Here is a 144,179-nt window from a genome sequence, read left to right as displayed (position 1 = left end):
ATTTCTAAGATCAGACATTATTATGTTCATTTTACTGAAACCACGTTCACAATGTTCATTGCTAATTGCTATGGTGTTATGAGCGGTGAAGCACCTTTTTACAGTTTCAGTAACAATCCTCTTCCCTGTTGCCTTATATTGCATAAAGTCACGAAGAACATAATGTGAATTTAATCCAAACCTAAAAGCAAGTTCCTTGATTTCTTTCTCACCTTGTCGAATGTCACCGGAGTCACTGAAAACATATTCTATTTGACTTATTCTTGTGATTCGTATCATTTTCATTAATGGTTCGCATTTTGAGGTTATCCACTATACACTGTATGAACTGACATCTGTTGACGAATCGAAAATTAATGTGCTTGTTAAGTTTCACGCCTTTGAAAACCCCGGTTTCAACACTTTTGAATACTTCAGCTTCACTGTCGCCTGGCGTACATTTTAAACTCTATATTCTATTTATATATAGCTTTATCATATCATAAGCCCTTTTTATGGTGCAGTCACCCATTTGCAATAATTCTGACAGACTCTTTAATTCCTGAAGGATATCAAAGAGAAGTCCTAAAAGTTTAATAAAATTTTAGGAACTTAGTTTATCTGCTAGTCCTTGGAACTGACTTCGCTCTTTACTGTTGCAGCAGCTGTTTTTAGATTCTGTAGAGCAATATACATATACTGCAGTATATGAACTCCATACAGATTCTACACAACGAAAAGAAGACGCCACCCATCTTACATCTATAATGCGACCTATCTTTTTAAGTTGACTTGCAACATCATGTGTACACTTTTCAAGTTCGTTCGAATTTTGTGGAGAGACTACAGCTTGTACAAAGCGCTAACCAAAATATTAAAATGATTCAATCACTACCAATAGTCTCCAGTGCATCAAGTTCCAATCTATGACTAAGGCAATGCCACAAGACGATTTTGGGAAATTGTTGTTGTAATCTAGATCCGACTCCAGATTTTTTCCCGCACATAACACTAGCACCATCACTTGTGAAACCAACCAGGTAGTCCCCGAGATAATAATCATCAAAACCGTTCCTTCAGAGACAATTTATAAGAACGTTGTATATTGTATCTGCTTTTTGATCCGGAAGTCCCAATAGTTCCAAAAAGAACGTATAAATATAATCACTACAGTTATTGTCTTTACTTTCAATTCCTTCGCTATTCCGAAATACGCGCACGTATATAAATATTTAACGCGTTTTTGTTATTTAATGTGGTTGATTCATCAACAATAATGCCTATCATGAACTTAACACATTTAATTTTCTCAATAAGTCTACTTTTCATTTTAGCACTAATGTGGCTTACAATGTCCGCGCATACAACATTACTGTGTAAATTTCGCCCCATATCAAGGCCGTTGGCAGCTTGAAGATCTAGCTCCGCCGTGGCTAAGCGGTTAGCGTACACGCCTTTGGCGTGGGAGACCCGGGTTCAATTCCCGGCGGGAGCTCATGTGGTTCGGATTCCACGTTAATTAGTAGGTCCACGTCTCATATAGCCCCGCTGCTGAACGGGACGTTAAACTCAAAATCAACTCAACTCAGCTTGAAGATTTATTAAATGAGAATGATCCAGAAACGGCCTGTCTTGTTTTGCAGTATAGTATGCTGATTTTGATCATTGATGATTTTTGCGAAGTTCCTTTCATTCAGATATTCATTATTTGCATCCTTTTTTAAAATTGTCTTCTAAAAACTACGAGCGACAACGCCTGGCTCTAGGGCGGCGCAATAAAACCCATCTTGCTTCCTTGGTACCACACTTCTTGTTTTTCAGAAGCGGGTGTCATGACCGTTAGCCCACATCCCCAAGCAAAACCTCTCTGTTCAAGCAAAGCAATATGAATGAATGTTGTCCCTCGATGTTGGCCAAAACATGGGGCAGTGGGGGATTAGAAGTCTTTTTTTTCTCACCACTTGTCAAGAAAATGCCATTTTGTAAACAGATGAACGACAGAGTGAACGAGAGGGATGGGAGGTCTTTTGTTGAACGAAGGACAAAAATGAAACGAAATCTTTGATAGTACAAACATATTTGTTGACTCAATGCTAACGTCGTCCTTATTTCTGTTTTTTTTTTTTTTCTACAATTTAAATAATTACAATTTACAGGTAAAATAAGTTATTTTTACCCAAGGATCTTATAAAATAGAGGATTTGCCCTTAAAACAAAATCTTGAAGCCATACGTCACAGTTTCGCCACCCCTACTCTGCCTACTCCGCCCAATAGGATCGCAATGTTTTGAGCCAACAATTATGGCGGAAACGAAAGTAGCCAATCAGACGATGGTAGAAACGAGAGTAGCCAATCAGACGTGCCGATGCTCGGTTGCTTTTTGGCTTCACCGATTTAATAGGATGAAAATACATATGGGCAGATCCTCTATTTATAACATCCTTGTTTTTACCGGTATGCCATACCGGCCAATTTTCTAACTTTCGGATGCATAACCGGCTCATACCGCCTCACTTTTAAGCACTGGACACAAGGCACATTGACCTCAAATAGACCCTTCCCGTTCATGCTACATTGACTATGAATTTAGTAGCTTGCCTTGTCTCGCCCAGGTTCCAACGATCTAGGCTAAGAAACAAATTCACTTGTGATACAGTACCTAATAAAATTAGGAAGTTGCTATTATTTTCTAGGGAGCGAACGAATTCTTAGGGTATATATGTGTGTCCTATACTTAATGCGTTATACTTAATCTACGATTTAGGTATATGTATAAAAAAAAAGTTTAACAACTATAAAGTTGAGGATATTAATTCATACACAAATATTTCGAAGACAGGCATGCTTTTCAACTACTTTTTCTGCTTATTTCACTATTAATTATTACGAGAAGAAAGGTTTGAAGAAATTTGGTAGATAGGAAGGAAAAGATTTCCACTCCTTGCACATAGACATATAAAGACCCCTATCCACAAAACAAGTGCTGTGTCATTACTCATATAATCCATATACTCTGCTGTCAAACAGCTTTAAATACCATCTGCAAAAAAATCGATCTCACTATTTGATGATTTGTAGATCAATGCTATGATGCAACATTTATCTATAACGTTGCCAAATTTTTAGTTAAGCAGAGTCTGTAGAAAGCTACGGGTGGCATAACAATATAAAGCATTTTGTTTTTATGTTAACCTGTAAAATACTTTTGTGTGGTGAATGAACACCATTTTTGGAACATCGTATATACATTCTCCATTTGTGTTTGCACAATATTGATGCCTTCAAGTAACAGGCTGCAATGTAGACCTATAAAAAATTGAAATGTGTACGTAGTTAAGCCTATCATGTGATACGTATGACATTTTGACCTGTATTTTATGTTTGTTTTAGTTCTTTACATGTATAAGAATACACGAATATACATTTGATAACATATAATATGTGTGAAGTTAACAATATGTAAATTATATTCACAAATTCCTTGAACGCAACAATAATCAACACTAAATAGAGCAATAAATAGCTGTTTGAATTGGAACGGTTTGGCTGTGATCAATAAGCGAATTGAAGGAGTGAAACTACAGGGCTGACGTGTATTCTAAGATATGAAAAATTTTCAAAATGGTGTATATAACAGCTAGTGGACAGTTGAGGGATTCCCAACCATGGGGCGTCGGTACTATCAGCAATTGGTTTTGGGCTATTTTAAACTTCATTTTCCATTTCTTCCAAACGCTTATAAACCCTGGCTCCAATAGAAGAGGTGATGGGTATACTAGAAACTACAGACCACCCGGCCAAGGACCCCCTCGCCCACCTCAAAGAAGACAAGGAGGCTTTGGACCTGGTCCTTGCAACGGACCGCCAATGGTGCCAGGCGGATGAGGTTAAAGAAGACTCCTTCACCTAAGGAGCTTTGCAATTCTTGCCAAGTCATGTCTCTAAATCTTTCGCACTTGAAGATCTCAAACTTTCACTTATCATGTACATAACGATCTTTTTATTTCGTTCATTTATTTAACTTTTGTTGTGCTATAGTTTACAATAACATGACTTGGCATTGATCATCCAGTAGTTTCTCCAATGATATTTATTTGTGATTACAAATATTCTTAGTTTTAAAAAATATATATATTGCAGTTTGATAAAAACATTCCGAGATGCGTTGTAATTGTGAGATTTTTGGAATGAAACAAGTGATATACTGAGAATTTCGTATTGTTAGTGAAGAATACTTTACACGTGTAAGTCACAATATAAATAACTGTTGATGACGTTACACTGATAAACCTACGCCATAGGTGCAGTGTAGACTGATGAAAGGACGAATCTGGATGAAAAAAATAGTTTGTTTATATGTTGATTTGAATAATGTTCTGCGTTAGTTCTGATGACACCTATGTGTGTATTATTTATTTTCATTAATTAAAGGAAAAAAGTTGTATTTTTATTCCCGTAAATTTCATTACTGGGATTAAGTTCCAAAGTTGGTCGTCCGTTTCTAGAAAACTTTTGAAAATTTACCGAAAAGAAATGGATAATTTATGAGAATGTAATGAGCATTTGTTTTGTAAACATGGCTGGTGACATCAGGAAAATCTATTAAAAGTAAGTAAAAGTCATGGCTTAATAAATCTAAAAATAAATTGTAGAAAATGTAGTAAGTAAATAACTGTAAAGAAACATGGAGAAAGTTATACTTTTCAATGTAACTGTAACATAACTAACATGGCGGCAAGATTCTAGAACACAGGTCTCCCTTCCCATTTAGCTGTAATAAAGACAGAAAGCAACGTGCCCTGCGGGGCTCTAACCAGCCTTCACCCGCTAACGCTCGCTCGGCAATGCTGTGTGAATTAAATATTAAACTTTGGTACACAAAGGAACAAATTATTAAGCTTTTAGCCAAAAACTAAGCGGACGACCAACTTCGGAATAAATGCCCATTCCTGTAAGAGAATAGGTGGAAAACGTTAGAGTAGTGCAATGTTTGGTGTACAGTATAATACAGTATCACAGCCGCTCCAATTTTTCTGCTGCTACGAAATGAATATTTCCTTAATATTTAATAATTGAGTATTTTCTTACTGAAGTTTAAAAATAAAGATTCTTGGTTCAAATCCTACCACGAATTATTTTTTAAAAAAAATTGTAATTATATTTTTCCTGAAAATATGTTTCTTGAAAATATAAAACCTACTTTGATCATTTTTATTTGCCACTCTGAGAAGTCAGCATTTTTTAAAGAAACAACATCGGGTACACAGGAAAAAATATTTTTATTCAATGATCTGTTGAATATTTGCTAAATATTGAATGGATAATCGTCGTGTGTTTGTGTGAAGGGTATTAAATCTCAAAACTCCATTTTCCTGTCACTTTCAAGTATTACTGGAAAGATAAAAATTTATCTATACGTGTGTCTAGAGGAGATTAATTCAAATTCAAACTTGAACCGAACTTATGAACTTGAGAAGAGCTTCCTCGTGGATAAGAGGATAGCGTACGTGTCTATGGCGTGGGATAATACTTTGGTTCGATTCCTGGCAGGAGCTCAGGTAGTTCGGATGTAGATTCATGTCTAATATAGTCTCACTACTGGAAAGAAGGTTAAACCCAAAGTGAAATCAGTCAAAATGAACTTGTGAATTTTGAAGTATCTCAAGATAATCAATAAGCTTAATTTTACAATTCAATTATCCCAAAAAGATATATTTTGACTTTACACCATTTGGACAAGCACCCGAGAATTCTTTCAAGCGTTCAGTATTAATAGTGGAAAGTACAAGGTAACCAAAATAGTTCTTGGCGTTCTAGATCAGTGATAAAGAAAGAGTAAGTACCTTTAGGTTTCGAAGTAATATTTTCATCAGCATCCAACACCTTTTGCAGGGGTGTCCACAAGGGGGGGGCTATGACGCAAACTGCGTCATTGAAATATTTGGGGGGGTAAAAATCTATATAAATATGTTTGAGGGGGTGTAAAAATTAATCGAAAAGATTTTTTTCATGGAAGAACGCCTATGGATACACAATTGGGGGGGTGCGTTATGGACATAAGGGGGGGCACCACTGCCTTTTGCCAACGTACATGCAGCTGCACAATACTCTGGTGATAAAACTCGACAGTCTTGGATACAAAGAAGTTCGTGAGTGCGTTCCGCAGGTCTCCCTCATTTGCAAAGGATCTTCAACAGGAATGAATGTCGAAGGAATGAAACAGGTGCAAGGTCCAGTGAATATGATAATGGCACAATGTCTCCCGACCAAATTGCTGAAGGGTCTTTCAGGTTCCCTTTGCTACAAGTGGCTTGGTTGTCGTGCAGGAACAACACCCTTGCAATTCACCAATGTCGGCTTATTCTGCAGAATACATGTTGCACCCCTTCAACTGTTTGAGGTCAGTCAGCAGTGCTGGTTTGACGAGGTGGAATGAGCTCGTAATGCACATGCCGACAATTTCACCATATAGAGAACATAACTTTCGTGGGTGTAGAGGTGGTCTTAGGGTGTGAGGAACAGGGTCACATGGCAACAATCAATGTCTCGTACGCTTGGTAGTGTCATAGACGATGTACTTTTCGTCACCAGTGAGGAAGCGATCAAAGATGAGTGTGTTCAGGCGCCCAGTGAGCAAGGACTAACAGGCTATCACTCATTGTTCCTTGTTGGCTGCCGATAATGTGCGGGGTATCCACTTGATTAACTTGTATGACTTCCATATCCCATGCAAGTGCATTCTGACTGTTTCAGCGGAGATATGGAACTTTCTGCAAGTTCATCACGCGTTAGACCCCTGCCCTCGATATATGGTTTCAGGGCCTCGTCATCCTACACATGTGGTAGTGCACTGTAATGTCCCTCAGAAAGGCTCACATCTTCCGAACAGAATTTTTGCAACCAATGCCTGGCGTTGCGTTCGTTCACGACATTCTCCGCAAATGCCTGGCACATGCGGAGACTTAATGCAGCAGCTAATAAACTCACTTCAAAGTCATACAACACACACACGTGAACAAGCTACTGTGATACCTCCATTTCTCTTCGACACTGCATGAGCTTGAGTGCTTCACGTGTGCAATTAGCCTGTATTATTGAAGGTCGTTAGTCAGACTAACTCCCGATCGCATGGCAGGCACGTGCATCATTTCGTTTACTGTCTGTGAGTGCATGATTTACCTAGATATTGAATATGTACAGTTGTTTGTTAATACAGCTCTTAGTTTAGGTTGTTGCTCATGCAAAGAGTCAAGTACAATGTTACGTAATATACTCAAAAATATAGGAACTACAGTCCAAAAGTTTGATCTTAAGAAAAGGAGCTTGGAATATGGGATATCGTGAATAAACAACTGTATACTTCCCAAATTCACAAATTATACTAGTTGAAACAATTGAAAATTAGAAAGCCGAATACAAGTCTTAGAAAGTACGTAGTACATAGGTAAGGTTTTACACTAAACTACGGAAAGAAAGGAACGTAAAAACATTCATAGGGTTAGAACTGTAAGTTTCAGAAGATCTGTCCTTTAAGTAGTCATTATATTCAAACTATAGGATCAAGTTGTTTATTAGCAAAAGTCACAACTACAGACTAGCTGTCTAACAACCCACACATTCATTCTGAGCACAGTTTAGCACATCATGCTCATCAAATACTTTTATTATGTTGACCTAAAGAAGATTTGGAATATCAAAACATATACTCTGCATTATCTTGCCCAGTTATTTTGTCACTCTGCATATATTTCCCAAAGCGGATGAGCTACACTTGCGGAGTTTTCAGAATTAGAACTATCACAAGCTGGCCGGGGGTCGCTCCCTACTATTTCTTGTTTTTTTCTATGAGCTTGTTTCATTCTTTCTGCTGATTCTCTACATCTAACATTTAATTGTTCTACAACACCATAGTTTATTTTTGTAAGAAGAGATGATGATGACAGAAAAGTAAGCCTCCCTTTTTCGATTGCCTTTTGTCTTTATAGCATATAGATATTAGTTATATAACTCAAGAACTTTAATGAAACTATGGTAAGGTTCTCTATAGATGAATAATCTGTTTCTGGTGGGAATACTCCCAATGTTAATGGGAGACAAATATTAGATATGCCTGACGTTGAACGAATAAAGACCGAAAGCTCAATTAAACTTGACTCAATTTAAACTACAGGGTTTGTCCGGGAAGTAATAGGACTGATTTTATTCCGCCATGACTGTACTTCAGAGCGTGCGCGCACCGACTGGATCCGGTAGAGGGCGTTCCTAGCTAACGAACGAGCGGCTGGTCAGTTGTCTCCGGACACACGGAGAGTCAAGACAGGCTTTTTCGCGCGACGTGTTTCTGTGAGTGGTGCAAGCCGAAAAGGCAGCGTTCGTTAGAGCAGAGGTATGCGATTAAATTCTGTGTTAAACTCGGTAAATCTGCGACAGAGGCGTTTGATATGATCAAGCAGGCTTACCCAGATGATGCTTTAGCAAGAAGTGGTGTGTTTCGGTGGCACAAGGCCTTTTCGGAGGACCGGGAAGAGGTCGCCGATGAAGACCGTGCTGGAGGACCTTCGACTTCGACAAACACCGACAATGTGACTCATGTGCGCGAAGTTTTAAACTCAGACCGTTGACTAAGTATTCGTTTAATTGCCCAGATGTTAAATTTACCAAAAACTGTGGTTCATGAAATTGTGACGGAGCATTTGAACATGCGTAAGGTGTGCGCGAAGATTGTCCCAAAAGTGCTCACTGACGACCAGAAATTGCGGCGAGTGGAATTGTGCCAAGAAAATTTGAACATGTGTGAAAGTGACCCTCAATTTTTGAATAACGTAATCACAGGTGACGAATCATGGATCTTTGAGTATGATCCCGAGAAAAAGAGGCAATCTTCCGAGTGGCACACGCCGGCGTCTCCTCGCCCAAAAAAGGGAAGAATGAGCAAATCCAAAGTGAAAACGATGCTCATTGTCTTTTTTGACATCAAAGGCATCGTCCACCATGAATTTGTTCCTCCTGGACAAACCGTCAACGCCAAGTTTTACGTGGAAGTGCTGAAGAGATTCAAACGAAGGGTCAATCGGGTCCGACCAGACATCGGAGCCGACTGGAAGCTGCACCACGACAACGCCCCGGCTCACACCGCCTTTCTTGTGAACAGCTACCTGACCAAGGCCGGCATCCCAACACTTCCGCAGCTGCCCTACAGCCTAGATGTGGCCCCGAGACTTCTTTTTGTTTCCTCGCCTGAAACGCCCGATGAAAGGCAAGCATTTTGAGACGACAGAGGGGATCCAAGCAGCTTGCACCGCGGCTCTCAAGGCTATTCCGGAGAATGACTTCCGTGACGCCTTCAATGCTCGGAAATCGCGCTGGTAGCGCTGCATCGACGCAGAAGGAGCCTATTTTGAAAGTTTTTAAACAATTGTACCGATTGGCGCAATATTCAAAAAAAAATCGACTCAGTCCTATTACTTTCCGGACAAAGCCTGTATGTCAGACTTCAGTGCAGATGCACTGTGTGCGTTGCAATAAGAAAGTTCTTCCAATATATGGAGATTTAGAATAATCCATTAACCTCATTTGATGTTTGTCTGTGTTTTGGTGTATGCTCTTCCGAAGAGTTCTGCAATATCAAAGTTTGATTTCCAAGGCTCTAATAAACGTTCTATCTAGAGATTGCATTTTATGGGATGAATGTTGATGAATTCTAAAAATGTCTTATCTTATTTTGTTATGCTTTGTACCTCCAAGTTCTTGAGAGCCCATAATGGCCATCGAAAATAAGTTAAACGGAACGGTCAACAAATGACTTCGTGTGTTTCGAAACAAGTTCCTGAAGAGAATGATTTGAACCCATCCATATAGATTGCAAGCTCCTATTGTTATTGCAGGGACACCACGCATGAGCCGTTTAAACCACTCCTATCTTGGACGAATGAACATTGAAGAAACATAGATACTTATTACTATCACACGTCTGACTACGGTTACCAATAGTCCTTGTTCTACTGACGTAATTACATCTCCCTGGATGTTTACTTTACCCATAAGAAATCTGAGAAATCTTGGATGTAAAAACTGTCAGATCCGTTTACGTTAAAAATCCGATAAGGAAAAAAGTTATAAGCATATCTATCCTTTGATAGTAAAAATAATCAGAGACAAATTTCTTCACAAGAATTAACTGGTTTGTTATGTGAGGTCGCTGTTGGTTTCCTGAAACAAAGCCTTTGCCTGTATCTTTTCAAATAATTTCAGCTATGTAAATCCTACAAATTTTTGAAACTTAGAAAAATAAACCTTGAATCTATTTCGTTTAACTAACTGATTCGCGATCCGTTGTGTTAGTCCAAAATATTTAATCAGGGACTACTTCATCAGATGTTGCTCCACCTATGCTGTCAGGATGAGATTTATCCCTGCTTCTGTCGTACTACCTCTTGGAGAGCTTTATTGCACAACGAACGAAAGAGTATAGTTCGAGTTATATCATAAAATTTATCTGTCTTAGATATCCCATTCGTCTATTTCGCACATCTTGAATTGTATTTATCATTGCTTTCTGATACCAAGTCTTGCGCTCTCGATTTATCTGAGATGGAAAAACATACGGTATGAAACTCTAAATTTATATTATAAGTCTCGCCATTTTTGTATTTATAGCCGCAAAACTCGAGCCAAACCCCGTAATGCAATTACGAACCCACTTCAGATTACATCCTAAAAGCCTGAGCTTTGCGCTTATTTCACTCCTATTATGAAGCCATTAAACCATCAGTAAACAAATCAGCAAAAAAGATTTCACCTTTGATAACTACCAAGTATCCAAATGCATAAATTCACGCCACTAGGTTTAACATATAACGAAGTTAATCTTAATCAATGCATAACAATACATTCCGAATTAACTAACTAACTCTGTGCCTTATGGACCCGAAGGTTCAATGCCGCGTTCACAAAAGCTCTCCACTGACTCCTATCCTTAGCCAACTGAATCCAGTTTCTACTTTGTATTCCTATTTCTGCGAGAACCAGGTGAAGAAATAAGCGTGACAAAATTTCCTATATGACAATATTTCTGTGATAGAATTACTGGAAACTTTTATCTCTTGTCTCAAATATGTTATCTAAAATATGTAACTCTTTATTTAATAATAATAATCTATTTTGATTATGCTGCATAGTTTTGCTTCAGTTGAAGATTAAAGAAAACAATTTTAAAAACTTTTTCGAGTTCATTCATTGTACTTGTATTATGTTCTAAAAGACACTGGTGATGAAATTATCGTGACATTATTTCCGGTGACGAAATTACCTATATGGTAATATTTTGGTGACAAAATTACCGGTGAGAAAATAACTGTGACAAATTTTCCGGTGACAAAATTACCGCCGCCCGGTGTTAGCATGCGGGGTCAGGTTAAATTCAGTTCTACTCTGGTTTTCGTTTATTGCCAGTTTATCACTGTTTATTTTCATGTTTTCTTTAAATGTAGTCTTTAGTGATTTACTATATTTAAAAAAAATATATTTTAAACAGTTAATGATTTTTTTCTTTGTTCTTGTTGTCGGGTATGTGACATGAGGGTAAATTCCACCCGAACTTGAGGGTTTCCACATATATATACAAATCAATTGAGTAGTAGTAAGGGCGAACTTAAGATCGGATAATTTTCTTTAAATTCGAGTGATAAGTTTCTAAACTTAATACTTTTATCAGATTTCTAAGGGAAGGTTTTCGAATTTCTAAGGGAAGGTCCACCTCTTACATTCGAGAATTGTCAAAAAAAAAAAAAAAAAAAAATTATAAATGTCGTTTAGGACCCAAACATATATTGTGTAAATTTCGGTGGTCCTACTTATGCTCTTCTATGGGTAAAAAATTGCCAAATATTAGTATTGCCACTTGTACGCGAAGAGTGGTAATTCATTGATTTATCTTCTTTGACGAACCTTAACACGTTATATGATTATGTGATTGAGCATATGATAAGAGTATAATTGTCGTAGGACATAAGTACATTGAAGCTCTCTTCTCAAAATTTGGGAGGGGTACTAGGACCAATCCCCTAAATTTGAGGATTGTCAAGAAAATTGGTAAACGTTTTCAAGGACTCAAACATATAATTGTAAATTCGGGTTGCCATTTACTTCCATGCATTTTGAGCCGTTTCTTCTCCGAGCTGTTGCAAATGAAAATGAAATGAAATCTTAATATCTCTGTTTGAAGTGGAGACATCTCGACGACTTTTCTATCTCCGTTGCCGTAGTGTGCACGCTCCCGTAACTCAACGTATTTAGCCAGGGCGACAAAACAGATGAGAGAAAAAAATGTTTCCAGTATGCAATAGGCCTTAGTCAAGGAGGTAAGACACCCCCCTAGGAACTCTTGGGGTTGGGGGAAGAAAAGATGTAATATGTAAAAATTAATCGAAAACGACCGGTATTAGTGTAAAATAGTAGTGTTTTCGGAGTCGCTGAGATGGATAGTAACATTCCAAAATGCCGTTTAAGTCCAATTTCAACTTCCATCAGTATGGGGGAGGGAGAAGAGGTAGTCTATATATAAAGTGTCCAAACTGATCGAGCCAAATCCATAGGTTTTACGGACGGGAAATTGATTGACCTCTGAAATTACGTTGGAACACAAAGGGAAAAGAAATATTTCAATATAACGTCCCAGGCTTATGCGCTTTTTAGGCTAAGGGAGACGAGGATTAAGACAAATGAATGGTGATGGAAGAATTGGTGGAACGAGAAAGTGCAAGGAAACGGGAGCACCTCGAGAAAACCCACAGTTACCATGTTGTCCACTACAAACTTACTTGACCGGGAATCGAACCAAGATCACACGCACAAGAGGTAAGCGCTCTACCACCGTGCCTCCCTCACTTTTGGAACACCGCTATTACCCACCTCGTTTGGTTTTTATTTTGTCACTTTAATTAAATGGTGTATTCTAGGAGGTTAGACTGTTTCAAAACTAATGCCAAAAGTAGTGTATCCTGAGGAGTAAGAGGATTCAAATGTTCTCTGTAAATTTATTCTCTCCATGCGAATAGCTGATACTTTAGTTTGTAATAATAATAATAATAATAATAATAATAATAATAATAATAATAATAATTATTATTATTATTATTATTATTATTATTATTATTATTATTATTATTATTGTCAGAGGTAAAAATGGATCTGAAAAGGTAGGGAACACATGACGTTACGGCGTCCCCCGTGCCTCTCTTTGCCCATTTTAACTTTTAGGAAGTGGACGGGTGCCATAGATATTTTTGAAAGTGGAGGAACGACGTATCTCGCGTTCCCCCTAACTTTTACCCACTGATTATAAAATGAAATGAAATCTTTAAGTTTTACGTCCCGCGGTTATGCTAAAAGAGACGGTGATTATGAGAAATGAATGAAATGGTGGAATGAAAGAAGTGGGAGGAAACGGGAGAACCCCGAGAAAACCCACGCATACGATGTTCGTCCACCACAAAGTTCACTTGACGGAAGCAGGGTTTGAACCCGGGACCCCATGCACCAGAGGTGAACGCTCTACCACTGAGCCACTGATTATAATTAATCATTGTTAATGTACTGGTTTTATTGCATTATGCTGGCGTGAACGACATGGTGTTGCTTTATTTGTCAAGCCATGCTTTTAGCTTGAAAACAAGCTTACAGTTTGGCGTAGTAGCACGAAAACAAAATGTGGGTTAATTAGCAGGTTCTTAAGCTAAATATACAGTTTTCGTTTTTCTTTAATTATAATTAAATAATTATAATTAAAGAAAATATAACTAATAATAATTAATTATAATTAATATAATTATAATTAATAATAATTATAGTTCCGTTACTTTTAAGGGTAGGGAGAGAAACATATGATTATGGTCAAACTGAACTTGTGTTTCACTTTCACTTATCGAAATACAGAAGCTAGCTAAGAGTTGTTTGTGGAATGGAAGGTGTTGTTGGTAATTTCTTTAATGTACTCGTATACAGTTTTTCTACCAGGCAGAACTGGCACTAGACAGTTCACCGCACCGTGCAATAGCAAACCCCCTTCCTAGAAAGAACACCCTTTTCAAATTCACTATTTTAAGTACGTTACCCTATCATAATTTTAGTGGCATTAATAAAAATCTTGGATTTACAGAATAATAATAACTGGTAATAACAGTTGCAGCGTCGATGAGAAAGAATCAAGTTACAGCATATTTGTCAAGAATTATTTTGCATTACAAATTTATTTTAAATGATACATGTAGCAATTTCGTATACATTGTGCGTTTTTGGCGCCCCGTGCAAATGCACCTTCTGCACATATGGTAGAACCGGCCCTGCTTCCAGGCATACTTTCAGAGAGGGTTAATATATCTCCTAAAGTTCGCAAACTACCCTCTCACAGTTAAGAAAAATTAATTGCTATCGCCAATAAAATGGTGCCCCAAAGCAGCCCCTCACATTTTGATTTTGCTCCCGGATAGAATTTTCTCGAGGAAAACCTCCTCGTCATGGGCGCCCGAAGGGGAAGGCAGGGTCCCCCCTGACTCACGAAAAACAAATTTCTTAAGATTTTCTTAATACAAATAAAAAAAATACCAAATGTAATATAGCAACCAGGGAGATGATCCCCTCGAAAATTTTCTTCGGGCGCCCATGCTGCTCGTATATTATTGGTAAATACATCTATTAAATGGATGTTGGATGCAAGTGTTGTAGCCACGACGCTGTGTGTGAATTTTCTTGATGAAAAACAGTAGCAGTAGCTACTCATGTTCAGAATATTAGGCCTATCTCAAGAAATAAGAATTTCAGCTTTCAATCATTTTAAAGAAATAAAGAAATGCCTACAGTTCGATATTTTGATGTTTGTAGCAAAGACGAAAGCTTCTGGTATATTAGTCAACTGAAGATATAAGAAGTAAGAAACAATTTCAAAAGTGACTAGTTTTGTAAAATCTAATACCAGGTAGTTTGAAAAGTAGTGAGCCCTTTGCGCACGAGATGGCGTAGTGTTCCAAAGCATACTAAACCACAGGCGGTGGCTCAGCGATAGAGCGTTCACCTCTGATGCTTGGGGTCCCTGGTTCGATCCCAGCTCGCGCCGTATGGACTTTGTGGTGGAGAAACACCGCGCTCGTGAATTTTCACGGGGTTCTCCCGTTTCCTCCCTCTTTCTTCCTTCCACCATTTCATTCATTTCTCATCTTCACTGTCTTCTTTAGCCTAATTGGCATAACCGTTGGACGTAAAATGTAAAGATTTCATTTTTCCAAATTGAATTAGTACTTAAATTTTAATGCAAGTACTAAATTGCAGGTTCCTTTTTCAGAAGTAGTTCGTGAGGGAAGTCAAAACTGTAAGAATTTAAGTTTTTCGCTTGAAACTGAAACAAGAAAATTTTCTTAATGCTCTTAATTCTTTATATATAACAATTAATACATTAAGTTAATGTTGATTTCCTCAATTTCAAGTAAGCTCCCTCGCGGCTAAGCGGTTAGCGTGGGAAACCTGGATTTGATTCCTGGCGGGAGCTCATGTGGTTCGGATCCTATGTTAAACTCTAGGTCCACGTCTCATATAGCCTCGCTGCTGATAGGACGCTAAACTCAAAATTAAGTCAAATCAAATCCTCAGTTTCAAGTGATAATACTTTTAATTTTTACCTGTGTGACTTTCCTCATGAGCCGTCTCTTCCATATTTCTCGAAGTTTAATATTATAAATATACGAAAATGAAGCTAATCAAATTTTCGCCACTACTTAGTTGTTTGTTTCCGTTTCAATTACACTATTAATAAATATGTATGTTAATGGATATGTAATTGAATATTTTTTTTTACAGGACCAATTGAGAAATTCAAATGAAAGAAATAGGTTGCCAACGGTAGTTGTTTCTCACTCCTTGAGTATCTCGAATTTTGTCCCGAGTAAAGTATTTAAAATGAAGTTCAATAGTTCCACATGTAAGACTTACACTGCCTATGCATATAATTATGCAATGATACGTTCTACATTTTTCCTATAATATTTGTGTCTCATATCAGCATAAATGTCTTCAAACTGAAAAATCAGTAGACGCCCCAAAACCGGGAGGAGAGGAATGAAGTCTGTTTCATAGCCATTGTTGTTGAGAGTTCCTTTTCGTAGAACTCTGCAGCCGCAATTAATGTATAGTATCTTAAAAAAAAAACATGCATCGTCGAATCTTTTCTTACTATTTAGTGCGTGTATTTTAAGCGTTTACTTAGTGAGATTCACAATGATAATGGAAGCAAAGCAGGATAATGTACGATATTCTCATGTTCAAGATCAAAATTTCCATAAAACAATCCAAACACAAAAGTATTTCTTTTATAATTCAGTGTCAGATGGAGGAGTTTTTTCTCGTCATTTCTTGGAGTCAGTCTCATGAGTGTTGTTGAATTGATATATTTTGTATTCATCAAACCATGGTTCCTGTGCTGGAAAAGAGTATTTTGCAAATTAATTCACACCAAAATACTTCGTATTGTGTACTTTGTTTTTTTCTTGTACTGTATTGCTGTGATACATAGATAAATTGCTGAAATTGTATCTAACCAAAAGTTTGGGGCGATTATATTTATCTACACTTCACACCTTAGTAGTCGTATAACATTTATTGTATCATGATATATATAGGCTATATTTAAGATATAATAAAATGCATCTTTAGTTGCAATTCAGTATGTATCTAATCACATCTAATTGTTTTAAAGCAATGCATTTGAATATGAGAAACATTATCAAGAATTAGTTAATGGCTTGTTTCATGAGTAAACATATCAGCAAGAAAAAATTGGCAAAAGGTATTAATGAAATGCAGCTATGTAGATAAAGAGATTTCAGCGACGAAGACTAGTGCTGTCATTTCGACGCAAATAATGCTGGAATCTATCTATATTGAAGTTTGTTTTTTTTTTTTTTTTTTTTTTTTTTTTTTTTTTTACTTATATTTTCACGTGTTGACTTCATGTCAATGACATTTTTAGCATAATCAATTATCCATGAAGCATTATTATATAAATTTACATATTCTAATGTCAAGCCTTGCAATATTCTAATACACAACTATTTATTATAGTGCAATGAAAGCAGGTTAAGATTCACAGTGTTTGTGTTGGACTGTTCACCTTCCTGCTAGCTCCTCGATTCCACGTCAATATTACGTCTTGTTCTTAGAGACAACAAGTCAGTCTCTGCTATTTCTACCTTCTGCTGGTTGAAGCATCGTGATTTCAGGAAGTGCGCCATGAACCAAACAAATTATGTTATTTTACTTATTTAAAAATTGTGTCAAATAAGATTACCATTTTATACTATATATAAAGGTATTCTCAGTCTTGGGAAGTAATGTAACGCAAGTAACGCGTTACTTTTTACGTAACGTTTCCTAGTAACGCGTTACATTTTTTCAAAGTAACTAACAGTAACGCGTTACAAATTTTTAAGTAACGTACCTAGTTTGCGTTACATTTTTCGCGTTACATTTCGGATGAGTAACTACAATATATGTATATTTTTTTCGGAAACAAATGTTTCTTTCCTGTAAGTGAATTTCTCAGAATTAAACAATCGAGCATGAACTACGTATGTCAGTGACCGACAGTCACCAACACACACAGAAACAGATAAGTTCGTAGTGCCACTTGCTGTTTTTGGAAGATGAGGACTGCCTTAGGGAAATCACGTGTACCGATTACAAGCACCTGGAAGGTTTTGTCGTAGATTTTGACAGCTCCAAATCAATACATTCAGTGAGTGAACTAGGAATTGCAATGATATCGGTAGTCTATTTTACTTTGATTGGTGTTGTTTTTATAAAGGTGGAGAACGAAAATATTTTACCGTTCGAACATCTGAAAGAATATTTTTTTCTTATGAGCTGAGGATGATGGTGGACAGAATTTAAAACTAAAGTATCTGAAGTGCCCCGGCGGAAAATATTTATCACCAACTAAGGTGCCATAATTAACGATATACAAGGGATAATTAACGTAAGGGGTTAATATGAATAAACTGTGCTCTGATGAACAGGCCTACTTTATTACTAGAAAATAGTTTGCTGATGGTATGCAATATTGGAGTTCTTTCAGATCAGTTTGCTTATCCTAAAGTCCCGTTGATTATAATCGATTTTAGAGTTATTGGCAAGTTTTGATTCATCCCAGTTCATGTGCTCTCATTTTATTAGTTGTAGTGTAATGTTTGTCTATATTCTGTATTTTTAATTTTACATAACAACATTGTTATTATTATATAATTAGTTTAGCAGAATGATAATAAACAACAGTAGCGGCTCGTGGTCTGTACAAGCACCGGTTGCAATGTTGCAATATAAAGGTATGTAGGTACGCGCAAGTGTTCCCCTCCCCCAGCATTCTTGAGTCTTATCCAAAAAATATTCAGGAAATATGAAGAGGAAAGTCTTTTAAGCTCTATTTGTATGTTATTGATTAAATTATTTCTCTAATATTGATTTAATATATAAGCCATTTCCTTTTTTTCAAACAACCACTATCAATGTACGTTTATACACTATTTATATACAAAACCTCTACACTCATGTTATTGAACACGAGATAAATCGAATATATAGTATGTGCTGTAAACCATGGATGATGGCGTTAATCCGAAAAGAAGAAAAAAAGCAAGAAAATTGCATGCACGCAGTTAAACAAAAGTATTTAATTATATAAACTATGCATTATTTTAGAATGGAAGGTCTTTCTTCCATCTTTTGGGCTTCACATTTTTCTATGACTTTATTGAAATCTGAAATGCTGCTCGCCAAGTTTCTCTGAATAGAAAGTGCTACCGCAAATATTTTCCGCTTTATTTTCTTTAGGGTCCAGAAACACCTCTCTCCTCCGACAATATGCATTTTGTTAGCATTTCTTTGTATAAATATACGGTACAAAAAAGTCAATTTTCAGAAACCACGTATTTTTGTCTGTAAAGAAGCATGAAATCTAAGATGTTTTCCTTCGAAAATGAAAAAAATAATAATAATAAAGTAGTTTAACATTCCATCAAATTAGGCTAAAGAAGACAGATGAGTATTGGAAATGAATGATTTGATATTAATTTATACTCTCCGCCGGAAATCGAACACAGAATCATGTGCACGAAAGACACAGAGCTAGGAATTAGACCAGTAGTAAGACATTTTCTTCTTCGAGACTCGATCGACCCCCCAGAATAGGATTTTTTTTAAAAATAAATCTTATCCCAAGAATTTTCACCTTTGTATTATAAATGTTAAATAAAATCTATTGACTTCGAACGACCGCCCCCCAAACTTTCAGCCTGGATCCGTCCCTGCTACCACCAGACTTATATTTGTTCTTTGCGAGTTTATGTTTTGTGAATAACTTCTTTCTTCCGAGCGTCTGTATCTCGCTCACCCTATCAATTGAGTCAAGCGCTGCTAAGCGGAGGAATTCGTAACTATTACAGAAGCTGACCAGTTGCGGTAAGAAAGGCAACCGCATGAGACCAATACGGGAAGATAGGAGCGATGCAAGAATAAATCCACTTCCCCATGTTAAGAGATAGGAGCTCGCTGCCATATGCTCAATGTTACTGCTTCCAGTGGCAACGTTCGCTGCCACCGGAAATGTAAATCTCTCTCTTTCTTTCCGTTTTTTAATTGACTTTTTTCAGAAATGCATCAATACTGTTTTGCGCTCAAGAGCAGAGGTTTATTTTTTACTGATACACTACTTTAATACTTAAAAATAGTTTTAGTATTAAAAAATATCCGGTTGCACAACCATGCAACATATAGTACCAGCCGCCGCTGATAAACAACCATTTTTTCTAACGCATAGGGATGAGCACGGGTCAAGCTAAAACTCCACTCGACTCGAATTCAAGTCGAGTTTCGAGTCAAGTCAAAGGTAATATTCTCGAGTCGAGTTCCGAGCCGATTCAGTTTTTCGCGTCGAAAAATGAAATGAAATCTATGAGTTTTACGTCCCACGGTTATGCCGGTTAGGCTAAAGGAGACGGTGATAATGAGAGATGAGTGAAATGGTGGAAGGAAGAATGTGGGAGGAAACGGGAGAACCCCGAGAAAACCCACGAGCACGGTGTTTGTCCACCACAAAGTTCACTTGGCGGGGGCTGGGATCGAACCCGGGACCCCAAGCACCAGAGGTGAACGCTCTACCACTGAGCCACCGCGCCCCCTTTTCGCGTCGAGTTTCAAGTCCAGTCGAGTTTGATAAATGACTCGTTTGTTTTAACTCGTCTTGAAATCATGGCCTGATTAGACTGGAAAGCGAAGGCCATGAGAAATGTAAGCTAAACAGTAATATGGAATACTTTTAGTGTTGCTCACGAGAGGGACACTGCTCGCATCTCGTCTCGATAGCGAGACCACAAGAGATTTTTTATAACAAGTTCAGCTCGGCTCGGCTCAACTGAGAAGATGGCTCGAGCTGGCTCCATTGGGGTGAAATATCGGCTCGAGCTGGCTTGGTAGGGATGAGCCATTTGCTCGGTTCGGCTCAACTGAGCCGAGTTGGTTGGGTGAGCTGTTGACTCGGCTCACTTCGGGTCGATAGTGAATGAGCTGTGAGCCGAGCTGCTCGAGTCGTTGACAATTCTAAGCCCGAACCGAGCAATTTTGAAGATATTTGGCCAGTGCCCTATAACTTTTAACAGTGTTCAGCTCGAGCCCGAATACTCAACCTAGACCCTCAAGCCAAATTCAGAAGCTCGTTAAGAATGTCCTTGACTCCTAGACTCCACGACTACCGACGTTGGCATCAACTAGTTTTTTAGTATTCAAATACAAACCGCCTATCTTTCATGTTTATATACAGTGTTGTAATAATAATTAATAATAATAATAATAATAATAATCAGTGTAGTAGTAGTTTCATTGATAATAATTATATTGTCTATGTAATATACTTTAAGAGTGTACTCGAGACTATACATCGGATTTGGCTCGACTCGACCCCAATTCGAGTCGAATTGGAGGAAATTTTTCGAGCCGAGTTCTCGGGTCAAGCTCAAAGATGTCTGTTTCTACTCGAATCGAGTTTCAAAGAAAACTCGCTCGTGCTCATCCCTATGAGTAACACAGTATGGCATTTTTATCAATGTTACATTATATTAAAATGTCCATATATCAAGTAAAAATTTGTCCTCGCATTTACATAAAGCGACTCAGAACGTATTATTATTATTATTATTATTATTGCAGTAGTAATAGTAGTACGGAAAATTGAAGTTATAATTTTTTCACATATTTAAAGTTTCGGACCTAAAAGTAACGCGTTACTTTCGAAGTAAAGTAACAGTTACTTTTGGGGGGCAAGTAACGCGTTACATTTTAAGAGAAGGTAAAGTAACTTGTAACGCGTTACATTTTTACAAGTAACTTACCCAACACTGGGTATTCTTCACAGAAATTGTGTAGAGAAAATATTGGAACAAACAAAAATAACATTTAAGTGGATTTTCAACTTCAAAAGGTCGAAGAATAGCTATTATCGTCATTGCCTATATGCAGTAAAAGTAGGAAAAACAGTTACTAAAACAATAGAAATAGACAGGTTATCTTAGTCTATTTCACTTTTCGTAGTTCAGCGGAGTCCATGACTGAAATACTATTTAAGATCTCACTTCAATGTAATCCATTACATTGTCTTTCAGTATTCATAACTAGCTCAATAAAACCACTATATTACTAGTCCTCTATTAAAAAAATCATTTCTCCTTTCATAGGAAAGGTCATTCATTCTTTAATAATGTTAACCTATTATTTGCAAGAGTATGTTCATCTATTCATTTTCAAGAGAACGTGACAATAGTAATCCGAAGGAGCAAAGACAGGACTATATGCTGGATGTGGCACACATTCGATGCTATCAAGTTTCAGAATCTTTTGTTATGTTTTTCGAGCACGTGTGATTTTGCGTCATCCTGTTGCAGCAGGGAGCGCTTTCGGATCACTAATGAAGGATATTTCTCGCGTAGTGCACCGTACATCCGAACATAGGATAAATGTAAGCATTGATAGTACGTCCACCGGGAACGAGTTCGAAGTGAAGTACTCCCTCGCACTTCCACCGCACACGGCCATTTGAGGATCGATTCTGGAAGTTGGTCCTTGCTCAACCATTCACATATTCTGATTTCGGAAAAACACCCATTTTTCATTCCATGTGACAAACCGTTTCAGGAAACGCATATCACGCGGATTTTACAGCAGTTGTTGGCACACATCTACTCTCATCTGAGCCTGAGCTGGAGTCAACTCTTGTGGCAGCTCCTTATGGTTTTCCAAGAGTTCAAGGTGACACATTACAGTGAACTGGACATGCCGAGTTAGTTTGACAATTGTACTGTGCTGGTCGATTGCTTATCCTCAATGACATGTATAACCTCGGAATCTGTTGCCCTAGGGGTGGCCGGACCTTGGCTGGTATTTTACAGCTTGCACGGAATTTCTGGAACCAATGACTTCCTGTGATATGGTTCACTGCGCCTTCCCTTTTCGCTTGGCAAATGCTTTGGATTGCTGCCGCAGCATTATGTCAGTTCCAAAACCTAGTAATAGTTCACGTATCAGACGTAGACACTCAGTCATGAAAAACTGACAAGGCTGGCGGCCTTCGTGTTAAAGTAGTGCGATTGCCATGTGCTCTCTTGTGCCAGTTTGAGCTTGTACTTACGGTCGATCACGACGTATACTCACGCTTGCTGTTTGGGTTGTAAAAATATTGCAAGACTTATAACTCACCTTTGTATGTCAGTACCTGTTCGAGCTTGTTTAATAAAGTGATTTGCTCTATTTCGGTCCAGTAATACTACGGAGAAAATTGAAGCACTTTTAACAGAGTTTAATATTTTTATTAGTAACAAAACAAGGAATATTTCCTACAAAATGTTACGAACTTAATCCATCCTCTATGACACACATGACCTAAAAAATAATGACCAAGGTACACTCTTACAACAGTAGCATCATGAACCATTATGCTGGATTGTGTTTTAGAATCCAACATATTTCGGTGACTGTGTCATGGCTTCTTTTTCAACACCAGACCACCGACCGATCTACATTTTGCTCTTAAAATAGGACCTCACCAATGTAATTGTTCGGGTGAACAGAAGCGGTCTTTGTAAAAATTAACATCCCGTGACGAAAAAATTGGCCTACTCAAAAATTAGTTCTTGAGACGGGGGTGGCAAAGGACTCCGCTCAAAGCTTATGGAAATCCGGTTACCGTTAAATTGGCTGGTATTGCAGTATGTTGTGCATTTTGGTCTCCTGATGAAAAGTCTCAATGGGCAGGAAGCCCGAAAACTATACGTTTTTGACATATCCGCTTATTATTATCGTCATTTAAAGGCATACGCTCCCTCGTAAACTGAAAACAATAATTAGATCGACAGTTTATCTATGAAGTAGTTAACCTCTATCACATCAGTTTCAAGGTCATTTGAAGGTCAAATCGAAAGGGAACGTTGCAAAAATCTGAACAAAATCCACATAAATGTTTTCTCAGTCGCTAAATCCAATGATGTCATTCTTTTGACTCGACAAGATCATTTCAGGGTCATTGCAGGCTCACTTCAAGGTCAAACTCGAAATACCGACGGAAACCTCTGAAAATCTTCATAGATAGGGTTAATTTAGGGTAGCTGAAAAATAACTTTCAAACAACCGTAATCACTCGTACTGTAAGGTTTTCAGATAACTGATTTTAAGGAGTATATTTACGCGTGTGTGTATATATGCATGTCTACGTTGTCTACTTTATCCCCTTCGTCGGAAGCACCAAGTAGTGGGATAATTCCTTACTTAATTGTTCGTGCCCTAATGAATGAATGAATAAATAAATAAATATGGTGGTGGTTTGTTGATTCTGGATAAGACTGTACAATTGGCACAGCAAATTCGAGATCGTATCGATGATGATAATGTCGTGAAAAATGAAATGAAATCTTTAGTTTTACGTCCTACGGTTATGCCGGTTAGCTTAAAGAAGACTGATGATGAGCGATGAATGAAATGGTGGAATGAAGAAAGTGGGAGAGCCCCGAGGAAACTCACGCACACGGTGTTTGTCCACCACAAAGTGATGTTAATGTAGTGCAGGCTAGGGTAGAAGCAGAAAATTTGGCAAGGCGAAATCCTACGTGACAAGACATCACCCAAGCCGATATCCCAGAATTCCCTCAATTTAATTTTGCGTTTCTTAATCGAATTATTTTGGGTGCTTACCAGATTGAACTAGAATCTTCGTATACCCGTATACAAGATTATTTAGAACGTTAAATTACTGATATATTTTTTTTAATTTGATAGAAATAGGTTTGAGACAGGATTCTTACGTTTTAGAATCCTTTCAAGATTTAGATACCCTATTCGATATCAGATTTGGATACACTTTGCAGTGAATGATGAATTGCCCACCATGAAAGTAGATGGTCTGATAATTGGGTATTATTGTACTTGCAAGTCCGGTGCTAGGACATTAGGTGGTTGTGCACATGTAGCCATTGTCATATGGTTTTTAGGATGGGCTCGACATCAACAAATCAAATACTCTACTAGCATACATACAATATGCTGCTAACCGTTATGTGAACAACAATGGAAACGAAGGTGAAATATTGGAGGTTGAAGTTCAAGAATGACGAGATGTGAGATGCAGAATAAATCTTTATTGAAGAAGACACTAAATGACTGACTGGAAAACTAAATGGACAATATTAATGGTAAATTCGATTAACACCGACCTCGAACTTGGAATCAGCTACCCTAAAAAACTGATTTTTCCGATGGTTTTTTAAGTTTGACCTTGAAATGACCCTGCAATGATCTTGTCGGGTCAAAAGAATGACATCATCGGATCCAACGACTCGAAAAACACTTATGTACATTTTGTTCAATTTTGCAACGTTCCTTTTCGATTTGACCTTGAATCTGACGTGATGGAGGTTAACTCACCTCGGATTCGGAATCAGCGTACCCAGAAACCCTAGTATACACTAGTGAGACTCGTTCATACATCAGGATAAACTGTCGATCTAATTATTATTTTCAGTTTACGAGGGAGCGTATGCCTTTAAGTGACAATAATAAGCGGATATCTCAAAAAGGTGGGGTTTTCGGGCTTAGTGCCCGTAAGACTTTTCATCAGGAGACCAAAATGCACAACATAGTGCAATACCAGAATTTAATGGAAACCTGATTTCCATAAGCTCTGAGCGGGGTCCTTTTTCTCACACATATCCAGTGTTCATTGACAGAATTACCTGCTTACTTTCATAGTAAATACTTACGTAACTTAAATAGTATGACACCTGCAGCTGCTGTTGAAGAAAACAGCCAATCCTACTCTAGGAGACGCCCCTTTTTCCATGAGCATGCAATGAATAAGTTTTTTCGGGCTTCTCACATACTATGATACTACTGCTGCTCTTCTAATCAGTAGCACTCTTGGCCGACCATTTCTAATCTACACGCTTCCTATCTCTTGGAACTTTTTCACGGATTTCTTCGTGTGTTGAGCGACAATTCGTCTAAGTTGCAAATAGTTGCGACTACTACAATTCCTGCTCACCTTATCTGCCAACAGGTTAAGCCACACTAGTTATACGCCAAATGTGTACGAATGTTCCCATCAGCCCACATACTTCCAGATATATAATACATACAGTTAATCACAATCAGCAGTTTCCCCTACGGAATAGACTGCCATCACCAGTTCACATTACTCGTACTCTAGTATTGTAGATTATGCAGTAATGCACCTTGAAACAGTAACTTGGTCAACTCCTTCCCACATATATAACATTAATTGAGTTGATTTTTAGTTTAGCGTCCCTTTCAGCAGCGAGGCTATATGAGACGTGGACCTACTGATTAACGTGGAATCCGAACCACATGAGCTCCCGCCGGGAATCGAACCCGGGTCTCCCACGCCAAAGGCGCGTACGCTAACCGCTTAGCCACGGAGGAGCTCATATATAACATTAAGAATGACGTACTTAAACTATTAGGGCACTTATACAACAGATTTAAAGAGTTATTTCGTTCATCCCGTGCTTAAATACTTTTCCTTCTGGGAAGTTAGCAGGAAATATTTAAGTGTTAATGGGATTCATACTGCCAAGTGTAGAAACAAAAGGATAAAGATAACATAAGTTTTTATTTTGTTCCTGTTTGCTGCTCAACCCTCATTAGCAAGGTAACATACGATAAATGTGGCTATTTCTAAATCCATAATAGGGTTTGATGCTTCCCTACCTGGTATTTCCTAGAACTGACGATCTTATCTGCGTCTATCGTCATATGTGGAAGAGAATTTGTCGTAACGTTTTGTAGCTAACTAGCATATTGAAATTAAAATATTCGAGAAGTATATAGTACGCGAGTAAGATTATTTATTAATTACAGTTTACGCTATTTTTATATTGCAGAAATTTTAATACTTATTATTTTTATGAAATAAATGAGTATGTAGATAACAGTTACGGTATTAGAACTGCCTATATTACGATGTATTATAGATCGTGCTTTAAAATGCATTTATTTCCTCTAAATTGGCCACTTTCCAATAAAATTGTTGGTGGCAAACTATTTCACTGCACAATTTCGATATTCCGCAAATGAGAAAACTAATACATAAGAATAGTATTCAGGCCTCCCAGCAGGAAATTGCAACAATATAGGACAGTTAGGTTTATAAAATAGGACAATTTGGTTTATACAATAGAATATTATGCTCTGAAGCACAGAAAAATATACAAATGTATCGTAAGAAAAGGCCACCCTTCATCCCAATGGATAACAAAAAACACGATAAAGATTGATACGTAATAAGAAATAGTTAACTCTTATATTTATTGGATTACCATGGCATAACACTTTTTACATGTATTCATACATAATTTTGAATACGTATATTCAATTAATGCACGCAAAAATATTAAATATTTCTCTACCCTCCTACTATTCTTCTAGTTCTTTTTTTTACAGATGAACTTTATTTTGACATTATTTCTCATTACTTCATATCTTTCTAATAAAAAGAAAATTGATAACTTATGTCTCTGTAATAAAATATTTGAATCTAATTAAACATTGAATTATTTGATCAACGTATTTTATTGTGAAATAATGTAACAGCATTTCATTTATCATAGCTCTACAAATTATATATACACTTCTAACAACTGTTATACAACATAAATTTTAGGACATTTACAGTTCATAAATAATTTCCAGAATTTTAACCATTTTTCTGCTTTCCGTGACTTTTCCAGGGCGTTTCCACGACACACTTCCACGTTTCCCAGGACGCGTGGGAATCCTGCATATTATTATGTACAGCAATATTGGAACGCGCTGGGATATGTTGGTGATTACCAACACACCTCAATGCCTAGCCAATACTGATGTACACACTGCTGAGTGCATTCATTGGGGAAGAATGGGCACATAGAAACAAAGAAAGAAAAAAGTGGACACGGGAGGATAGGAAAAAGCAAATAAACAATAGTGAAGATTAGTAACTAGTTTCTCAGGAAAAAAAATGCTAAGACATTTAGCATATTGCTAATATGCAGCTATTTAAATTATCACTGGAACTGCCCTTGGCTTGAATTTTTAGTAATTCAATCACTGAAAAATATAGGAAATAAAGATTCAAATATAGGACAAATACACAAATTTCCAAAATATAGGAAAAAAGTAGGAAAATAGGACAGCTGGGAGCCCTGAGTACTATATAAAACTGCAAATGTATAATTACTTTTGTGTAAATACAAAGGGGAGTCCGAAAATAAGTTTCCCCTATCGTTTTGCCCAGAAGGCAAACAACAACGGGGAAACAAGACAGCCGTCATACAGTCCTGATCTCGTAACGAGTGACTGTTCCGGCTTTGAAGACTCGGCGGCAGGCGCTTTGGAAGCAATGCTGAAGTCACAGAAGCTGTTCGATGCTTCTTCCGTATGCAGAGCCCTGAATATTTCCTGGAAGGGTTTTTGAAGCTTATAGACACGCATGACAAATGTCTCAACGTACGTGGTACTTAGGTGGAAAAATAAAGATATGTCTGATCTTCAATGTAACATGCTAATTTTGGTCTTGAATCCCCATCTCTGTCCACAATCACCTTGGTAAACATACTTTCGGACTTCCCCTTGTATGTCCGTAATTAGTGATTTTTTAATTTAATACAAGGGAAAATGTAATGAAAATAAAAGTGATTTTAGAAAGTAAGTTTTATTTTTATACAGTCTTTATACAGGCTGTCACCACAATGCTCACATCAAATTATATGTTCAACCCATACCCAACTTTCAACCACACTACCCACCCACACATTCGCGCACTCAGTGCAAACATTTAAGTCAAGGACAAACATACATTAAAGATACCTTCAAGTATTTTAACGATAATTAATAAAATATTCGGGTCCACGTTACACTTTTTTGTTGTTTAAGCTGCTGTTGCTGCTGCTGTTAATGCGTAATGCCCGGCGTGACATTTATGGAATGTCAAGATTTCACTAAAAAACAATTATTACCAGTTACAAGCACCGTTTATTGAACAGGAATTATCTGCTGAACTATGTTCACCCACCCAAACACAGAAATCACTCAATCCACTATTAACCAGAAGGTTTTCAAGACAGAAAAATGCGCAATGTGATTATCTTTGGTGATGGAATTCAATTATTTTACAACAGCTGTATCCTAGGGAAGAAGGGATCTTTAAAGCTCGTCCTTGCGAGGAGCATCATCGTCTTCGTCTTCTTCTTCAGCCTGTGGAAAATAATTTTAATTAGTTTGTGTTAAGTAAAGAAAATTTAACTACACAATTACTTGCTTCCAGAATATGATTTAATGTACATTTCATCAGGATATGCTTAACATTATACTAGGTTGTCCGGATATAAACGTCCGAGAAGTACAATGTCCACATTTAACTCTTCACAACAGTACTGGACTAATAAAACTGTAGGTAATGTCTGTTGAAACTCAGGTGAACAGACAGGTTGCGCAAAAGTAGTAACCGTATGTCAGCATTTATACAGACATATTCGCATTTTAAGTGTAAAAATTTCAGTCTTCATTCATTTTCCGACCATACCGTCACATTGCTTTGTGAGCATGGCTAAATCTAACCCCACAAGCATTCTATTACTGTGTTCATATTCACGTAAGGAGGATAGTTCGTACATTCTAAATAGTTGTGAAAATGTGCCCACATTTTGGAATTTTAGGATCTGATAATCCTAGCTGAAGAAAATGATGTATGTACCATGATCCAGAGTGATCTATGGGTAACTTGGCAGCATGAATTTTATCTAGACACAAAACAAAATTTATCGAAAGGTCTTCCAAGACAAGGGATCAAATTCGTAACAGACTGGTTTAAAAACTGTCGTATCGAGGACAAAGAAAACCTGAAATGAATTGACAACTGGGTTTCGTAGGGAGCATTATAAACAGCAGTGGATGGACATCAGTTATATTTTGTTCATTTGTTACCAAAATCAACTCCTATTCGATCGTATTGAAACGTGTGACAAGATATCACAAGCTAAGCTGAGCTGCTGCTGTTCTAAAATGTCGAAAACCAAGGCTGACGCTACATAAGGTTCTGACGGTTGTTGAACACTGGTGTTCCCAATTATTTGTTGTTGTTCTTGATTAAACGATAGCTCCTTCCTAGCTAAGTGATTAGCGTATACGCTTTTGGCGCGAGACTCGAGTTCGATTTCCGGTGGGAACTCGTGGTTCAGATCCTACATTAAGCTATAGGTCCACGTCTCATATAGCCTCGCTGCTGAACGGGACGCTAAGCTCAAAATCAAATATTGATTAAATGATTACTGTAGTTATGAAATAAAAGTAAAACTGACGAAAGGAAACAATTTGCGGTTTAAAAAAAAAGAAAAAGCTAAATAGAAAGAGTCTGCTTCTGGATCGTTTTTTGGTACATGTTTAGCATTAGCGGTAGGGAGAGCAGAGTACCTTCCCTATCCCTTTGAAATTAAATAATACGTATTCAAGAGCTTAGTTACTTTCTGAAATACAAGATATCGAAAAAAACGGGGATGGTGCCATTGGCTCATGGGAGCCACCACGTTTCTCACAATACGACTAGGAGCCTTGAGCACATTGAAAATGGATGTATCGCCGCTGAAAGATTTATTCTGGTAAGAACTGGTAATGTCTCCTCCAATGTGAAATTCAGTAAGAGTGCAGAAATAACGGTCATTTATTTTCGAAGATTTCAAGAAGAACCTTTGAAATTATTACTAACATTTGCAAGTGAATATCCGTGTAATCAACAACTTAGTTGTTCTTTATGTAGTACCCCTACCTAATCCTAACCTACTCCTTCACTTCAGCTAGTTAGTTTTTGGTTTTCCATTCACTGCTCTATTATCTGACTAGCCTTGCAAGCAATACTCTCTCCTCCAGCTTTCATATGCGCCTACGTCACTTTTATATTTATTTTACATTTTTATTTAAATATTATTTCTTAATACAGTACTTTACCTTAAAATCCAGTGTATTTACTGCTAAACTAATTCTGAAAATTCGAGTTCGTAGAACTACAGAACGGATTAGACCAGTTTACTATTTTCAAAAGGAAAACTTTTCTTCGAATTCGAACTGGGTTATGAAACAGTTTCCATAAAAAGAAATACATCCCTTTTTTTTCAGTTATGAAAAATTTCACAGAGGGATCTGATTGTCAGTCACTGCGTTTCGAAAAAAAATTTCTTAAGCTTGATGATTAAGACAAATACTTTGAACTAAATTATCTTAAGGAAACAACAGGTGACATTTCACACTGATTAATAAAATGTTTTACTCCTTTTCGCTAGCAGAAAATGTTCGGATTTGAGCAATCTACAGTGATTTGTGAAACATAAATTATTTTGAACATCAGGACGTGTGTTTCATATAGATGTGATGTGCAAACAAGCTAAATCACAGAACATGCAGAATAGATAAACAAAATTTAAACTTAAAAAGATAAGTAATAACGCAGCCCCTACCAGTCTTACATTTAACGCCATTAAAATTAAAATCTTTAAAGAACTACATTTAACTCCTGAAGAATTATCAGAAATGCAAAGGGAAAAACTGCCAATTTTGGGGTACATTTAATTTACCAAATGCAGACTTACATAGGAAAAAAAAAAAAAAAAAAAACTATACGTTACTTTTATTTCTTCATTAAACTATCAACTTAGTCTTCCAACAGTAGATTCCACAAATCAAGATTTTACAAAATACTTGTAAAGTCATACGTTAAACCCGGAGCCTACTAACTTTACTGCAAGATTAAGGTATGTAACTCAACCTGACATTAGCATTGTTAGATCTTCCTAGCTTCAACTTTATCTGTGAAAGTTACACTATATAATGACGGCTTTTGAATTGCATTATTTCAAACTTACAAGCAAGAAAGACTAATATTTTGAACAAATACACACATCATTCCCAGTTGAAGTAGCTTTTCCTATGAATTTGTAGCATAATTTGTAAACCATGACACAGTGGAATTCTGATATTGATTTCTCTAAATTTGCAATAACAAATTAAATTTTTTCTGATCCGCGACACTATCATTTCCTGTAAGTTTAAAGAAGAAATTAATCTGTTCCCGCTATTTCCAACACAACACTCTCCTTTCTATTTCTTAAATACAGTATAAGGTTACTTTCTTATTGTAAATACTTATTAGAAGTAAAACTTCCTGTACTTGGAGAACAATAGATCATTAACATCAAACAGTGATTATTATTATTATTATTTATTATTAACTTGCCTGCAAAGGTTACTTTATATAAAGTAAACTTTAGTGGTTTACCAAAATTACCACTATTAAATTACTACGTTTACTCCATAATTTCGTATTACCAATTCAGAAACTTAGGGACCACCTAAATATGCTTCGGAATTCTGCTCAGTTCTTCTTAGGGGACAATTAGCTTTCACTAATTCTCAAGGCTAAATATGTTCATCATAGCAGATGAAGCATGAACATACATCAAAAAACAAACTCGGAATATCATCACAAAGAAACATCACACTTCACGTCTAACTTCACTGCATAAGAAAATCTGATATTGAAAGAATCAAAAGAATTTATCATAACGTAGCTTTATATTGGATTCACAAAAAACACAGCAACTCACAAATGGAAGGCATTCATTTATATATATATATATATATATATATATATATATATATATATATATATATATATATATATATATATATATATATATATATATATATATATATATATATATATATATAATGCTGGCATAGTGGAAGAAACGTAACACATGATTCCATTTTGAAACTACTTGACAATGTATGTGTAACCTTAAAAAATACTTCATCCTTCTTCCCTTTAAACTCCGTATTATTGCAATTTACAGAGGAACTTCTTTCTTCGGAAACTACAAATACGCTATGGAGTCTCAATTGAATAACTTTCAAAGAAAAGAAAAGAAAAAAAAAAACTTTAAATTAAGTTACTTTTCCAATGAGAGTTCACATTCAAGTTCTTTTCCGCAGGGAATAACGATTCCTTTTATTACACATCCAACTAAAACGAATCTGGCCGCCGAGCATAACCCGTCGAAAGCTTCAACACACTAGGGAGTTGTCCATAAATTACAAAATCTAATCCTCTGACTTCCGTAATTATCAATCTCTCATGGGAGTAAAGAATCCCAAATTTTAAGATTTTGGCTTTGAAAACCAAGACTTCTTATATTATATATACATATATAAATTACTATATATACATTATGTAATATATATACTGCATAAACCATGTTGAATTACCACCACCACCACTATCTACTACTTTAGTTTATGTTCTATTGATCTACACTTAGAATATGGTGAACTAAGGAAGCAACTACACCTAGAAAGTGAAAAGAAGCTATTACCTCTTCCGAACTATCAGATTCGCCTTCTACGAAGTCTGAAAGGCCATCCAAAGTACGGGGTCCATTATAGTCGATAACCTAAATACCAACAGCAAATTATAGAAGAATTTAGCAAGCATGCGAAATAAAAGAAAATAAAAATTTAAAAGTAACTAAAGAAATTCCAGGTAAAGACAGTAAACAAATACTGAGTAGCCAAGCACGTGTTTCATCAATAATATTTACTGCTGCATAAAAATTTCGAGAAAAGAGTTGAAAGCATACAGAGTACATGGGTTCTCCCCGAACACACAAGATTCGGTACAACAGCTCCAACGCTCAATAATTTAGAAAAGGTCTTTTCGTTTCTAGTTCCCTTACTTGAGATACTCAAAATAGTCCGTTAATAAGGATTCAGATATTTAACCAGTTTTGGTTAGTTGATCATTTAGCGGAATCAAGTTACAATATCACATGAAGAAACAGATATCCAATGGTATGCTGCTTAACCTTTGCCACTAGATTTCACATAACACCTACAATATTGGTTAATCAGCTCCTTTTCCATCTTGTGGAAACACTTTCAACATTCCTTCCTCTTTATTCAACCGCTGGACGCTCATACGAATTGTATTAATTCGGCCATTTCATAACATTTTCTTGAATTCCCCAGTTACACTTACATTCAGTACTTCATTTAACAAGTTTTGCAACATAGTCAATGATTTTTTATTTCATTATCTTGGTCAGTGGCGGCGATAATAACCCCACGGTGCTGAAGGGGGCTCGGGGCTCAAAAGTTGATTCTCACAGAGCTTGTTCTTTAGTTCTGTGGAAAACAGCTGGTTTCATCATCACTAGTCTTAAGTCACAATTCAATATTATGGTTAAAGTTGTGTACATTTCAAATTCGAATATTAATACCATATAGTTTGAAAGAGAATCTTTTATCCTACCAGTGAAAGGTATAGTTGAAAAAATTACATCTGACTTTTGTCAAAATAAGAATGCTCTTGATATTTATGAACTCAACTACCGCTAGCACAGAGCACGGATAGGAAAAAGGTTCATTAGTAACAGCCTGTTGGTCAGAGCAACTCTTATTACTGACTTCTGCCCCTCCCACACATACACAGAAAAGGAGCTGAGTCCTAGCGAGGAATCAAACCCGAAAGCACGTTTAGCAACGACAAAGATACAATCCATTCAGCAACCTATTTATTACATTATATTTCTGATGTGAAATACATTTAGTTTATGATTTCATTCAAGATACGTACTTATTTTCAGTGGATATTATGCACTGAGATCGATCTCTTACAAACCAATAATTCAATGAATTTAATTCGCAATAAACCTTCCAAATGAGGACAAACTCGCAATGAATAATCCCGATGAAGACAAACTAAAAATAGTTCATATTACCTTACAAATTCCAGTTTCACATGTTAACTACTTTGAAATGTAAGGCCAAAATGAAGACTACCTTGATCCATAAAGCATTAGCCTATAGTTCAAATTAAATGTCGAAATAACAGGCTATAGTTCTTAATAATGCCAATAAACATGATTTTGTTCACCTCAAATCTCACATTGTACAATTAAAGTAAAATTTGGTACCCTCTCTTCGTACGTGAACAATTAACAGAGCCACCATAGTTCAGGAACAATAACCGAAGTACGAATTTCTGTTGAACAAATTTCGTGACTTCTGTGTTCAACTTCGCAATCTTGGCTATTACTTGGTTTGTTTACTGCCTTTACTTCCATATACAGCAAACTACGCATGCTGAGGAACAAAATACTGATTGCACATGGTGTACCTCACTTGGTGCGGCCATGCCGTACACCCCTCCTGTTTCTAAAAACTTTGTCAAACCTTCAAGAGTCCTTTCGCCATTGTACTCAATAACCTGAAATAGAATAGAACGTTAGATCCCTACATCATGATTACCATTTTAATCGGCTATTGTTGAAGTTCAGAAATACTGGAATAGTTTGTCGAAACATATCAAAAGAATGAACGGCATTTCTATTTCTTTCTTCAACTATTTTATATATATATATATATATATATATATATATATATATATATATTATATTTACCGTTTTCTTACATCTTTTGCAATACATTTTATATGGTGTGAAAGAATTTTATTTAAAAAAGTAAATAGTGACTCGAAAGATTTTACAATGTACAAAAGTTTGCTTATTACATAAAAAGGAATTATAAATAACGGATGCATAAATAGTTTATATTATATATATATATATATACAAAATCAAAAATCAGTTATTTGCTTTTCATTTTTCAAACTGACATGAAGATGAGCTTCTCATGAATAATATGCAATTACAATGGCGGAACACGTATTCAATTAATCTAATATTATTTTTGAAATTTTTGTTCACTGATTACCATTAAAGCATAATAATTAGTATTAACGAATGTCATCTTAATTCCGGCATATCTTAATATTGATCATAATTTCTAACAAAATCCAAAAATTCGGCACATCATCTTTACAGTTCCATCCGCAATGTACTTCATACTAAAATATATATTTATAAAAAAAAAAAAAAAAGAAAAAAAAAGAAAAAACTACACATTTGTTGCACCTAAACACACACAATATTACGCATCAAAAACTATATGTAGTATGCATGATATACAGATACTTGTCAATTTAATGGAAATACCTGAAAAGACCACCTTTCGCCTGAAAAGACCTGTCAATTTAATGGACCACCTTTCGCCTTCAGAACAGCTGATGTGACGTCGAAAGGAGTCACGAATGGCAGCAAGCGAAAGTTACACCATTCCGTGTGCAGTACATCACTAGCATTCGTGAGAGAGGATGGAAGCGGAAATCTACACCGGATTCCTGTCTCCAACACTAACTACACACGCAAAAGCTCCACCTGTGTGAATAAATGAATCATCATCCTGGAATATGGTGTAATTACTCGGGATCAACATTTGGACACTAGGACGATTGGGTGGAGAAACGGAAGATCATACATTTCTTTGGGTGCTCGCCACACAAACATGGTCCGTGATTTGAAATAAAGGTGAATGATGTTTCGCATGACCAAATCTTTTCTAATCAGTGGTCATGTTGTATATTTGTGGCAGCACTGGCGCGTCGAAAGCGTTAAGGTCTCTTATCAGCGGTTTCACCTTACAACTCGACCCTGTATGTCCATGTTGCATAACTCCTGCCGGATTGTGGTTGTCAACACTGGCTACTGGCTGTGGGAGGTGCTGTTTAAGTTCGTCACTTCTACCGGAGTCGCACTATGATTCTGAAGGACAATTAGTTTTGATGCTCGGCGGGACCTGTTAAATATATTTACTTATTTTCTTTTTCTCGATTACTTTTCGCCGATGTGGTTTTGCGTGAGCTTTATAGGCCATCAGCACCTTGGACTGGTCCGTCGCAACGCTCAATAGTCAGTGCCCTTCCCACTTTCGTCACGCTCACACCACATAATAGAGCACCAACAATGTGCCGTCTGTAGGAATCAGAGAGGTATTTAATTTTACGCTATTAGTTTGCTCAGTTCACTGCACACTGTCGTTTATTTACTGCACCTCACGTAGTATGAAGTTTGCCCTAACCCACCACACCAACAGGCCGGGCTGCGGTCACCATCTGATCGTTGCTAATCCATATATCTGGCGTGTTTTCAACTCCATATGTACGCATTCAATTGACAAGTATCTGTACATAGCAAACACATTCAGCGAAGGAAAAAAATAGTTTGTGCATATTACATAGTACATGATAAATTTTAATTAACTTCTTGTCAACATTCACACTCAAACTAACCTTGTTATCTCCCTTTTTAAATAATTTTATCGTTGGAAAGCTGTTAATTTTTGTGTGCTCTAGTTCATTTGCTGTAGCATCCATCTTGGCTATAACGATGGAAGGATGATCCTTGTACTTCTCTCCTAACTGAAAAAAAACAAAAATAAATAATATAAAATCTATCACAAGAAATATAGCCAAGTAACTGATTTTAGCAATCTGCTCAGGTCTTCTTAGAGAGTAACACTCATTTCTTTATCATGTACATATTGTCATCATTGCAAGCTTAACTTTTGTTTCACTGGTCAGAAAGACGAAAAAGATTTAAAAATTCTTAACTGAAGGCTCCACGTATCCTATACACACACATAGTTACATAACTTCAAATTGTTTAGTGAGATCCCTTCTTTTATTATTTGCACTGAATAAACATTATTAGTAACATCTCAACGAAAAGCCAAAATCGGTCATAGTGAAAATATCAATGTACGATAAACCAAAGTTAACTAGGCACAAGAATCACAAAGTTACTTTACTTCCCATTGGGTAAAGCTGCAGAAGTTTTATTTTATTAAAATTACACTAAATTGGAAGTTTGTAGTACAATGCTTAAGTAGATCAGGTACAATTCTACTTACTCTTATCTTAAAAACTGCAAGTTAGCTGAAATAAATAGTCTGTCTATCACACTTTTTATATTTAACACTACTCAAAAATCTACGATACAAAAGAATGAGGTATGAACCATGATCCTAGGATAAATAGCGACTATGTAGTAGCTGCTTGACTGAAAGTCTAAAAAAAATACCCCAAAAACCCAATATCCAGAAAGGGCTAATAGAATGGAGAAATCCGTGAAATATGAGAATCCTCAATTTATCTACCTGCTCCAGCGCAAATCATACCATCCATTTTAAATCAACTGTTAGTCCCTAACAATAAGCGGTAAAAGTCTGTGTGTCAGGCTAAGAAATTTAGCTACCTACGCTATTGTTTGTCTACCAGATGCTAATAGATGCTTCCTGCGCTATAAGGTGTTAAATTGTGCACCCAATTTGCAGATTTAAAACTATCAGTATTAATTCACTGTCGCATTTATTTATTATTAAAAAAAAACACCTGTTTTCACTGTTAACTAATAACAATACCATGACATTACTTTCTCTTACTCTTCAGAAATATTTTTAAGTAACATGTTAACGTTCGTAATCAGTTACACAAGTACATTTATCAAACACTGATACTTCGCATCACAATCTGACAGATCATATCCTACCTCTTCGTAGATTGGAGCCAGTTGTTTGCAATGACCACACCATGGAGCGTAGAACTCTACCAAAACATCCTTGTCTTTATCAAACGCAACTTCGTCAAAATTATTTGACACAAGAACTTTCACTGGGTGTTTGTCCCAATCTTCAGGTTGCTCTTGAGACAGGAGATGTTGCTGAAACATACTCAAACTGTTAATTTCTTGTATTATACTTTACAGATACAAAGAAAAGAATCTATTTAATGATTAAAGATCTTAGGTGATACAAAAATACCATACCGAGGCCACAGTAAGGTTCGCGCTATTTTGATCGTATACATAAACTGATTCTTGAGAATGTATGAAAGAATTTACTATTAGGAAATAAGGAAGAAAAAAAAAAATAAGTGGACTACACGCTTTCGTAGACCACTATTAGGTACGCAGGGAAAGTAAGTAAGTAAATAAATAAATAAATAAATAAATAAATAAATAAAAAGTTGAAACTAAATCATGTACTAAGCAGCCAATAGCGTAGAATTACATCACAGTATATAGAAACAAAATGATTAATTTCAGTTAACACATCTTTCCATTATCGAAACTATTGAGATGGAACCAACTGCTTAAAGTGAAATCCGATTCATTACTTGGATTCGCATCCATAATAAACACCTCAACGGGATCGAATCCGGAAATCATGCGCGTTAGCCAATAGGCACGAAGGACACAGTTGTAAATCGATAAGAGTTTACTAACAGAAAATAAAATTCACGAAGTAGGTTAGTTGGTAAGGGAGCAGAGCGGTAAAAAATATTTTATATACAGATGATTATCGAAATAATGGCAGTTTGGTTCGCAGTAAGACATGTAATGCGGTAACACTGAAGATGAGTGTGCGGCACTTAGCCATGATTGTAGTCGGCGACCAGACGGTGGTGATACAAAATTTTAGACGTCACTTGTTTCAGGGGTCAAATTTTGTTCGTGCGTAGTTAGTTGGTGCAAATGTACCTGAGATGGCCAATGTGTTAGGAGCGTCGCGAGAAACAGTATTCAAAATTATGATGGCTTACAGAACTAATTGCAAAACATTACTGGCGAAGGTAATAAAAGACGGCAGAGAAGCCTTAGTGATTTGGACCAGCGAGTATTTAAGCGGATTGTCACCAAAGGACCGCAACCACATTCCGACGCAAGTTGCATAATCTGAACATCCACGGTAGCTTGCAAATTCCAAACTGTTAAGCGAACGTTTAGCACGAAAGAAGAAGAATTATGCCGACAACACACACAGTAGGCCGTCGACGATCCGAACCGGTAATACGGACCAATGGGCTCTCATCTTATTTCCAACAATGGACCGTGTTTATGTATGGTGGATATCCAAACAGAGATATGCAAGAAGTTTGCTTTTGAGGATGGAGGTTTTTTCCGATAAAAAGCAGGCTTTTTTTTGGGGGGGAGGGGGGGACTTTAATTTTCTCATTCAAGTACCACTTTTGTTTCCCTGTAGTGGATTCTACAATTAAACAAGTATCTTCACAACACTAAATACTAGTGATTCTCATGTTCAGTCTAGGGCTGGCTATCTTGAGATTCTCATACTAGCATTATATTGTTGACAGTAAATTTAGGTTACGCAACCCACTATATCACAAGCATCGTGTTGGTTACCTAACCATCTTGTCTGTTAGTTAAAATTCTACATATTGACCATATTGACATATGTGGTTTACTTGCCACCTAAATTCAAACTGCCTGAAAAAGAAAAAAAGTTTTGGAACGTAATTTCGCTCACATCTTGTTCTTCGTTTGGGAAACACTTTATTCTGAGCTTCAGATATTCAGTTAGAACGTAACATGAGTTTACAAAAAGTCAAACGACTGTTTTGTAAATTATGTTACTTGAACACGGTCGTAAAACTTATTTACAGAATTCCTACTATCAAGAGTCAGATTAAATGTCCCAATGCATACGCTGATATGCAACTTCAGCTAGTTCGTAAACTCATAAGCACTTTCGAAGTAAAGCTCTGTGCGAATTAAAATACATTATAATGAAAACACAGAAGCCCAAATACGAGTAATCGTATTAGAAAATCCTTTCATTTCTGTGATAAGCTACCCTCACTTAATGCAGGACAAGAAACTCGAAACTACTGGGAAGGAAAAAGGAAATAAGCTGGAATTATTCGTGTGTCGAAAATTAATTTCCCATTGGATCGTCGATCCAACTTCATTTTATGGACGATTCATCAATAGGATATTCCACTACGAAAACAAAAGATAATGCACATAGTTACCGAACGAAACATAAGTGTCTGAAATTACCACTTAAAAGAAAAAAGCACTCGACTACATCCGAAACAGTCTAAATTTTGATTTCAAATGTCTGTACAACCTTATTCTTAGCAAATCTAAATTCCCTCACTCTTATAGCAGCATTCCCTGACTTTTCCCGGTTTTCCAGGTTTGTCGCCACCCTGGGTAAGTACAGGCTTTTTTGTGTTATAACGAGAACAGTGATGTGCAACAAACTATTTATTAAATTTACATAATAATAAAAAAAAGTAAAATTTACAAGTAAACGAGGAGGAAAAAGCTGTTAAAAAAAATCTTTTAGTAAGCCCTTGCATCTGTAACTATTCATTCTTATAATTACTATGTATTTCAACAAAAATGTTTGCATGGCGAAACTGAAAATATTAAAGATGAAAACCAAATCCACAATGTACTGCTTTAGTTTCTATGGTCACAGATTCCGGAATTTTAACTTCATTTCCTCATCAAACAATAATTTCTAATGTTATCTGTACTAATTTGACTAACAAATGTTACTATATGGAAAGTAATATTTTAGCTCTTTATGAAAATTACCAACGTAAAGTTGGTACGATTACTCAGTAGTCCACCTGAATATGCTTCAAATTCTACTCAGTTCTTCTCAGAGGGTAATTTGCTTTCATTACTTCTCAATGATAAATATGTGCATCATAGCAGATGAAGCATATTTCAGAATGAACATACCTTTAAAATGTTCATTATGTAATAATTCAAAACGAAACTACAGATTAAGTTTGAAATAATCCAATGCATCCTCGAAATAAAAGCCTGCCAGCTGAAGAACATTTAAGTTTGTTTGCTTTACTTCCTCTTGCGCTTACGAAGTTATATTTTGTTTTAACGTTCCGTTTCATCACCAAAAATAACGACATGGACAGAGCATAACCTGAGATCTGAACATGAGTTCCCATCGACAATTGAACCCGGGCCTCCATCGCCGAAAACAGGTATGCATAACACTTAACTATGAAGAAGTTCCCTAATGAATAAGAGTAGAGGGCGTTTTCAAGGTAAGTGGATAGCTATGATTTTTTTAAAGGGTTGTACACTTTTTTTTATATATTTATTTTCTTATTACTTCGATTTTTATCTGATAAAAGCTCAATAAAAACTCATACTGTGTCTTCTTTAGTATGGTCTGAAAATTTATTAATTTATTTTATAATTTGTTAGTAGTAATTGTTCGCTGCTGGACGGAATTCTTATTCACGTTGGGAATTCTGGAGAATTAGTGGGTAACATTTTTTTTTTAAACGAACAAAAGAAAGAAAAAAAAACGTGAAAAAAGAATGTGAAGCGTACCGATAAGCCTTAACCGTCACTCGTTCTCTTGCTTGAAACTACAAAGAAAGTCTACGGAGTATTTTTACTCGTAAAGTTACTTCTATATACGACTTACTTGATAGTTAAATCTTACCTTGAGTTTTCCTTCGATGAATTTGTTCACAAATGTTCGCATGCTATCAGCTGTGATCTCATCAGTCTCTGGCTTATATTTGGCCATGTCTTCCTCCAAACGGATAAGCCTCATAGATGGAATTTCTTCCTTCTTCATGCCAAAGAATTCCAAGATTCTCTGATGATCCTCCTGGTCAGTGTCGATGGTGACGAACAAAACCTGTTAAAGAAATATACAATGGGTATCATCGGCTGCGGATTTCTTCTTCGTACTACATAATCTACTATCCTAATTAAGTTGCTTGGAATTTTTCACAATTAGACTTTATAGATAGGGTAATTCCACAAACTTCAACTGTATATCTGCGAAAAGATAAATTTTATACATTACAATGAAGGTATGATGACATCGTAGTATCTTGAGCATTAAGAAAATAAATCAACTGTTCTGTATTTTATTACATTGTACTACTTGAAAACACCGTAACTTAGCACACTAACTGAACCATTACAGTTCTAGCACAATCTGTAAAGAAAAAAGGAAAAGGAGCGCAACTAATTCAAACGTGGATCACAATTCATGAATTCGAAACGTGAAGGTCTCCACGAACGTATTTAATTCAGCTGGATTACAAACTATCTTTAATTGGCACATTCACAAACTCCGCTAATATATAAAAATATACAGGATATCCGCCCCCCCCCCCCAATTTCATCTAGGGAAATACGAACTATTACCTCAACAAGCCTCCCATCCCCACCTCACCGTGGAATATGCATGACTAAATACAATGTACAAAAAAGGACTAGGTATTAAGACGGACTATGCAATGTTATATGACGATATATATCCATACGTACCTCTCATGATGATTTACCTTGTGATAATTTCTAGATTTAAGTTTTTCGACAACCTCACTGCTGTCTTCATCCATAGTTTTGACAGAGTACAGATAATAACTTAGAAGGTGGCCACTATAGAAGAGAAATTTAAGGAATATACAAACACAAACTAACAATAAGCAAAATGAAAAAAAAACGGCTTTTGGAGTATGTAACAAAACATATTCGTTAAAAGACTTTTCGCCGTGAGGGAATCGGTTCTCATGACCGACGTTGTGAATTTTGGAGAAAATTTCGATGATCGGCATCAATTTTTATTATCCGAGTTAGAATGTCGGTACTTCATTCTTTTTGATACAGCTTCCAAAAATCTACCTTCGAAGATCTAATGTTTTCACAGCTCCGAAATAAGGCCCGTCTCTGTTTTGTGTTCCTAACATGCTAACTGATTCCAACATGTATATTTCTGTCATGTTTATATCTGAGTGGGTAAGCAATGATTGCCACGAGATTTATTTGCACCCGTTCAAGACCATAATTAAAATCGAACAGGAAAAGATCCGAGAAAAGTACAACGCAAAAGAAAAGATCAGACCAAAACAAGTATAAAACGATAGTCAAATGTCACAGCATACACAAGGTAGAAAGTACTCAGTCGGACTACATACACACAATAAAAGGGGATGTTAGTTACTACACGAACATGTTAATCATCTTAGCCGGGGCCATTTGGTGCGAGATGTACGTGGGATTCGTCCTGATTAGTAGCGATAAAACTGTGCAGAAAGGAACAAAGATCATAAAGAAATTATGTGCAAAACAACACCAAAGTACAGCGAATCAAATAGCAATACAGCCAAAATTAAACCACATTAATGAAAACTAGTTTTAAGATTATTAAAAAAAAATAAAATAAAAAAAAATAAAATAAAAAAAATAAAAATAAAGACATCCATACATAAAGCAAAGTGCATTTAAGACTTCGATGTGCTGTAAAAACCTCATGAGTCGAGGAATAAAATGGGTTATTGCCAAGTAGGAATCTCAGAGTAGGATATTACATTGATATTGGTGATTAGTAGCGGTAGACTTTCTAAAACACTCCAACTGAAATATATTAGGACAATCAATCTACCAGGGTGGAATAGTAAGAAAACCTATCCAAGTCCGGTACAGCAATAAGGTCTAATATACGAACCCCCAAAAGGTCTGGAAACATGAGGACATGTTGCATACCAACGATAGCGGTCACCCGCTTCAGGAACAAAAGGGTGATAAGGAAATGTTTTAAGATGTGCAAAATAACAGGGAACCAAATAACTTCTGCGATGTTTACGGGAAGGTTGATGTGCATCAGCATAGAGGCTAGGTATACTAGAGCTAGTACGGAAAGTACTTGTAGACAAACGATGGACCATATCCATCTGAAGTGTGGCCTAACAGAAGAGTAATCACACAACCATAATAGAGTTTAGAACGTATGGAAGTACGGTCAAGATGCAAAAGGGCTGGGACGATCGGCATCCCAGAAACGATAAGAAAGAACTCCTAAGAGGTTAGCGCTCTGAGGTAAGTATGTTTCAAATTACGTAATGTTGAAACAAAGTTTGGTCTTAAACTGCAAGCCTATCAATTTGACACAAACGATAGGAGTGTTCCGTTAACACGGTGACTTTAAAAATTAGAAAATAAGATTCCTCGACTTTTTCGTGACCTTTTCTTTACCAGATTTTGTAACATTATCAAGAGCGAATTTGGGTGCGAATTACGCCGAATTTTCATGCATGTGATAGAAGCGTGCTTTGCTTCAATTTGGTAGCGTTTAAAGTCAACCATAGACATTTTTGGTGGTGAATTTTGACGTTTAATAAATTTTCTAGTCTGTACTTATATTTGTACAGATAAAACCTTTTTCCAAAAGATAAATTTCTTTACTTTCATGACCGCCTTCTGATTTCGTGACCCGTGACCGATAGACATTCTGCGTACAATCAAGGTTAGGACTGGAAACCGGTACTTGACCAACAAAAATGAACACATTTAGTTTCGTCGACAGTGCGTTGCGATGAAGGATAATAAGACTCCGTGTACGAACGTGCAGTCGTTATCTCCACAGTGCTGGACGAAAGCGTTGTCGCAAGATGCAACAGTAGGCTGCAATCCATGGACCACCTCCTCTTGAAATACGACATGGTACAATATGACCCCATGGATATCGTAAGTCATAATGGACATCACTTTCACACCACCACCGTGTGCAGGAAGCACGTTCTTTGGAAGAGGGGAACCAGGGCATTTCCATTCATTGGACTGCCACGTCCACTGTGGTTCATACAACCGAATTCAGTTTTCAACCACAGTGATAATATTTAAGGAAAATTTCATCTTCCCACTGGTTAAGGTTCAGCAATTCCCGTCCAAGTGTATAGCAATACCATTGTTGCACCACTATGATTTGGTGTGATATCCAACGCGCTGCAATTTTCGGAAACCAGAAATATCGCGCAGTATGTGTAGTACTATTTTGTGGCACTTGCTTACCTCCACGGCTAACTCATGTGCAGTTCATCGGCGATCACCATCCAGTAGGGAAATGGGCTGAATTGTGCGGTTGTCTGATAGGGGCTCTTCCAGAACGGGGGCAATCTTGAACGAATCTCTGCCTTCACGAAACACTTTCACCCACCGCGCTACCGTACGATACGGCAACGCTGCATCACCACACGCTTCGCAAACTTTCTGAAAACATTCTTATGCCCTTGCCCACCTGCCACTTGAATCTTGATTCATATATGTTGTCTTTCCGAAACATACTGTTATGGGGATTCATCTTTCCTTCTCCACTTCACGGAGCTTCTGACTAAATAACACAGTAGCTACCATTCCACACATTTTCTCGTCCCACATTTCCTTATCACCTACCGAACTCTTGTAATGCTGGGACACACTCCTCTGAAGTGAGAATAATGTTGCTACTACTTTTTACCCAGCCAATGTAAATACCGGGAAGTAATCCATCATCTGTTCCTCATATGTTTACTTCCTGAGAAGGGTGCATTTTTGAGTAGATATAGTGATAAAATAACCCAAATCTACACTTCCTCGTCGCGGTTCTAGGAGGTTTGCGAGGCAACCAGTATTACTGGATCACCCCATATCAGCAAGCTGGGTCATGGCTCAAAACAAGAGGACGAACAATTGCAATGCGAGCCGTCCCATCGACTAAGGGGGAAAATCAAGGTCTATTTGAATTTCCACACGGCGCACGCCCAGTTTTCCTACCGAGAATCGCTCCATTTAGTACAGCTGGGAGCTACCAGAGTTTCGTCCGCAATCACCCGTCTCCGGATCCAAATGTCAATGTTAAACATCTCCAAAGCTGTACTATTAATCCTAAGAAAAAAGAGACGAACAAAACAAAACAGACAGGGAGGTGCACAAAAAAATCCGTCCAAATCCGAGGCTATTTCTTTCATAGGCTCAATCCAATGCTGCAGATGTAGCTTTTCCGTAATGGAGGATCAGCCCAACACAATCCCCAACCTGGAGCAGCACACGCTATTGCAGCATAATCTGGGCGATGGGAGTGCCACTTTGAAAGAGCCGTGCCGTGGCTCGTGAGGAATTAACCGAATTGTAAAAAGAAATATAACCTGTACATTTGTCCATGTTGATTGAAGAAACTACAACGGTCTCAATTCTATGCTTATATGACATCAAGACAGATCTAGTTAATCGAAATAGACACAGAAAAACATTACAACTTTACAACTTTGTAAGTTCGTTTTTTCCAATTAACTCGACTGTGAAGCTACATGCAACTGTTTACAAATTTACAAAGGCACAACGGAATTTAGGTTATTAAAAATTTAGATAAGTTAAAAAGGAAGAAAAAAATGTTCTCTTGTTTCAAGACTGTCCAAACACCAACATGCATAATATACCATATACCACAGCATTAAGAAATAACAGCAAGATAGGTTTCTGAATCTTTAAACAACCCTCAAATGCATGCATTAGCAACTTGGGGAACAATTGGATGCCTGTAATACTTGCAAATCCTTGCCGTACTGATCTACCGTTTGCGTGGTATCATGGAAATCAAGGAAGTGTTAGATTAGGATGAATGACTATTAGAAGAAAGAAAAAACTAGATGGTGGTGGAAGTCTGCGATATGCTGACCGCACATCCATCCAATTTCACTGAAGGATAATTTCGCAAGTGATAAGCTCATCGGAACTTCATACCGAATAGGTCATCGAATCCTGCTCCAAAATTCAGATGCCAGTCAATAATCAATTCTGCACAACTACTTACTGACTGCTCGTAGGTTATATACTCAAACCTACTGATATTAGGTTAAGAATGAAAGTGGCCTACACGAAAAACCCTCAAACGTACGATGTAGCCAGCGAACCGTAGTTTGGACAACCCCGTTCGAAATAAAGGAGAAACCCGATGTATTCTCTTAAATGATTTATTTAAATATATTTTCTTGAACAAGTACTTTCATGGTGGCCATGGCCACTTTCTAACTTATCTTACAAATATGGATGAAACAGCAGGAAAATATGCTGAAAAATCTATGTCTACGAAGTATTAAAAGGAAATCTTAAGTATAGCTATGTTATAAAAAAAAACAGCTTTTCTTTAAAAAGTAATATTTTTTAATAGATGAAATTGAATGAATGATCTTTGGCTAATTGAGATTAAGGTGAAGTATTAAAATCACAATTTACAGCAGCAAGAATACAGTCTTTAAAGAGAGAAGTGGCTGTATTTTTTTCACAAGTATTGTTTACACAAATGAAATATTAAACTTGTAGTTTCATGTCTCACGTTTCAGGTCCTGTAAGCTAAAGGAGATGGATGATTAATGAAAGTGAATGGTTCTGAAATAACTAGTGGAATAAGAATGTGGAAGGAAAAGAAAACAAGGCCTACAAAATCAATGGGCATGATGATGTCTATAACAAACTTATGTAGTCTGTCATTGAAACAGGGACCTCTTGCACTACAGGAAAGCGTTCAATCACTAAGCCAGCGTGCTCCTCATATATTTTTACATCGATTATTTGTATAGAATTCAAGTTTACGGATAATGTCAATGCTCAAGAAGAAAACTAATCTTGTGTGTTTTCTCAACAACGTATCGCTTAATATCTTTGACTTCGCCGCCGGATATTATCTACAAGCAGCAACAAAATACTGAATTGATTACAAATTCAGTTTTAGGTCCCTCTATATGTTAACATTGGGCTCTTCACCAAAAATTAAACCCCAAACAGCGTACCAAAGCCAATGCTACTACTAGTACTTCAATATTATTACTGTAGTTTTCTTATAATACGTACACATTAACATTACTGGCACAAAAAATGCATTTTTAGAAGGTACTAGAAGCAGTAGAAGCAACTGACACGAAATTCGTCAATATGTTATTACTAATGTTGAAGTGATTAACATTAAACGAACAGCAATATGACATTTATATACAGCCTATGTTATATGAATTGAAATTTTAGAAAGATATAATACTGTCAAAGAAGCAACTTTCAATACTGACACGGAGAAAACCTGAAGAATGTCCTACTGTCAAGTCAAATGTGAAGAAAAATACTATCAGCTGTTAAATAAAACCATTAAAAGAAAAATTTACACAGGGTGCCTTCCATTTCAACACAGGCAAAAAAAAAAAAAAGAAATAAATACAATAAAATAAAAAAAGAAAGAAAGAAAAGAAAAAATAAAATTGTACCATCACCATCTCAGATATTGTTGAAACTTTTTTATAGCAACTAGACATGTTTTTAAGAGACCCATATTTTTTTGGTTTTGTCGAGAAAAAACAAATCCAGCTCTCTGTCTGAAATAGTAAAATGAGCCTCCCCCACTCATCCGTTTTCTAAAATCGAAGTAATCTGAGATGGAAATTACGATACGAAACATGATACAAATTTTAAGTTCACTTACTTAAAATGGTCTTCGGAAACAAAATTTCACTTTCTTTTTTCTCACATGAACCAATCATTTGCTTGCTTGGTGTCTTCTTTGCTAACAGCATGTAATCGTGCAGATGCTCCAATAGGTGTTGGTGCACTCAACTCGTAGCACATTGTTGATTGTCACAAAACACTTATTTTCACTTGTCTTACGCTCTTCTGTAAACCTGTACCCTGGTGAAGGTCCATGTGGAAGCATAAACAGCACTTCAGCTTCAAATAATTCATGATTTATTCATATTTCTGCTACGCACCACTGGTTATCATGTAACGAAAGTTCCTTTTGGCAGACTTCTTAAATCTACACTTTGAACTGCAGAAGCTCGATTTTCTGGCAAGCATGAAGTTAGTTCATGGTGACCCGTTACTGGCATTAAAGCTTCGCCATTTTCCGAAAGCCAAAGTTTACTTCGCTGAATACCAGTTACCGGTCGCACACTTTCATTCTTGCATCAGCATCATCATCATTATTATTATTATTATTATTATTATTATTATTATTATTATTCGGAAATTGTCGAATTCAGTTCCAGGTAACAAAACGAAAGTAATACCTGGAGTTTGTACATACACTATACTGACGAATTTTTCTGCAGTTTTAATAATGTGTATCTGCTTTTGCCTAAGGTTATGCCGCGTTGCCACATTCTTTATACCCCCCTTCCCCATATCGTCGCAGACTCTCTTGCATGGCCGATTTCACTGAAATAAACACTGCTTTATCAGACTTGTCTGCATCTCGAACATCTGAAAGCGATTTTTAAAGTGTGATGCAGCGCCATCAGAAATCACGGTCTGGGAAAATGTAAACACTTATTTTCATGTATACGAACCTTTTTCTACAAACTATATTTTCACTATTCTTCGAGTATTTTTTGAATCTTGTCTATGGCTATGAGCACATGAGCCGAATCATTGTTTTGTCGTCGCTTATTACAACAAAACTGTCAGTTGTTTCATAATATACCACTGCCGTAAAGATGGAAATTTGCTCGTTTTTCCGGTGATAACTGAATTTCACTTTGCAGAATAACAGTCCAGTTTTCAGCGAAGTCCACATGAAGCAAAATATAATTTTTATCTCGAAATTTTATTCGCCTTAGGTAGCAATTAATTCTCTTTGGATTTTCTTGATATAGTCATGAATTACAATTCTTATAGTTAAACTAGCAACGTACGATAAGAAAACTGAAAGTGGCATATATTATATATATATATATATATATATATATATATATATATATATATATATATATATATATATATATATTATTTTTAACGAGTCATTGTTTTCCCATATGGCATACGTAACACTCATTTTCATCAGGATCAATAATTAAAGACTCCACACTTATTTCTTACACTCTAGGACACTCACCACATTCCTGAAGAAGAAAGCTGTCATTTTCTACGGATCATATTACTATAGAAAATAGGTTACTCATGACACCTTCAATACAGGCTGCACCTTTGATTTGTTGCAACGCATTAGTAGCTAACTTAGAATTTGCACCACACATACACACACACACACACACATTTATTTTCCTTGCAGGTTGCGGACTGACCCACTTTGGTCGAATACTATAAAATTTCTAGTGACCCATTCTTATGCTGGGATTGTTCTGTTTAAAAAGTCCGTTAATTTCTTTGATGGAACGCGTAAGAAAACTTTTCGATTTTTTAACTTTTTGTCTATTTCCGAGCACTGTAATGACCGTACTTTGTTTGGAGCATTCCAAATCGTCACTGAGGTAATAATTCAGGGTTCTTTGTAGATTAGACTTTATTGGATGGTCGTTTCAAGTAAATTTAAAATGTGTGTTTCGTAATCGTAATTTCCACCTCAGATTACTTCGGTTTAAGAAAACGGATGAGTCGGGGAGAGATCATTTTACTATTTCAGAGAACATTTTTGATCAAAATAATAATAAAAAAAAGTCAGGAAAAACTTTTATTCTTCATTTAATGAATGTGAACCACAAACATCGAATTGTTGCACTTTTATTGTTTCCAGTGTTGCCAATTGACATATCAAAGTTAACGAAACTTCGCTAATTTCAAGAGGCTGTAGTTAATTCATGAAGCATTGGTCGAGAATGCTATTTGGTGTGTGTTAGTTCAATTTTACATGAATATCTGAGAACATTTCAGAATTTAAAAAATGGTGTTTTCGAGAAAATGGCGCTCAAAAATGGCGATTTTTGAAAATTTGACAATTTCTCGAATTTTTTGCGACGAAACTGTTGCAGACAGAAGCAATACAATTTTTATTTCGGAAAGCGCGTAAGTAGGTCTTACCAACCGTGAAAACAGAATTTTAAAATTCAAACCGGAAGTGCTCGAAAAGTATTCGCAAACTTCGACTTTTCAGATAAACTGACGTTCATTTATTAATTTATGTACAGTCCGCAGCAAAAAAACCTGCAACATGAGCATGTAAGTTATTCGTGAAACTACGGCTAACAGCCCAGGGAATCGACATAACTTCTAAGTCGCACGAATTACGCCAGGAGAAACCTCAGCGTCCTCCCCTGCACACTTATTCTGGAGCAAAAGGCTTCGTCGTTTCACAATTGCTGCGGACTGTACAAACAGATATGCATGCGCAAACCAAACTATAATAAAATATAGTTTATTTATATCCCTCTACATACCACAACAAGGATTATAACTACCTGTCTCCATAGCTGAATGGTGGGGCTCCGAAGTTGACTACTTTCCATGCCTTCTACAATTCATAAATTGGACTCCCCATCTTTGACAGCCCATTACTTGACGGGAAAATTTTTTTACGACACAACATTAAAATATGGGTCTCTCAAAAACATATCTAGTTGATACAAAAAAGTTTCAACAATATCCGAGATGGTGATGGTACATGCTCTGCCTGAATTGAAATGGAAGGCACCACAGGAAAATACACTAGAGAATATCAAAAAAATTAGTGCAAACATCCAGGAGCAAACGAGATACGAGTCACTCGGAATGCGCATTATTCGTTTCTTTTAAGTTAAGCATACAAAATATTGATTAGTAGGTTCCTTTCCTTTTCTTTCCTTCTTATGTATATTAAACTTCCTATGTACTCTCAAATTAATGATTTAGTACGAACTCTCATATGTAGTACATTATTCCCCTTTAATTATTTTCACCTAACAACTTTTATTATTGTATTATTGTACGAACATTTATACACGCTGAAATCCCTGTTTTTGCCGTGAGAAGAATACGGTTGGTGCAAATGATATTTCTACCCCCATGTGTGTTATTTCCAAAGCCCCAAAAATTAAAACTTCAATAGTTGGTTAATCGAAATATAACTAATGTCATATGTATAATGTTAAAGCTTTAATATATATTTTGCATAATGTACTGTAAATAAACTGTTGGTGTAGTGTGTATATAGTAGAGAAATACTTCAGTCAAAATATAAACGCATCCATAAATAAAATGAAGAATACAATATGTGAAAGATGTAAATACAAATTAACTGTACTGTTGTATTGATAATAAATTAATAATAATATTAATGTCAATTATTTAATAGTTTTATTGCAAACAATGTAATAATTGTATTGAATGTTCATAGTCCCAACGATCACTTATACTTGCTTTTTATTAAACTGGAGAACGAATACTGGCTTAGGTTCGGCCACTTTTTATGTGTCAAATTATAATTTGACGGCATATTTAATTTTATTCAATAAATTCTGTGGTTCGCCACTTTTATAGTAGAATAAATACATTTAAAAAATAAATAAATCACTAAATTTAAAATTCAATAAAATAAAATAAATGTTATTGGAAATCATGATTGTATGACTATTATTGATATTTTTCTTCCAAACATGACCACCTTAGGGAGACTGGAAGCATCAACGCAGATTTGACTCTAGGTCAATGCCTGCCAGCTTTTGTAGAAACGTAACGATAAGAATCTCTGAAGAGAAGGAAGACGGAAGAAACGAGGAAAAAATTTACAATTTATCACTTACTTTTGTTCCCTGGAAAAAAAATTAAACTTATTAAATTCATGTATGTAGAAAACTATGTTTAGAGTTCCTGATATAATCGTTTTTATCAGATTTCCAGGAATTTACTGAAATGACATTCAGGTACGAAACTTCTTATGTACTCTCAATATAGTACGACATCTCATGCATAGTACATTATTCTCCCCTTTAATTACAATAATATAAATTAAGATAGGTGAAAGTATTATTGTACAAATATTTATCCTTCACACATTACATAAAGGAAAAAACGAAAGATCAATAAGCGAAGATGAATAGAAGACAGATCCTAACCTTCCAAACCTAACATAATAAGATATGTACAGAATGGAGATAAAACAACAAATGGATAAGAGATACCTGCACAGCGAACACACTATATATGAAGCCAAACAAGTTCATTTTATCTAAGAATAACAATCTAAAATATTTCTTCTCAAGGACAGCAAATGAGGCAAAGTTCATGCATCTCTCCGACAATCACTTCTTGTTGAGATAAAAAATTGAGACAAGGCACTTGTAGCCGAAAGCATTAAAAGGCACTTGTAAAAAAAAAAAAAAAAAACACGCAAGGACAAACAGAACAGAAAATAAATCGTACGACTACTATAGTAAATATGCATTGACTCTTCTAGGTAGTCACACGGATAATGTACCATGCCATCCTGCTATATACAACAGCATGATTAATTGGCAGGACTAGTACTATTCTTGCTACTCAGGCACAATTACGATACTTTTCCTTGCATTAACGGTTACTTAAAAACATTACAATACATGGTGGGTAAACTACAGATCTTACTATTCCTGTTCACAATCCCTTCCCCTTATGATCTGTTAATGACATGTATGACGATGCGAGGCCGGTTTAATCGAGGTTTCAAATAGCAGGTAAATAGCCAGTATCTTACATTTAGTTGAATTGCTTACCGACTTACTCGTAACTACCCTACCCTACGATCAACCCTAGTTGAGTTTCTCTGTCCTCTGTTACAAATTAAGATTCTGCTGTAATACCAGAGAAACTACTCATTTCATCTACCGCACCAGATTGCGTGATTGCTATTTTACTTCAGACACCTCATCCGGAATAATAACAATTATCTTTACACCCGCGATACTTGAAACTATTTCCAATTATATCCGCATTATTCAGTACTTGGGAATCTGCAATCAACTGATTTTCATTCATACAACTTACATTTAAACATTACAACTACATTCTTTTCATCAAAATCTAAATTCTTATCTACAAATACATCCATTGAATTTTTGTTCATATAAATAGACGATAACAGATTCTCTATTCTGTCTCTTGTATCCTTCAAATATTTAATTCAGAACTAACTTCTTATATTTCATTAGAGACAGCTTTAAGATTATTTATAACATTCATTTGCAATTGAGATTCCATTTCTTCATGTCTTATTTCAGTTCTCACCGCGAAGATTTCAGATGTTAATTCCATTCGTATTTTCGATATCGACACCTTTAATGAGGAAAGCTCAAGAGAACATTTCTGAGGTTATGTGCGATACCACTTTCACTCGCACCTCTTCAATATGAAGTTTTTATGGTTTTAATTATTGTAGTCTGAAAGATAGCACAAACCCAAATCTAGCGCTGTATTCCGTATCTGTTCGATTTCTATTTGTGACATTTTCAAACATCTCGTGTGATAATAGTCAAGACCATTCTCAAAGCCAATAAACTGCGTGTCTTCATAGTTTCCTCGTTCACAACAAACATGAACCTCTAATTCACGGTCTTCCATATCAAAATTAACTTTTTTTTAAAATAAATAATCTCGCTTGTTACACATGTCAGAACAAAACAAAAAGAAGAAAAAATGTAACTTCATTTGCTTTACACACCTCATAGAATTCCCTACAAACATCTTATTCAATATAAATTGATCCTATGGCGACTATTGAATTAAACTAAATAAATCTTAACGCTGGATCGCCACTTTTATGTCAATTATTTAATTATATTGCAAATACTGTAATAATTATATTCAATGTTCCTAGTCCCAACGACCATTATTTAATTTTATTCAATAAATTCTGGCTAAGCGTCGCCACTTTTATAGTAATAAAGTATTAAATAAATAAATGAATCACTAGATTTAAAATTCGATCAATTAAATGCTATATATTGGCAATTCATGACTGTATGACTACTATTGATGAATGCATATTTCCTTCTGAGACTCCATTTGTTTGGTCCCAATACTAGACTGCATTAGTGCCTGAAAAGGCAATGTGGTCATTACCGCTATTTACGCACGAACACCATCCAGTACACGGCCACCTTAGTGGACTGAAAGGAAAGATTTGATTCGAGATCAATGTCTGCCAACTTTTGTAAAAACTTTAATTTTTGACGAAGAGGAGGAGGAGAAAAAAAAATAGAATTTATTACTCACGTTTGTGCTCTGGAAAAAAAAAAATTCAGGTATGCAATAGACTACCTTTAAGGTTACTTTTACAATCTATTTTATCGGATCTCCAGGAACTTGGTAAAGTGATATCCCAGCTACGAAACTTCCTATGTATTTTCAATTAATAATGTAGTACGAAATCTCATGCATAGTACATTTTTCTCCCCTTTAATTACTTTTACATATCTTCGGTTATAATATTCCATTAGCGTTCCTATTAAATGATAAATATTTTTATATCGACATACTGATTTCAGGTATTTCAAAAAAAATAAATAAATAAATAAATAAATCCTATGGTGACGTATTGAATTAAATAAATCTTAATGCTGGATCGCCACTTTTATGTCAATTATTTAATTATATTGCAAATACTGTAATAATTATATTCAATGTTCCTAGTCCCAACGACCAATATTTAATTTTATTCAATAAATTCTGGCTAAGCGTCGCCACTTTTATAGTAATAAAATATTAAATAAATAAATCGCTAGATTTAAAATTCGATCAATTAAAAGCTATATATTGGCAATTCATGACTGTATGACTACTATTGATGAATGCATATTTCCTTCCGAGACTCCATTTGTTTGGTCCCAATACTAGACTGCATTAGTGCCTGAAAAGGCAATGTGGTCATTACCGCTATTCACGCACGAACACCATCCAGTACACGGCCACCTTAGTGGACTGAAAGGAAAGATTTGATCAAATTTGATTAATTTCTGACGAAGAGGAGAAAAAAAGTAGAATTTATTACTCACGTTTGTGCTCTGGAAAAAAAAAAAAAATCAGGTATGTAATAGACTACCTTTAAGGTTACTTTTACAATCTATTTTATCGGATCTCCAGGAACTTGGTGAAGTGACATCCCAGCTACGGAACTTCCTATGTATTCTCAATTAATAATGTAGTAGGAAATCTCATGCATAGTACATTTTTCTTCCCTTTAATTACTTTTACATATCTTCGGTTATAATATTCCATTAGCGTTCCTATTAAATGATATTTTTATATCGAGATATTTCTTTTATTCCTTTCAGGTATTAAAAAAAATAAATTAAAAATAAGTTTGGAAATCTAGAATGCCCAGATACCAAGGAAATTTGTGGTATAACCTTTCAATAAGAAGAAATTCACATCTTTGTCCTCACAAATTAAGTCATGAAGAAACAATGTTTGACGGGAAATAATATTTTATATATATATATATATATATACGAATGCTCAATTTGTAACATCTCGAGGGTAGGCTCCTACCATAGATCATCATTCCAGCAACGTCATCTAGGAATTTGGAAACAATCCTATACTTTAATCAAGAGCCAACTACTTTTCTGTTTACAATTATCATAGTAGATTTATTTTTCCATCAAAAGTGACAAACCGGTGCAGGAAACTTTCCTGGTTATTTCTAACTCAGAACTACGCACCTCCAGACTGCGATTCTCGCTAGTCCATTAATCTGTTTCGCTTTACCGATTGCACAGAGCCCTCAAACGGCAGTGGTGTAGTGCATGCCAAACTCGTCTGTAATGGCACGAACCCATTCCCGACGGTCCTCTTCCGCAGTGTTCTTGAGAAGCTCATCAGAACATAATGTTTGGTGCCCACGGGTCTCAATTTGCAATGCTGGTCATTGAAATGAGATATTAAAAACTAATGGAGAAAGATGTGTCCATTCGCCATTCCTGACCCAAACTTTTTTTTTTTTTTTTTTCGCCATGCAATGGACAGTGTTCCAGATTGAATTCGTTAAGAAAAATCATTGGCAATTATGTATTTCATGATGCAATTTCATATGACATTACTTTTCATTAACCAACTGCCTCCTGACTGGGCACCCCAGTCTGCGTCGTTAGACGCGTGAGTTAGTCCACCCCTATGTTGTGTTACCGAGGTGAGTTTTCCACCAAACGTGGATAAAGTGGATAAATCATGTGCAAAAGCCTATTATGTATACACATTGAACCATGTGGAGTTCACCAAAATAGTATGTAGAAAGAATTATCTTTTTTCATGGGTAAGAAAAGAATCAAGTATTTTATCTGCCTTTTCAAGTTCAAATTTTGGATCATTCAAATTTGATTCTTATTACCTTTAAACGTTTTACTAAACTGCGCTGTGTTTCATATCGTTTAGGCAGTTCTATTACAAGTCCTATTACAAATAAACTCACCTTTTCTCTGAAGCCTTCTGCTACTTTCCGAGCATCATCCACATATTTGTCATAATGTCCTTCGCCTTTTGAAAGAAATAACAACAGATGACTCCTGATTTCCCCGCCGAAGATCTTGGAAGCTGTGTCATGATTAAATTCAACAACCAGCGGTAATGACTGAGCCTGGACAAATTTCGTTACACTTTCTTCGGTGATTTCACCAGACAAATCATTTCGGCCTTCATCAAACTGGAAGAAAGAAAATTCTTACAATACCATTCATGTATATCCACGTACTACTATTACATGCATTAAACTTAACTATAAATAAAATGTATAGGCACATATGACCACAGTTTTGTTAAGTTTTATTTATTTGTACAGATGACAAGATTGCGAAGTAATTTTGTTATTTACAAGTGACGTCAGATATACAGTAATGTCAGACCTACTGCTTTCACGTAAAATTATTTGTATGTACATAAGTTTTTTGAAGAAATAAGTTGAACCTAATCAAATTTGTGTTAAAACAATAGTGTACATATATACTTCAAAACGTTTTGCGTTTAACATATATATATATATATATATATATATATATATATATATATATATATATATATATATATATAAAATCTATTTACCATTGGACCAAACAAACTAGCCAGATGGCTGCAAACGTAACTGTCTTACATGAAGAAAAAAAAATAACTTTCTCCATTGACACACCCTTCATAAGTCACGTCACTGATACGGGCGGGAAATTAAAAAATACACTTATTTTCAAATGATTGTAGATAAAGACTAATAGGAGCAGACTCACGGAACTTGAAGTTTTACGCAGAATAGACAAGTTTCAAAGTATGTGGGGTTTACGCACATCCAATGAACTCAACGGAAGGGAAAGGGAATAAAACTGTTTCCTCCCTTCTTCCTCATACTCGACGCACACCAAATATACACTGAGATGCTCTTTCAAATGTTTGCAACAATATATAATAACAATGTAATCGTATGATACACAGTTTGATGAGAATACCCCTCACATGTAAAGTCCATAGACGCCACTAGGTATACGCGGGAAATTACAAGATTTTCAAATAATGTGGATCAGGTTCTAGTAGGTGAAGATTAACGGAACTTGCAGAAACATTTTAAGCGAAACAGAAGAAAGTGAGTTCTAAATAAAACAGATGCAAATACATAGATTTAATGCCAAAAAACCTACTACTAATAAGGCTTTTCTATGTCAATGGAAGGTGGACTCTATAATGTAATCTCGAAGTCACGCGCCTTCCAATATTAAGAGAAATATTATATTTGTTTAAATGGACGCTTATTCCGGTACACGAATGAGAAACAACCGAACACAAATTTTAGTTATTTTAACAATCTGCAACATGATCAAAGTTTATGAGGTTTGGCAACACAGCGGAACTTTCAATGCACGATTTTACCTCCTGTTTGTGTGTTCTGGCTTGGCTCTTTCTAGCGTCTGCCACTCTCAAGAATAGCCTTTTAAATGAATGGCCTTACGAACAATATAATTACACTTCCCCGGACTGAAAGTCTTTTGGTTTTCGGCTTTCTAACTGCGGGGAGAAAATACAGTGGGGCCTTTACGCTCTGTGCTGATCACGGAAGGAAATGGAAGGAAAAGACTAATCATTGTTTGCTTAGCTACGTTCATATAAAAATTATGATGCAAAAAATAAAATACTTTCTTATCGCACTTTACGATTTCGGAATTCACTAATGCCAGACTATTATTTCGCACGCATTTACAGAAAAGAATTTATATTATTATTGCGCTACGCTACATTTTAAATTGATATATATCTGAAATGTTACTATGAAAGCATGCATCCAAATCCACACAAACATGTGTTACACTTGTAAATTTAGTAAATAGTTCTAATATACCAATACAAAGAGAACAGTAAAATTTCGAGAAATAAAATTTCAAGTATTACAAAGATACGTAAACATTGTTGTTACCAACCGGAAATTCAGAATTGTCGCCGATTTGAATCAATCATGTACGATAAGTTTAAAGCGGCGAACACTCCCGAGGAATGATGTAAATTCGGTCCACAATGCCCTACGAAACTTCACGCATATTTTCGAGCTTCCTCATGATGCATGATCAAAAAACAACGCGTCTTCGACACGAGATACCAGGGTTCAATCTCCGGTAAGAGCACGTGTGATTCAAATTCTACGTTAATAAGTATGTGTCTTGGTGCTACATATGAATAGTCAAATGAATTACCGTATATTATGGACTATAAGACGCACCTTAAGTTTTAAGCATTTAAAAAAAGAAAAAAAATCGTAACACCTTTATTATAAGATGACGGGGCGAGAGAGAGGTGTTAGCATGCTTGCGAATCCCCGCAACTCATGTTCGTCGCATCGGTGCACTGTTGCTGCCAACTGAATCCAATGTTGCCAGATAGGTTTCCAGCGGCATCGAATATATGGTCATTTCTATATTAATTTCGAGTATAAGACGCACCTGAATTTTAGAGGCAATTTCTCGAAGAAAAAATTGAGTCATAGTCCGTAAAATTCGGTACCAATTTGGCATAGAAATGACCGAAATCGAATGCATATTTGAATTTCAATGCAGAATTAACATATCATCCTATTTTACAGGTTAATATTATAAATGTAAAAGAAATGAAGCTAATTAATTTTCACATTTACTTATTTTCCATGATGATATTTATAGAAACTTTTTTTTAAAAAATTTAACAAAGAAATGGGTTGCCAATATCAATTATTTTTCACTTTCTGAATAGCTTGGATTCTGTGTTAATCAAAGTATTTAATATAATGTACAATAAATCCGTACGTAACTGGATATATAGATGAATTATGCCATGACAAATTCGTTGTTCTTTTCCTTAATATTTATGCTTGTAATCGGAATTTCAAGAATGCCTCCAACCACTCGAGACCCCAAAGACGGAGAGAAGGCCGATTTCGCCGCTACTGCTGATGTGATTTCTCTCTTGTAGAACTCGGGAACAGCCACTGGTCAATAGCAAGGTCTTCCGACTAAGATAGTTTGTACCATCAACCTTACATGTAAGTTCCGGAACACTTCATATTTAAAAGGTTAATCAAAGAATGCTTTTAAAAAAATCAAGAATTCAACATTAATACGTCTACAGTGTAGGGTTTTCTTTATAGAAATTCAATACTTTATATACAATTTTTCCAGTATCGGACAGAATTACTTCGAGTGAATTTTTCTGAGTTTCCATTAGCCCCTTCAAATCGCAAAAATTTCAATAATCGTATACAATTATTAAACAAAACAAATAGACTGTCTATTGACATTTACTGCTTTTATATTCTAGTAATCCTGTCTGTACATCAATGGATTTTATTTGATTTGATTTGAGTTTAGGGTCTCTTCCACCAGCGAGGCTACAAGAGACGTGGGCCTACAGTTTAACTTGGGATTCTAATCACATGAGCTTTAGCCAGGAACAGAACGCTGGTCTCCCGTGCCAAAGGCGCGTATGCTATGTACATAGCCATAAGGGAGCTCTACAGCAATGAAGAAGACAACTTATATTTCCCATAAACACTCCTTTACCCAATAACGCCACACAACAGCAGAGATTCCATAAACGCAGTGACTAACCTGATATGTAGTCCATACTCTTAGTCCTTTAGACATTTTTTTTCTAATACTACAAATAAGCTCTTGAGCGAGATTACATGCTTACCTTCTTGAAAAGCACTACTTTATCGCCATCAACATCGTAAGCAGAATAAACTTCTTCATTGGAAGTAATTCCAAATGGATGATCATCGATACCACGAGCAGCATTTAAGTAGTTCTGAGCTGCTTCTGAATCTTGGTCCTAGAAAAGACATACAAAATTACCCATTTATATCCTTTATTATTTATTAGTCCTGCCATGCTTACGATATTTCCAGTATCTCATAGTGAATTTTATATTTTCAAATAAATTTAGAAGGATTGAGTCATGCATCGCCATTATTATACTTATAGAATTCATGAAGTATTTGGTAGCTATGTGTGTTTACCTATCATAAATTTACTGGAAATAATCATTCATATTTTGACAGATTCAGTTTTCCAGTTACAAAAAATATTTAGTTAAAAAAAAAAAAAAAAACTCAGAATAACTTGAAATATCATACTTGAAATTTAATACCAAAGTAAAATTATTTAAGAATGTTCTGTCATATGACAAATACAAGCTTAATAGTTATATCCAATAGAAACAATTTGTGAAGAACTTTTCTCTCCTTTTAACACTTCTTTAAACACGAGGAGTGCTCACCACACTCCGTATAAGTGTCAACACACTGTCAGTTGTTATGTTCATAGCACAATGAAAGAACTTATTTATACTGTAAGAACTACTGGAGAACTTAATGGAACTACATGGTAATAATTACTGTGGCGGGAATATAAACAAGAGTTCTCTTGGCCCTTTCCATCCAATTACAGTCATTAACAAGACTTACCAGGAGTCATTTTCGATCAGACTAGAACGTGAATTTACACTAGATATATTGATATTCAATGCCATTTATTGTTTCTCGACTTTTTGTTGTAGTTTTACGTGTATTTGATAGCAATGAGAGTAATTGCTGATAAAAGAAAATGTGCAATACGAAAGGAGTATGCATTCACATATACTTTGTATTGATAGCTGCTACTGAATAATCCAGATGTAGTTAAGTACACACAAAGTAATGTCTCCCGATTTGGTCTTGGTAAATAAACAGACCCTGATTACATAAACGAAAAATCGCTTTGTGAATCTAAATATTTTTAAAATTAGATACTAAACACGAAATTCTGCAGTACGGAATGAATTTATACCTTGAAGAATCCAATGATTGCCACATCATTATCTTCAATGAAAGCCTTAGCATCATCCACAGATTCCAAATTCTTTGCCGGAGGTCCAGTCTTCTTAATTAACCAATTAACAATATCATCTGCAGTACGTCCTCCTAAATTTGAAAGACAAAATTTCAAGTAATATTCTACATATTATATACTTTACGAGCTTTTAATATATAAACGTGTTGGTTGGAGTAACTGGCACAGCCAACCGGAAAAAAAAAAAACCTGGTTCGATTCTCGAATCAGTGCAAATTTTTACTCTATTAAAGTTTTCATTGTACTTCGAACTCGGGACACAGAATTATACTTTAACTATAAGAAATCATATACGTGTTTGTGTGTATGTTTTATTTATAATCTATTGTTAGAGCTTCTGAAAGGCTAAAGTTTTAAATAAAAAAAAAAATACTGAAATTTTAACCACCTGTAAGTCCTTCCCTGAAACAGTTTTTTCAATCAGAAAACCAGAGCGTAGAACATGTATTTTCCAGCGAGTAAGGTGCCAAAGCAATAAGCAAAGAACCAATTGACACCACATCCATCTACAGTCCTGTTGAAAATGTGAGTTCGAATAGACTGAAGAAAGGATTCCAAAAGAACGTAATGAAGGTGAAAAGAACATACTTTAATTATATAAAATAATTCAAGAAGACCGCAGTCACACATACCCTATTATGGTTTATATTATGTTATTTGATCGTCACGGTAAACAATTATATCGTCCTGAAAGTGTCACGAGCTTCCTTCACAATTCGTGGATAGACAACATAGGTTTACGATCTGTGTAACTTCCGCACGCCTGAAATTAATTTTTTCAACAGTAACATTAATTCCTTTTGTAAACCTTAACCTGAGAACAATGAAGAAAAAATTCATTTAGAAGGTATGTAAATTCGTGTTAAGCTTAAGCTAACAGTGTTGCAACGCCACGCGTTGTGCAACGTTATTATTGTAATACATTTTGCAAACCTTATGAATCAAATCAAGACGAGGGTAGCAAAACAATTTGCCACTTTTTTGGCCATTTCCTGATTTTTCGCTCTGGCAGTTGGTTACACGGAGATCTATATGCTGGAAAAACCTGCACAAATGTACACATCACGTTTTGCCATCTTCGTATAGATATAATTATGTTCGTGGTTTATTTGGACTTTGATATTGCAATGCAGAACATGATGATTAAATTCTGAGGACTGCTTTATTAGAGATCGAGGACACCTAAAGCATTTAGAGAAGCTATAATTAATGAAAAATAATGCTTTTAGTGGAAATTACATATAATTTCTGGAGATCAATAAGTAGTTTGAAAAGAAAAAAAAAATGTTTGCAAATTAGGTTCATTCTGAATTACTAACATACATATGACCAATTTGTGTGTATTATACGGCAATAAAACTATACAAGTAGTTGTTATTCTTTATAATAATAATAATAAAAAAAAATCATAACCAGTGTATGGAACAGACCCTAGTAGCTCTACACGGTTGCCGAGTTTGAAACAATTTGATGCCGGAGTGAGAGAAGTGCAACCAGATTTAGAACGTCTTTGAACAGTTTTGCTTATAAGTGGCTTTCGCAATGTCAGATGAAAAGGAAGTGTAATCTTTATATAATAGTTACTGGAACAGAAGTAGTGACGAACTAAGGGTAGTTTGGCGTGACCTTGCGAAATATCAAACATGACATTTCCAATAGTGCGAAGAGGAAGCTAGTGCTGTCAGTTACAGATTCCATGAAATCCAATGAATAGATCAGTCTTCAATGTACTTTTCCCAGTTTATTTATTCTGTAGCCAATTTTACCAGGTTTGTGATCAACTTGTGTCTGATACTCATCATAAAGCTGCACGTACACACGTATTAATTATCAAGTTGAAATTCCTTTAATAATGCAACAACTGTCTACATTTAAACTCAAATTTCACTAAATACAGCAAGTATGGAACGTTAAAGAGTAAGCTGGTAGGAGTAATTGGAAGTATTAGTCAAGCTATTAAAAGTAAAAACCGCACACTACAACCTCAAATACAGGCGTCCTCTAGAATAACCTGTATCACTTTGGCAATATATAAGTGTGTTAGAAATAAGCAGAAGATGCGGACAATAAAGAAAAGAGTACCCAATAGAAATAAATTTAATCTAATTAATTATAATGGACGACATTGTGTATCACTGCAAATGTTCAACAAGCTCCCTCATGAATCAATAGATCAATACTTATAAACCTCGTCTCCTTCCCAAACCTGATTCCTCATATGGATCAAATTCTACATCCAAGTCTCATATAGCCTCCGTGCTAAAAAGGGGCCGACTTCAATCACTAAATATTGAAAGGCGTTGCAATCAATTATCCCCTCTCCTTCAAAAAAAAAAAAGAAAAGAAAAAGAAAAAGAAATAGTGGCCTCAATTAACTCGTTAATCTCAATATGAGATCCCATGCTTCATACTGGAAACTTAACTAGCTCACTAAACCCAACCTTCAGAGAAAGGAAGAAGCGTTAAATACAAATGAAATCTAGTTTCCGTATACAACGGAATTTGCCAGCTTTTCTTCTCAGGATTGGGAAGTGCAGTACACAAAAAGTCACGTATTACAAGTGCTGAACACAAACACGCAGCAACCAACACTGTCAAAACACGTTTACACACAAACAGCACTAATTTTTTAAAGTGTTGAAAGTTCCACATCACACAAACGGTGGTGACAATCTCACCTTTCTCATTGTGAAATTCGCTGAAAACTTCCATTGCAAAATCCGTTAATACGTAGGAAGTTTTGAAACCATGTCCTACCAATCTGTTCCGCATTCTGAAAATACGAAGTATTGAACTTCAGTATTTCTGAATTGGTAGTAGCGCTTAGTCGGAAGATATTTATCAGTCAAAGCAACTTTCAGAGTTCTAAAATTGAGAATCTTACATCAGCAGCACCACAATTGTAAGACTAAGCTACTAGGAATTAGACAGTGGATGAAAAATGGAAGTAACACTTAATGTTATGTTTAACACAAACAAAAAGCTGGCTAGCACCATTAATCTTTACCTGTTAAATGGATACCTTACTCGGAAACTGACAATTATACAAAGGAGACTTAGTAATTCAAACAAGCCTCACTTTGAAAGTATGAACTGTACCATTACAACATAGTTCCAAGCTAAATATGCATGAAACACTCAGTATATACAATTCAATACATATAGCCACTTTTTAGCCGGCTCCTAATCATTGAAAAGAACATTTCTTACAAGTGCCACACATAACTCCTTACTAAGAAAGCCCATTAGAAGGAAATACTAAACCCACATAATTTAAATATTGTATAAACAGTATTTATTCTTTCTTACTCCAACTAATTTGAACATGAATCTCAAAAACGAACTGTATGGATACTTTATATTGCCTCCTCTCTCCCCCTGGAGCAGCAATTTTATGTTCTATCAGTTATGTGTAATGGAGGTTTAACTCCCAATCTCTCGTACAAATTGGTTAACATTATCGTTATGTGATAAGGAATACCTGGGTTCGATTCGTTGGGAGATCATTGGCCTCAGATTTATGTTGCTGGTTCGTCTCAAAACCTTCGTACTGAAAAGAAACCTCTCCAAATCCTTAACCATGGAAAAAAATCACATTATGAGCAAGTACTTCGTAAGTATGTTAAATCTCTAGAATGAAATGAAATACAAATGCTAGTATATAATGTAATGAAATATAAATGGGGAATACTACTACCAGCATGAACGAAAGTTATGTACATAGTTAAGCTTCCGAGTCGTAACTGTTAACGGCAGTCCACGATCTTATTTCTATGAAACACTAATAAAAACGGGCCGAACTCTCACGTTATGACAACGCTTCATTAAGAATTACATATCTAATTGCAAGATTTTATTATTATTTATTTATTTTTATTTTTTTAAAGCTACTGCTTCAATATGATCTCAGCCATTTCAACAACCTGTGAAAAGTTCGAACGACAGTGTCTACACTCGTAAGTCGTAAATGTTCCGCAGGGATCGATGGCATTTCTGTGTCGCAATACTTCCCGGGAGGGCTCTTTAATCTTACGAAGAGATCTTGCGTACTCATAACTAGGGTATATGGCGGATGTTCTTAACTTTACCTAAGTCATCAGTTACGAGACCTGGCACAGGGTTAGCTGTATGACGCATCTGGTATTGTCACGAAAGCACATAACATCTTTGTCTCAAGCGCTGTCGCATTCTTTTGAGTCGCATGAAGGTAATATTTCCAGAAAGTAAAGTTGCAGGAAACATTGACCGTATGTCCGTGAGGTACAGAATGATGCAAAATTAAAGTATAGAAGTAGGCCACAATGATCACCACTTTCACACAATTACTTTGCGTATGACGCAGTCTTTGGGTGTGGAGATTCAGAAACCTTCTGTTAGTCTCACTGGAATTTCAAGTATAGATAAAAAGGTTTTCAAGTTTGCTCCATAATGATACATTAAAAAACACCTCATAGTGATAAAGCAAGTCATATGCACCCACTTTTGTGGCTCGATGTTATGATGGAACACTGCGCTAGAATTATGCGCAACACAAGAATATTTTGCATGATATGCAGTATGGCTCTACGCCAAGCACCTACTTCAAGGCTAACTCCATGTAGTCCATCAGTAATCCACCTCTAGCAAGGACGGAACAGAATTGTGTGGCTGTCAGTTCAGGACGTCCTGAACGCCATTTTTACCTTCCTGAAATTTTAATCCTGCGCCACTGTTTGATAAAGAGAAGTTTTATCAGCACATGTCTCAGTAGTTTCTGGCAACAGTCCTTTGCACTCCAACCACTTGCAACTTCAATCTAGATCCACGTGTTCTTCCACTTTTGTAAATATCTTATAGGACGCTTGATATCTCCACTTCTACTTTACGACACTGCCGCACTGCAGTATTTAAGAAAGACAGCAGTATCCGCATTAGATCGTCTAAATTTGTTGATTCTCGAGTATCAGTCGCTAACTCAGCTTTTCAAATGACAGCAGTGTTGCCACTATATCAAACTTGTTTCAGATTAATATGTAATAAAACAGAAAAAAAGCGTTAAAGCATTACATTTATCCCTAAACTAAGGCGACACTGGCCACGAGGTCATCTTTTAATATTATCAATCGTGAGATATGTGGTCGAATACCATCTTACTTGTAAACTATAGGCTCATGTCTTATATAGTTTCAGTGCTTAATGCTGAATTTTAAAACAATCAGCCCTCCTCACTGGTCTAGTGGCTAAAGCGTGTGCCTCTGCTGGACGTAGTACTAGGTTCGATCCCCAGTGGGAAAGTATAAACATTTCCACTTACACAATCATTACTTTCATTAACCCGGATCAGTCGTGCTGTTAGAAAAATCTTTCAATAATATATATTTTTTGCTTAATTCTCTTTTTACTTTCTTTATTCACTGAAGTTATTTTTAAAATGTTTCCTTGAATTCACGTCGTTTCGATGCTATTGATAGAGATGACAGCACTACGCGCGATCTAGATGCTTGCTTAGAAGCGAGACCCTCGAGAATATTAGTTTTCTCTAGCTGTGGGACTGATCTTGCGAGTTCTTGTTAGACTATTTCTAACGGTAGGCCAACAGCGCAAGAACTGTGCCATAACTTTTCCCTCCTTTTTTGTCAATATTATAGGTACAGTCACCCACATAAGTACCTGGACCCCAAGTAATGGAATTATAACAGTCAGGGGTCCAGGTACTTACGTGGGTGCGTGAGCGGCAGATGATATAAGAATGTGGTTGGATGATGAATTTTCAGATGATTTCCATATAATATAAAAGACCTGATGAAAGTGACGAGTTTTCTGAGCATAGTAAACATCACTCGGACCTGGAAGAATCAAACTATAACAATTCAGATCAGGATGAAGTGCATATTTCTACTTTATCTGGACTTAAACCAACACAGAGTATGTACGAAAATATAAAAAGTTTACTCCATACAATCCCGGATCAAGAGACTACCTGCTTACCAACGTCGATGAAGAGTTAGCTTTTTGATTGTTCATGATGGTTTTAGAGAAAGCCAACCATTGAGGCACTCGAGAAATGTGCTCTACATATGGAATAGCTCCACAAATTTTTGCTGCGATCGTGTCAGAGGGGAAGATCTTCTACACTTCTGAGAGCAATAAGGTTTGATGAAAGGGTATCAAGAGAAGCACAGAAGCAAGACAAACACGGATCGGTTTCAACTTTAAGATATTGGCTTAAATTATAATATATTTCATACAAAGAAAACAAAGAAAATTTTTAATAACTGGCTTGATGACATAATAAACAGTAATGAATAAGGTACATCTGGTCTCGAATTCTTTTTTTAATACCGAAAATCAGATCCTTGGCGAAGAACAAGACATTTATGAAACATTTTTGGAATGTGGAAAAAGGGAGACACCTAAAATTACCAACTTTTGAAGCAAAGTAAAATGTTGCATTACAAAATATCTATACAGTTTTAGAAACGTCTTAAAAATCTTGGGGGGAGGTATGGAAAATTGACCTATTAACCTTCTCCTCCCACTACATGATAGTAAAACAAACATTTTCTACGAAATCCGGTGTTGCCAAGAAATTCAAGCTAGCTGACAAACTCCGAATGGTTTGTGTTGTTTTGTTATTTGACACTGAGTGGAAAAATCTTCCTTCTTCCTTTGGAGAGGAACAAAATTCGAACTGGACGGCAGCTCTCGGCAAAAATAGGGGGTGAGCAAAAGCTGATCTTCTCAGTCATATGAATATGGAATGGAATGTCTCAAATGTTTTGGCGAAGAAAAAAGTAGTCTGGAAACTCAGAGTGCTTGATGTTGCTGTTATTTGACACTTTCAACCTGCTTTCAACAGAATATTTCTTTTTCCATTGAGAAGGAATGATCTATATATGCAGGCAAATTGGTCAGTGTTTGTTTATTTCCCCCTTCTCTATATAGAAAGAAAGAACCCAATGTGTAAGCCATTAATCACAGTGTAATGGGGACCAAAGCTATGGCAACGTCGTTGAACATAAGTTAAGTTACAATGTCACTAGTAAGAGGATATGATTGTTCGGACAGTTCCGATTACCACCCACTAAGGTTTTTAAAATCCTGCCAGTTCTCTACACGCTACCAATCTAAGTACTCCAGGTAGTGCGACTGATCCCAGGTCGTCTTTACCCTAAAGTACATACCGTAGGGCTTTTACTAAACTTTCATTCCATTTCAGTTTTTAAAAAAAATCACTATTAACCAATCTTGAGAACGTGAGAAAACAAACACGCAAAAACATTTTTAAAAATTACAACTTTGTTAAGTTTTTTCTGCTTTTGTATGTTAAATAGTATATCAAGCTTACTTACAAGGGTTCTGTCGTAAAATTCTCTAAAAATATAATCAATACAGTAAGCACACAATTATGACTATCATTCTGTTCAATTGAGTTTGCCTATTTTTGTAGCATATAATTACTTTCCGAATTATGCAACAAATAACGAGGGGAAAAGAAAGCTAACACTTACCCGTATAGTCAACAGGTTTTCCATTACGGAAAAATTTCAACGTTGGGTATCCACGAACACCATGTTCTTCTGCCAATTCTGTTTCTTCTGTGGCGTCAACCTTTGCCAATTGGATTTCTGAATTTAATTCCCTTAATTTCTTGGCAGCTTTTATATATTCTGGTGCAAGAGCTTTACAGTGACCACACCATGGAGCATCTGAAGAAAAAGAGAAACAATAGTAACAAAAGATACTAAAGTGTTCTTACTAGCAAGCTGTGATAATGTGAATATTTGAAGAAAAAAACAGTACCTTCAATCTGTTACACTTTGATTTATATTTGAGAGTTGGAAAGCCTGAAAAGCGAGATTGTCCAGGGAATATAGAAAAAAATAACTTCCACACAATATAATACATCAGAAGTACTCCCTATTGGAAAACTGGTATTAGGCTCATTCCACGTCAAATCACCCAGGCCATGTCACCCACCGGTTCAGATTTTAATGAAACTTCGTGTACTTGTTAACACTACTAAGGTATGAAGAAGAATGTTAAAATTTTTCTTCAGAAATCCTAATAGTTTGTGAGAAATACGAGACCAAAGTTTCTGAATTTCAGGCATCCCGGTCGTTCTCGAGGCCATCTAATATTTCGTAGAGCTTAATACAAAAATGCATATCTTAGTTCTAAGCAATGTATCACTTGGAAATTTCTACCCGAAGTTTATATAAGCCTGTAGAGCTAATAAAAAAATAATTTTAAAAAAACACCAAGATTGCTGTACATTTAGGGTGAAAAACACACCCTTTCTCTTCATAATTGTTATTTTTAAGTGTAAATTTCTAATTTTACGTAATGTGCATTATCCCAGTGAGGCGGACCAATTACCTTGTCGCTCTTTTTTAAAAATTAAACCTTAAGGTACGTTCTAAGAGACTGTAAAATTAGTGTTTTTTTAAAATGCTTCGGTAGTAATTCTCGTTTAACCCTTCAAGGCCAACGCGCCAGCTTTTCGTGTCATCTGTAAAGTGTTATTGCCATTGATGCAAGCGAGGTATTGGCACATCATTGCTTGATTCACTCACACAGGTCTGAAATAATCACTAAGTATACGTGTTGTTTGTGTTGAAGTGTGTGGGGGTTCAGAGAAGCGGGATAACCAGGCTAGAAACATTCATTCTCGTAATTTTATAGTTTTTTTTTCTGTTTGCCGAACTATTAATATAATCAAAGTTAATTTAATGTTAAAATTGAATTAATTTTCCACATCTACAGTCCATTATCTTTCAAATAAAGTAGAAATGAAGGTTATAAAACAGTCAAGGGGAAGCCAGTGCCAGATAGTCCTGCCAACCAAACTTAACCTAACCGTACAAGCTTTTAGTCATAATGCAAAGTTTTGTATGACTTGAAGAGTATACATTTATTTAATATATTTGTTGATATATGTATCTATAGTGTCAAAATCTTACGTTCGTACTTAAATATGCAGGGTGTCTCAAAAGTCCCCTGACAGAGTAACTTATTATCGTAGTTACAACAAAATGTAAGAGGAAAAACAGTTTCCAAATATGTTTTCAATCTAAAGTGAAGGATTTTTTTTTTCTAAATCGGACTAGCCGTTTGGGCTGTGCACTCTTTATGCGCCCAATGTTAAACGAAAATGCAATGTTGCCATTAATCGAGGGGCTGGGGGAGGTGGATCAAGTTTATAAAAGTATGGTGAATAGGGGTTATATTTTAAATGGGGGCTGGCCATCGACACGTTAGCGTAAAAGACAGTAACTTCATTCACTTATGTTGGTCCAGGTAAACGGCAATGTTGCATTTTCATTTAACATTGGGTACATAAAGAGTACAGCCCAAACGGTTAGTTCGATTTAAAAAATTCCTTCACTTTAGATTGAAAACATCATATTTGGAGACTATTTTCCCTCTTACATTTTGTTGTAACTGATAATAACCGAGTTATCCTATGTCAGGGGACTTTTGAGACATCCTGTACACAAGGACAAATGTTCGTTTCATGAGCACCCGAATAAAATACTTTCTCCATCTGAAGTTCTAAACTCACTGTTATTTTTAGAGTTATTTTGTAGCTTTCAGTATTTGAGACGAAGTGAGATTGACCGAATTTGCAACTGTGGGAAAGGAGTAAATTTCATTTCTTCATCTCAAAACTTTTAGCTGTGAATGTACACGATGATAAACTATCAAATCTAATGCAGGACTAGCTACGGATTGAAAATAGTTTAGTTAACGCGAACATGCAAGTTATGTCTTGAACTACCAAGCTGACGTGAAAAATCTTGTCTGAGCAATGCGAGTAGGAACATGTCTAATCTTGCCTGATTCTGCATTGTGGCCGTACAGTAACTTGTTCATTTCGGTCGGTTTCAGCTGTTTCTGTGCAGATGTTTTTGTCATGTTGAGTGCTTAAGACTAAATACTTATTGGGATTGCTGCAAGACATGTTTATCCTGTCAAGTGATAATTTGGACTACAATGTTGTCACGAAGTGAATTAGAACAGTGCAGTGTAAAAAAGGAAACAAAGTGAATGCCACAGAAACAGCTATACACGGGTGGTCAAATTGCATTGTATTATCAGTGCATTCGAGAAAGAAATGTTATCCCAAAGGACTGGAATCAGTTCTGATTTGCAGTAGCGTAGCGTGATATTCCGAAAGGGGGATGCCAAAGTTAGTCATTTGTGCGAATAGTACTACTGCAAGCAGCAATACATAGCTATTCCGAATGGAAATATAGGGTTATACAAAATTTAGGAGGAAGCCCCCTTAATTGGAGGTCTAGTGGGGCATAGAGAAGCGAATGCGTGGATTACGTTAGAATTTAAAAACCAATTGTCTCAGCTCCTTCTTGCTACTACCGTTGTGACGAGAAAACTAGGCCCCACTTTTGTATGAATATTGTTTCCAGCATAGTTCCCTTCATTTCTTTCTCGTGGGCGGCTTTTTTTCTCCACATGCCACACGTCAATCTCGTTCTTAAAAAAAAAAAAAAAAAAAAAAATCGCCCCTATAAATTTGTCATCTTGGGTCCGGAACTCAGACGCCCGTTCGTGAATATGGGCCTGATTGTATATATCATTTGAAGATGTAAATACAAAGCACTTAAACCAACTCTGGGGGCCTGTTTCTGTATCCAGATACTGAAGTCAAGGGCGCAAATCTGTCTTCAACTTTCGTGGGATGGGTAAGACTGTTCCCATAATCCTTTCCTTTTTTAACGATGTTCAAAATATTTATGAAGTTGAAAAAAATGCTGTGGAGGATTAGGGAAGCAGAGTTGTCTATAACATCTGCAGGAGGGTACATTTTAAGGCTTATTGTGGAGGGAGGGGAGAAGAGACTAATATTACAGTAGATGAATCAGATTTCTGAGGTAAACCTGTTGTACTCGTAAATTATATACCAAATGATGTAGATGAAATAGTGGTACATATCATTATTACAACTCAGTGCCGTGAGCACATTCTGAAATTTGAATATATGCATAATAATAATTGACATGTTTCTACTTACGCATCCACAATAATCCACATTAAAATTTTAGGACATTTGTTTTATAACAATACAAATAAGGACTTCCCCAAAACTATGAAAGAAAATCAATCAGGCCTATATTTGGCGCAACAATACTCTTATCTGAGCAAAATTATGATTACCACAATAGCATTATAGGAATTGTTACAGGAATTAAACAAATAGTTGAAAATAGACTACTAATAATTAATGACAATGAAATATTAAAGAATACGAATCTTTTTTAAAAATGAAACAAGTCAAAGGACATCAGTTTCGTTTGTGGCAGTCGGATAGAAATCATCATCACAATCTCAAATCGGATTATTGGGGGGGTGGACAAAATTGTAGGGAACATGTTCCCCTTATGTCCCCGAGATTTGTGCCAGTGACTGAAGGGCCCTGGCACAATCTTTGCGAGTGACGGGGAGTGGTGGCTCTCTTGTCCTACCAGATCGGTGATCGTAATTCTACAGAATGCTTTATATTTATGCCTGTGTCTTTGAGCTCCTTTACGATGAAGATTACAATTACGATGCATTTAGTTGTGATTAAGGCATAACTATTTTAATACTATTATTTACATAACCGGCATGCTTCAAAAATGCGTTGAACTAACCATTTCCATTTTGTTCTATTTCCTTTATATTAGGACTCGTACGTTCTGTTCAGAAACTATAGCTTAGTTCAAAATATATACAGTTGGAAATACTTGAATATGCCAGCGTATATCTAAAGCAAATGTAGGGTTGCAAGGGATGAGGAGGAGTGAGAAGGGAAGTATTGCGCATGCGCATTCAACAGAAAGCAGACGATATCCCGATGCTTTCAGTAGGCCTGGAAGCCCAAGGAAAATAGCATACGGCAGGAGGAAAGACAGAAAATGTGCATCTGAGCGACGCGCATGCGTAGGTTCCTCTTGTCAAAGTAAGTCGAGAGAGCGCGCCAGAAGATTGCAGTGGAAATAATTGTGATAATTACAAGCAAACAATTTATATATAATGAAATACGTACTTTTTCTTATTAACAGGGGATGCCGGGCATACCGGCGTTCTCTTACGCTACGCCGCTGCTGATTTGTTCACTAGTGTTTGTGAACATCATAAAACATATTACTTGGAAAAGTATGAACATTATCAGACAAGTTGTTTTGATCCATTTAATTGCCACAAGAAACCAATCACTAAGGCTTTGCGAAAAGTAAGTGTTGATTTTGCTAATGAAATTAATAAAAACATTGACTGTAAAGGCTATTCCTGGACAAAATATACGCGGTAATTGCAGAAACAAACTTGAGATTTCCTTTGAATGCAAAGACGTGGGCGGACTTAGTGAACACGATGTATCTGTTTTAGAAGAATCTGTCGCAAAAAACGAAACTGTAGAGCATTTTAATGTTTCACTTACAGCATTAGGGGAGTCACCTCTAAAATTCCATACCATTCCGTCACACAGCCAGCCTGCATACAGTTGGTCAAATAAGTTTTCGTACACCAGTGATTAGTAATTTCAAAATGTTATATCATCTTAAAATAAATAAATAAATAAATAATAAAACGCAATTACATTAGCTGAATTTGTTAGTATCTACTTGTAATGTGTACACGTTATAGCGATGGTATAGTGTATCAATAGTATAACTGACGATTTAAGTTAAGTTGCTGAAAATGGAGGTCAAAAAAAGTTTCCGTACACGGTACAAATATACAAACGAAGGAAGCAAAACACACATCAGTGTTTGTAGTGGTTACAAATGGCAGTAGCGTGCTCTGCTAGTGTTAAAATACTACTGCAGTTAATTTTGGGCAAGGGAGATCTATAGAAGCAGTAAAACGACGCGTCAAAACTGAAATGTAAATTCCAATACGTGAGCTAATAGTAAAATTAAGACAAAAAGGCAAGTCTCTTAGAAACAGCAGGGAGAGTAAAGAAATCACATTCTACAGTATAATACATGCTAAATAGGCATATTGGAACAAATAGTTGTGAAGATCGACCGCGTAGCGGCCATCCAACAAAGCTGAAGGATAATCATAAACGTGTTATTTTAAGAACTATTAGAAATGAACCCAAAACAAATTCTCCAAAACTAGCTACTATGCTTGAAATTGACATTGGTGTACAAGTGGTTCTTGAAACAGTCCGTACTGTCATCAGAAAAGCGAGCTACAACGTTCGCGTAGCCAGAAAGAAACTATATGTTAGTAAAGTAAACGCCAAGAAACGTATAGAGTTCGCAAAAGCTCACGTAGACAAGCCAATATGCTTGCGGAACTGTTTTATTTAGTGATGAGAGCAAGTTCAGCATTCATGGATCCGATGGAAGAGTTAGTGTGCGGAGGAACCCAAATACGTACATGGAACAGAAGCATCTGTCTTACTGTGAAGGATAGGTGTTGTGTACTCGTTTAGGGGTGCATGAGTGTAGCTGGAGTAGGAAATTGGCATTTTGTTGAAGGTACAATGGACCAACATGTTTACCTGAACATTCTGAAACAATCTCTACGACAGTGCAAAGAAACTAAATATGGGAGCCTCCTTTATATTCCAGCAAGATAACGACCCTAAACATACTGCACGAAAAGTGAAAGAGCGGCTGTTGTATAAGTGTGCAAACAACTTCATACTCCTACACAATCTCCTGACTGTAATCCTATTGAGGATCTGTGGAATGAATTAGGGAGAAGCATCAAGAAACACAATATTATAAACAAGAATCAATTGAAAAATGCATGATGTGAAGAATGGAGGAACATCTCCCCTGCAGCTACATCAAAATTGATCACTAATGCAGAAACGAATGCGAGAAGTACTTGAGGCCAAAGGAGGACCAACTGATTAACTGCAGTCGAAACGCAACGTGGGGCTCTTATTTATGTGGATTTCTTTATGCGTACGGAAACTTTTTTGGTTCGTAATATGGTCAGTATTTCGTGTGTATTTGATTTTCTTCAGAATTATATATTCTAAATGTTTTATTTTCTTATGAATATGTTTATTATGGAGTTCTTTATAGAAAACTTGTACAAATTGTCGTTTCCTTTCTGTACTTTGTAAGGTATATTACAATACATAACCTGAAAACATCTGTACGGAAAATTTTTTTACCCACTGTATGTTAAAAGAAAGCTTGACACAGCAAGTTCTGCTATGAAAAGTAAAATAAGCAAAGTTGTGGGAAAAGAGCTTGTCTCTAAACAAGATTCTTGTAATATATGTGTGTATCTTCGTAAATCAAATGTGTCTTGTTTGTTGCTCATACGGACTGCACTACCGGTCGAGTGACACAGTGTGCTTCTGGACGTGCAGGTGTGCTGAGTGACCACTAATATCCAATCTGACGGAGTTTTAAAGAGTACTAATTACTGGTGCCCGTTCAGCTAGAGCACAGGTGAGCAAAAACAGTGATATGAAATGTAACAAGGTGGTCGAAGAACGGGACCACAGGAAATTTAAGTGTATTGTGACGAAACAGAGGAAAACCATGACCGAGAAAGCGATTATACAACCTAATCAGCACCTCAGTACCCCAATGTTATCCAAAACAATGAGGCGGAACTACTGCCAAGCACTTAATAAACGATACGAATACACAAAAGCGACGTGTATGGTGCAATACCCACAAGAACTATACGTTGGAAAACTTTAATACGACTTACCCTTTACCCTCCACTGGAAGTGTGTGTGGCGAATACTGAAGTATACGATCTAGACTGTCTCCGCCCAATCGTCAAACACTGATATCTATTATAGTATGGAGTGCTATATCATGGTATTCTGTAGCCCCTTTCTCACACTACACTTCAGATCGCACAAGTAGTGTATAGAACATTTGGATAACTAAGCCCACCAAACAGTGCAACTATATTTCCACTTAAGAATGTCACGTCCCAGGACGATACTACCCATTCGCATCCTTGGCCCTATTTAAGAGTAGTTGCAAGAGCATGCTGATTAGGTTTAACGTTTTCCCTGCCACCTCCCACCCCCTTCAGACCTGAATACCATCGAGCCTATGTGGGCTGTTTGGGAAAACTGGGTTCGGCGACCGTTTTCACTTCCTTCGTCTCAGTTGGAAGCTATGCCGCAAGAAGAATGGCTTCAAATTTCACTCATTACTACTCAGGATTTATTTCGGTCTATTACATCCAGAATTCAACCTGTACTGGGTGCTAAAGATGGACCAACTCCGTATTAATCTAAGATGTTCCGGCTTTCACAAGTGTTTCCATACTTTGTCCAATACCTTATATTTATCTCAGGAGGCGAGAAAAACTGCAAATTTTGCCTTTTTTATTTTTTTTTTTTTTTTTATTTCTTTTAATCCATGGATGCAAGGTTTTGAGAGGAAACTTTTCCAACAATTTATATCGGGTTTTCGAAGCATCCCTGCTTTTACATGCGCAGTTAAACGAGATGCGGAAGGAATGGAGAAAGGCTTCAATTAAGGAAATGAGAATTGTGCATTTCCCTTTCCCCTGAGGTGGCGCTTCTTTCAATGGCCTAATTCAAACGCGATTCGTTTTCCATTCCTTACCTGGCGAAATGGGCATTGTCTACAAAAAGTTAAATCAGTTCAACTAAGTTGTAATAACCCTAATATAGATAATATATCAAAATGCTACAAATATCACACTATATAGGGTGTTATCAAAAGTAGTGGTTATAAGGCCAACCCCGTTATCAGTAAAGATACGGGAAAATGGAAAACTTGCAGCAAGTGTTTTTTTGAAACTAAAACAGAAGAATTTTTCCAATCACACCAACCGTTCGAGCTCTAAACTGATACGACGCCTTATGTTAGATGAAAACGCAGCGTTTCCAGTTCAGCAGGCTGATCGAATGGAACGTAGGAGCACGCAAAAATGACGTTCACGCACAGGAAACGTTCACGTTGTGTAAAGGAACCTACGAATTTGCTTCCAAGCAATTCCGTATTTTTTGTACGGTGAAGGCCCATCCAAAGAACACCCTGCTGAATTACTCAAGTAATTCATTTCTTGCATTCTTTTAAGTAGTAAACATTCAACGAAAAAAAAAAAAAAAAGCTATGAATGAAACAACTTGGAAAATTACCAAATGAACTTATTTCAGAAAAGATGCATTATTTCGGCAGACTACCAGAAACTATATGCAATGAAATTATTATTGCAATATCTATACCATTCCCTGTACTTATAAGTTATGTGGAAAAACGTCAAGAGCAAAAAAAAAAAAAAAGGAAAAAAACACATTGACTATTGATTCACAACCATTCATCATTTAAACACTGCCTTTGACAATGGTCCATTAATTACACTTCAAATAAATATTCTTTATTCTGTTTAATATTTAGTTCATGCGATAGAATAATTTATTTCCAGAGTTGTAGATTCAAGCTTGTCGTTGCGATTGGGTACAATACTCAATTACTGTTCTGATGATAGTATTAGGTAAACGCTATTCAAGATATTAACTTCTTTTGATGTCATGCCAATAAAAAATATTGCAAACTGTTGCAAGAAGCATCTGTGTCAATAAAATGTTATTACACTAGTTTAATATCCGTAACAACTGTCTTACATAACATTTACGATTATTACACTGCTGCAGGATAAAGATACTAACATTGTAGACTGATTAGTGGCGGATTCAAGGATCTTGCGTCTTCAACTCACTCACTCGCTATTACACCCACACGACGATAAACTGTCAACTAATACAGAAATCGTCCCAAGCGTTATTTTTGACAGTTTTGCTTCAGTCACAGACTATTTTAAATTAATTTATTCTTTAGTACATTTGTGGGTTTAGATAGTTCATTAGCTCTTCTTGTTAATTCTATGTTCATAAATTATTCTTTCATTTGCGGCTCTTCTAAAGTGATCTGGCCGTAGTCTGCTTGCCTTGTTTGCATAATCGAAAACCTGATGCTGTCTGTGATATTCTCGAATTAGCTCTGAAAATAATATTCAGCAGGTAGACTCACGAAAGCCAAACATACTAAATAAATAATGGAGGAATACGAAAAACTGGGTAAGATGTCAATACTTAGTACCCAAACACCAGCACTTAGTGTAGATTGTTATATAACGACGCGACTCAGAATACACTGGTAAAAACGGCAGTGCTGAACAAAAATACATAAACATGGTGTGCCCACAACAGAACATTTTCCAGACTTTCTAGTTTAAGCCCTCTTGTGTCCGAAGTGAACATTCACTCTCGAAAAAAGTAAAACTAAATGAAATGAAATCTAAGTTTTACGTCACACAGTTATGCCGGCTAAGCTAAAGGAGACGGAATTAATGGAATGGTGAAATGAAGAAAATTGGAGGAAACGGGAGAACCCCAAGAAAACATACGCACACAGTGTTTGTCATCCACAAAGCTCACATGGCGCGAGCTGGGATCGAAATAGGGATCCCATGCACCAGAAGTAAACGGTCTACCACCGAGCCACCTCGGCCCCTTCTCGAAAGAAGAGTTTAAGGTAGCAACAAACTTGAAACTGGTCGAAACGAGAGAGATCAATAATTATATTTCAGATCACTTACTGAAGTGTTTCAATAAGTCTGCACGAAAAACTAACTAAATTTTGTTACTTTAAATTTTAAAGGAGAATCAACTATGCTAACAGTCCGAAAAAGAAGGAAAAAAACTCAGACATGACTGGAAACAGATAAGTTTCCTTTCAAATTGTGGAACTTCAACAGACTTCTAAACTGTAAAATTCTATACTGAAATCCAGGGTTGGCTGGTTTAAACCAGCTTAAAAAAAAAAAAAAAAACTGGTTTAAACCAAAAAACTAAAAATTTTCCTAAAAGTGTAAGTGTTCATAAAATTTTGATGAACACACATTTGTAGTTATCACGTTTCTCTCTTGTGTATTATTCGTATTATATGCAGACTTAAATTCCCCACTCATTACTCAAGCAATTTTTTTTTATGAGTTTATGAATATTTCTTTTGTGATTTTTTTTTTACAGTTTGTTATTGTTATGCAACTGCAATCAAAGAAAAAAAATTAAATATTGTTTCGCTTTAATCATGTTTACTATGACAAAATACATTGCAATGCCGTACTTTTTTTGGGGGGAGGGGGTCATACAAACCCCACAAGAGGCATTTATGGAAATCAAAAATATCTTTGGTATCTATTTATGTATACATAGGTCAGAGCCAAAGTGGACTCAAATAATTAATAACTTTATTCCTTTTCTCACTGATATGCAAGTTAAGTCTTTGTATTTCTTTAACTTGGACTAATAAAAGTTGTAGTGAACTAACTTTGACTAAATTAGTTCTTGTGTACACTGCAGTATTTTGAAATTGTCTATATGCAATTCTGTACAATGGTTTCATTTGTGCAACTGTTTATCTTTTTGTCTTGAAATTACTCTTGGCAATTATATTAACAAGAATGTAAAAATCAATACAACGTAATATTTTTATCAGGGTCTTTCGTGAGTGAGTCGGCAGACTTATAGCATTTGTGGCGAATTAGTCCCGGTTTCGAGTACAAATAGAGGACAATTTCTCTCGGATGTAAGCCGAGAAGCGGTTTAGATTCCGCTTTAAGCTTATGTAACCCTTTTCAGCATAACCTGGTAGTTGCATAATAACATCAAAGCGAAACAAACTTATTTCTGTCCACATTTGATATAAATACATAGAGCAAATTATTTAAACAAAAAAAAAAAAAAAAAAAAAAAACTGGTTTAAACCAAAAAACCGGATTTTTTGTTTTTTCAATAAAAAACATGATTTTGCCAACCCTGCTGAAATCAGAAGTAGTAGATCTGTAGTTCCCGGTTGCAACAGAAGGATAAAGCGAGAGACGAAAACCTGATCTTTGAATGCTGACTCCAAAAAGAACAGTTTCCCCTCATCTCTTACCATTTTTACTCTATGAAGGTCAACGTTGAAACCGGAAGTGGTTATTTTCGTTTCGAGTCACCATATTAAAATAGACATTCGTTCAGAAAATGCCTGACTTTGCATCAAAAACCCGAAGGTCTTTATATAACTTTGGAAACAGCTTACTTCATAATTAAGATGATGCTGAAAACTATTACAGGAACCGAATTGTACTTGTCCGTAGCCCTCACTTTTGACAGAAAATATGCATTATATTCCTGCAACAAGTACTTGTAAAACTCTTCGCAAATCATGGGTTTGCAATTATATTTTACTACAACGATTTCCTTAACTAACTACATTCACAGGTGCTTTCATTTATCTACTGGGAACTTATTACAGAAGATATTCTTTAGGTACTGCAGTATTGCTTGGAATTGCAATTGCAAGATTCACACTTATTTGGCTAGCATGACTTTCCTAGATTTTCCAAGTCACGATTTAATAATTTCCAGGTCTACATATAATATACAAAACTAATGTATTTTTTCACACCATGGGGTTCCTCATCTACTACATAGGGTGGCCCAAAAGTAGGCATACAGTACCGTACTGATCAGCTCATTGTATTCTCTACCATTTCTTATTGTTATCCATGTTTCTTTATTTATTCATTCTTAATGTGTTTTTACCTACATCTTAGGCTAGGAAGAGCCGAAACAAACCCATAAACTATAATGTTACGCTTGATCAATGCAGGGGTGTATACCTACTTTTGGGCCACCCTGTTTATTGCAAGTATATAGTATGCATGGAGGTACAAGTTTTGCAAAATAAACTAATTTATTCATAAAACATCAACTACAAAACAGCCGGAAAAGGAAAAAGAAAGTTCCTGAAAAATAAAAATCTCTCCTTAAATATCCCTCGGATCAGTGTGAAAACCCTTCTGTACTGGATGGGGGTCCCTTTGTTGCATGTGGTCCCGGATTAGATTCCTGGGGAAGAACATTGGAATTTGAACGCATTACTGTACTTCGGACTATGTTAAATTGTAGGTCCCATCTCATAGCTGAGAAGAGCAGCTAAACCTCAAGAAACAAAATGAAGCTGTAGATTTCCCCCACTTCCCGTCTGAACAGTTGGATCAAGGACGAGACAAAACATTCTTAGCATACTGAATCCATATCAAAGCAATTTCTAGCTAATGCTTACAGTATTTGCTTTTCGATATTGAAATTTTATTTCTACAGCTTACGATTGTAATTGAGAAATCAAGTCAGAAAAGCACATATTTTTGCGGTACTAAATCCACATAAAAAACCTGCTTCTTGTTATCTACTACTTTCTCTTCCTTTGGCGATAAGTGTTGAAATGACATTTTTCAGTTTTACGTCCCACGTTTATGCCACTTAGTCTAAACGAGACCGTGATGAGAAATGAACCTGAAATTTTATATTTTCATCATTTTGGAGAGCGATCGAGATGGAGATAAAATTCCTTCTTGGCATCCTGATACTATATTATAAAAACACGTTTCTCTCCATTTCTTACAGTTCTTGCTCTATGTAAATCAATATTCGAGCCGGAAGTTGTAATGGATTTCTACACTTCCGGTTTTACTAGAGATAAGGGTAGAGAATCTACTCTTGAGAACCTAAATTGATTGCCGAAAACCACTTCTCGCTATCTCTTAACGCTTCTTCTTAACGTCTAATACCTTCCGCTAACCTCTTCGTCTTCACGAAGGATTTTTCAGTTTTGATACCGTCCATTAACTGTAGTCTTCTTCACTCCTCCCTCTCTTTCCTGTCACCATACCCCTCTACTCATCCGTCATCATGCAGTTCCTTCATAGCCATTGCCCCATCCAGTTTCTAACATCTAAAACTTTTCTTTTCTCCTACACCACTTTTAACACCCTTTCATCTGTTTTCAACTCGATCCAATTAATTCTCTCCAGTCTTCTCTACACCCACATTTCGAAAGCTTCCAGTCGTTTTTCATATCTGCACAATCCCCCTTGCTTCTGCCCCATACAGTACAATAATGAGGAAGTAAGTTCAAGTGATTTAGTATTTCAAGATTTTCAGGTTTTCCCCACACAATGTGAACTTGATCACACGCATTCCAATTTCTAATGACGACTGTGTAAGTTATATGCACCATTGAAATCAAACACTAGTCTCATACAATTCAACTTTCACCATTTACGCATATCGATTAAGATAATATTGTGAAGTATACAAAATGAGTTCTTTTAACAGTGTCTGTGGTGTATTTGTTTTATTATATATATACACACACCTTGTGGTACTTTTTGTCGAGGTTGTCCGACGAAGCGACACCTGGTCCCTCTCGCCCAGGAAGCTTTTCTGAAACCGTTGATGTGACTTATTTCTGAACGCCAGGGTAAACATTCTCGTCCCAAAATACATCAATTACAGTCACCGATCACGTTAGTGACAGAACAATTCCTCAACTATACACGTATATACTGATCATATCTTACTTGGTGACAAAACAGTAGAAAGTACGTAGATTTCACCCCGCAGGGAAATGAGGGAGAGGTTGGCTAGCAAGGAAGCAGGGGAAACTTCTTTTGCAAATTCTATTTAAAGATAGATTAAAGGTTTTGATCATAGCAACTGTTCTTTTTTTTTCTCCCTACTTTTTCTTTTTTCGTAACAGTTAATTTGGTAAAGTTCACGGTACATGCAAACACGCCACGTATTTTTGAAGTTCAAGGACGAGAAAGAAAGTAGAAGACAATATGGAAAAGAGTTGGCGTCTTGCTGCAGCGAAGTCATTGACCTTCAAACGCAGAGTAAGCGTCACAGTAATTTAAGACATGTTACGAAAGGCCACTGATTCATTCAACTGTTCAGCATCTTTTTACGAGGGCAACATCATCTGAAGGTTAACGGCATAGATCATAGTGTGCGTACGATATCTCCCACACGCGTTATCGCGAACGAAAGAAAAAAGTTAAACCCAGTAAGGCACGCAATTCACACCATAAACCAGCTGACGCGAATCATACTAAGCCTTATTCAGTGTTATTATTAATATCCTTTACAGTTTAATTAAGAATTAACGACTGTAAATTAACATTGCAGAAAACATGGTCGAGCAGGGAATCAAGAGGACAAGTCAGCGCTTGAAAGTTGTTTCATTGCTTCCATAATTGTCTTCCGTATTTCCTATGTATTGATTAGTGTATACGCTGAACTGTGAGGACCTATTTCGCACTATTTTACATGCATTCAATACATTGTTGTTAGGTTACACATGACAAATTATAAAAAGACATCTGGTCTGGAGAATATATATAATACGCGCAGGAACCCGGGGTCTCAGATCCATTGGGACCTTCCAATAATGTTCCTGAGGGGCTGAGCCTCCTCCATTAAGTATCATTTTCGTGTTTCCATTTTTCTTCCTGATTAAATATTTAACAAATATATACAATTGCATTTTTAGTTTGGGAACATAATATTTACTTTTTTTTTTTAATTATCTATTGCAGGTTATTTAAATAGCATTAATATCCCCGAGCAAATATTTGCTTCCTTATTTTTGTGCTTGCAGGCTGAATTGGTACTATTTTTGGTGAGCATTTTTGTTTATTAATACTTGAGTTATGACGACTCGCTTGCTTCTCGTTCCGAAAGACTATGTTCAAGATGTCTTGTAGTTCCAGTGTTTTGGCTATCAAAAGCTTTTAAAAAAAGAGTTTGTCGGTATTGGATATTCTGAAATAAGACTGACTTTTAATGAAGAGTTTCATTTTCTGTTTAAGGCCACAATATGTCTAAATCTGCCGACAAGTTGACTTTCAATCAACCAACCCGGCATGTAATAACTTCCTTATTCCGACTTACAGGAACTGAGCTTCGAGTTGTCCACTGTTATTTACGAGGCACAGGAATTTAACGTCTCGTTCAGCAGCGAGGCTATATGAGACGTGGACCTACTGATAATTGTGGAATCCGAATCACATGAAGTCCTGCTGGGAATCGAACCCGGGTTTCCAACGCCAAAGGCGCGTACACTAACCGTTTATCCGCGAAGGAGCTCTATATTAGTTACGAATTAAGCAAATGATAAAAGAACAAATCAAAGGTACTCTCAATAGAACCAATAACTTATTAACTTGTGAAACAAACCAATCATCTACCAGTTCAACTCACTCGAATTATCATTTCTTATTGCACAAGCCTCTTTGCTTCAAATCTTCATACAGAATTTGATTATTGTATATCAACAAATGTAAACATTACTCTCCTAGTTACAACAATTGATTCGCACAATTGCAAACACAGATTCTTTCATCGCAACACACACTGGTGTGTCAAAATAAAACTTCATTTTAATCTCTTCCTCCAAACCAACTTCTTTCACAAATAAGAGCGCTCCATTAGTACAGCAGCTAATGAATCTTGCTTTTGTATCAATTGGTTCATTGTTACCTCTGTTCCTTTCTATGTCACTCCACATTTCTTCGTCCACTTCCGCTCTCGTCTCCCGAATTTACTGCCTCCGATACCCCGTCTTCTTTTACTCCTATCTTCGGTCTCCTCTTACTTATAAAAAGACATCGTGACTTGTTCTTCATTACTAGAAACCATCAATAACTTTTAGTTGGACTTCTTCGAGCATCTCTTCGCCTTTTTCTTCCTTTCAGCTTTGTCAGTTGCAGAAACTTCAACTCGTCCACACCCGAATCCACATCATGTAATATAACTCTTCTTGTGAAGGTATCGTACCGTTTTCTCCATGACTAATAAACGATAACGACCTGTTCAAATTTTCCCAAGGTTCAAAAGATGTCCTTCCATGTGAGGTATTTCATTCCTTCGATACGAATTTAATTGAATCTAATCTTAGTAAATTAAGCATACCCTCGATTGCTTGGATTTCCACGTCGTTCTTTGCGCCTTCCATATCACGTTGAACTGAAATTGTCTATATGCTTCTTGCTCTTCTGATCCTGTTTGATGATGTTCTACGCTCAAGCAACATATTTTTCTATTGAACTGCGAAAGCATTGTTTGCTCCAGGCTGAACACTTACCGCTCGGATTGAACTTTTTCTACATCTCTTGCATGTTCAAGTGGCAATCTGCAACTACTGCAAGTAGACTGTGATGAAGCTGGAGAAAATAACCTTATGATCCCTACGATTGACATTTGCCTCTGTTGCTTTCCCACCTCTATTCGGTATACATCTTGAGAAACGTTAATTTTTCGGAAAAAAAAAAAAACCTTCCACTGCACAGATCCATTGCTTACTGAATATTAGCTTTACTGCACTTAGTATGCCTTCGAGCTGCTTTGCTACGAGCCTCAAATACAAATTAGTTCTGCAAGGCATGTTCCAAGTAGGGATGCACGCGAGACGAGACGCTAGACGAGACTCGGTTAAGTCTCGCGAGACTTCTCGCAGTCTTGCAACATTTATGAATTACATTTAATTGTATATTTAGTGATTTTACATTTGAGTTTTCTAAGTTGAGCGTTAATGCTTCCAGGAACAAAAAAGTGATTGGGGCAACAGACATTTTATGAGATTTATTATTATTCAAGGTTGATTTTCAGAATTAAAGCCTTCTTTAGTTTCTAAAAAAGAAAAGCTTTGTAAATTGGAAATTTATTGCAGCATCGATTTAGGACTATTTTGCGACACAAACACATACACGCGGGCGCGCACGAATAATGAACTTCTGTTTTTGGTCTGAAAAGCGAATAAGACTCCCTATTGCTGCGAAATGTGATATTTCTGTTGTTTCTGTTTTTTTCACATTACTACTAACGATTAATGTTGGGGGATGGCGGGGAAATCCCCTTTCGTTAAAGTTTATCCCCGGCTCGGCTCGCAGAAATAACGATATTTTTATATGGAATAAGTAATTTCTTTGTATATATTTATTAAAAACATCCCCCTCTAGTTCGGAAGTTTAATTCAAATACTGGTTTGGTAGGATGGCCGTATAGGTTTGGTGGGAGATGGTAGGAATGGCCCTATATCTGTCAGTAATTTTATTTTCTAGATCTGGCAACACTATATAAGTTGAAAGCGAAAGTTGATAAAATGCGATAATGCAACATTGCTACAAGCGCGAAAGAACCGAAAGAATTGGGTCTTATTGTGTTGTGAGGAGTTCTTTTGTTGCCTACAAGCGTTTTTGGTGGTATAAAAACATCTTTATAATGGAAAATCATCCTTCAAGGAAACGACCAAAACATACATAAATGTTGGTGGTGGCGACGATATTTTAGAAGAGCCAAATATTGCTGGAGACCTCTAAGCTGGAAAACAATGTTGGATCCAGCAACAATTTATACTGGTTTTGCTGTAAATTATGCTACTAATTTGGCGAAAATTAATGGTCCAGCAATCAAATTCCAGCACAACTATTCTTTTAATTTAGATCGGAGGGGATACAAGTTCGGATACCATGTTGAACTCTAGGTTCCGTCTCCTTAGGATGTTATGAACATTCATCCCATGGAAAGCAATGGCAAACCACCATGGATTCACCTTGCCAAGGGACTTTTAGGTCAAATACCTGCCTTCGGACAGAATATCACATCATTCATTAACAGCCATAGAATAACACATTGCAAAATTTTGACCCAGAATATATGCGAGACTGCGAGACCATGCGAGAAAGTCTCGCGCGAGACGCGACTCAAAATTTTATGCGAGACGAGACGAGACTTTTCCATTTCTCGTCTCGTCTCGCGTGCATCCCTAGTTCCAAGTAAGCTCCTTCATTGTAACATGAGGTCTGCTTGCTTAGGGGTTAATACAAACTGTGCTATAGTTTGATTTTTTCTTCTTTAATATTGTGGAGATACAATCTTTGCACAATCCCATTTGTAATCATACCAAAATGTGCAAGCATCAACTCATTGATCTGTTCTACTGTACACAAATGGTTTAAATCTACCTTGCGAACAATGACTACTGTCCGCGTTTGTACTGCCCGACAATACTGTTAGTAGAGAATTTGCTAGGACTAGCTCGGGAGAGTAATGCTCCCGGAAGTAGAAACGAGAAACACAGTTCTGATTGGTTGGCGTTATCCACTTCTTGCCATGTTGCATTAAAATAGCAGAAATCAAACGCTTGCTGCTGTCGGCCTCCGTGGCCGAATGGGCTAGCGCAATATGCTAGTAACAAAAGTATCTTTTGGTGCGAGTTCAAACCCGGCCCGAGGAAAGTTTTTTACATTTTTATAACACTTATTAAATTAAAATAATATGAAAATAATACTTAAAAAAGTGATTTATTCACTTTTTTGCAAATAAGTAGTTGTAGTACTTATGCCCTTGTACTCCATGATATAGGGCTCGTTTTGTTCCCCTTGTACTTCATGATATAAATTTTGTGACCAACTCAAAACAACTGGCTAGGATAGCGCGTAAAACAGCTGGCTAGAGTAGCGCGCGGAAAAACGTACTTCCGGGAGTATTACTCCCCCGAGCGGGTCGTAATTTGCTGTATAAGTTCAGTTGACATAAATAAATAGGACAGAACTAACAGAACTATTTGCTTTTTTTCTTCTTAAACATTCCACGATTATGCACCGAGCCTAAGAAAAAATGCTGATGTTGAATGCAATGATGGAATAAAGAAAGTGGGAGAACCCCGGGAAGACATGGTGTTCGAAAGGGCCACACACAACAGAGGTGAGCGGTCTAACCTACGCCACCGCGGTTTCCCAAGTCAGTGAATATTTTGGTAAGTTTATACTTTTCTGAAACGTGCATTATCTACATGAAACTTAAGAATTCTGACGATCACGGATTGGTCACCTGCTGCAAATTATATGCTCTCATACACCACCACGTCAAATCGTTTAACAATTACTTCCGATATCACCCATCAAATTGCACTTTCTCCCATCCTCTCTTGCCTCATATATATTGTATCTCATTCCTCAGTGCACGATTCCTTCCATACTTAATACAGTATGATTTTTCTCTCCCCAACCTTCACAAGCACTTGATCGTCACTTTTTCGTAACAGACTGATTTAAAACTATCTCAGTTGTAATGACTGAGCGCAGCAAGCCCCATTGAAGGATATGAGACTTAGTAAGCCTAATGCAAAATGGATATCTTTGCGCTGTACACATAGGCATCGAGAAAAGAAACTCCAAGTAATCGCCATTATATGCCAAGGTCACTTCTGCATCTTGCATAAGGTTTTATTCGCTCCCCTCTTTTTCTGCCACATACAAGAACAATGCATTTCTCCCTCATTAGAGGTACGAATATGACTAACGACAGAACCAATATAATTCACTCCTTTGCGCACACACACACACACACACACACGGCAATATTTGTCAAATTCTTCGAGCTTTGGAAGAGATTGGTCTACCATAAGCTTTCAAGTACTATTTAGGGATACTTAATGTAACTTATTTCCCCCTTAATCTGTATTTATCTTCTGCATAGAAGCCAACAGTGTTACACTGCTAAATTGGGGAACAGCTCAGAACTGATATTTCCACGCCAGACAAAAGGGAGCGGGAACTACGAACCCTTCGGGGAAGAAGAGTCCTTCTATACAGCGTGTCCCAAAAATAATGGTAAAAAAATGAAACCACAGATTCATGGAAACAAACACAGAAGTTCTTATAATGCAATCCGGAAGTGCACAGGGGCGGAGCTAGACAGTTTCGAAAGCAGGGGAAAAGAATTCCACACCTACCTACCGGAATAACGAAAGGAGCTAGGAGGGTTTTCAGAAATACATAAAATTATATCGGCTTGACCTGTTGAATGCCTGTTACATAACTGCACCAGAGATTTTCCATACGTCATGTAAGGATTCACCGAATATCTGTATGGCAGGGGTAAAGGAACGGTGCAGTAAAGATGGAAAACACACAGAAGTTTTTATCCATGGCACAATTCCACGTAAGTGTATAATGGGAGTTAAAACAGACAACTGATCATGGTTGCATGATCTCAGGGGACAACAGAAAGTGGTATACCAAATAGAAATCTGCAGAGAGACGGTAGAAATAAGTAACTAATCATGTAATGTAATGAAATAACAGAATACACAACGACGTATTGTACTCCTAACGTAGTATCTAATACAGAGTAGCACCACAACTTGTAGGTCATACGGGCTAACAATACACGTATCTACAGAAGATGTTCGAAGTGCTGTCCTCCCACATCTATGCAACGTCATCAGTCTCTTTTAGCCTACCCGGCATAAACGTGGGACGTGAAACTTTTTTTTAATTTTCATGATTTTTATGTATTTCTGACCCACCTTTCTACCTCTTATTATCCCGGTAGGCAAGTGTGAAGTTCCTTTTTCCCCGCCCACTTTCGGAGATGTCTAGCTCCGCCTCTGTCCAATTCCGAACTATGTCGTGTAAACTTTTTTGCTTGTTTTGTTGCCAGGAATCTGTGGCTTCATTTGTTACCATTACTTTTGGAACACACTGTATATTTATGTTTAGGCATATTTAATAAATCCAGACTTCTATATTCATCCAGAGAAGAACCTTTCTTTTTCTACTCAATAGTGAAATTCTCTCAGGATCCTCTCCTGAATTCATCGTAGTTGGAGAGAGCATATACTTTGATGTACGCATTCTAGCTTTTGAATTTGAACCTTCATTTCCTTTGAACCACAGTGATATCACATTCGCGAACTTCAAAACTAAGCAAGCGAAATTTTAGAAACATGCATGATGAAGGACTATCTTAAGTATAAAGAATGCTTTGAGATTCACTGTGACAATAGGAGGTAACGCCTTTCGTAGCTCATTTTACGGAACAAACTCACTCAAATTCAAAGATCAATATATAATAAAATCAAGTGCTGATTGGAAGATACAGAAATTCCTATCACAGAAAAACTGAGTTGAAGCCCAGGAAAGTTAAAACCCTCAGCTATTGATAACAGGAGTAAAAGACATCTGGGAGGCGACCTTCCGGAGATGAAGTTCTATTCAATCCGCTTGGCTAAATCACAGGGTTGGAAAAAAAAAATTGAAAAAACAAAAAACCCGTTTTCTTGTTTAAATCCGTTTTTTTTTGGGGGGGAGGAGGGAAATAATTTGCTCTATGTATTTATATTACACATTGCCAGAAATAAGTTTGTTTTGCCTTGGTCTTATTATGCAACAACTGGGTTATGCTGGAAGAGGTCACATAAGCTTAAAGCGGAATCCAAATAGTTTCTCGGTTTATATCCGAGAGAAACTGCCCTGCATTTGAACTCGAAACCGGGACTAAGTGGCCACAAATGTGATACGTCTGCCGACTCACTCGCGAAGGATCCCGATAAATATATATAAAATACGTTGTACTGATCTTTACGTACTCGTTAATATAACTGCGAAGAGTCATTTCAGAAGGACAAAAAGAAACAGTTGCACAAGTGAAGCCATTATACAGAATTACATTTGGACAATTTCAAAATACTGTAGAGTACAGAACTAATTTGGTCCACGTTAGTTCACTAAGATTTTTATTAGTCGAAGTTAAAGAAATACAACGACTTAATTTGCATCATCAGTAAGAAAAGTGAATAAAGATAAGAATTATTTGAGTCCACTTTGTCTCTGACCCATTTATACATAAATAGATACCAAAGATACTTTTGATTTCAATAAATGCCTCTCGTGGGGTTTGTAGGATCATCCCCCCCAAAAAAGTACGGCATTTCGATGTATTTTATCAGTAGTAAACATTATTAAAACGAAATAATATTTAGAACATCTCTTTGATTGCAACTGCATAACAATAATAAACTATATAAAAAAAAATATTCATAGAGTAAAATAAAATAAACAAGTTGCTTTTATAGTATAATCTATGAGTAACAAATGGGCAATTTAGGTCTGGATATAATACGAATAATATACGGGAGTGAAACGTGATAACCCACAAATGTGTGTTCATCAAGATTTTGCGAACACTTACACTTTTAGGAACATTTTTCGTTTTTTGGTTTAAACCATTTTTAAAAAAAAAGAAAAGAAAACAGCTGGTTTAAACCAGCCAATCCTGCTAAATCAGGTAAAGGAAATACATTCTAGATGGAAATAATTTGATCTAGAAGTGTAGCTACATAAACAATATACCATGAAGTCTGCAACCATTTATCACAACTATGTCGTGTAGATTATTGAATATTCCAGGGATTTACATTATTTATAATCCTACTCAGGAAACACTTTGATGATAAATTATCTCAACTTGTGAGTAGTAGATCATCGAAGTAAAATAAAAAAACAAACCGACCCAAGCGCAATGTTCGAAAGGTAATTTCACATTAATTAATGGTAAGTCTTTACTTTGACTCCAACTGTGACTTTAATCGGTTCTTATAAGTTCAGTTACTTCCTGGAACTGTATGTGCGTGAGTCACTTGTTGGAACTGTTCGTGCCTTTGGTGTGACGTCTTAGTTCATATTTTTCCCACTAGGTGTCTGTGTAGTCATATGGTAGTTTGTTAGTGTGATGTCACATGCTATGTGATCTGTGGTCACATGTTCTGTGTGCATGTATGTGTGTGCTGCATGCGGGAAGCGCGTAATTGAATTGGTGGAATTGAGTTAGAGAAAACCTATCATAGTTGTGGTCTAAAGCTGAAGATATTTTCGACCTATTGTAAAAGTGGACGTTTATTGGTTTCTTGTTTGTAATAATAGCAAGTGTGCTCGGTTTAATAAAACGACGTGTGTGCGGAAAGGAACATTTTTGAGTAATGTTGAGTAATGCGCATGTGTTCTTGGTATCTTATTTTTTCGTGTGTGGAATCAGCAGTTATGAGTCCATTATTCATGAGTGTTCTCCTATGGCGAAATGGTGAGTGTTTTCTATTTTTAATTCATATTATTTTTATTCTTGATTTGTTTTGCATTTGAGTATTAGGCAAAGTATTTGGTTTGCTGCTGCTTGTCCTATTGCCTTGTTGAGATGTATTTTTTTTTTCTTTGTCATGCACTGATTTATGATTAGAGACGAGTGTTTTTTTTTAATTTTTCCCTTCTTATCTTAGCTTTATAGTAGTGGTGTGATTATTATTATTTTGGATGTTTTTATGGTACTTGAGCGGGGGGTTTGGGGGCCGGTGGCCCCCCATTTAGATCTGAAAATTTCATAGCCACCGCTTCACCTGAATTGATGTTTAGTAACATTGTGGCCCTTGTACTTATAGTATAATTCTTAACATCGTATAGTAACATTGTGGCCCTTGTACTTATAGTATAATTCTTAACATCGTACATTACTTTCACTGTGTTAGTAATCGTAATCGATTCATGTGATCCGGTTCCGGGAGCAGTTTAGGAATGATTCCTAAACTGCTCCCGGAATCGGATCACATGAATCGGTTGAAGTCACTGTTTGGCTCAAAGTAAAAATTTGCCTAATTAATGCGTTCGGTAGTGAAAAGGACAGGGAGATTACGGTACATGCAATACATGAACATGAAGCGATAAAAAAAGAATAGGTATTCTTATTTAGAACGCCATATTCTCATATACCAAGGACAGTAAATAATTACTACAATAACGAACGAAGGCTAACTACAACAAAATTTATATAAACCAGTTTTTAACTAATATTGAAGAAATGCACATGGAAAAGGCTTCCGTGACATTCGAATATTTTTATTTGATTTCACGCTTCATAGCAATACCTCATAATTTTGATAACCTGGATTCCTACGGAAATTGTATACTGAGATTACGTGCATCGAAGGCTAACTACTCTTTAGCTATTTAGAAATAAATTAACATATAAATATGCCATGTTGTATTTCAAAATATTTGCTAACTTTATTTAATCAGTTCTCAGTATAACCCCGCTCATTAGCCCTTTAGGTTTCATAATCCAGTAATACGATGATCCGAGCCAACCAAAAAGGGCACTTACGCATCGCTATACATCTGTCATTTTTCCTCAATGGCCGAAAGAAAATTAGCTGAAATATTTCAGGTTAATGTCCAAGGATTATGTCCTTTAGGCCAAAGAAGACGGATGATTAAGGCAAATGAAAGATGGAAGGATTGGGGGAATGAAAATGTGGAAGGAATGGGAGTACAAGAAAACCCACGGACACTATGCTGTTCACCATAAACTTACATGGCCAGGAATCGAACCAAGGATCCCATACACCAGAGGAAAGCGCCCTACCATTGAGCCATCTAGCCCCTTCAATGACGAAAGAGAAGACTGAATCCTTAATCCCTTCCACTACGATTTATTTTCTGAATTCTGATAATTGAAGTTATAAAAGTGTATTATAAATGGTTTATCATTATATAACTTTCAAAACATCAATATAGTAACCCTACGTGATGCTACAATAGTTTAAATTTTATGACGAGTGTAGCTTTTCATTGTGCGATTTGTCACCGGGAGGTCATGACGAGCTAGACTCGTCATTTCAGTGCAAGGGGTTAATTTAGGATATGGCATCGCAACAAAAAAATTAGTGCGCCATTTAATCATCTTTATCAATCAATCAATATGCACTATTTTATGCTCAGAAAAAATGAAATGAAATTGAGCTTTACGTCCCGTTATGCCGGCTAGGCTAAAGGAAACTGATGATGAAAAATGAAATGGTGGAATGAAGAAAGTGGGAGGAAACTACAGAACCCTGACAAAACCCACGCACATGGTGTTATTTTATGCTCAGAATATTGCGAGGCTACAATAGCATGGCATTACTTCAATAAACAGCTCTAAATATGAGTATAACGCAACCGTCACGGGCTTTCCGATCAATAATATTATTAACTTAATAGTCATGGATCAAAACAGCCACACATCGTATGTCAAATATCTTACCACTAAAATTAGATTGGTTATAATAGACTTATTTAATGTTCTAATGACTCCTGTTATATATATCTCCAAAGCAGTACAGCTCAACTGCGACCTAATACTGAGCAATGTTTAATTATCTTGATTGCGAAAACAAAAATAATAATTGAAATGGAAGTATAACTTTCCCTAGGAAACTTTACTTGCAATCTTACTGTTAATAAATACGGATTCTCAGCACTAAGAAATGCAACTCCAATAATCATCTCCAAGTATGGATAATCTAACTAGTTAATTTCCAAAATTGGTCCAATTCTTAATCAACATGGATATCGAGTTGTCCATTGTTCTGTATGCTTCATACTCAAAAGCTACGATTTTAGTGGTTAACAACCTTATAAAATTCTGGAAACTTTCATCTTACCATCTGATCACAAGTACAAAATAGCTCATAAAGCCCCGCTCAAATAAGAGTACGAGATGGGAGCAGTGAGTTATATTGGAAAGGTCTTTTTTTCACCCGTCAATATGTTATTCGTCTTTCTTGCTTTATTATCAACTACAATACACTTCATACGGTATTACCCACGTTTTAAGCTACACACTATCTAGCACATTTCCATCTTTTATCCTCTCGAAAGACACTGACATCACAGATCGCGAAGTATTCTGGGAAAGAAGTGAGCTGAAAGGACGGTTTGAGAGACCTCTGCCACAGCAGTAATTTATGAAAAGACATTACAATAAACTATCCAGTGTGCAGCACAAAGGAAATAATTACGACACGTCCGCCATTTTTGGTCTATCGGATTGAAAGCACTGTAGAACAGCATTTAAATAAATTAGCAAGAAAGAAAATGAGTAGTTTACAACTATTTCGTTTCCAGCACCTTAAATTTGTGACTTTTTGGAGACTTTCGTGACTTCGCGTAGTAGACATAATGAGTTAGTCTGCCATGAATAAAAATGATAGAAAACATGCAGTTAAAAAAAAAAAAAAAAAAAAAAACACTAGGTTAAAATTAGTAACAGATATTAATCTTCTTTTGCTGGAGTTACGCGGCAAGTGTAAGAAAGAACCAAAGTCAGTATGAAAGACAGAAATCAAATACTTATTGGGACTGTAAATTTAACTAAAAATGCGTTTAGTGACAATACACAGGAGCAAGCAAGAAATGAGAAGTAGAAACACTAGGACATGGTGACGAAGAAACAAAAACCTGAGAGATCGTTCGGTGGTCATCTCCAGTGTTAATAAGTCTATTGGTACAGCAAAATCAGCTCGAAGCTGGACATTATGAGGACAATCCACAACCAGATCTCGAATACTTCGTCTGGCTTCACAGGCAGCACAATTGTGGATCTTCGCAAGCAAATAGAAATCTGTGTGTTAAGTATGAATGTCCTATGCAAAGTTTAGTTGGAGTTAGTTTCTCCTATCGAAAAGATCTTGAGATGGTCCTCCAGACAGCAAAGTGCAGGTTTGAGCACATGTAATTTATTGTTGACAGCTGGTTTCATTCGAACTGGCAGCGCTGATGCAACTGAGTAGCGAATAGCGAAAGCAGAGCCCTGCTTGGTATGGGGAGATTAAGCTCTCTTTCTTCATAAGCAGCAACTTTAGCTACATGGTCTACTTCTTCATACTAGCTATGGTAACATGGTTCGGAACGCAGCATAGTTGCACCTCATATTCCTTGATCTGACAGGATATAAAGATTTGCTGGACGAAAGGATGTTTATTTCGCACATCAAGGAGGCTATTCAAACCATTTCGGGAGTTACAAGAGAGTAAGATCCTCTGTATATGACATGCAGAAACAAGGTTTGCAAAATTGCAACCAGTTCAGCAGTGAACATTAAAGAAATGGCGTGCAATCTAAAACCATGCGTACATGTAGTTGTAAAAAACATACATCCGAGAGAATCAGCATCAACAGTTCAAAAAATAAGTCTTGAAACTGATGTACGAAAGGGCGAAACTTGTTGAAATACGTACAGGTTGGTGTTTGGCTTCTTGTATTGGGCCAGATGGAAAGAAATTGGTGCACGAAATTGGTATCTTCCATGGGGGTGTCGGTTTAAAATAAATACAAAAGGAGAACTTCAACCGCACGGTCATCTAAAACATTAAAGAGTGCGAATTCCAAAAGGCTTTGGTGCGCTGGATCGTGCCTGACAACATTGGTAGCGTTCTCGAACTTCCAGTGCGAAAGATAAAGGATGGTGAAGCATTGATTTTAAATTTGCAAAATAAGATAGCATCAGCCGATGAGAAAAACTGCTCATGCGTACCAATACAAGATGGGAAAAGAACTGGTACGGAACCCACTAATCGTCAAACGCATGCCAAGATTATGGACAGTTCAGGTGGCGTATCATGGTAAGTCTGGCTGATCTAAACAATGTATCAATATGCCAACCTTGAGCAGATGTAAAAGCTTCAGGCCATGTGATACAGAAAGTGATCGGTTGTCCAAACAAAACGAACAACTAGAATCTAGAAATTGCTGTTCGCCGAGACGTGAAATGCACTTCCCGTATCCCAACTACTATTCCGCCAGCTTTGCAAGACCATCGCCGACCGGGGTAAGAAAGCGAAATGGGAAAGCAATATGTTCCGTACCAACCCGGGATTTGCCTAGTGGAAATGAGGCAAGCCCAGGAAAACCTCACTCATGACGGCTGACTTGAAAAAGCAGTCATACCTTTTCGATTCACGAACCCAGGACCGTTCGCACCAAAGTAAAATATACTGCAAAGATAGGGGAAAATACTATCATCTATTGGCCATAGGTGATCCTTTGCAATCACCATAAGGAGCAAGGCGTTCCAATTTCAATGCTCTACCATTGGAAATCGAACGACAGAAAGTATGTATTAAAAGCAGGTGTGCGCTAGCCGGAAATGTACCTTATTTTTATGTGGCCTAGTCCTCCGCACAGTAAGTGCTAAGCTAAGTAAGTCCTCCGCACAGTGAATTCTAAGGTAAGTAAGGATTTCTTTTTTACGTCTCATGACTATGCTACGAGACTAAAAGAGACTACTGACTATAACGAACGAAAGAATCCAATGAAAAGTGGGAAGAAACGACAGAACCCTAATAAAACCCACATACACAAGGTACAAGGTTATAAAATAAGTATCGCTGTTCAGAGAACTCTGGAGACGTAACCACTTGACACAATGTACCAAACTTCGTACAAGTATATTTGGGAACACGCAGAACCGATTGGTATAGAAAATAAAATTAGTTCCAATTTTCGCCACCAGAGGTAATTGTGGCGCTGTACAACAGCAAGTTAAGTGAAAAAAGACACTAGTGATGCTAAATGATGAAGGCTATAATTACCTCTCCTGTGGGTCTAGTGGCATTGATATCGGTGCTATTAATACCCTGTAGTCAGTGGCGGATTTATGAGAGAAGAGACCTTTTGAGCTGAAGCAGCATCCTTTTAAAATTCGTGTGGATATCTTACAAAAACGAATTAAATGATAGTCTTTCCTGTGCTCATGAACTGCAAGCTCCCCCAAAATTCCAGGAAAAGATTTGTATCAAATCTAGTCTCCAGTCTCCGTTTCAGTGTTAAGTATACGGTAAGTGTTGTATGGAAGACAAATTATATTATTGATATTCAATGAAAGAAAGGTCGTAATTATGTTTCCCGTGCGACGCGTGACATTGATTTGTACTCCTATTAATGACTCTGTGGTGTAGTGATGTGTTAGGGCGATGATGGTGATGTGGGGTTATGTCCAAAGGTAGGTCTTTGAAGTGAAGGTTCCTGGGCAAAGAAAACCCATGGTGACTAGTGCCGTGTGAGATGATGATGTTCTAAGGTCGGAACCTGCAGGTTAACAGAATTCGACTCACGTATGTTCATCGGGAATCGAACCCAGGACCTTTTGATCACAAGGCAAAGAGCGCGGGAATAAAAAAAAAAAAAAAAAAAAGAGGCAAACATCGGATCGCCGTCAGTTCACTTCTGGCACAGAGTGGCGCTCAAACTCGTATGGCTGAAACACATGCAGGCGTGAGTAAGCACCTGGAGAGGTTATTGCATCCTTTATCATTTAGCATCAAGTGTCGCTTTTCTTGCACGCTGCACTTACTTGGCTTTGTACAGCGCCACAATTAGGCCTACTTCTGGTGGCGAAAATTGGAACTAATTTTATTTTCTATACTAATCGCTTCTGCATGTTCCCAAATACATTCCTACCAAGTTTGGTTGCATTCGGTCCAGTGGTTACGTCTCCAGAATTCTCTGAACAGCGATACTTATTTTATGATAACCTGGTATCTACGGCAAAGCATACTTAGAACTTAGCGCAAGCTAGACTAGAACAAAAAAGTCCACGCACCACGCATAAGCACTCTTCAAATGAGTAACACGGCCTCAGACTATAGCATATAGAAAAATCTTAGATTATGTGCATACCATTAATGACAGTTACTTACAGACGCACCGGCCACACGTTTCGCTCTATCCTGATGGGAAATAAATATAACTTGCTTGAAGTAACATCTAATACAGTTGGGTGTGTAAGTTCTGTAAGTCCCCCCTCCCTAAAAAAAAATTACAAAATTTACGGAAAAATTGACAGAACTATACGAAATTTAAGAATCAGACAAACGTGAAAGTTAATGAAGGTCACCATTGTACGCTACTAATTACAGAGAAAAATTAAATTAAATCTTGGATTGTATGAAAGTACGTTGTGAGACCATATTAAGTCAAGTGACAATAGAGCATGACATGGCAGCGTCTCAAACCCATTTTCTTAGTAATTAACCTAGTAAGGGTGGGTGATCGCAAAAGTACTCTAAACTTTGCCACATGGTGTTTTTTATGCTATATGAAGGGTTTTTTCAGTATGCTAGTTTATACGAGTTAACTGCTGTAGATGGAGGCCCCGAAATGCAAAATGTAAGGAGACATGAACAGAATCAGACTAAATGTGAGAAAGAGTAAAAAAGGTAAATGGTCAGCACTGTAGGGTGATTAATAAGGAAGAAAACTCAAGTTACATTGTAGACTATAAGTGCACGCGGATTGATATACGAGGTGAGGACGCAGTATAGCATAATCTGATAGTGTTTCAAACCAACTGTGTTAATAACTCAGAACATGTATGCTGATGTAATGGACGGAATACATAAATATAGAACGAAAACTAATAAAAGGGGAGCCGTATGTGAGAGAGAAGTAGTGAATTGAGGCAAAATTTTGGATGGTATCGCATGCTATAGGGGCATAAATTTGCAAAATCAACGGAAGAAGTTTTTGTATCTGATTTCACAAGAAACCAAAACATTTTGGGATGTGACAAATTAAATTTACAATAAGTAGTGGCAGATCTAGCCCGGGCCCTCCCAGCGTTGAGTGGGAAAAATAATTTCCGTTATTATATATTTTTGGAAGTTTACAGTAAACTCATGATATACATATAGTTTGCGTTTTGACTGCCATCCCCTCCCCCCCCTTTACCTTCCAGACCGCCACTGATAAGGTAGAAATGCAAAATTGAAAGTGTGCTCTCTACCACGTAATACTTCAAGTCTTGGTAAAATTTTGGCACATCACATTTTGCAAAATTTACACGTCAAATTCAATACTCTGCATGAAGACATATTTACGAGAAAAAAATACGAGAGGATTAAATACAAAATAATACTGTTGCACTTTACGCTTACAAGTTTAGAGTTAGTAGTTTAAAATCATTATGAGCATTTTATGAAAGATAAAAGTACATATGAAAGACGAATCTATTAGATCCTATTTTCTATCGGCGGCGTACTTCAGTACAGTATACAGAAGCTGTATCTTGTTTACAAGGGAGTGTTACTAGTATGAAACATGAACATTGGTACTGAAACTCTTCTCTGCCAAAACCCACTATATTAACTACCCTCGCCTACGCGCACACCCACTGTCGCTGACGCGCGTGCTCCCTACGGAAGCACCCCTTCGCTACAGCTTCGGGCCCCCTTTGCTGCGCTCCCGCCCTGACTCTGTTAGATAGCATTCGTGCTTTTTAGTGGCCACCCAGCACAAGCTGGTTCCTGTTTAATGGGCAGTAGTTCTTGTGGCAAGTCAATTTGCACTTATAAATGGAGCTCCTCCTTTAACAAACAATTTCTAAGGCAATAAGAGTACATGTTATGCTGAAAGAAATTAATTTTTTTTTTTAATTCCTGGAGGTATGCTTCTATTGAACGCGTAGCACACAGAAAAGAAGTATCTCCTTTTGCCATTTGTAACTGTTAATGTGCTAGGAACGTGTCTTCTCAAGGCACTCCACCCCCAAATGCTCCTTAAAAATGTTATTTATGTAATACTACATGTAATAGGGTGTTATAGTGCTAGTTGGAAACTCCGGGAATGTACGAAGAGAAGTGCAAACGGGCGGGAAAATAAAGACAAATGGGTACTCGTGCAGGATGCTGCTTCAATTCGTACATTCTACGCAGATTTATAGATGAGAGAGCACGAAGTTATAAATTGTACAATTGGAAATTGTGTGGTAAAGAAGAAATGAGCAGAACAGGGTCATCACATACATTTAATTACAGCAGAAAAACGAATAGGAAGAAGTGTCGAAAAAGAATCTCAGCAGGATCATTCACGAATTTTTAGTAGATCTTCCACCGCAATGAGAAGGTAAAGACACATTGTTCTAGTAATTACTGAGTAGTTGACACTTAACAGCTCGAAGGTACTAATTTCAAGCAGTAATACTATATAGACGCATACGGATGCAGGAAAGTGTCAAGAAATATGAAAATACGAAATATCGGAATTATCAGTGAATAGTGAAGACCTGAAATGAAACAGGAGCAACTGTAGGTAAGGTATATTAAAGTAAGAACAGACAAGTGGTAATACAACTTTGAAGAAAGGTTCATACAAGTCCCGTCAGGGGCCGCCAACTGCGAGTTTTTATCAGTTCATGCATATACCCACCGTCGCCGACACGCCTGCTTCCTACAGACGAACCCCGCGCTACTGCGCTGGGCTCTTTTCTGCTTTCTTGCCCTAAGTTCGTTAGGTAGCATTTGTGCTCTTTAGTAGCCATCCACCAAAAGTGGTTTGAGTTTTTAAGTTTGTCCGTGTTTTATACCAAAGTCCAATTTTTGATATTTCCGAAGGTAATAGTTAAGAACAGCTACTTATCTCCCGTGCACGAGGATACATCTTACTGTTGCACTACCTAAACACCCTAAGTACAAGGGCAAGAACTCAGTCTATTACCTACTTTTTAACATCCTACATAGTCATTGAACAATTCCTGAAAGTATGGCGTTTCTCGTCCTTCCCTAAATGGGAAGTACGGCTCCTTAACTATAACCAATAGACATAGCCTATCGCTTAAGGGTACATTATCAATATACAAATTCACGCGTCAAGAAAATAATACGTTAGAAGACTGTTTTCGGAAATTTTACAAAGAATATATATATATATATAAAACAAAATCGTTGATAGCTCGTAAACCTGAAGTGCTTCTTAATCTACAATACTTTGGGTCAAAGCCCTGCCTCCGCTCGCTTTCTACGGCTCCTACACGTACAATTGATTGTGAAGCAACTTTTCTACGCCTAATTAAGTATGTCGCTGACAGAACAAGCGCTTTGGTAAAGTTGAGCTTTATATTCTTTCTTATTTAGTACACTTAATTTATGATCGTGGTGAGTCCTCACAAGGAAACTATGTCTAGGGTATTCCCATCTTTTCTAAACATATGTAACGTACGCCCTATATTGCAAAAGGTGTAGTGCATATCTTTCGTACAAGCAGAAAATATTTTAGCACCTGAACACTAACTCGTAGTTGGTGGGCTTAAAGTACAGCTATACTCATATTCCTAGGAATATATTTACGGTACAGCTCAAATTCTGTAACATATGCGGAATGTAAAGTACCGGCCGGGTCGTTTGCACAATACGTAGGGAATGCATGTATTGCTTAGAATAGACATAGGCACCTTTTCTTTACAAAGTGTGCTTCCAAAATCAATTTAGTTCTCGCGTGCAACTTCGATACTTAGTACATTCCAACGCTCGAAGCCGGGGGTTTTCCACTACCCTTGGAATACCACATATTTAAATTATTTTGATTCAAACACCAGCACTTCGGAATAAATAAATCATATTCGGGCGCAAGCTTGTATTATTCCTATTACGTTCCATGGCTTTATAGATATTTAAGGCTAAATCAATTTTCCCGGAAAATGCATCAAGAAAATTATGAACTTTGTATCTCATGTTTTTGTACAGTGGACCATTTTTTTTCTTCTTTCTTCATTACACGAAAAAACAGTGAAAAGAAATACGTAGTTCGTTTATGTATAAACCACATACTACTACATTATTGACCATGAGAATTTCACATGTGCTATTACACAAACAGTAATTACTTACAAAATTCAACTAAGATGTGTTCATTTTCCTTCAGTCCTTTCTCAAAATTATTCTTGTTCAAAACAAGAACTCCTTCATCGTCCTTTATGTCGCTACCATTCACAAATGCAATTGCAACTATTACAAAAATTAAATGCACTACAAACTTCATGTTCGTACTTCCTTCCATGGTGTAAAATCACTGTCACCTGCACCCTTAATCCTGTTGAAGTGAGAATGTGACAATACTTAGGAGAGAGAAAACGTGGCAAAAGGAACTCGTGTGGTGCAGCTATTGGTTCGCGGGATCACGTGACTGCAAGTCCTGTTACCTCAGCAAGGAGATACTCTCAAGAGATTCAAAATAGCTATTTTATCCAAATTTCCCTAAGCTGTTTATTCTTTCTTTCTTTTTTTTTAAGCAGTCATATTTTTCCTTACAAAATAATTATATGAAAGTAAAATGAGCACAAATGTAGTTTAAGAAAATAAATTGTTGCAATTGCAAACAATAGGTTGCAATTCTGTGTGGGATGATAGAATAAAGCTGCTTTCATAAACCTTGAAACTACCGGCATTCATAAGCTTAATTCAGTAAAAATTAATTTGTTTACAAGCATGTGAATCAATGATGACGTCACTCTTAATTTCCTTGGAATGGAGAAGTGAAGGGGCAGAGAAATTTTGGGGTGCAGCTATTTTTTTATTCTGAAAAAAATTCATATCATTTGACCTTCCTTACAATACAAGTCTGAGGGATGCCACCAGAAGCACCTGTCCCTTGCCCTCATCTGGCATTGCATCTAATACGAAGTTGCATGGGCGCCAAAGAGAAAATTTTCAAGGGGGTTCGTCTCCCCGGTTACTATATTACGTTTGGTATTTTTTATTTGTATTAAGAAAATTTTAAGAAATTTAATACATTTTCATGAGCCAGGGGGCACCCCTTTGTCTCCCTTCGGGCGCCCATGTGAAGTTGTGGTCTACTGCATCAATTCAGGTACGAAGTTCTAATTTTATTGAAAAAAAAGTCAATAGCTGCTGTTTTCGCTTCCATTCCAGTAGTGTTATTTAAGGATTTGCCAGAGGGGCTAAGATTTCCACTAAGATAGGATTTTGACATATTTTATTAGTATACTATTTATTTAATAAATGACACGTTTCTAAAATTCAAGGAAGCAAATTGAACCCCGTTCTCCCCAGCGACGCCTCTTCTCCGCTCTCTTTATCTACGGAAGAAACTCCTAGCTCCATTTAATAAGTTACCAAACATCCAGTTTTCGAGGACAGTCCAAGTATTTCATATATATTTTGTCCCCCGACAAAATTATGTTCCTGGATTTTCTAATATGCCCTCTTAATGCCACAATTCCTTTTATAAACTTCCATTCCTTTGTTCTATCCAGTTTTACTCTAAATACATTTGTGTATTTCTACGTACCAGAAATGCTGGCTGTTGAAAATTTTACTACAAATTAGCCTAGGTTTTATAAACTTTCAGCAGCAACATTTCACCTTTTCCTATCACTGAGAGGTTACCAGAGAATTAATAAATGCAGGAAGTTTCTGTGGAAAGCTATGTATTCTTCCTGACAATTTATTTTATTCACGTAATATGTATTCTTCGTATCACATATGGGGTCCATGTTTATTATTATTATTATTATTATTATTATTATTATTATTATTATTATTATTATTATTATTATTATTATTATTATTATTATTATTATTTTCTCCCATATTTTCATTCCGTCAATTCTTTCATAATCGTTCACTACTAGCTAAAATACCTACTCTTCGCATGGGGGCTGTATTTGGAAGTCAACGCCTGTGGGAGTATTACCACTCATCTCAGCGACCGCGAAAACTTTGAATTTGACAGTAATATCGTTCGTTTTGGATTATTTTTACATGTCTCGGTAGCCCCCCCCCCCAATCCGTAGGTGAACCGCGGCCCGCATATAATGGTAGCTGAATTTGAAAGTCATCGCTAATGGAATTGATCGCAGCGACCGCAAAAACTATTTATTTGAAACTAATATCGATTAGCTTGGATTATTTTTACAGTTAATAAGTTAATAATGTCTCGGTATACTCCCCCCCGGTCCGCATCCAAATGGGGTGAATTTGTGAATTTGGTAATTAATGAGATCGGAGTTTCACCATTGATCTCAGCGACTGCAAAAACTATGGATTTGGCAGTAATATGGGCCATTTTCTACTACTTGTACATGTCCTAGTAAACGCCCCACCCCTGAGACCCCCCTCCTGGTTCGAGATTTAAAAAAAAAAGCTTTGTCTTGGTCTGGGACCTGGACCAAAGTACCCGTGACCCAAATTTGGTAACTCTTGGTCCACTCGTCTGGTTCCCAGGCCGCACACAGACAGACAAACTCTTTGTTTTATTTATACTCTCCATTACTTTAAAGGGCATAGTCGCGACGCGACACATTATACTACAGTTTTCATTTTATTTTTCCATCTTTTTCTTTTTTCCCCATGGATTCTAATTTTTATGGGTGTTTTCCAGCTGTGGTGACAATGAAAAACTTTATTTTTATTCTTACCTACCAGTGGCGAAAGGAGAGGACAAAATACAATAATCGTGCAAAAAAAAAAAACATTTATAATTTCATTAGGGTGGAGCGTTTTGCACTTTTGTTGGAAATTCGATGACGACTAGTGCGGAAAAGGTGCCATTAGTGGCACCAACCTTACTGATTTTTTTTTTTTTTTTTTTGACAACCTCTTACCCTGCCCCAACGGACTTAAAGATTTTTTAAGTGTTTGGTTAGGCAACACGCACAACACCAATGACAAAAAAGCTACTTGTGGTCCTTTTTAGAGTTACCTGATGGCTATAATACAATTATTTTATTTAAAAAAAAAAACTTGTAGCAATGCCAGTAAATAATTTTAAAATGTTTATGAGTCAAAGTACAGCCATATTAGCTCAGTTGTTGGAACTAGTGTCCAGATTTTGTTTGGAATGCCACGTTAACGATGATTATAGGCGTAGCCCTTGATATAAGACGATTTTCTTTATGCAACACTTCGCTTATTTTGCTCTGTACTCAAAATAACCCAGAGCTCCTCCGTGGCTAAGCGGTTAGCGTACGCGCCTTTGGCGTGGGAGACCCGGGTTCGATTCCCGGCGGGAGCTCATGTGGTTCGGATTTCACGTTAATCAGTAGGTCCACGTCTCATATAGCCTCGCTGCTGAACGGGACGTTAAACTCAAAATCAACTGAACTCAACTCAAAATAACCCAGAACTTACCACGGTGAGGTGGTTGCACATCGAGTTCCGCCCACCCACGCACCCAATAGGCATACGTTGATATTTGATTTTAGGTCACGTAGTTCTTCTTGGTCTCGAAGCGGGGCATTCTTCTTCTAGACTTCAGTTTGGCTCTAACGTAGAAATCTCTTGCGTTCTGGCCGCACTTTTTCGACGCTGCCTCGGACACCAGCTTCACTGTGCGTTCGACACCTTGACTATGGCAAGGGAATGTTGTTGTTAGAGTAGCTGAAGTTCGGATGTTTTCTTCAAGCTGCTGATCCGTTATGTCTCGTGTGATTGGCGGCTCTGTTGGACATTTAGGCCAATTAATCATGTCGTAGTAATTTTCAGCTGTAAAGTTTAATTTCGGAACAATGAAGTCAAGTGGGCGGCTTGATCTCGGAGTCTTCTGGCTGCGGCACTTTTTTTTTTTTTTTTTTTATCCTTCTCCAGCCTAACGTTCGAATATGCGGATTTTCATCTGCTGACATCGCTATCAGGAGGTTTTCATGATGAGCGTAGTATCCGTTTGTTTGTAGAACATAATGAACTATGTGTTGTAGATTTTCTGGCAGAAAACGTGATAGCTTATGTATGCTAAACAGATGCATGGCGCCCATTTCGCACGAAGGATTTCGCCGTATTGAAAACCAGACGGGAGCGTATACTTTAACAATGTACTGGCAAAGCAGACACAAAATTGAACTAGGTTTATCAGTACTGATGTAGTGGCGAAGCATCCTACAGGCCAATGTAAGCCACCGTGAATGTGATAATGGTCCTGGTTTTCTGTTTGCTAGATCGGTAGTACACATTCCTGTAGCAACAGCCTTACAAATTTCAAAGAGATAATTTTGGTCGCTGCTTAAACTATCTGGTTTTTCCATTTCAGGTACCCATTCAACGGGAATGGGTGTACAGGAGACGATCGATAAACGTTCACAATCCTTTAATTTCTTTCCGATGGGGCCGGAAAAAGCGTTGGGTCCGGTCGTCCCACCATCCAATTCGGTAACCAGGTGTCGAAATGGCAACTCGTTGGTATGAAGAAGGCAAATGAGATGCTGCAGTTCCTTTCCTAGGGATCTTTGTATCTGACTTATCACGCCGTTATCGAATCCTGTGTTCGTGGCTTTACCATCGCTGCCCACTGCCTCAAGACTTGACACGTCGTACTGGTTCTTCTCTAAAAGCTCCAATATAGAGTCGGCAATATCCTTGCCAGTGCCTGACTTAGGTGTGGCATGACCCAAGTATTCTGAACCGGACTCCGATAGAACTGTGATATGCTTTTCTGTAACCTTTCGTCTTCGTAGTTTGCCGTTAATTTTTTCTTGCACAAGAGTTGCATCAGTTTTTCCGTCGAAGTAGATACTTGTAATCGCCCAGCCTAGGTGATCCTTTTCTTTCTGGATTTTCTCACCCAGTTTATATTTTCCTCTTCGTACCTTAAATCTGTCAACAACTAGATTTTTGTCCTCTGGCGTTATGAGTCTCGTGTCCTGAAGTACGGCAGAAGCGATCAAAGCATCTATCTGAAGCTCCAGTTACAAATACTGCCTCCGCTGTATTTTGAAGACAGATGCGCTTTAGGCTATGTTTCCTTCTTGGTTGCACCTCGAAGTCAGATCCCGACGTGCTTCCCGATTCAACAGCTTAGCTGGATTCCTCTGACGAAGCCAGTATCTTTGACCTAACCTCACTAGTTGATAGACTTTCTTCAACACTTACAGCGTCTTTCTTGGTTGTCTGTCCCTTAAATCTGCTCACTTTACGGGAAAACATCTTTGACAGAGATTTGCTTGTTCGGACGTCAATGTTACCAATGCTCACTTTCCGTTATGTTCTCTGGTCCAAAAGAAACTTGAATTCTCGTTTTGGAATCTTGCGTGTCCTCTAACAGTTGCAATCTTCGGAGCATTTACATTTGCAAGACCAATATCAAAAAGAGACATTTCCGTAGGGATGCGCACGAGACGAGTCGAGACAGAATTTTCCTGACAAAATTCGAGTCGAGACACTGCTCTTCCAATAGAGAAGAATACATTTTTCGAGTCGAGACACTACTTTTACACCACATTTTCGAGACGAGACAGCCTCAAATCATGTCTCGTGCGCATCCCTACATTTCCGTGTGTGCAACAAAACCTACACAAACTGTTGCTTTTTGCCCTTGCCGACTGAAATGATTCTCCTTGGTGCGACACTTATTATAAAATGTTTTCAGCATGTCAAAGACTCTCTTTCTGAAACCACAGGAATGCTTGCTTTACGCCAAATATGTACAACTTTTGTCCAACTAGTTTACAAATGTCAGTCACTGGTAATTTAGTTACACTTTCGTCACCACTTAAAGCACTTCGAAACCAATGATAATGTCGCATAACGTCAGCATACCTGGGTAACTGCACTTCACTTATTTCACTTGGAGTGCCAAATAAGCCTCGTTTCACACTTTCCCGCCTTGGTCTGCTATGAGGCTTTTTCTTCATCTTGCTTTTCATTGCTTCCGAACTTAGAAACAAAGTATACAAAATGTCTCTGAATCGTATTGCACTAAGAAGACTGTAACTTTAGGTACAATGCACAAACTCTCTGTCTTAACAGAAACAGGAGCGAACTAAAACCGTTAAAGCTTAAGCTGCAAAAACTGGCCTGTTGGATTGGTTGACCGAAGTACGCAATATTTATACCACCGCCGAACTTCGAGTGAGAATATTCTAGAAACGTCCGCGTAGGATCTGGAACCAACGAGGCGAGCAGGAGATGCCTGAATGTGCTGGATGGAGCCGGACGTTGCGACGACGCTCGAAGAGCGTGACCAAAGTAAGCAACCACGAAATTGTGTAGCCTGCCGCTAGATGGCATTTGCTGTCGGTGTACATAGCAAGCGAAAAGTTGCCAAAAACAAATCGTGTTATATCAAGAGCTATGCCTATAATCATCGTTAACGTGGCATTCCAAACAAAATCTGGACATTAATTCCAACAACTGGACTAATATGGCTGTACTTTGACTCATAAACATTTTAAAATTATTTACTGGCATTGCTACAAGTTTCTTTTAATAAAATAATTGTATTATAGCCATCAGGTAACTCTAAAAACGACCACAAGTAGCTTTTCTGTCATTGGTGTTGTGCGTGTTGCCTAACCAAACACTCAAAACCTTTAAGTCCGCTGGGGCAGGGTAAGGGATTCTCTAAAAAAAAAAAATAAAATAAAATAAAAAAATAAAAATAAAAATAAAAATTCAGTAAAGTCAGTGCTACTAATGGCACCTTTTCCGCACTAACCGTCATCAAATTTCCAACAGAAGTGCAAAACGCTCTACTCTACGTTTCATTTCCTATAGATACCGAAAAGTTATTTTTCGTCATCTGTCCGTCTGTTAGTCCGTTTGTCCTGATGTACTGGTACACTCAACTACAGGTCCCTCCATTCAACATATAGAGGCCAAGTTTTAAACTTAAGGTTTTTATATGATTCTACAGAGAGGTTTTCTCCGAATTTTCTTTCTATCTCTAAAAAAGGGTTGTTTACTGAGGGGTGAAAATTTTTAAAAATGTAGTTTTCTCGGAAACATCTTTAACGATTTTGTTTATTTTCCAGAAATCAGTTTTTCAATAACAACCCAATATTGTAGCATAAGTCATTTCTCTTAGGAAAGTCAAGAAGGGGTAGTTTACTAGGGTGGGTCGTTTTGCCACTTTTTTTCGGAACGAAATGTAATACCTGGCAAAAGTGGCCCACCCACATAGACATTACAAGTATAGATTTTTTTTCAAATCAGATAATATCTTCTGTGAGAACTATTGCCTCAAAGTTTCAAAATTTCACTGAAAATTACAAAAAATACCAAAATTGTTCATGAATTTTGGTTATGTTAAAATAAACATATTTTTGGATTTATATATGCCAGATGCTATGAAAACTGACATTCAAGTCTCAAAATGCCAGTTATATGCCCCAGAGGTGGGATAGGGGTGCCTCCTCTGGGGCCCGAAAAAGGGGGCAAATTCAGTACAATCAAGCGTTTCTACAGCTATTTTCGTCCTTGCCTTTTCCTTCTACTGGTGGTTCATAGTGGTAGCAGAGCATCGTTATTTTTCACCATGACACTCCCACCCCTCCACCTCACAATACTGCAACGCCCTTCTGTCCCGATCTGCGTAACTCAGCGTCACTGTCAGGAACGAGCCGGATACGCTTCAAATTGGGCGCCATTTCTCAAGCGCTATATTTGGTTACTGTTGCCTTCAGCTTATATGAATTGGCCGTTACAGATAATAGTTTGCTAAACACTATTTTCACAGAAAATTCTGTATTTCTTTTTTAAGACAGTCAATCTTATTTATTATATCACAAAAATGACTTCAGTGGTGACAATGAAGCAGACCTTGAAGAGAAAGCAGAGGAAAGCTCTTCTGAAGAAGAGACCAAACCCAGAGACAGAACATCTAAACCGAAGCTAGATTTGACTGAAACTGCTATGATTGCTCAGAGATACAACGTAAACGAAAGGGCTGCGGCACATATAACATCAACTGTGCTTCAGTCAGCTTTAAAGACTGGAATTATAACTTTTCAACAATCTAGCAACATAACTCTGCTTTTATTGTGGACAGGAGCAAAATAAGGCACGCGAAACTTAAAGTTGCTCGGAATTTAAAAGAACATTCTAGAAATGATGATCCCATTAAAAGCCTATACTTTGATGGTCAAAGGGTAGACACTAAAACACACGCAGGCATCGTTACAGAAGAGCACTTATCACTTGTGGCTGAACCTAACTCTCAATACGTTGGTAACGTGACACCATCCTCTGGCTTTGGCCATGACGAGACCGCGGCTATTTTCGAGTACATCATGAACCAAATCGAAGGTGGCTTTGATGAAGTTGAGGTTCTTGGATGTGATGGAACAAACACTAACACTGGTTGGAAGGGAGGTATTCGTCAAAAATTAAAGGAACTAACAGGCTGTTTGTTTCTTGCATTTTAATGAACTGCCTTTCCGAGCTCTGTTCACGAATATTGGCGCTAATTCAAGCCCCTATTCTTACACAGGTCCCATAGGTTCAAACCTATCTGACTGTGAAAAGCTTCCAATGGTGTAATTGAAACCAATAAAATGTGACTTACCTCATCATAGTCAGAAGAGCTCAGAAAACTCAGTAAAGACCTGTGATACTTATCTCAAGTCTCCCATTGCTAATGGTCCTTGTCACGTCTTTGAGAACTTTCACAGGTCTAGCTACTTACCAAATGAATACCAGGCTGTAATCCGTTCATCCATTCAGACGAATGCATTTCTCGCACTCCCAGAGAATGTTCTTTTCGCCATGATAACTGATGGTCTACTTGCTGTCCGACAAGATGTATTACATAAGATTCTTAGTGCTCGAAAACACGAAGCAGAGAATCTTCATAACACTATTAGACATAACATCATTCCCAGACTGAATTTTGAGGCGAAAGATAACACTGAAATGATCTTTTGGGAAAGCACTGATGTTTCAATAACTGTACCAACAGTTCTAAAGACGGTATCAAACAAATAGCCCATGGACAAACTTTCACTTTCTAACAACACTGTGCCAGAATAGTCCTCCACTCGCACGATGGCAGTAGAACGGATAGTGAAATTAGTCACTGAAGCAGCCTCCCGAGTATGTGGCAGTGATGCTAGGGACGGGATGATCAGGTCAACCTTACTTTCTAGGCAAGCTGTGTCTAAATTGCAATCAAAGTCCTAATTTGTGAAAATTGTTCCTGACAGTGACGAATTGGTTAGTTCATCCATCCTTCATGGTTGGTTGGTTGGGTAGGGCTGGCGGAGGAGCCTTAGGTGCAGCCACATCCACGTGGTAGACGCTTGAACAGGCTATATGACCAGGTGAGCGAGGACCTGCAAAACCGCATTAATGTACTGAATTTGCCCCCTTTGCGGACCCCAGAGGAGGCACCCCTATCCCACCTCAGGGGCATATAACTGGCATTTTGAGACTTGAATGTCAGTTTTCATAGCATCTGGCATATATAAATCCAAAAATATTGTTTATTTTAACATAACTAAAATTCATGAACAATTTTGGTATTTTTTGTAATTTTCAGCGAAATTTTGAAACTTTGAGGCATTAGTTCTCACAGAAGATATTATCTGATTTGAAAAAAAAATCTATACCTGTAATGTCCATGTGGGTGGGCCACTTTTGCCAGGTATTACATTTCGTTCCGAAAAAAAAGTGGTAAAACGCTGCACCCTAGTAGTTTACTCTAGAGGTGAGCTTTATTTTCGAAAGATTTTCTCAAAAGCTACTCAAGTGATTTCGTTTATATTTCATTAATAACCTGATAAGACATAACTTGTTTGTTCTCAAGAAATGTATGAACGGTAGTTTATTCCTGGGGGTGAATTTTTTTCGGGCTGATTTCTCAAAAAAAAAAAAAAAAAAATACCTCAGGCAATTTTGTTCATATTTTATAAATAAATATGTAATTATTATCCTGACAATATGGCATAGCTGCTTTGTCCTGAAATAGTGTTCAAGAAGCAGTTTATTCTTCGGGACGTTTTCTTCGGACAATTTTCTTAAAAACGACTCATGCAATTCGTTGATATTTCATAATGAAACATTTTATTAATAACCTATAAATATGACATATGTTCTGGAAAATGTGGGAATGGCAGTTTATTCTTGGGATGTTTTTCCGAACATTTTTTTCAATAAATGACTCTTGCAATTTTGTTCATAGTTTATAAATAAACATCCCATTAATAATTTAACAATATGGTGTAACTCATTTATCGTGAAAAATGTAGTAGTAGTTTATTCTTGGGGAGAGTTATTTTCGGACTCCTTTCTCAAAAACGAAGAAGGTTATTTTGTTCATATTTCACAAATAAATGTTTCATTACTATTCGTAGGACGCATTCTATTTTGTTACTATTTTATAAATAGATACTTCACTAACAACCCTAACATATGTAAATTCTTATGGAAAAATCTACAAGGGATAAATTAGTTTTGTGGTTGATTTTCTTAAGGTGATATTTCCCGAAAACGTTTTATAATTTGGGTGGTATTTGAGAAGAAAATGTTTCATTAATAACTGTGGTTTAATTCCTTTTGGACGTATGTCGCGAATCAGCGATTTACTTCTTATGCGTGCTTCTACGAGCTAATGTGTGGTGGCGGTGGCCGCAGATGCCGACAGTAACGAATTCGTGACGTACCGGTCAAATATATGGACGATTTTGTGAACTGTGAGTGGAAGGATTTTGGCGGTAGCAGAACAACGAGTTTTTGTATTTTTATGTTGTTTTCATCTTTTTCTCTCCTGCAAAACAGATGAGTGCTTGAAATATAAAAATTGCCTAACACTTATGAACATTTAACGGTTACAGGGTCAGGGACGTAATATTGTCCATTTTAGACGAAAAGTTTTTCGTAATGTTACAATAATGTGGTATGTTTCTTTTTCGCGACATTCGGCAGTTATAATGAACATTTGCGGTTCTTACCATGGTTTGAATCACCTTATTTATTTTGGAGAATTGTTTTCATCGCCACAGTTGTTCATCGAAATTGCAAAGAAGGGAAAATGGGCATTAAGAACAGTACAACTGAATCGAATGCAGCTATGCACCTTTAGTCCAAACTAGGGATGGCCACAAAGTTCCGGTTCCGGCAGAACCGGTTCCACGAGGGACCGGTTCTCGGAGATCCGGTTTTCAGAACCGGTTCTGCAACCGGTTCCAGACCTGGATCCGAAAAACCGGTTCCAGACCTGGTTCCGAAGAACCGGTTCCAGACCTGGATCCGAAAAACCGGTTCCAGACCTGGATTCGAAAAACCGGTTCCAGACCTGGATCCGAAGAACCGGTTCCAGACCTGGATCCGAAAAACCGGTTCCGGAACCGGATCTTCTAGAACCGGTTCTGGCCAGCTCTAGTCCAAACAGCGATATGGAAAAAAAAGGAAGAAAGAAAGAAAAGAGAAAGAGAAATATTTTGAAGAGAAAGAAGCAGCGTAGACAATGTAGCCATTAAATGTGTCAAGTGGTTTGACAGGAAAGACATGACAATGGCAAGTACTTTCGCTAGTGGGCACCCCACATCAGTTGTGGAAAGATGGGACATAAGTGAGAATAAAATTACTGTCCCATGTCCAAGCCTCATCACCCAATAAAATAAGTTTGTAGGTGGAGTTAATTTTCTAGATACTCTCATCTCATAATACCGAATTCATGTGCTCTCTAAGAAGTACTACCTGAGTCTTTTCTTCCACTTCGTTCATGTTGTTATTCGTAGGCGGAGCTAGGAATTGTCTGCTGGGGGGACAGTGGGGGGCAGACCTTTTGCTTGGTCTCGGAGGTCTTGGTAGGTGGCCATCTTATAGGTGGTATTTTTATTTTTTGTCGAAAAGTTAGGGGCAATGCCCCCGATGCCCCCCCCATAACTACCCATGTTGTTATTGTCAACAGCTGATTACTCTACCATCGTGGACTGTGAAACCCTAGGGATCCCGAAGAAGAAGCAGAAAAATCAACTTTCTTTCAGAACAACAGTTGCAGCATCTCTTTGTAGGGAAGGAAAAGATTTTACCAAACGAAAAAGAGGGGTTCCGTCCTCATCCATTGATAGGGAATTCCAACAAAAGAGGCATCAGAAGAGACATTCCAACAGAAGAGAATTCCGGACACTGAAGTGCACACCGATGCAGTAGCGTACTGACCTCTTCTTATGAAATCAAGGAGCGTAGCAAGAAGCCAAACTGCAAGGGACATACAGTGATAAAGTGTTCCAAATGTAATGTTCATCTATGGCTGATCAAGAACAAAAATTGTTTCCTGGAATTCCATGAGTAGTTGAAAATACAATTGTAGTGAATGTGGCAGAAAGTTGTCAAGTAAGATGCAAAACTGACTAACTATTAATTTAGAAATTATTTGTAATATTCTAAATGTAAAATTTATAAGCATTCTTATTTTCTGTGTGAAGAGAGAAGTGTAACCTATCTGTCGAATGTCTCGAATTCGTGACATACCGGAAATACATAGTAAATATATATATATTAAGTAATTCCGTCGTTAAGCGGTTAAGGAATTGGAGTGAAAAAGTTTAGTGCAGTGTTCCGTGCATTTATCCTTTTTAACCAGTTCTTCGTCTCTAAATCTACCGGTTTCTTCGTTTAAAATTTTTCTTTTCAGTTGTACTATCGAGAACCAAGTAGACAAACATTAGCATTTTCGACATCAGCATCTCTTGTCGTTTCAGCGAGGTTGCCAAAAACATTCAAGACATTGTGCTGTGTGTGTGGAAGAGGAAATAGCGCTTCAAGGAGGGGAACTTTGACCTCACGAAGTAGCCTACCCATGTTCTAATTGAACAGCCTACCATCTTTAGTTCATTGATTATCTATTGAACAAACTTATCCACAAGGATCCGCGTCAACCCATCGGGAAGTTGGCTCAACGGATGAAATGCTCTCATGATATCATTCGTCTCTTCGCTCAATGAACACGACCTAACAGTAGATGAGTTAAGTAGTGAGCTTCGCTCTCAACCTAAGTTCAAGGTTCCGAAAGACACAACGTCGAATCCAAGCAATACGTCTGCTAGACAAGTATGTGGTTTATTTTATTTCCTTTCCATATACGTTTCCTTACCTTCGTGATCTTTGGTCCTTTTGTTCTTTAAATTACCTTTCACAAAATTAAACGAAAATTGTAAGTAACTCTTTCATTATAATATTAATCCAGTGGCACAGTGGTTACCTCTGGTGCATGGGATCCCTGGTTCAATTCCCAGTCAAGTAAGTTTGTGATGGACAATATTGTGCCCATGGGTTTTCTCGGGTATTCCTGTTTCCTCCCACTTTCACATTCCACTAATTCTTCCATCATCATTCACTTGCTTTAATCATCGTCCTTCTTACCTAACGGGCATGGTCAAGGGACGTTAAAGCCAAAGATGTTTCATTTCATAACATCAATCGATCAGCACAAAACAGAATCATTGTATCTTCCACTCATGGGTTTGGAACATACTGAAAACGAGTGATGCCGGAAGTGCATGCGAAAATACGTCATTCTCAACTCATCCATTTGGTTCATGGGTACACATGTTCTGAAGGAAAGATAGAAACACCACCAGAGTTCCACGGTTATTGTCAGTTTGCTCTTCTGACACTTGTGGACACAGAAGTTTATTTATCGCATCGTCAAAGGGATGGAAAATTGTAACTTAGCGTAAATATTAAGCAAACGAAAAAGGGGTTGACTACTGAAAAGCAAGCAATACCTTGAGCTGAAGCAGAATCGCGTCCACGCAAGATATGTGGGATTGGGAAGGAGTAATCTACAACAAATCTTCTTAGTAAATAACACTACTGCCAAAATTGTAAGTTTAAGGAGCATTTTCACTGAGTAAATTTTTGTTTGCTTCATTTGAACTGACATCACTTTCTGTTAATCTATTCATAAACCAGGTTCCCAGCCTTGTTTACCTGGCGACCCCCTTGGTAAACATTGAATCCTCCACTTCACTCCTCAGTGCTCGCCGCTCGTTGGTCTGGCCCCATTTGCGGTTTCAGACCCAACATTGAATTCTCAAATCGTCAATATTAATATTAATAGTAAATCTCACCAATTTATATTTATTTCCAGCAAATTATCTATGTACCACTCAACCATTGTTGTTCTTAATGGAATCACAGTTCTTACGTAATAGTTATTTTGTATTTGTACTGCATTTCATTTAACGCCTCTGTTTACAATTATGAATGCAGTTTATTTTTTGCCAGGACATTCACCCCCACCCCTTTGTCGCTCCTGATGCCCCCAGGTTGGGAACTACTGGTGTAAATACAACTTGGTGAGTACAACAGGTAGTTGGTGAGTACTTCAAATTATATGCCCGTACCGAAACTCTCTATATAAAAATTGTTGCGGTACCGCAGGATTCTGAAACATGTATTTTTGGATAGGGCGCATATTAGTTTCTAAGTGTAGTCTTGACCCGGTTACGGTAGGTCCCATAGTATTGGCGCTACGGATCTTTAAAGTTCATTTTTTCATGTTTTCGGCAGCTTATAACTCCGAAAGGAAGCATTTGTGCAACCAGGTTGGTCTAAACCTTTTGTCTTATCTTAGTGTCATAAATAATCTAAAAACGTTGTCGGTGTTGTTTCGAAACATTCTGTATATGTATATGTGTGTATGAGTCTGTCATAAGTAGAAAGGACTGATCGAAAGCCACCAAATCTGGTACACGGGTATTGGTCTTCACCGGATCTAATACTACACGAAGACTGTTTTCGATTTTTGACTAGGTCTGATTTGGGGGTGGGGGTGAAAATGTATGTGAAAACATATGCACGTATCTCGCGGTTTCTAATAACGCATTATGTGTATGTAACCACTATTATGTCATTGTTTTGCGTGCTTATATGATAGCAGAGGATAAATAGCAGGGACTAGAGTAAGGTCTGCTTTCCTCTCTTTTAGGGATGGCCAAAATTTTCCGGAATCCGGATTCCGGAAATTTTGTTTTCCGGAATCGGAAAATTTACTTTCCGGAATTCGGAAAAATTCCGGATTTCGGAAAAATTCCGGAATTCTGAAAAATCCGGAATTCAGAAAAATTCCGGAATTCGGAAAATTCCGGAATTCGGAAAAATTCCGGAATTCAGAAAAATTCCGGATTTCGGAAAAAATCCGAAATTCAGAATAATTCCGGATTTCGGAAAAATTCCAGAATTCAGAAAAAATCCGGAATTCAGAAAAAATCCGGAATTCAGAAAAAATCCGGAATTCGGAAAAATTCCGGAAAGTAAAAATTCTGGAATTGGCCATCCTTAGCTAGTAGCTGTTAAAAGAGAAACACAATAATGAATAGGCTATATATACTGTATTAATTTCTTGTAGTTGGATATGTCTTTATCATTTACGTAGACAATTGCTACTGCAGTTATTTACTACTTTTTGAGAAAGGTCTTATTTTCACACACAAAAAAGTCGCCGGTATGTCTCAAACATTATCGCGTTCCCACCTGCAGCTGCTCCAAAGCACTGCATACTACGTTTTAACCAGGCGAAAGGCAGTGAAGGAAAATAAATCTCAACAAATATTCTAACAACATTCGCTTATTGTCAACATACTTACAGTGAGCGCAGAAAGTGTTCGTACACCGTGCATACTTTATATTGAAAACAGCTAGCATGAGAACGGGAGGTGGAATATATATAGGGCCTATATAACCAGAATTAAGACTACACATTCATACATTTTATTTCTATATACAAGAGAAAGGCCAAACAAACACAATCACTGTTTTGTTCAGAAGAAAAGAGAGAATTCCTTTTTTGTAAACGCAAAAAGTCACCGTACACTTATGCTTGAATTAATGCTTATAAAGTATATTACGTTATTTAATATTTTGTGGGATTACCCTGTGCGTTAATGATTGTCTGTAGTCTTCGTGGCATTGATTTCACCTGTAGTAGTTCGTAGTTCTGTAGCTTCGGGACTGATTATGTCCCATTCTTCTTGAATAGCTTTTCTTAGGCCTTCTTTAGTAGACAAGCTGTGCCTTCTGATTCTTATCTCCAGAACAGATCATAGATGTTCTATGGGGTTCATGTCTGGGGATTGGGGAGGTGTGCGAAGCTGTTTCAAGGTATTATAGAGTCAGGGGCGGATCCAGAGGGGGGCGATCGGGGCAATCGCCCCCCCCCACAAGAGGAAACTTTCTTATTTTATATATAAATAAACCCATCCATAACAAGTTTGGAGCTCTTAAAAGTAGCAGTATTACCGCCGACCGCCCCCCCCAGAAGTCCGTCCTGGATCCGCCCCTGGCAAACCTTGCAGACAGGCCTCGTTCAACAGTACAAACAATAATTGCGATGTATAATGTTTCTATCACTGTGCGAAACCATAAAAAAATAATAAAAATAATAATAATAATAAAAAAGAACTGGAAGACCAAGATTGTTGAGTGAACAAGTTAAACGTTACATTATTAGGGAAAGAAGAAAGGTTCCAAAAAGTAGTGCTGTGCAATTGGCAACGGATCTGGAAACACGCGGTGTTAAAGTATCAGCCAGTACAGTGCGGAATATTTGCAGGGTATCATGGTCGGATAGCCAGGAAAATGTTCTGGGTGAACAAGACAAATCGTATAAAAAGACTAAAGTTTGAAAAAGAGTATAAAGATAAGGGATCAGGCTTCTTTCTGGAATAGGGTCATATTTTCGGACGAAAGTAAATTTAATTTTATCGAGTCCAATGGGAGGCGTATGGTATGGCGCAAGGTGAATACAGAGATGAATCCTCAAAATCTCGTCTCTAAAGTAAGACACGGAGGAGGGTCCGTGCTCGTCTGGGGTTGTATGAGTGCCTCAGGAGTGGGTCGCCTCCACCTTATCGATGGAGTGATGATCCACAAAGTGTATATTAACATATTAACGGAATATCTCCATACTAGTGCGCAGAAGATGGTTCTTGAAAACAATTTATTGTTCAGCAAGACAACGACTCCAAACATACAGCGGAAAATACTCGATTGTGGCTACTCTATACAGGGGCGGATCCAGGACGGACTTCTGGGGAAGGGGCGGTCGGCAGTAATACTGCTACTTTTAAGAGCTCCAAACTTGTTATGGATGGGTTTATTTATATATAAAATAAGAAAGTTTCCTCTTGTGGGGTGGGAGCGATGGCCCCGATCGCCCCCCTCTGGATCTGCCCCTTAGGTTTGCTATCTTTCTCAAAGACTTACCCTTCTTATGCACTTTAATAATTACTTTTCTTGTCTCCTCATTTGTTTCTGTTCGGTTGCTTCCCATTTCGACAGCCCACCGTGCAGTTTTTTCACTCCTATTCACAACTAAACTCATTCTGTTACTCGTCATGCTATACAGAGGTGTATACTCAGGTGAATACTAGTGATCCCCAGTTGTGCGTCAGGTGTACGATCACTTTTTGCGTCTACTCTACATTTTCTACGGAATTTATTTACTTTCTGACCATTAAACTTGTCTTTGTGGTTTTTTATTGATATATTCATAAAGCTTAGTTTTCATTATTCATATTGTGTGTGTTATTACACTTCTTAAATTTTCTGTTTCTTTTTCGCAGGCATTCTCGTTTCAATAGCTTAGGTGTACGAACACTTTCTGCGCTCACTGTATGTACAGTAAATACAAATTTATAATTTTTGACTTTACGAAGTATACAATGTAATTGTTCAATAATTAACATAAGCAGGCATTCATTAATTTATATTAATATAATAATTAACAAAACTAATAAGCGGGTGATTGATGACTCAGTGGTAGAGTTTTCATCTATGGTATTCTAACCCAGGACATGTGGGTTTTCGATGGCTAATTTTGTGTTCGAAAATTTTCCCGGTGGTACTCTTGGTTCCCTTTCTTATATTTGTTCCATCATCACTCATTAACGAATTTAGTTTATCAAAACTCTATAGCCATATATTCATTCTGTCCGTCAGTGAAACAAACAGTCTCAAGAACTATCTGATGGATTACCAATCAATTTTGGCCATGATGTACAGAGTCAATAGTTAAGAATCGAGTTCCCTGATGACTGTAATATTCAAACCGGAAGCGGTACAAATCAACCATTTCCGGTTTTAACGTTAATCATTATATAGTAAATATGGTAATAGATAGCGAGAAGCGGTTTCCAGTAATCGACATATATAACATTCATGTAGGTAGAATGTTACCCAGTTTGTGCATCTGCTGAAAATAATGAGCTTAGGTATTTAGAGAGCATTTTCCGCTTTAGAAAATGTGTGCTTGGTAAAGAATGTAGAGAATTAGCTGAGTCAGGCACGTAGCTAGAATATGGTAATAGGAAGGGGGGGGGGATCTGTCACGAAATACTGTGGTTATTTACCAGGGGCTCAATCATTCTAAACTATTTTATTGGCAACATATATTGGTTCGTTTAGCCAACATTTCTAATGGGGGCATGATATGAAATACTGTGGTTACACACCAGAGGCTCGATCAATCTAAATATTTTACTGACAACATACCCATATTGATTGGTTAGAACAATAAAATGAGGATATATTAGTAAGTATTTTAATAAGAAGCTATGAAGAAATCTCGAGTAAAAGAATATAAAAAAAAGTATTGAAAAAGATATCGTCTTCCGAGGTCATTCGAACGGTGTCGAGAATTTTGCGTCTGGGAAATTTGCGCCCTACCTCAAGAACAGGGAAAATTGCGCCTGCGATGTACCTCCACCGGGAAGTTTGAGCCCTGCGAAATAAAAGAACCTATTGGAGCTTACGCATTTGCTCGGAGGGGCTGACATTACAGCATAAACAATCCTCCCCCCACAACCATGCCATTTGTGATTTATTTTCATTGTGGCTATATAAGGAGAGAATAAACTTCTATATAAGCCAAAAGAACACAACGGATCAACGCAATCACTGCTTCTTCCAGAGATGATTTTGGGGGAACACTGGCCTCCTCAGAGCTCTCAGAGTGCCCCCTCGGAGGAGACCAAAATAATACGTCTATAATATAATAATAAATAGAATAGTACCAGCAGTGACCCCCTTCGGAATACTAAATGTGCCCCCCGGAACATTTTTCCTGAAAGAACGACTGAACGCAATTGTGTGTTTGAAGTGTAATTCCAGCAAGTAAACACACTGTACATAGTTTTCTTGATAATATTACTGAACTGATTTTACATTCACTTTACATTTTCTTTTCTATATTTTGTGTCCTGAAAAGCCAAACAACTCGCAAGGATTGTGAACAGAGATATCTGGGTGGAGCCAAACAGCCTTTTGTAGATTAAATTATACTCTTTGATTATATTAATAAATAATTATATATCAGTCATTTATACGTTTATTGTAAATTTTGTAATATAATGAAAAATTGTATTTGTATGGATTGCCCTTTAGTGAACTAAAATTGTATTTTTTTCATTTGTTCGGAATATTATAACGGATGGAGTAACTCACTGAGACGATGAGAGGCAAGCCTAGTTCAAGTGCGAGTGAAGTTACTTTACACAATACAATAATAAGTTGAATTGTAGGGCGCTAACATCCCAGTGCAAATATATAGCCGGCGCATTTTCCCCTCTTTTTGGGGTAGGGCGCAAACATCCCAGTGCAAATATATTGCGAGCGCATTTTTTCCTATTTTTGTGGTAGGGCGCAAATTTCCCGGGCGCAAAATTCTCGCATTCAAGGAAAATATAATGTCCGTGAAGTTGACAAGCCACTTATGTCAGATTCCAATTTCGACTTTAAACGTCGCTAGTGCTACGTTAGTGTTCGATAGTGACGCAAATCGTTAGTACTCCAACTGCATGCCAACACGCCCACTTCTAAGAATCATCTCAAAAATGAGGTTAACCGTTAGAGCAAGTAAGTGCTCATTGGTGCCATTAACATTAACGTTAATGCCTCAATCCTACGGCCCTTTGAGTAATAATAACACCACGTTTTTTGCTAGTCTCAATGCGTCCCTATATTCTCGCGAACATTCTGACGTGCCCAAGTTAGTTACTTTTTTTTTTTGACTATTGTTTATCTGTTATTGTTTATTGTTTATTGCTAGTCTGCAGAGTAGTCCTTACATTAATATGCCATTGTCCTTGATAATCATTGCGTTTTTACAAGCAATTTGTTATTACTGTTAGAAGATATCAAAAAACAACAGATAAAATCTACTACTTAACGGTTCATATTTTTCTTTTACAGTACATAAACGATTAATAATAATAATAATAATAATAATAATAATAATAATAATAATAATAATAATAATAATAATAATAATAAGACTATTCCAGCATAAAAGTTATCAATTGCATCACACTGGCAACAAGCGACACATATTTTAACTTCATAAAAAATCGTTTCTCACGATTTTCTGGAAAACTACGTATGATAACATCTTCATTATGTCAAGTTGTTTATCTCAGTTGTTTATCTCTGATATATGTCTTACCTCTGGACAATATCACAGTAAAACAAAAATTAAATATTAGGAGTACATCGTAGTTTTGGACTACATCTCATTAACCATGGGAAGATTGAGTAGTGTATACTTTAGGATGTAAGTTTCAGCTTAACTTGCATCATACATTCTTAGGATTACAAAAAGGAAATTTGTTCGTTTGCATTTGAACAAAATTCTTAGGATTACAAAAAGAAAAAATAATTTTTCCGAATTCCGGATTTTTTCCGAGTTCCGGAATTTTTCCGAATTCCGGAAATTTTCCGAAATCCGGAATTTTTCCGAATTCCGGATTTTTCTGAATTCCGGATTTTTCCCGAAATCCGGAATTTTTCCGAATTCCGGATTTTTCTGAATTCCGGATTTTTCCCGAAATCCGGAATTTTTCCGAAATCCGGAATTTTTCCGAAATCCGGAATTTTTCCGAATTCCGGAATTTTTCTGAATTCCGGATTTTTTCCGAAATCTGGAATTTTTCCGAAATCCGGAATTTTTCCGAATTCCGGAATTTTCCGATTTTACTTTCCGGATTCCGGAAAGTAAAAATTCCGGAATTGGCCATCCCTACTCTCTTTCAATCGATGTTTTGAAGAGTCGACCCGATTAGCGTGCTTACGGCTACTGCGTAGCAAACATCGAAACAAATTTATATCTGCTATAGCATTTTCAGCAGCGAAGAAAAACATTATTATTATTATTATTACTTTACGTAGACAGAAATAAAAGTTCCTTGATCAAGATGATAACGAAGAGCATAACAATCATATTTTTAAAACGCTGTTAACTTAACATTCTTCAAATGTCTAAGCTGGTAATTACTTTTGAATGAAGTTTTATAGCCCTATTAAGTTTTGTATTAAAAAATACTTAGGAAAAAAACCCTGGGAATTGGAGTTACGCAGTCCATGAAGTGAATCATTTTTTGAACGATAAAAAAGATTGATTTCGCACATATTTTCATTTCCTGACACATTGAAACCAATTGCCACTCGGATCCAGTTAGTTCTTTTTTTTTTTTTTTTTAACGCTTTAAAACAAACACCAATTTTCTTTCGTCATTTCAATATACGTATATACAACAGCAGAGTGTAGTAAATAAATATATTTCTGGTCCAATGCTACGAAACAACTATCAAATACGAAGGCAGAGGATTCCTGTTTTTTTCTTTTTTTAAGCTAGGGATCTAGTTTCCGAAAAGTTAGCTCCTATCTTGGATTTCGACAGCCCATTGAGTAGGGGCGGATCTAGGACCGACTTCTGGAGGGGGCGATGGGTTGTCATACTGCTACTTAGACCTACTTTTAAGAGCTTCAAACTCTGGGATGGGTTTTATTTATATATATAAAATAAGAAAGTTTCCTCTTCTGGGGGGAAGTCAATCGCCCCGATCGCCCCCCTAGATCCGCCACTGCCATTGAGCTACTTTCTATAGAGATAGAATAAAATGTGGAAACGGATATGGTCTCTATCGTCAATTCCGCAGACAATATTCAGTAATTTAATATGTAGCTCGTATGGATTGCGTTCTTGTAAACCTAATAGACCTAAAAGGAAATATAGGGCCTTATGCAGAGTCGTTCTGACGGGTGATTAATACCATACTAAAGAGTTCGACTAACATATGTTTCCTGCAGTAGTCAGGCCTTTAGTGTGACTCTAATCATACGTCAGAACGACTCCGCATAAGGCGGATTGAGTGTTCAAGCGCATTCATCAGTGAGTTTTAAACGTATGCAAGATCGAAAGAGAAACGTTCTGTCGCGAAGCAAAGACAGTGATATACTAGACCTACTAATTTCTGTTGCCAAATCAGCTAACTTCAGTGATAAACTGTTATCACATCATACATACAGTTCATTGCATTCTGCTACATAATTTTTCGTTTGTATCGCATTTCTATGATTTTGTGTAACAAACTGCGATGCGATACCGTTAAAATGGTGATATGTGGTGATTTCTCTGTGTTACCGCTTTTACCATTGATAAACACACAATCAAAACATTTGGTATTATGCAAACTTTCTCAAAATAGTCTACACCTAAAATATGTTCTCCTTCCTTTACGATGCCTTCTGTCCTTCACTAGAAGAAAGAAAACGCCAGTACCTCCTAGCGGGTAAAATAATCATTAAAGTGCATTTCGTTTACCGCACCAAAATAGCGAGTATCGAAGTCGCGAAAGAATGTAGGAGAATAAACTTTTTATCCATTATACTGTGAGTATGTAGCAAGTTGACGGCTAAGAGATGTGCGGATAACTCACAGCTCTTTGCCCAAAGTACTTCCTTCCCTAAAGGCTAGCGAGGAAGGAAGTGGTTTTGCTGTCACCTACTTGAAACCGTCCGCAGTAGACGCAAAATCTGCTAATTCCGTGTCCGGTAACACAAAATTAATTATATTTAGCACATGTTAATAATATATTGATTAATTTAATTTCTCCTAAATTTGTTTTCAAAGATATAGAGAAAGAAATACATTTTGTTTGTCATACTGTTGTTTCCATAACACTTTCATTCTCTTTCTTGGCATTGCCTGCCAAAATAGAGTAGGTGCATAGGCGTCTCTGGCGGGGGGAGGGGACGAGGGGTTCGCGTCCCCCCAATATTTTAAACGAAGATAATAAATGGGTTGGCCTAGGACCATTTTAATCACTTTCTTCGATGTCCCCCCCAAATATTACATGCCAGAGACGCCAGTGAGTAGGTGAGTTACATATTGGGTAGAAACGAAAACACAATGACCTTAGTCAACAGCACAGCTATATAGGACAAGACTTACAAAATTTAAAGTGGGTTCTGAACCATTATAATGCATGCAATCGATTCAAGACTCTTTACAGAAAAAAATTCGAAGTATTTCCACAGCAACTTTCGTTGGTTGTGACACGGTATTTAGAAGGTAGAGGAATAGCGAATAGAAGATAGAGCTTTACAATGTTCAGAGTTGTAAGTGGAGCATGTTGGAAGAGAAATCCCCATCCCCATACACAAAAAATCAAGTTTAAGTGGGATAAAACAGAATTCTAAAGCAGTTTCAATCTTCTACTTAAGTACATATGTTTCATATACACCCAGGGGCAAAAGTGGATATGAAAAGGTAGGGAAACGCATGAGGTCACGCCGTTCTCCGTGCCTAGCTTTACCCACTGTATTTCTTTAGGAAATGGAGGTACGTCATGGGTATTTTCTGGAAGTGGAGGAACGTCGTTCCCCACGTTCCTCCTCACTTTTACCCCCTATATACACAAGACAAACAGAACGTAATCTATAATAGCAAAATAAAAACTATCGACTGTATCGAATTGGCATCGAACAGGCACAGTTTTTAGTTCCATAAAAATTATTTTTTCGATTTTTTCGAAAACTATGCATTCAAATTTATCTTCAGATACGTCATTTTGTTCAGTTTCCATGTGATCGATCGATTGGTACACGACCCGTCATTGGACAATACGTATTATATTGAAACAAAAATTACAAATTTAAGAGTTAATCATAAGTTTGAGCCATATCTCATTATTCATACTTTTTACACTTTTCTCTTGAAAATGTCATAAGGAAAAAGTTGATGATAGTCTTTAGTACCACTTTTATCTTAATAGATGCGCATGGTTATGGTACAGCATGAAGTTTTTGGATTTACAAAAAATCTTTTTTTTTCTGTTTTCCTAAAAACTACGCATGAAGTTTTACACTGATGGATATCATTTTATTCCGGTGAATAACATTTATCAATTATAACTCATCTTTGGACATTTTTGCTCGTTAAACGTTGATAACATTTTGTAGAATTTTAATAAGACACACCCCCATCAAAATTTTTCTCTGGGTTCAGCCTTTACAGAATACGGTCACATGCTTACTTTAACAACTTAATCTAGTAATAACTATTAACCTATCTGTTTAATATGACATTAACTTAGTATTATACATAACAATTATACAGACATTATTATTATTATTATTATTATTATTATTATTATTATTATTATTATTATTATTATTATTATTATCATTATTATTATTATTATTATTATTATTATTATTATTCAACACGAACAGAGATACTGGTTGTCACGTCGACAGCAAACTTGCACAAAACAGTGTCATTAGTGAAATACTTGTAGTAATTAGTAGATTTCTTAAAACGATAATCTCATTAATTGTATTTCTCGGTGCAAACAAATTTTAAAATGAGCTGCCCCAGGTGAACAATTGTTATCAAAAAAGACAAGCCAAAAAAATATTTTCTAACGTTGATGGACAAAAATAACAAGAACAATGCCTGGAGACGTGGAAGAAAGCAACCGGGGAACCAAGATTTGACAGAACAGAGCTTTTCAGTTGTCCAATCCAACCATATAACCGTATGCACGATGAACACTTTTAATATATCAATACTGTTTGGATGCACGGAAAGTGAAATCTATTCGTTTCACATCCCACAATTATACTCTTCAGACTAAGTGATATGGATGATTACTGAAAGTGAATGATTAAGAAAGTATTGCTATACTAAGAATTTTGGACGCAACAGGAGAACCTCAAATAAGCCCACAAACGTGATGTTAAACCCCACAAACTCACATAGTCTGAGAATCCTTCGCATCACCATTCTTTCATTGAGCCACCGTCTCGTCCACTTTGATGCTCGAGTTAATGTGAATATTTCCGTTTTGAATATTTACGTTCTTTAAGATAATTCTGAAGTATATAATTCAGTGCAGCTCCACAGTTCCAAAAGAGAGAAGTCATATTAACAGTCCCGGTAAAACTGTTTCTGTCCCCCTTGGAGTCTCCAGTGATTTTTCACTGACGTGAAGCACAAATATTATAGAAAAAATAATAATGAATTGCATAATCATATTTCTAGTATAAATCTTATATACGAAATTACTTAATTTTAAATACTGCACTTTACTTAACACAAATAATCCAAATTATGCAAGGAGTGGAAAACCGAACTCTTTAGTGGTTATATGGTTAGTGCTCTCACCTTTGGCACAGGATCCCAGTTTCTATTTCCTATGGGAGCCAGGGCCGTGCCGTGGAAAATCAGCGCCCGGGACGAGAGTATACGACGGTGCCCCCATACATGTATTCCAAGCATTTTTCCTCTTTTTTTCCTTTTTTCTACCGAAATTTTCGCCCCCTTACTTCGGCGCCCGCGGCTGTCGCCCCGCTCGCCTCCCCCCCCTACGGCACGGCCCTGATGGAAACTTATGTGCTTCGGATCCACGTTAAGAGCCTGACATACTAAAAATAATACAACATTTACCATTTTTATTTTACTTTTTTTTTTCATAAGTGTAAGGAGATAATGAAATGCAACTTACCACAATCATAGACAATGTTATTCTACAACAGAAAATATGAATCTGAAGAATTTTCAGTATTGTCATAGATAGAAATTACAGTGTTGCCAAGGCAGTGACTAGAGGAAAGAACTCAACTGCATTTCATTTTTATCATGTTGTTTTGATATCCTGTGAACTACTTTTTAAGTAACATTATTATTTAAGTTTAATAACTGTATGTTAGAACTATTTTGTTTATTACAAACTAAATATAACTATTATTTAAATTGTAGTTCACAGGATTTCAAGATAACATGATACGTAATCAAATACAGTTGAGTTCTTTCCCCTAGTCGCTCTCTTAACTTAGATTTGGGGGAAATATTATTCTGGCATTTTATGAATGGCAACACTGAAAATACTTCAGATTCATATTTTCTGTTCTAGAATAACATTATCTATGATTGTGGTAAGTTGCATCTCATTATCTCCTTTCACTTATGAAAAACAAGCAAAAGAAAAATTGTAACTTTTGTATTATGGGAAAAAACGAGAATTTTGGAAAATTTTTTTTTTTCATTTTCATGATTTTTCTGTTTAAATAGCTTTCTTATAGTATACTCTAAAGTTAAATAAGATTCCATGACCTAAATGCCATATTTCGCTCTGGAATTCACCATCATGATGGATGGAGCACATGGTTTGTAAACATAAAGTACATAGTATTTGAGGGCAATTTTAGAGGCTATTTAACTTTATTTTAACTTCTGAATTATCAACATTTTTTCTTCTCTAGATCATTTCTTTTTAGTCTTAGAGCTTAGTACTCTAGCTTCTAGCACATAATTAAACTTATGTTTTTCAATATATCCATCAGAGCGTATGTTTTTCAATATATCTGTCAGAACTTACTTCTACATTTCCGTTATACTGTAGCTGTGCAATGATTTAACAATAATCTTCCGGACACAACCTTGAATAGCATTTGATAGAAAAAATCACTATCGGATTTAGAAAAATATTTGGGAGGGCTTTTTCTGAATAATGTTTGTTTTTTCTAAAAATTCCTAATTTTTATTTAAGAGAAGCTTAAGTTTATGAGTACAGGCATGACAAATATCTCGTTTCGTTTGTATATTCAGCTATAATCTTCCAGATACAACCTTGAAGACCATTTTATACTGATAATCAGTGGCGGATTTAGAAAAGTATTTTGGGAGGGGCTTTTCTTATTAATGCTTAGTTTTTTTTCTAAATTCCTCATTTTTTGAGGACAGCTTGAAGTTTATGAGTAAAAGCAAAAGTAATATTTAGCTTGTTTTAGAAATTCGTAATTTCGGGGTAGAGTCTTCAATCCGAAAGACATCCCCACCCTAACCTTCTTCGCAAATCCATCACTGCTGGTAATTAGTAATAACCAGTGGCGGCGGTTGGACATCAAAAGTGGGGGGGGCAAGACATGATCTCAATATTTGTATATCAATGTTAGTTTTTTGGTTACTTCTAACATTTTGTTTCACGAAAGGTTGTATAACTATTAGGATACTGTATTTTCCAGTTAAAATACCGTATATCGTGTTTCATATTTTACTAAGTAAATTGACAAGAGCAACGCAAGTAGATACTAGCTCTTTGTACTCTTAAACAACGAAGGTGTAAGAAGAGATTTGATTCCTTGTTCATGAACATGTTAAAATTCTGTCTGGAAAATTGTGTGGTCAGATTAGGGGCTTATTTGATAACAAATTCGCAAAACAAACAGAAAGGATAATATTAATCGAATAACAATGAAAAATGAGGCTTGTTTGGCAAAAGTTATATTGAAACTGGGAATTAATGAACAACTTATATTTTTAATTCCATGCATGTTATTACTCTTAAAAAAACAGTAAATACTACAAGCATATGCTGCGACATTTAAAGAAATACTTTTGCAGCTTCTCGAAAAATGTTTGTTGCCATTAGGTACAGTTTTCACTTTCTTAGAATATATCAAAACTCAACAATACTTAGAATCACGCACACTCCAGTTATGCAAAATAATCCTAAAACCTAGAATTATGTTGAATTCACTAAATTTAATTGTATATACAAAATTGTATACAGTATATATACCCCTAAATTCATATAAAACACTGCAAAACAATGCCGAGCCTTTGACGTCGGAGACCCGGGTTCGATTCCTGGCGGGAGCTCATGTGGTTTGTATTCCACGTTAATCAGTAGGTCCACGTCTTATATAGCCTCACTGCTGAACGGGATGTTTAAAAAATCAAATCAAAATATTCCTTACCATTAGAAAGAAGAAAAGACATTTTAGGAACTGTCGATTTTTGTGCAATTAAAGAATAACTTGTGAACAGTGTTTCTTCCAGACATGCTATTGGGAGGCACTGCCCCCCGAAGCTTTGAGAGTATCCCACCCCCCGAAGGAGACCAAAATAATACGTTTATAATATAATAATAAATAGAATAGTACCTGCAGTGCTCCCCCCGGAATACTAAGTGTGCGCCCCGGAACATTGCTTCTGAAAGAAATACTGCTTGTGAAGAAGTTCTTTTTTTGCGAAATGTTATCTCAATTAGTTCTAAAGCGACTGACTAACATATCGAGTCCTTGTAAGAAGAAATGAAAGTACACTCGAATTGTGGCACTCCAAAAGGTTAATTTTGGGACGTGTGTCAAGTTAGCATACACACGTTTAGCCAACACGACCAAAACTATACCAATCGTTAGTGCTACGTTAGTGCTGGTTAGTGCTAGCTTCCCAACGTTAGTGCTGCTATACTTAAAAAGTTAGAGCGACTTTTTGTTGTATGCCAACTTGACGTCAAGTTAGCATACATATACACAAAAATTAAAGCTCTAACTAAAGTAACTATACCAATCGTTAGTGCTACGTTAGTGCTGGTTAGTGCTAGCTTCCCAACGCTAGTGCTACTATATTTAAAAAGTTAGAGCGACTTTTTTGTTGTATGCCAACTTGACGTCAACTTAGCATACGCATATACAAAAAGTAAAGCACTAACGAAATTAACTATACCAATCGTTAGTGCTACGTTAGTGCTGGTTAGTGCTAGCTTTCCAAAGTTAGTGCTTCTATACTTAAAAAACTAGAGCGACTTTTTTGTTGTATGCCAACTTGACGTCAAGTTAGCATACGCATATACAAAAAGTAAAGCACTAACGAATGTAACCATATCAATCGTTAATGCTACGTTAGTGCTGGTTAGTGCTAGCTTCCCAACGTTAGTGCTGCTATACTTAAATAAAATAGAACGACTCTTTTGTTGTATGCCAACTTGACGTCAATTTAGCATACGCATATACAAAAATTAAAGCACTAACGAAAGTAACTATATCAATCGTTAGTGCTACAATAGTGCTGGTTAGTGCTAGCTTTCCAACATTAGTGCTGCTATACTTAAAAAGTTAGAGCGACTTTTTTGTTGTATGCCAACTTGACGTCAAGTTAGCATACGCATATACAAAAAGTAAAGCACTAACGAATGTAACCATGTCAATCGTTAGTGCTACGTTAGTGCTGGTTAGTGCTAGCTTCTTAAAGTTAGTGCTACTATACTTTAAAAATAGAGCAACTTTTTTGTATGCTAACATGACGTCAAGTTAGCATACGCATATACAAAGATTAAAGCACTAACGAAAGTAACTATACCAATCGTTAGTGCTACGTTGTGCTGGTTAGTCAGGGCCCTAAATAAGGGCCCCGCAGACCCCGCATTGCGGAGGGCCAGGCCATCAGGTTCCCCCAAATCGTGAAGTTGGACGTAGAGAAGGGATCCCACTACACACTGTCTGCGGGGGAGCCCCAAGGCTTTAAATACGCCACTGTTCTTAGTGCTACCTTCCCAACGTTAGTGCTGCTATACTTAAAAAGTTAGAGCGACTTTTATTGTTGCATTCAAACTTGACGTCAAGTTAGCATATGCATATACAAAAATTAAAGCACTAACAAAAGTAACTATACCAATTGCTACGATAGTGCTGGCTTCCCAACGTTAGTGCTGCTATACTTAAAAAATAACGCGACTTTTTAGCAAAATTACCAACCGTAAGTGCGAATACGAATCTGATATTCTCTAGCTTGAGTAGAAAGATCCCTTTTTGTGAGTGAAACTTTTAAAAAATAACATATTGTTAGTTTGTTAGAAGTTATTATTTCAATTATTAAATCTAATTGTTGAAACAATGGTTTTATAATATCCTTTTCGTCAAATTTCTAATGTTAATTAAATTTGAATGTTAGAAATTTGAATGAGGTCGTGGGTTATAACAATATTTGATTGTTAAATTTTAAATGTAAAATAATTAGGCAAAAATCGCTTTGTTTGTGATTATAATCAAATGGTAATTAAATATATTTTAATTGTGACAGTTATATCAAAGCTCACAGTAATAGTATCTGTCATAACATAAATAAATTAAGTTGGCCCAGACAAAGGCGATAGTTTTACCACACACATCTAACATAAAGTTTGCATAATGGTTGAGTATTGGTGTGAACGGAACATTTTATGGAGATTGAAACAGCCTGATGCAATAATTTGGAAAACGATCATCACGAATCTAAACCGTATTTTTCTACGTCTGTGAACTTGACCCTCACTTAGGGCACTAACGATAAAATGACACTTGTTAGTGCTTCTTAGTGCACCAATCCCAAATGTTAGTGCTTCATTAGTGTAGGTGATACAAGTAAAAAATCTTTGAGAGACCAAGTTCATGCTGCTCCATACTTCAAGCACTAACAAAAAATTTAGTTAGTGCACCAACCCATAACGTTAGTGCTTCATTAGTGTAGGCTCTAGAGCCAAAGCAATGATACACGTTGGCCCCACTTGAAGCACTAACAAATAAATTAGTGCCAGTCATCGTTAGTGCTTCTAGAAACACTAATAGTTTCGTTAGTGCTTCACTACCCTAACAGCACAAGTACATAGCAGGCATATGCCTATCATGTTCCCTCAGTTACATGGGAATGTGCCCAGTATGTGTCTTCTATACCTATGAGAGAGAAATCACATGGATGGCAAATGGTAGTCACAGTCTATGTCCGCCCCTAGGTACATGCCTGACATGTACCTGGGGAACGTGCCTAGTATGTTCTAGGTATGTTTCCCATGCCGTAAGCGCCAATGAACCACAAAATTACTCCCCCAAAATATGTTAAATCGCCTATATGCGTAATGTGTTTACATTAAGGTGAGTCTAAAAACACTTTAAACAAGTGAAAAAATTTAGCCCACGGTAGAGTGGGTAGGTAGGTGCGAGCCACCAACCTTTGGATTACTAGCCGCGTGCGCTTCCGACTTACCCACGGAGGCGATGAAGACAACGTCGCCTTTAGAGGGATAAATTGTTGAGGTCTTTTGAATTTGACTAATCAGAGTGCTTACCTTTAACAGCGTATATTCGACGATAACCGTTTGGGGTCGGATAAAATCTGCTCGTCATGTAATTTTATAGCAAAATGACGAGTGTCTATTTACTTTATTTCATGGTTCTTCCATATTCACTTTTATATGATCGGCGACAGTTGCCATCTAATAAAGTTGATGCGTTTGTTGCTTCTGGTACACAATCGCTTAGAAATAGAAGCAACAAATGCATCAAATGTAGGAGTTGAATTTAGAACACCTAAATGGCGCATGCCTAACACTTCTTGTGCTGTTAGGGTATCTGAAACAGTATGCACCTAAAGGACACACCTAGAACATGACAGATATATGTCCCAAGTGACGATATAAAATTAAATGACTGTTAGAGTACGAAACTGAGCCAGGTATATAAACGCTATATTTGTAGTACATAGTTGCAAATATCAATTAGGTGTAACAAGTACCTAAAACTGTAGGTAGCTGAAGTAAATACTTAGCACATGAATATCATATGTGCAGTGTCGGGTACCTAAAAAGTAGCTGGGAAACTTAAATGGCACATGCCCAGCACATCTTGTGCTGTTAGGGTATTAGGTAGATTGGCAAATTATATCACGAAACACCCATAAGAAATACATGAGGAATTTTTCATTGGGTGAAATTCTCACCAAATTCAAAATCAGTAATGATATCTTCTACTGCAATTGTTAGTACTTCGTTAGTGCTTGCTAGTGCACCAACTCCGAGGATTAGTGTTTCTTGTGAATGTTTTTGTGGGGAGGGGCTAGCGTGTAGTAAGCTTCCCCTAAGTTTCATCTTTTAGCGTCCATACTGTTGAACCACTAATGTTGGGAGTTCTGCAATAAGACCCACTAACGTAATAGTAACCATTAAACTATAAACTGTAAACCATTAAACTCATATATATCGTTATTAATATTTTGAAATTTGGCGGGAATTTTAGAAAATGGAAAATGCCACGTGTCGAAATTTAGCCCCTCACGCATCTCAAATACTACCAAAACTTTTTACATGGTTAGTGCCTCGTTAGCGCACATTACTGCACTAAACACTATCGTTAATACTATGATAGTTTAGGAGTTTTAATGAATAACTCTCGTGGGACTAAATTGAAATTTATCGAACTCTACAATAATTATCCTACAAAAGTGGTATAAACGCCAGAAGTTAGTGCATCGTTATTGCTTGCCGAACACCAATCATAGTTTAGGAGTTATAAGTGCATAACACTCGGGGCTAAATTTAATTTTATCCAATTTTATAACAATTGTCCCACAAAGATGGATAAACGTCAAAGGTTAATGGATCGTTAGTGCTCAAAAAAATACTAAGCACGATAATGTGATCATATGACGATAGTGTTATCGTAATTTATAAGTTATTGGTGAATAACTAGGAGGTAACTCAATTAAAATTTATCGAATTTTACACTAATTGGGTAAAAGTTGAAACACCTGAAGTTAGCCCCGTCCGAGTTATTTATTACCAACAACACACTGACCACTGGTGATCATCTCATTTCTGTCTGACAATTAGTGTAAAATTGTAAAAAAAAAATTGAAAGATCTCAAGTTAGCCCCGCACCAGTTATTCATCAAAATCTCCCAAATTACAATAGACTGACGTTAGAGTTTAGATAGCAGTAACGTTAGAGCTTCTTGGAATACTAACGATGTACTAGCCTTTGACGTTTATTCCAACTTTGTGAGAAAATTGTTGTAAAATTCAATATATATTTGAATTTAGCCCCGAGTGAGTTATTCACTTATAACTCCTAAACTATGACAACACTAACCTTAGATCTTAGTGTTTTATAGAACTCTAACAATGCACTAACCGCTGGTGTTAGTCTCACTTTTGTGCCACAATTATGTAAAATTGTATAAAAGTTGAAAATTCAAAAGTTAGCCCCGTCCGAGTTATTCATTACTAACTTCTAAAGTATTATAGCACTAACGTTAGTGTTTAGTGCACTAATGTGCACTAACGAAGCACTAAACGTAAAAAAATTAGCATTTAAGAAGTGTGCGGGGCTAACTTGAAACACATAGCATTTACACAAACGATTAAGTAGCTATTGCAGTTAATCACGATAGAATTATCCAAATTCAATATTTTCATAAACAAACAAAGAGACTTTGAATACTAAATATATTTGGCCTATATAAATCTGCACACTTTAACTGAGACTACAAAAATCACACCAGTTGTTTAAATTCTTCGGCTACATTTGTTAACAGCCTAATTATAACTGAAGATTGAGTTAAGTTTGGGGCTTATGCTATTTTTCATACTTCTGTCCTTTTAAAGCTATGTTCATCATAACATTAACTTATTTTTCAACTATTTTTAAAACCGTTGATGAAAAGTATACATGAAACATTTACTACAAATTAACAAAAGTAAGTTTAGAATTATTACCTACCTAGTGAGAAAAGAAATTCAAAAACAAAACTGGAAAATTAAAGTAAAGTCACTGTTTTATGCTTGAAGGAGTCTTCGCAACTCCTTGTTTTTCTCATACATTTTGTCAATAATAAGATTGTTGTCTATTTTGGTCAGAATGTCTCTTTCTGAGTTCATCAAGAACAATGACTCCATATGTTCATCTGTAAGTCTTGAACGGAGTCTTGTTTTTATGTATCTGAGCTTTGAAAATGCTCGCTCACAGGACACTTGTGTTGCCGGTACTTATAAACTTTGAATAATTCTGTGTAGAGTCTTGAGTACATATTGTATTACAGAATCACATCGAAGGCGCACTTAAAGCTAGAATTGCATTAACTGCATCACATTTTATATACCTTAAATCCACAAAATCGTCAGTTGGCCCCAAATATTCCTCCTCATCCTCCATGAAATATTCAGAAAACTTGTCCTCTTCAATCAAATCTTCAATCGTACGAACTTCAACAGCTTTTTGATTGTTTTCTTGGTTCTCATAAGGGGATTTTGAAAACTCTTCTCACCAGTGGCGGCGATTGGACGTTAAAAGTGCGGGAGCAAGACATGATCTGAGTATTTGAATATCAATCGTAGTTTCCCTGGTTGTATAACTAATAGGATATTATCTTTTTAGGTTGAAATACTGTATATCGTATTTCATATTTTATAAGTAAATTGACAAGAGGAACACAAGTAGGTACTAGCCTTTTGTACTCTTAAACAACACGAAGATGCAAGAAGAGATTTGATTCCTTCCTCATGAGCATCTTAAAATTCTGTTTGGAATATTGTGTGATGAGATTATTTAATAACAAATTTGCAAAACAAATAAATAGAAAGGATAATATTAATCACAGTAATGAACAATGAGGCATGTTTTGGAAAAGTTATATTCAAACTGGAGATTAATGAACGACTTAAGTTTTAATTCACACATATTATTAAATGTATGTTATTACTCTCAGAAAATGAAACAGAATGAAAATGAAATTCTTAATGCGCTACGACATTTAAAGATATATTTGCTTTTGCAGCTTCCCGAAACATGGTCGTTGGCATTAGGTACAGTTTTCACTCTCTAGGAACACATCAAAATACTTACAATCACTCTACACTCCAGTTATAGAAAATAATCCTAAAACCTAGAATTATGTTGAATTCACTAAATTTAATTGTATATGCACTCATATACTCCTAAACACATCACTTCACTCGTATATTACACTGGAAAACAATGGAAAAAGTAGTTGTTGTTTCTTGTTACTCTCTTTTTAGTCAATATTTCTTACTATTAAAAAAACAAAAGATATTTTAGGAATTGTCAATTTTTGTGCAATTAAAGAATAACTTGTGAAAGACTTCTTTTTGTGCGAAATGTTCTCTCAATTAATTTCAAAGCGGCTGACTCGTATCGAGCCCTTGCAAGGAGAAGTGAAAATATGCTGGAATTGTACTCCAATAGGTCAATTTTTGCGCTATTTTCCGTGGCAATTAAAATGCAATTTCTGTAGATTTCTTAACTCCACGAGAAGACAACCAGTACGTACTCACACAACGGCAAATATTATATGGCACCATTTTTTCTATATACCAGTAATACATACAAAAACTTTACATTTCCAAATGAAACTTTATACACTAATGGGTTGCTTCAAAAAAGTGGGGGGCTACTGCCCCCTTTGCCCCTCCTAATCGCCGCCCATGCTTCCCACATTGATGAAAACTAAAGAAGCTCATCTTTAAGTTTCGCTCTTCACAATCAGGAATTAATTCAGCGATCCTTTTCAGTGACAACGAAGCCAGACTTAAACTCTTGAACTTCTTAGGATCAAAACACTCTAAATCTAAATATAAGTTTTAATTTTCAGCAAATCGTTCCTGCATGCTGTTAGAAATTTGGTCTAGAACACAGTTGAAAACGGTTACTTCAAATCCGTATTTGCTGTCTTCAATTACTTCATCAGAAGCTGATTTCCCTGCCATTTTCTTTCTTTTTCCACATCTTACCTCAGGCAATTCTGTTTCTATAATAACTTGTTCTAGACTAGGAACATCTGTAATGAGTCCTTCAATACTATTTGACATTTCTGTTGCAAAGTGTTCTGCTGCTTTGTAGACTTTGTCAGATTGGTCCCTAGCTTCTTTCAACTTATTTTGAGTTGAGGATATCAGGCGCCATGCTTGGACATAGTCTAAGTTTCCTGTTTGCAAGTAGTCTGATAAAGGTGTGGTATGCTGAAAAATCAATAAAAACATCATAGCCACAATGATAGTCTCAAAGGAGCACAACTTTTGAATGAGAGACATTGCATCATGTCTGACTTTGTAATTGAATTCTTGCGAGTTGCCAATCACACTTAAAGCTGCTACGAGTTCCACATATACTGGTTTTGATTTTCTTGGTCTGGCATCCTTTGAGTCGGGTGCCCAGTAATGAAAGTGTCCAAATATTTTTACAGCAGCGTTGCTTTTACTTCTCCATCGAGTTATCCCAATAGCCTCAAGACGGACGCTTGGGTTTTATTCCAAGTACACCTCAAATCGTTTCTGGGATTCTTTAAAAAATATCTGAATTTCCTGGAGAAGCCCAAAGAAAGATATATATATAAACACATAAACTCGGCCAAAGGGCAAGGCCGTAGGCCGAGTAAAGACTGGATCTGGGGCCGGAGCAGTGGGTGTGGTAGGGTTGATATATAAAAATCATCCAAAATGATCGATATTAGAGTCAAATCTATAAATTTCAGGTCCCTAAGATCATTATAATGATTCGCAAAGCCAAAAACAGAAAGAGCGAGGCCACAGGCCGAGCAAATACCGTGGTCTGGGGTGGAGCTAGCTGGCCAAAGGCTAGCGAATTTACAAAATAATTATGTAGCTTTGTTTTTTTAAATTGTGTTCAGAGAGGAAACTGTGCGCCTTCCCGAGGCTAAGACGGGTCTTAGCCCCTCCCGAGGAAGGCGCAAAGGCACTGATGTGAGGAGGGCGCAGCGGCCATCGGGCCGGTACTTGATTATGGCCAGTCCACCCCTGATCATTAGTGCTTCAATACTATGGACGCTAGAAAATAAAACTTAGGGGAAGCTAACTATACGCTTGCCCCATCCCACTAAAGCATTCACGATGAGAAGCAGTAATGTTCGAAGTTGATGCACTAGCAAGTACTAACGAAGAACTAACGATTGCACTAGAAGAAAAGAAACTATTAGTGCTTTTGAATTTTGCGGGAATTTGATCCAATGAAAAATTCCCTATGTATTTATTATAGGAGTTTCGTGACATAAATGGCTATTTGTACACTAATAGTGAATATCTAACGAAACTATTAGTGTTTTCTAGAAGCACTAACGATGCACTAACGACTAGCACAAATTTATTCGTTAGTGCTTGAAGTTGGGGCCACCGCGTAAAATTGTTTTGGCTCTAGAGCCTACACTAATGAAGCAATAATGTTAGAAGTTGGTGCCCTAAGAAGCACTAACGATACGCTAACGAATGGCACTAAATTTTTCGTTAGTGTTTGCAGTAGGGGCCAGCGTGAACTTGGCCCCACAAAGGTTTGTTACTTGTAGGACTTATACTAGTGAAGCACTAACGTTAGGGATTGGTGCACTAACAATAAGTAGAAATCCACTAATGATTACACTAGAAGAGGTCATTAGTGCTTTTGAATTTGGCGGGGATTTGACACAATGATAACTACCCCATGTATTTCTTATTGGTGTCTTGTGCCGTGTAACTTGCCATAACTACACCAATACTGAAGCACTAATCAAACTATCAGTGTTTTCTAGAAGCACTGACAATGCATAATGAACGGTGCTAATTTTTTCGTTAGTGCTCAAGATGGAGGTTTAAGTTCACGCTGACTTCCCAAAGCTATTTAATAGTACCAGCTACACTAATGAAGCCAAACATTAGATGCTGGTGCACTAAGAAGTACTAACGATACACTAACGGCTCGCACTAAATTTTCCGTTAATGCATGAAGTGGGGGGCAGCGTGAACGTGACTTCACAAAGATTTTTTACTTGTACTCCTACACTAATGAAGCACTAACGTTAGAGATTGGTGCACTAAGAAGCAATAACGATTGACACTAATTTGATCCTTAGTGTGTCATGTGCAGACCAAGTTCACGTGGGTAGAGAAATAAGCTTTAGATTATGGATGATCGTTCTCCAAATTATCGCACCAGACTGTTTCAATCTCCATAAAATGTTCCGTTTACACCAATAGTCAACACTTATGCAAACTTTATGTTAGATGTGTGTGATAAATCTGTCCACCACGAATAAAGAAACCAAAAAGGGATATTTTATTTTTTTTAATACTGATTTTAAGCTAAAACTATCGCCTTTCTCTGGGCCAACTTAATTTACTTACGTTATGATAGATAGTATTACTGTGAGCTTTGATATATAACTCATAATTAAAATACATTTAATTATCATTTGTTTATAATCACAACAAAGCGATTATTGCCTAATTACACTAAAAATTTAACAATCAATTATTGTTATAACCCACGGAATCATTCAAATTTCTAACATTCAAATTTAATTAACATTAGAAGTTTTGCAAAAATAAGATATTATAAAACCTTTGTTTCAACAATTAGATTTAATAAATAAAATAATCATTTCTAACAAACTAACAAAATGTTATAAAATTTCACCTATCAAAAAGTAACTTTCTAATCAAGTTAGAAAATATCAGATTCGTATTCGCACATATGGTTGGTATAGTTAAGTTTGCTAAAAAGTCGCTTTATTTTTTAAGTATAGTAGCACTAACGTTGGGAAGCGAACACTAACCAGCACGAACGATTGGTATAATTACGTTCGTTAGTGCTTTAATTTTTGTGTATGCAAATGCTAACTTAACGTCAAGTTGGCATACAACAAAAAAGTCGCTCTAACTTTTTAAGTATAGCAGCACTAATGTTGGGAAGCTAGCACTAACCAGCACTAACGCAGCACTAACGATTGGTATAGTTACTTTCGTTATTGCTTTAATTTTTATATATGCGTATGCTAAGTTGACGTCAAGTTGGCATACAACAAAAAGTCGCTCTATTTTTTTAAGTATAGAAGCACTAACTTTGGGAAGCTAGCACTAACCAGCACTAACGCAGCACTAACGATTGGTATAATTAATTTCGTTAGTCCTTTACTTTTTGCATATGCGTATGCTAACTTGACGTCAAGTTGGCATACAACAAAAAAGTCGCCCTATTTTTTAAGTATAGCAGTACTAACGTTTGGAAGCTAGCACTAACCAGCACTAACGTAGCACTAACGATTGGTATAATTACTTTTGTTAGTACTTTAATTTTTGTGTATGCGTATGCTAACTTGACGTCAAGTTGGCATACAACAAAAAAGTCGCTCTAACTTTTTAAATATAGCAGCACTAATGTTGGGAAGCTAGCACTAACCAGCATTAACGTAGCACTAACGATTGGTATAATTACTTTTGTTAGTACTTTAATTTTTGTGTATGCGTATGCTAACTTGACGTCAAGTTGGCATACAACAGAAAAGTCGTTCTAACTTTTTAAGTATAGCAGCACTAATGTTGGGAAGCTTGCACTAACCAGCACTAACGTAGCACTAACGATTGGTATAATTACTTTCGTTAGTGCTTTAATTTTTGTGTATGCGTATGCTAACTTGACGTCAAGTTGGCATACGACAAAAAAGTCACTCTAACTTTTTAAGTACAGCAGCACTAATGTTGGGAATCTAGCACTAACCAGCACTAACGTAGCACTAACGATTAATATAATTGCTTTCGTTACTGCTTTAATTTTTGTGTATGCGTATGTTAACTTGACGTCAAGTTGGCATGCAACAAAAAAGTCGCTCTATTTTTTTAAGTATCGCAGCACTAACGTTGGGGAGCTAGCACTAACCAGCACTAACGTAGCACTAACGATTGTATAGTTTTGGTCGTGTTGGCTAAATGTGTGTATGCTAACTTGACACACGTAATTTTGGGGCCATTTTTCGTGGCAATTAAAACGCAATTCACGTAGCTTTCTTCACTATACGGGAAGACAACCAATACGTACTCACGGAACGGCAAATATTTTATGGCACCATTTTAAATCTATGAACCATTAATACATACAAACTTTATATTTCCAAATGAAATTATATACATTAATGGGTCATTTCAGAAAAGTGGGGGGGGCAACTGCCCCCCTTTGCCGCCCCTAATCGCCGTCCATGGTAATAACAAAGAATTAAAAACGATTAGAAAGGAAGTCGGCCATGATTCAAGGTACATGCACTATCTCTACAATCACAGATGGAATTAAGAAAAACTTTTGTCAAAATGGTTGAATGCGGGGTTGAATCCCGGACTTCACGATAGAAGCGCGAAAGCTAACCACTCACTCATGTTTGTTGTGCAGTTGTGCTTAACTTAAATGTATTCTTCTCTCTTTCTCTATGGCCACAAAAGCTCTCCATTGACTTCTGTCCTTATCCAATTCAATCCAGTTTCTACACTGTATTCCTATTTCTGCTAGATCCATCTTAATATTATCCTCCCATCTGGGCCTAGGTTTTCCTAATGGACGTTTCCCGATTGGATTTCCAGTTAAAACTTTGAAAGCGTTCCTACTTTCTTCCATTCTGGCTACATGGCCTGCCCACCTGAACCTCCTAGACTTGATGACTCTAACTATGTTTGGTAAACCGTATAAATTATGTAGTTCCTCCTTATGAAGTTTCCGCCATTTCCCATTCCCGTTCCTCTTGCGTCCAAATATTCGTCTCAGAATTTTATTCTCAAATAATTTCAGTCTGCGTTCGTCGCTCAGCATACGCGACCATGTTTCACAACCATAAAGCATAACAGGCATGATTATCATTTTATATATTTTAAGCTTTAAATTCCATGACAGAATTCGCGACGACAAAATATTTTGAAGTGAATGAAAACAAGAATTTCCTGATTTCAGTCGACAGTTAATTTCTTTGTGGGTATGATTTTGGTCTGGTAATACTGATCCAAGATATTTGAAAGTATCCACTGTGTCGAAAGTATTGATATTTTAACGCATTCATAATTTGCCGTATTACGATCCTTGTGAACTTCCTTGTATTTAGATTTCTCTGCATTTACTCATGTCCCTGCAATGGCCTCTGCATGTCTTTCGATTGTTCTCCTATCAGATTTACATCATCAGCATACACCATAACCTGGTAAATACCATTCAATTCTAAGCCCTGGTTCCTATCGTTGATTTTTCTTATAGCTTACTCCGGAACAAAGCTGAATAATAACGGCGATAACGCATATCCTTGTTTTAGGCCAATCTTGACGTGGAAGCTCGCATTTTTTCTACTCGGACTTTACTCTGGGATTCATGTAAACACTTAATAAATCTAGCTTTTTCGGTATTCCAAATTCTGTAAGAATGTTGTATATACAATGTTTCCCT

General features: G+C 36.8%; 1 protein-coding gene and 1 pseudogene across 3 annotated transcripts; one reads left to right on the top strand and one right to left on the bottom strand.

The window, feature by feature from the left end:
* Nucleotides 1–3,601: 3,601 nt before the first annotated feature.
* LOC145681875 (selenoprotein K pseudogene) lies at nucleotides 3,602–3,865 on the top strand (annotated as a pseudogene).
* A 24,378-nt stretch (nucleotides 3,866–28,243) lies between these two features.
* Pdi (protein disulfide isomerase) lies at nucleotides 28,244–103,498 on the bottom strand. 3 transcript variants are annotated; one of them, XM_081751311.1, is made up of 11 exons: nucleotides 103,265–103,498; nucleotides 69,656–69,853; nucleotides 62,103–62,236; nucleotides 60,970–61,107; nucleotides 57,245–57,475; nucleotides 41,780–41,980; nucleotides 38,041–38,211; nucleotides 36,783–36,911; nucleotides 34,773–34,862; nucleotides 32,971–33,048; nucleotides 28,244–28,804 (listed from the first exon to the last, which is right to left on the bottom strand). In XM_081751311.1, the coding sequence occupies exons 1-11, from the start codon at nucleotides 103,431–103,433 to the stop codon at nucleotides 28,754–28,756; spliced, it is 1,590 nt and encodes a 529-aa protein (XP_081607437.1). In that variant the 5' UTR covers nucleotides 103,434–103,498; the 3' UTR covers nucleotides 28,244–28,753. The 3 variants fall into 3 exon arrangements, with proteins under 3 accessions (XP_081607437.1, XP_081607438.1, XP_081607439.1); XM_081751312.1 differs by lacking the exon at nucleotides 32,971–33,048; XM_081751313.1 differs by lacking the exon at nucleotides 34,773–34,862.
* Nucleotides 103,499–144,179: the final 40,681 nt, after the last annotated feature.

Source organism: Thermobia domestica, chromosome 3 (genome assembly GCF_964235325.1).
Source record: "Thermobia domestica chromosome 3, izTheDome1.hap1.1, whole genome shotgun sequence".
NCBI lineage: Eukaryota > Metazoa > Arthropoda > Insecta > Zygentoma > Lepismatidae > Thermobia > Thermobia domestica.
This window is presented reverse-complemented; position numbering and strand designations above follow the sequence as displayed.

What these genes read in the sequence shown, in the direction of transcription:
- Pdi (XM_081751311.1), bottom strand. Translation starts at nt 103,433, where the DNA reads ATGGAAGGAAGTACGAACATGAAGTTTGTAGTGCATTTAATTTTTGTA. An exon ending in TTAAAAAGGGAGATAACAAG is followed by an intron (nt 34,863 to 36,782) that starts GTTAGTTTGAGT and finishes ATTCTATTTCAG; the next exon opens with GTTATTGAGTACAATGGCGA. An exon ending in AATCTGATAGTTCGGAAGAG is followed by an intron (nt 28,805 to 32,970) that starts GTAATAGCTTCT and finishes TATTTTCCACAG; the next exon opens with GCTGAAGAAGAAGACGAAGA.